Here is a 133,086-nt window from a genome sequence, read left to right as displayed (position 1 = left end):
CACACACACACACACACACACACACACACACACACACACACACACACACACACACACACAGACACACACACACACACACTCACCACTTTTTCATGAGAAATGCTGTCCAAATGTCCCGTTTTTAATGATGACGTCTAATGATGAAGTCCCCGCCAAAGGAAGTAGTCCCTTTTAGCAACTTGTTAGCAACCGCATTTTTTAAGACACAATAAAAGTAAAAAAAAAAAAAAATCACAAGTGGGTTATAACTGGTGTGTTTTATATCATAGATAAAATGTGAAAGTATTTAGAGGCTTTGTTAACCACAGACCTTATTTCAGGCGATTTAGCAAAAACCCATTCAAAAAACCCATAGACTTTACGGCGTTGGAACCGGAAGTCCAAAAATGCTAACTCGCTTCCGGGTTTTGTCTACAAAAACGCGTCATCCCTGGGGCACTCTATTGATGCTCTGGTGATTGAGTACGTTGTGATTGGTGCTCTGGTGATTGAGTACGTTGTGATTGGTGCTCTGGAGATTGAGTGCGCTGGGAGTGTTGGAAGGTGGAACCTGACGTGTCTGTGACAGGTATGGCTTTTGTACCTCCTTCATATTCCAAATTGAAAATAATTCCACACTGCAGACATTTATCCAAGTATTCCTGCCACAATTCGTGCTCTATGTTTAGGACACTTGCACGATGGCTGACGTAAATTAAAGGATCAGGCTTAATAGAGCAATATAGATCTATTAATAATACATTGAGCTGCCCAGATAATTTAAGATTGTAAAATATATATATTTATATCTGTTTATTATGTTTAAAGAAAAAAGATAGGCTTTTTTTCTATTTTAATGAAATTTTTAATGAGATATAGTCTGTATGTCCTCCAGGAGATTGATATTCTCCTGCCAGGCTGTTGTTGTGAATAAGAATTTGTTCTTAAGTGACTTGTCTGGTTAAATACAAGTGAAAGGTAAAAGAAAAGACATAAGTCATTTTTGTATTCTGTATACTTCATTCTACAGATTATACTTTATTAAGCATTTAGTTTATCAAACAATCTATTATATACATTGATATATCTATAGTTACATTGATAATTAGGCAAATTTCTTTACTTCATTAAAGAAAGAAAAACATGAAATAGTATCTAGTCTTGAATTGTTATTGTTTACACATTTGTGACTTAACAAATTGTAATTATTATCTGATAACTTTTTTCTTTGCTGCCATGTTCTCTTTTTAATGAAAGAAGATAAGAGATAATGGACAGGAAATCATTGGGAAACTCATGTGTCCCACCTCAACTCTGTTTTAATATTCATTATTTAAATTCAGTGTATTGTGGAGGAACTTCAGCAGGAAGGTGATGCATTGAAGGGTTGCTGACCACAGATATCTGCAGGGGAAAAAACTATATGATCAGCCTTCTTTTTTTGAGTACTATTTTACACAAAGTCAAATTTAACTGGGGTTACAAGCTTCTCTTACCTGGGAATTGTTAAGATCATGGAAGTGATTGTGCCCAAAACAACAGTGCTGTTGAGTTATAACTTGTGGAACAAACGGAACCTTTGGAAAAATGCACAAGAAGCATTAATATGGGCAACGACACTGGCAGACCGTTTCAGTTTTACAGCTTTATAGACATCAGTGTAGTAGAAAAAATAAAAACAAATGACAGAAATCCTTCTGAAATGTCATGGTGTGAAACCTTATGCTTTCATTTGGTCATTTGGGCTTCTTAAAATAATGTCACAACTAAAAAAACCACATGACATTTCTCAGTAGATGGTAATGTTGCTGTTTTTGAAGCAGTTAAACTTGGAGTTTTGCTATTAGTAGAGACGTTGAACACTTAAGAGACGCACAGACTCGGGTAATTCACATACGCTTAATCTCTGTATATCCATGGCTCAAACCTCCATTACTAGCTCTAAAATGATGTTTTAGAATAAGGGATGTGTAAGTAGTTGCAAGAAAAGGTGCTTTAAGGACAAAACCTGACAAATCTCTTTAAGTTACTAAATATCTTTAGGAAACTAAATTTTTTAGGTAGGGAAAAATTGACTCCATTGAATTAGTAGTTGCATGTTTCAGACTGAAAAGCTGTACTGTGATCATGTACACGTGTGCAGCTTATAATACCATGTTTTTAAAGTGTCTCGGTTCACAGTAAATGCTGATTCTCACAAACTCTATCTGTGCAAGTGCTGCGAGTTTAACGTTTGGTAATTCAATGTGCGAACACCCTTAAAAAAATAAATCCAATATATGTGCATATCTGAGGAGTTCAGCTGACAAAAAAAATTTGGGAACCCCTGACTTGACGCATCACTCACCTGTGGAGAACAGCAGCAGGTGACTTTACAGGCAAATGCTGACAGATAGATGGAGATGATAAACTCAAGGAAGGCGAATATCAGTGATACACCACTGATTCCAAAGAAGAGAGTCTGAGAAAGAATTCAACATTAGAACAAATAATAATGACAAAATAATTGATAGTTAGCACTCACACTGGTACAATCAGAAGTTCAGAATCTACAATGCTTTCTTACATTGTAAATGATCAGTAATAGTAAGAGATATATAACTATATCTGAAATGTTGGAAGAAAGACTGGACAGATGAGTGCAGATTGTTAAGTGTTCTGACCACACAGTGATCTTATTGTAATGACTAAATGTGAATATAAAAGTTGGTGACATACCTCATACTTTCCATCATCATCATAACAATCATAATAATAGTCGCAGTAAGGCGATGGCCCTATAGCAAAATCCAGTGAAATTATGATAAAGGAAGTGCCTGCAATTAAAGTACTGAAAATGTTCATTCCAAGTGAACCTTTCACCTATAGGTAGAAAAAAAACATACAATAGATTTGATAAAAATAATCTAAACAACAAGAACTAAAACAAATGTGTGCACACAACACCAGACAAACAACAAACAATCATGAACTAATCAGGGTAACTTTGGTAACAAACAAGGCGGGCAAGACAACAAGGAAAACAGAAACTGAACACAGAAACAAATGGGAACAGAGAATACACTTCAACATAAAAGTCAGTATAAACACAAGGCACACCACCAGGATCATGACACTGACAAGTTTGGGTTCTCTACAAATTACAGTCACTGATGCTCATACACTTTTATGGCAGAAAAATAAGGAAGAAGAAATCAGTACAAACACAATAGGTTTCAAGTACCTCTAAAAGGCCTAAAAATGATAAGTGTGTACATACCAAACACAAACTGGAGGGTGAAATCAGTTTGTTTTCTGCAGCAATGGAGAGTGAGCCTGCGATAATGTACTGAGAGCAGAGAGAAAGACACAAATCAAGACTTCTGCTGGAATATGTAACTTGTGTTAGAAAAGACACAACACTGAATTGTATAATTGTTTCTTACGATGAGAGATCCCCAGTAAGGAATACCACTAAAGACAAAGATGGATGCTGCATGAACTGTAGACACAATTCCCAACAGGAGAGTCAACAGACCAATCATTATCTGGACAGTCTGTGAAGGATAAGAGAGATATTTATAAAGTAACTAAAACAATATAAAATTTGGCAGTGGCTATTTGTATTAAGTGAAAATAACTATGGATTCTATTTACACCGTGTACAGTGCATCTGGAAAGTATTCACAGTGCTTCAATTTTTCCACATTTTGTTATGTTACAGCCTTATTCCAAAAGCGATTAAAATCATTATTTTCCTCAAAATTCTACAAACAATATCCCATAATGACAACATGAACAAAGTTTGTTGAAATCTTTGCAAATTTATTAAAAATAAAAAACTAAAAAAATCATATGTTCATAAGTATTCACAGCCTTTGTCATAACACTCAAAATTGAGCTCAGGCGCATCCTGTTTCCACAACTTGATTGGAGTCCACCTGTGGTAAATTCAGTTGATTGGACAGGATTTGGAAAGGCATGCACCTGTCTACATAAGGTCCCACGGTTAACAGTGCATGTCGGAGCACAAACCAAGCCATGAAGTCCAAGGAATTCCAAGGAATGCTCCAGCATTTCTCTGTGAAGAGAGGAGAACCTTCCAGAAGAACAAGCATCTCTGCAGCACTCCACCAATCAGGCCTGTATGGTAGAGTGGCCAGACGGAAGCCACTCCTCAGTAAAAGGCACATGACAGCCTGCCTGGAGGACTCTCAGACTATGAGAAACAAAATTCTCTGGTCTGATGATGCTCATCACCTGACCAATCCCATCCCTACAGTGAAGCATGGTGGTGACAGCTGGGGGGATGTTTTTCAGCAACAGGAACTGGGAGACTAGTCAGGATCAAGGGAAAGATGAATGCAGCAATGTACAGAGACATCTTTGATGAAAACCTGCTCCAGAGCACTCTGGACCTCAGACTGGGGCGAAGGTTCATCTTCCAACAGGGCAACACAGGCACACAGCTAAGATATCAGAGGAATGGCTACGGGACAACTCTGTGGATGTCCTTGAGTGGCCCAGCCAGAGCCCAGACTTGAACCCGATTGAATATCTCTGGAGAGATCTGAAAATGGCTGTGCATTGACGTTCCCCATCCAACCTGATGGAGCTTGAGAGGTCCTGCAAAGAATGGGAAAAACTGCCCAAAAATAGGTGTGCCAAGCTTGTAGTATCATACTAAAAAAAGACTTAAGGCTGTAATTAGTATTGAGCAAAGGCTGTGAATACATATGTACATGTGATTTTTGTTGTTGTTGTTGTTGTTTTGCCAAATATCTTTATTAGAGGATCAAAGATGTAACATTTCAGAGGAAGTAAAACAGTTCTCTAGTTTCATTTTATCTTAAACAACTAAAGCACTTTTTCTAATTTAAGAAAAAATAAGACATCCCTTAACCACTCAGCCACCACTGGTGGAGTAGCGGATGTCCAAACTAATAAGATTCTACGACGGGCAAGAAGTGATGTAAAAGCAATGATGTCCGATTGGACCTGGGTTAGAGTTAAGCTCTCATTTGGAATACCAAATATTGCAATCAGCGGACAGGGCTTAATTTGAATTTTTATGACCTCGGATAAAGTTTGAATAACAGATGACCAGTATTGATTTAGACGGGGGCACAACCAAAAAGTGTTTGTTAAATCAGCTGGAGAAAGGGAGCATCTTATAACTCCCGTCCGTTCCTGGATATATATCTGCTAACCTGGCCCTACTGAAATGAGCCCTATGCACTACTTTAAACTGAATGAGCCCCAAGCGTGCACAGGATGAGGATGAGTTAATCCTTTGTAGTGCATCCTCTCAGTTTCTGTCTGACAACTCAACCAGGAACTTGCCTTCCCAACCGTTCTTAATTTTTGAAAGGTCATGATTTTCAAGAGACATTAATTGAGAATATAACCGTGATATCAGACCTTTTTTCGGACAGAGGAGGGTAATTTTCGGAACTGGGCCCAGATTTTAAGAGTGGACAGTACTATGGGATTAGAGGTAAACCTGGACCACTTTGTGGGCAGGGAGGAATACACCAGTGCAGAGAGGGATGACGAGTGGCAGGAGTGCACCTCAAGCGTACACCAGTCGGTGTCTGGCACATGAAGCCAGAATAAAATTTTCTGTAGGTTAGCTGCCCAATAGTAGTGAATAAAACTGGGGAGGGCTAGTCCCCCACATCACGTCCCTTCTGAAGTAAGCCTTTCTTAACTCTTGGAACTTTATTCTTCCAGATGAAGGAGGTAATGGATGTATTAACTGATTGAAAAAATGATTTTGTCAGGAATAACGGTAGACATTGAAACAAATACAGATACTATGGGAGTACGTTCATCTTCATCGATTGTACCCTCTCTGCAATAGTCAGAGGCAGACTGCTCCACCTTTGAAAGTCAGCTTTCATTTGGTTAACTAGAGGTGTAAAATTAGCCCCCAGAAGAGAGGTGAAGGAACGCGTAATGTTTATTCCAAGATATTTGAAACCAGAGTGTGTTAAGTGGAAGGGGACTGCTTCTTGTTTAATTTGCATTGCCGAGTCATTAATGGGGAAGCATTCACTTTTCTGAGAATTAAGTTTGTAGCCAGAAAAAGACCCAAAATTGTTCAATAGTGACACAATTACTGGGACGCTGGTTTCTGGATTGCTTATATAGATCAAGAGATCGTCTGCATATAGAGAGACGCAATGTTCCTCAGTCCCACGCCTAACCCCCCGTAACACCAACGACGACTTCAATGCAAGCGAAAGAGGCTCAATTGCCACTGCAAATAGGAGCGGGGATAATGGACATCCTTGACGTGTCCCACGTGACGGGAAAATTTTTTGAATGGGATTGATTAGTTTGAATACAAGCTTGTGGGGACGTATAGAGAAGACGAATCCATGCCAGAAACGTGTCACCGAATCCAAACCTTTCCAATACGGAAAACAAGTAATTCCACTCCACCCGGTCAAAAGCCTTCTCCGCGTCCAGAGAAATTACAGCTTCTGCAGTCAAAGAGGGACCGGGGGAGTAGATCACGTTAGCAAGCTGGCGAATATTTGAAAAAGAGTGACGACCCTTTATAAAACCAGTCTGGTCCTCCGAAATTAATTTAGGGAGAACGGATTCTAAACGATGTGCCATCACCTTGGCTAAAATTTTTATATCAACATTTAGGAGGGAAATAGGACGATAAGAGCCACAGTTGGTAGGGTCCTTATCCTTTTTGAGGAGTAGTGTAATCTTAGCTTGTGTGAGGGTTGGGGGCAAGTAATCATTTCTCAATGATTCATTAAATACTTCTAGCATAATAGGTGCAAGTTTATCTTTAAATTTCTTTAAAAATTCGGGGGGATAACCGTCAGGTCCTGGAGATTTCCCAGTTCGCATGTCTCCTATGGCTGCAGTGATCTCTAATTGTGTAAGAGGTCAATCTAACTCTTCCCTGTCTCCAGGCTCAATAGTAGATAATTCTAAATTATCTAAGAAACTGTTCATATTCGTAACATCTGATGGGAATTCAGACGTGTAAAGTGTAGAATAGAATGTAGCAAAAATATTATTGATTTCCTTTGGGTTGGTGACTATATTTTGATCCTGATCTCTCACTTGGGGGTATAAGCTGTGACGCAGCCTGACGCTTCAGCTGATGAGCTAGCAATCAACTAGCTTTTTCACCATACTTATAGTAAGTACACCGGGTCCGCAATAATAAGTATTTAGCCTGGTTAGTAGATAGAAGATTAAGCTTGGACTGTAAAGCTATCCGTTCTTTATATAATTCTGGGGAGGGGCTTTCAGAATATTTGCGGTCTAGCTTAAAATCTGAATCCGTCAGGTCTTCTATTTGTTTGCGGCGCTCCTTATTGACATGTGCTACATAAGAGATAATTAAGTCCTCTTAAGTACGCTTTTAAGGTTTCCTAAAGTAGGGAATATGATATACCTTCCTTCTTGTTTACTTCCAGAAAAGTATCTATATTAGTAGCCACATGTTCGCAAAATTTCTCATTTGAGAGCAGCAGGGAATTAAGTCTCCAGAAGGATTGTTCTCTAACGTTCAAAGTGAAAGATAGGTCTAAGATGAGTGGTGTATGATCTGAAATGATGATGGCCAAATATTCAACCGATTTCACTGCAGGGATGAAAGAGCTGTCTATAAAAAAAGTAGTCTATTCTAGAGAAAGAATGGTGGACATGAGAAAAGAAAGAGAATTGTTTGGAGGTCAGATTTTGAAACCTCCATGGGTCTAGGCAGCCATTTCATCTCAAAGTCTGAGAAGACTCTTGACATTACAGATGGTTAGGTAGATTTAGGGTCAATGTACAATTAAGATCCCCTGCAAGGATCAGTCTATGTGTATCTAAATTAGGGAGAGATGACAGAAGTTTACTGGCAAATTCAGTATCGTCCCAGTTAGGGGCATACACATTTACCAAAAGAACAAGATTTTGAAATAGGAGGCCCGAGACAATGACATATCGACCATTGGGATCTGCAATTATTTAGTGAGAATTTAATTTGTTTATTAATCAAAATTGCCACCCCTCGTGATCTATTATTAAATTTGGAATGGAAGATATGATTAACCCATGCTTTACAGAGTCTGGTGTGATCTTCTAACCGTAAATGTGTCTCCTGCAAAAACAAAACATCAGTTTTCAATTGTTTAAGATGGGAAAAAATCCTAGTACATTTCGTGGGACCATTTAACCCCTTAACATTCCAGGACAGAAACCTAACTGCAGCTCCCCCTACTGGGCTTGTACCGCCTGCATTATTTATCATAGAAGACATCTAAAATGTATATGATTAGCCTGAGCCACATTATGGAAGTGCATTTGTGGTCATAAGTGATGTCAGCACACACTGTGTGAAGTTGTGTAGGGGAAAAATAAAACAGTAATAATAACAGACTAAAAATACAGTTTAACATAGCTATGTGCATCCTTAAAAGATAGAGTGTTGTCATGTAAATAAAATGCTCCCCAGTTCTCATTAAACTTAAGTTGGAATGGAAGAAAAAAAAAAAAACCTGAACACCCCAAACCTAGATTTCCTTCCCCAAACGAAGAAAACTGCAGGAATTCCCAATTGAAAAACTTCCAAGACATCTAGCGTTGTCTATAACTCCTATTCTAGCCTGAAGATGGCTCCTCTCAGTAAGTGATTTGTGTTCTACCTATATACGATTATCTGTTTGGCTTGCCTCGAGAAAACAGAAAACAGGGACCAAACTAAGTCAACAAATAACCTTGAAAGTATAAAATATCCCTGATTCGCAACTGAAAACCACATTAACACAAGCATTACCATGTAGGTTTGAAGTTTACTTGAAAAAGAAAAAAAAAATGTTCTTGTTATTTTCCTCTATATATTAGTCAAGCAAACAAATAGTCCCAAAATCAAAGTGTCTAAGTCAAAAGCTAGGCTTACTTTCTCCTTCTCATAGATAGTCTGTGATCCAGCATACCGGTAATTTATTCTCCCCAGTGAAGAACGTAAAACTCTCTGGCCTTCTCCGGAGTCTCGAAAAACAGCGTCTGTCCGTCGTGAAGGACGCAGAGCCGGGCGGGATAGATAAGAGCGTACCTGACGTTCTTCTTGTACAGGAGGGATTTCTCTTCATCCTCATGGAAAAATACCTTACGGCCCCTGAAGAACAGCTTCTCTCGTTTCCTCGTTATTATGCAGTGTTTGTTTTGGAAGGCGTGGAAGAGAACGAGGAATATCCTCGGCCGTTTGGAGCTAGCGCCGGAGTCAGTGGTCGGATTGGGTCCCACTCGATAATGAGATAATGAGGGGGTGCGGAAAGAAATCTACCCAGGACTTCCTCGAAAAATTCAGTCATGAACTTGACTGTGTCCGGCCCTTCCAGATGTTCCGGGATACCGACGACTCGCATTATGAAATTATGTCGCATTAAATCATTATTAAAATTATGAAATGTACAACATACACTTTTTAGCAGCTGTACTAAAAATGGACTTATGCATGTACTTTAAGTCACATTCGGATTTATGAATGAGCAAAATTTGTCCATTACTTTACATTTTTTTGATAGTTTGCAATTCCTAAAACATTCTTCTCCGTGACTGTGACTGTGAGAGTGATACACTATCAATTTTTTTATGATTTTACTCTGTAAATGATACACCTTATCTTATATTTCTGTATTTCCTGCATTGTCACCAAGGCATTGAATCACATTCTTCAATAAACAAAAAAAATAATAATAATGTGTATGCTTTGCTCATGTGTGTACCACTCATTTTTTGGAGTTTATTCATGTACTTTTCTTACCTCACACTGACATAAACCTAAATAATTGTATAATTTTTATGTATGTATGATCAATTTCTCACCCCAAGGGCTTTTGGTTGGCCTTTCAGAAACAGCTGAAGTCCATGAAGAGGTGAAACTCCGGCTGGCTGTTGTACATAAACAGGCACAGTAGAATTTGTCCCAGTTCCAGCTGCTGTTGTTTGTGTTGGTGGTTGAAACTGGATGACAAGCGTCGAAGAGTTCATGGGTACGACAGTTTGAGACATTCTTGCTTCTGAATCTGAAACTGACCTGTTCAAAATCATAGAAAATTGAGACATTGAGACAGGATATGATTATAAAATAGATTTATGTAAACAAACTTTTCCATTTATTTATTAAAATATTATATATTCATGATTTTTATTATTATAAATGTGGTCTTAACGTTGTTGAAAAACCTATGACTGCACTTATGTCAATAGTAGTTATTACCATTAAATTATTCTCATCAACTAGAATAACTCTATTAGGCCTTGAAAACAGAGTATATGCTATATAACAAACAGCTCATGTTTAAATTGATCCACATCATTAACATTTAAAGCATTTAGCAGATCCTCTTTTCCAAAGACACTTACAAAAGTGCCCTACCAACCATTATAGAGGATAGGCATCTGTATAAAGGTAGTCAGATAGTCTGTGTAAGTGTATAATTTGTTGTTTTACCGGAAAATAAATCTTCTCTTCAGTTGGTTTACCACACTCTTAGTTCAGTTCACTCTTCTGAGATGAGCCGATGCAAGTAAGATGTCAGAGTAACTGCTGAAACAGTTTCCCAAAATGAACAAGAAGCAGGCGGAGCTCAGGTGGTTAGGAGGGGGGGCAAAGCTGGCCATTTCATAAGATAATAATACCACAAATGATAATAATTAACTGAATGACTCATAAATGTGTTTACTGTGCCGACATATGGCACACCTGCCTTCATGCACAACCCGAGTTTGATTCGTGTCTCAACGTCCTTTGCCGATCCTGCTCCCTTCTCTCCACCTAATGCTTTTCTGTCTGATCTTTACTGTCCTGTCCATATAAAGCACAAAAAGCCCATAAATATAACTAATAATGTATTTCTGATGCAAATATTTCATAGTCACCTGCACAGTTTGTTCATGCCTACATATTTTTCTTTGATTAGTCTTTTAGCAGAGGCTCCAACTACCCAAATAACTCTCTCCAAAACAAAACAAACAATTAAGATGCTGAAAGAGAAGATCCATGCTCTGGCTGGACTGAAGAGAGAAACTTTCTCAGAGAGAGACTGGAAGATGGTAAGCTCCCCCTCCACTCCTGTGGCACAAATTGTGAATTACTGATTATTGTGCAACTGAAAAGAAAGGTTGCTCAAACACTTGAAATATAAATTCAAAATAATTAACCCATACTGTCCTCTTGGTATGTTGTTTATTTAAAAACAGATTAATTTGGTTGATTTCTATCTGAATAATACATGTACTTCATGTGTGAATACAACATCTTCAGATGACTCCAGCTCTGATCCATCTGAGCCTTCACAAAAGAAGAAGTATAAAAAGAAATCAAAAAAGAAGAAATCAAAAGAAAGCACAGGCCGGCGATTTCAAAAGAGGTACTACAAGTTACCATTGTCACCTAATGTATTCACAGAGACCACAGCTAGTTTAGGTTGGCATTGACTTGAAATCAACCAATGGATTTAAAAGTACCTTATTTGTATATATTAGTGTTAGTAGTGGTAGCATGCTTTGTCTATGGAATGATGTGTCCTCATTTGCATTTCTGTTCTTTCATGCATTTATTCCAGTAAGAACTCCTGAGGAGTCTGTGTTTCGGTACCAGAAAGTCCTCCGACTTGTCAAAATTGGCTCAACAAAGGCGGATGCCTATAACAGCTTGAGGGTGGATCGCAACACCATTGTCAACCAAGCACCAATTGCAGAGCTGGCTGCTGTTAGCCAGACCTATTCAAGGTCCTGAGGGCTGGTTTTAAAGGTGCCCAAGAATTTAAAATTGAATTTATCTTGGCATAGTTGAATAACAAGAGTTCAGTACATGGAAATGACATACAGTGAGTCTCAAACACCATTGTTTCCTCCTTCTTATGTAAATCTCATTTGTTTAAAAGACCTCCGAAGAACAGGCGAATCTCAACATAACACAGACTGTTACGTAACAGTCGGGATCATTAATATGTACGCCCCCAATATTTGCATATGCCAGCCCATGTTCAAGGCATTACACAAGGGCAGCCAGTATTAACATCTGGATCTGTGCACAGCTGAATCATCATACTAGGTAAGCAAGCAAGTACAATAGCGAAAAATGGCAGATGGAGCAATAATAACTGACATGATCCACGATATCATAATATTTTTAGTGATATTTATAAACTGTCTTTCTAAATGTTTCGTTAGCATGTTGCTAATGTACTGTTAAATGTGGTTAAAGTTACCATCGTTTATTACTGTATTCACGGAGACAAGAGAGCCGTCTCTATTTTCATTTTTAAACACTTGCAGTCTGTATAATTCATAAACACAACTTCATTCTTTACAAATCTCTCCAACAGTGTGTAATGTTAGCTTTAGCCACGGAGCACCATCAAACTCATTCAGAATCAAATGTAAACATCCAAATAAATACTATACTCGCATGATCCAATGAGTGCATGCAGCATGCATGACGAACATTTTGTAAAGATCCATTTTGAGGGTTATATTAGCTGTGTGAACTTTGTTTTTGCAATGTTTAAGGCAGTCGCAAGCTCAGGGGGCAGGAAGCGTGAGATTTAAAGGGGCCGCAGCCTGAATCAGTGCATATTTAATGATGTCCCAAAAAAAATTTATTAAAAAAAATCTATGGGGTATTTTGAGCTGAAACTTCACAGACACATTCAGGGGACACCTTAGACTTATATTACATGTTGTGAAAAAAAGTTTTTCTTTAAAAAAGGGGACAGACTGCAAAAATTTTCAGAAAAATGTATGGCTCAATGCATCTTAGAGCCAAATGCAAGTCAGATCAGTGCCATGAAAAAAAGCAAATGACCTGCTAGACATTCTGTAAAAGTAAATGTTGCATTAGACCTGTTCGTCAGGACATTTTAAGCAGTGTTGTTACTGGTTCTGACTGCTTTTGGTACTAAATGATTAGTGGTGCTAAATAAGAAATTAAAATAGTCAATGAAACAATGACCTGTCAGACATTCTGAAAATAAAGAGTAAAGTTATATTACCTGTTTTATTTTTACCTGTTCTAAGGACATTTTAAGCAGTGTTGTTACTGGTTATGACTGCTTTTGTTCTTGTGCTACTAACAAGAATTTAGATTAATCTTCCCTTTTTGCTTTAATTTTTTTTCTCTTTATTACATCTTATCTAATGAGGGTTTTTTTTTTTTTTTTTTTTAAATGATTAGACTAATGGTTGTCATAGAAAGGGGAGTATATAATTTTATGTTTTGTAAATGTTTTCATGATTTGTTTTAATGTATGTGTTATGGAAACCTGTTTGGAAAGTGCTTAAATTTTTAATAATCTGCGTTTTAATAAATGATTGTTATAAACATAGTGATGGTCATTAATTAATTATTAGTTTATGGTTTGCGAACATATCATTATGTTGTGACTTTACTTGTTGAGGCACACCATTAACTCATCATTTATTACACATTGCACATGAATCTGCACAAATAATGCAGTAATTAATCATGTATTAACGCATATTACTTTACCTGTTTTGCCTGGAAGTTGAAATACAAGGCTTTTGGCTCACTGTGGTAATTAACAAGTTAATTAACACTATTAGTTAATAAAATAAGTTATTAGATAATTAATCCACAATGACATATTTAATTGATAACAATTCATATTTGAACTAATATATTAACCAGACAGACTCTTTATTAGTTGCTAATGTGGCAATCATTAATGAATAGCTTAGATAATCATGAGTTATACATTAATTCAGTATTATCTGTGCATTAGTTAAGCTTATCAGTGCACACGTATTGTAGTGTTACCAATATTATTAACATACAATGCCAAATAAGATAAACTATTTCACATATAGCGCTTGCTGAAGAAACAGAAGCTATCACTTCAGTGTTTTCAGCATGCTTCATAGTTTCCTGGTCTGTGACATCACCTGCTTCTGATGTCTCGTCACGCCATTGGACTGATTTTGCATGTGCTTCACGACGCAATCACAGAGTGTTCCCACAGTGTAATTTGACCCAGTGTGAGTTCCCTTGAAAGGGAACTTCAATCAATGGTGGGAAAAGAGTAAAGTGAAGTAAAATCCTATGTGCACTGCCAGTGGACTAACTTAGACAAAAATTCAGATACTTAGAATTAGGGACATATCAGTTTTCTTTATAAATCAATATTTTCAGACAATGTAAGTTTATTAGACAGTATGTAAAACTATCTGGAAAAAATTATATTTAATAGGCTACTCAATCAAAAGAGTAGACACAACTACAAGCCAAGTATACTTAAAATACTTCATTATATTTTTAAGTATATCTGGAATAAAAGATTGAGTGCAAGTATAGGCCAAATATACTAAGACTTTTCTGTTCAGTAAGTTTTCTGTCAGTAAGTATATGTAAGTGCAATTTTAAGTATATTTCTGAATTGCACATAAAAAGTAGACTGCCTCGCGGACGACTGCCGCACACACATAAACATAACATAACATAAAATCCAGGCCTGATCCTCTCTTGTCCTTCACTGTTGTCGCTCCTCGGCCTCGTCCTGCTTTAGACAATAATATAGGCTAATATAATCATATCTTAATTCTGCAGGTTTTTTTTGTTATTATTAAAAATTTTATTATTTAAATGTATTAATAATATTACTGCCCATTAGTGTCCACTGGCTTGCTGTCAATGTAGATGGAAGGTTGTGAACTCAAATTGGTCAAATTTATCAAATTGGTATTGTTGAACACAGCTGAAAATGCTCACATTGCAGATGTGGCTGTTGTACTGCCTTCATATTCCAATTGAAAATAATTCCACACTGCAGAGATTTATCCAAGTATTCCTGCCACAATTTGTGCTCTACGTTTTGGACTATAACGAGCTGGACTCAATTTTGCAAAGTTTTATTAAAGTGAGCATGGTCGTACAGGCAGGGTCAGACAGGAGCAAACAGGAACAGTAAGGGACAGGCAGAATCGTGGTCAGGATACAGGCAATAGATCAGGACAGGCAGATCTCACTCACAGAATGGAATACCAGGCAAGGATCAAATGCAGGCAGCAATGGATCAATAACGGGTAATAGGCAGGAACGGTAACAGACAGGCAGACAGGATAATAAACGCTCAGAAATGCAACAATAGTTAACAAGACGTCGCAATGAGGTGGTGTGTGAGTGAGTCTTAAAATAGTCCAGATAATAGGCTACAGGTGTATGTGTCAAATGGATGATTGGAGAGGAGTGTGCATGTGACAGGCAGGAGAGGATTATGGGAAGTGTAGTCCAGGAACTGACGGTGATTGTGACATAAGCCAGCCCCCTTCCAGAAGGCGCGTCCTCACGGCGTAAATGGCAAGGAGGGGGGGAAGGGGGTGCATTGGAGACCAATGTTGGCAGACGGGTATGAGGTCTCCAATGCAGGACCAGGAACTCGGGCAGCCACGGTGGGTCAGGTGCCACGGGCAGCCACAGCAGATCAGGAGAGTCAGGATGCCATGACGGGTCAGGTGGCTCGGGAACCCACGGCAGGTCATGTGGCTCGGGCAACCACGGCTGGTCAGGTGGCTCGGGCAACCTACGGCAGGTCATGTGGCTTCGGGCAAACAGGTCAGGTGCTTCGGCTACAGCAGGTCAGGTGGCTTGGGCAGCCATGGCAGGTCAGAGGCCGTGAACGGCCATGGCAGTACAGAAGCCTTGGGGCGCCAAGGCGGGTCAGGAAATTCAGGCAGCCATAGCAGGTCAGAGTCCATAGGCGGCCATAATGAGCCAGAGTCCTCAGGTATATGTTCATGGGCAAGGAGCTTGGGTGGGGCCGGCAGGGCAAGGAACTGAGGTGCAGAGTCTGGAGCAGACTCGGCAAAGACTGGAGCCGCCATCTTGTCCGTAGACACAAGCAGAGCGGCCATCTTGTCCGTATACACAGGCGGAGCGGCCATCTTGTCTCCAATGATGATTTGAGAGGAGTGTGCATGTGACAGGTATTATGGGAAGTCTAGTCCAGGAACTGACGGTGATCGTGACAAGGACACTTGCACGATGGCTGACATAAATTAAAGGATCAGGCTTAATAGAGCCAATATAGATCTATTAAAAATACCTTGATCAGATAATTTAAGATTGTAAAATATCTATATTTATACCTGTTTAATATGTTTAAAGAAAAAAGGAAGGCTATTTTGAAGAGTGAATGACACACAGTTCCATCACCTTTGTTTTAATGAAGTTTTAATGAGATATACTGTATGTCCTCCAGGAGATTGATATTCTCCTGCTAGGCTGTTGTTGTGAATAAGAATTTGTTCTTAAGTGACTTGTCTGGTTAAATACAGATGAAAGGTTAAAAAAAAGATAGAAAAGACATAAGTCATTTTTATATTCTGTATACTTTATTCTTACAGATTATACTTTATTAAGCATTTAGTTTATCAAACAATCTATTTAGTTACATTGATAATTAGGCAAATTTCTTTACTTCATTAAAGAAAGAAAAACATGAAATAGTATCTAGTCTTGAATTGTTATTGTTTACACATTTGTGACAAAAAAATTGTAATTATTATCTGATAACTTTTTTCTTTGCTGTCATGTTCTCTTTTTAATGAAAGAAGAGATAATGGACAGGAAATCACTGGGAAACTCATGTGTCCCACCTCAACTCTGTTTTAATATTCATTATTTAAATTCAGTGTATTGTGGAGGAACTTCAGCAGGAAGGTGATGCGTTGAAGGGTTGCTGACCACAGATATCTGTAGGGGAAAAAAAAAAAATATGATCAGTCTTCTTTTTTGAGTACTATTTTACACAAAGTCTAATTTAACTGGGCTTACAAGCTTCTCTTACCTCATGCTGTTGAGTTATAACTTGTGGAACAAACGGAACCTTTGGAAAAATACACAAGAAGCATTAATATGGGCAACGACACTGGCAGACCGTTTCAGTTTTACACCTTTATAGACATCAGTGTAGTAGAAAAACAAATGACAGAAATCCTTTTGAAATGTCATGGTGTGAAACCTTATGCTTTCATTTGGTCATTTGGGCTTCTTAAAATAATGTCACAACTAAAAAAACCACATGACATTTCTCAGTAGATGGTAATGTTGCTGTTTTTGAAGCAGTTAAACTTAAAATTTTGCTATTAGTAGAGACGTTGAACACTTAAGAGACGCACAGACTCGGGTAATTCACATACTCTTAATCTCTGTATATCAATGACTCAAACCTCCATTACTAGCTCTAAAATGATGTTTTAGAATAAGGGATGTGTAAGAAAGTAGTTGCAAGAAAAGGTGCTTTAAGGACAAAAACCTGACAAATATCTTGAAACTAAATTTTTTTGGTAGGAAAAAACTGACTCCATTGAATTAGTAGTTACATGTTTCAGAGTGAAAAGCTGTACTGTGATCATGTACACGTGTGCAGCTTACAATACCATGTTTTTAAAGTGTCTGTTCACAGTAAATGCTGCTTCTCACAAACTCTATCTGTGCAAGTGCTGCGAGTTTAACGTTTGATAATTCAATGTGCAAACACCCTTAAAAAAACAAATCCATTATATGTGCATATCTGAGTTCAGCTGACAAAAAAAGTTTGGGAACCTCTGACTTGATGCATCGCTCACCTGTGGAGAACAGCAGCAGGCGACTTTACAGGCAAATGCTGACAGACAGATGGAGATGATAAACTCAAGGAGGGCGAATATCAGTGATACACTACTGATTCCAAAGAAGAGAGTCTAAGAGAGAATTCAACATTAGAACAAATAATAATGACAAAATAATTGATAATTAGCACTCACACTGGTACAATCAGAAGTTCAGAATCTACAATCAACAATGCTTTCTTACATTGTAAATGATCAGTAATAGTAAGAGATCTATAACTATATCTGAAATGTTGGGAAAACACTGGGCAGATGAGTGCAGATTGTTAAGTGTTTTGACCACACAGTGATCTTACTGTAATTAATAAATAAATGTGAATATAAAAGTTGGTGACATACCTTATACTTTCCATCATTATCATAACAATCATGATAATTGTCGCAGTAATTGTTCAATGGCCCTGTAGCAAAATCCACTGAAATTATGATAAAGGAATTGCCTGCAATTAAAGTACTGAAAATGTTCATTCCAAGTGAACCTTTCACCTATAGGTAGAAAAAAAACCACATAAAATAGATTTGATAAAAATAATCTAAACAACAGGAACTAAAACAAATGTGTGCACACAACACCAGACAAACGGCAAACAATCATGAACTAATCAGGGATACTTTGGTAACAAACAAGGCAGGTAAGACAACAAGGGAAACAGGAACTGAACACAGAAACAAATGGGAATAGAGAATAACACTTCAACACAAGTCAATACAAACACAAGGCACACCACCAGGATCATGACTGACAAGTTTGGGTTCTTTACAAATTACAGTCACTGATGCCCATACATTTTTATGGCACAAAAAAAGTAAGAAGAAATCACTACAAACACAATAGGTTTCAAGTAAAAGCCCTAAAAATGCCAAGTGTTGTGTACATACCAAACATAAACTGGAGGGTGAATTCATTTTGTTTTCTGCAGCAATGGAGAGTGAGCCTGCGATAATGTACTGAGAGCAGAGAGAAAGACACAAATCAAGACTTCTGCTGGAATATGTAACTTGTGTTAGTAAGACACAACGCTGAATTGTATAATTGTTTCTTACGATGAGAGATCCCCAGTAAGGAATACAACTATAGACAAAGATGGAATCTGGATGAAGTGAAGACACGATTCCCAACAGGAGAGTCAACAGACCAATCATTATCTGGACAGTCTGTGAAGGACAAGAGAGATATTTATAAAGTAACTAAAACAATATAAAATTTGGCAGTGGCTATTTGTACTAAGCGGAAATAGCATATTTTCTTTGCAATAGATGCTATGTACACTAAGTGAAAATAGCGATAGATTATATTTACACCATGTACAGTGCATCCGGAAAGTATTCACTTTTTCCACATTTTGTTATGTTACAGCCTTATTCCAAAAGCGATTAAAGTCATTATTTTCCTCATAATTCTACAAACAATACCCCATAATGACAACATGAAAGAAGTTTGTTTGAAATCTTTGCAAATTTATTAAAAATAATAAACAAAAAAAAAATCACATGTACGTAAGTATTCACAGCCTTTGCCATGACACTCAAAATTGAGCTCAGGCGCATCCTGTTTCCACTGATCATCCTCGAGATGTTTCTACAACTTTATTGGAGTCCACCTGTGGTAAATTCAGTTGATTGGACATGATTTGGAAAGGCACACACCAGTCTATAAAAGGTCCCACAGGTAACAGTGCATGTCGGAGCACAAACTAAGCCATGAAGTCCAAGGAATTCTCTGTAGACCTCAGAGACAGGATTGTATCGAGGCACTGATCTGGGGAAGGGTACAGAAAAATTTCTGCAGCATTGAAGATCCCAGTGAGCACAGTGGCCTCCATCATCCGTAACTGGAAGAAGTTTGGAACCACCAGGACTCTTCCTAGAGCTCCAGCATTTCTCTGTGGAGAGAGGAGAACCTTCCAGAAGAACAACCATCTCTGCAGCTCTCCACCAATCAGGCCTGTATGGTAGAGTGGCCAGACTGAAGCCACTCCTCAGTAAAAGGCACATGACAGCCCACCTGGAGGACTCTCAGACCATCAGAAACAAAATTCTGTGGTCTGATGACGCTCATCACCTGACCAATCCCATCCCTACAGTGAAGCATGGTGGTGGCAGCATCATGCAGTGGGGATGTTTTCATCTTCCAACAAGACAACACAGGCACACAGTCAAGATAACAAAGGAGTGGCTACGGGACAACTCTGTGAATGTCCTTGAGTGGCCCAGCCAGAGCCCAGACTTGAACCTGATTGAATATCTGGAGAGATCTGAAAATGGCTGTGCACCGACGCCTCCCATCCAACCTGATGGAGCTTGAGAGGTCCTGCAAAGAAGAATGGGAGAAACTGCCAAAAAATAGGTGTGCCAAGCTTAGTAGCATCATTCTCAAAAAGACTTGAGGCTGTAATTATTATTGAGCAAAGGCTGTGAATACTTATGTACATGTGAATTATTTATTTATTTTTTGTAATAAATTTGCAAAGGTTTCAAACAAACTTCTTTCACGTTGGTCATTATGAGGTATTGTTTGTAAAATTGAGGAAAATAAAGAATTTTATTCCTTTTGGAATAAGGATGTAACAAAATGTGGAAAAACTGATGAGCTGTGAATCCTTTCTGGATGCACTGTAAAATGATCAGATCTTTGCAATAAGAGTAAATTGTAATTAGATGCTATCTATACTTTATATTGGCAGATGCTATATTTGCACCTCAGTATATTTGTACATTAACAGGATGCAATAATATCAGAGTGTAAATTATTATATTTATTAAATGTATGCTGCCTTGTTGGGAGAATAATACCCTCCCTACACCTTCCCTCTAACCCTACCCAATAAACACTTTTAATATTATTAAACACTCGTTTGCAGTTTATTTCCACTTTTAGAAGATTATTTTCATTTTTATTTAAAATAAATGCGAGCTCGGCCAAAGGCGGATTCGAAACCACCTCGATCACGTTAAATGCCAGAGCTGCAAGCCTTATTCGCTACTGCTGTGCTACTGAGGACATTGAATTCTGTCCGTCTTTTTTTTCAAAACAGACATTGGTGGGCGGAGCTAGTGTAAATAGCATTTGCCAACAAGGGACGCTATTTGCACTTAGTGTAAATAGACACTCCGATAAAAAGTTTTGGGGAACATTATGAAATGTACAACATACACTTTTTAGCAGCTGTACTAAAAATGGACTTATGCATGTACTTCAAAAATATCCAGGTACTCTCATTGCATGAAATCACATACGGATTTATGAATGAGCAAAATTTGTCCATTACTTTACATTTTTTGATAGTTTGCAATTCCTAAAACATTCTTCTCTGTGACTGTGAGAGTGATACACTATCAATTTTTTCATAAATGATAAACCTTATTTTATATTTCTGTATTTCCTGCATTGTCACCAAGGCATTGAATTACATTCTTCAATTAAAAATAAATAAATAATAATGTGAATGCTTTGTTCATGTGTGTACCACTCATTTTTTGGAGATTATTCATATACTGTACTTTCCTTACCTCACACTGACATAAACCCAAATAATTGTATGATTTTTATGATCAATTTCTCACCCCAAGAGCTTTTGGTTGGCCTTTCAGAAATGCCTGAATTCTATGAAAAGGTGAAACTCCGGCTGGCTGCTGTACATAAACAGGCACAGGAGCATTTGTCCCAGTTCCAGCTGCTGTTGTTTGTGTTGGTGGTTGAAACGGGATGACAAGTGTCGAAGAGTTCATGGGTACAGCAGTTTGAGACATTCTTGCTTCTGAATCTGAAATTGACCTGTTCAAAATCATAGAAAATTGAGACATTGAGACAGGATATGATTATAAAATAGATTTATGTAAACAAACTTTCCCATTTATTTATTAAAATATTATATATTCATGATTTTTATTATTATAAATGTGATCTTCACGTTGTTGAAAAACCTATGAATGAGCTTATGTCAATAGTAGTTATTACCATTAAATTATTCTCATCAACTAGAATAACTCTATTAGGCCTTGAAAACAGAGTATATGCTATATAACAAACAGCTTATGTTTAAATTGATCCACATCATTAACATTTAAAGCATTTAGCAGATCCTCTTTTCCAAAGACACTTATAAAAGTTCCCTACCAACCATTATAGAGGATAGACATCTGTATAAAGGTAGTCAGATAGTCTGTGTAAGTGTATAATTTGTTGTTTTACCAGAATAAATCTTCTCTTCAGTTGGTTTACCACACTCTGTAGTTGAGATCACTCTTCTGAGATGAGCCGATGTACAGTAAGATGTAATAAGAGAAACTGCTGAAACTGTTTCCCAGAATGAACAAGCAGGTTGAGCTCAGGTGGTTAAGAGGGGTGGTAAAGCTGGCCATTTCATAAGATAATAATACCACAAAAGACAATAATTAACTGAATGACTCATAAATGCGTTTATGTTGTACTTAATAGCAAGTAATCTGCATGCTGGTTTGGAAACAGGCATGTAAATACTGGATGTAGCAGTAGCTACTTTCTACCTTATTAAGAGAGGGAGTGAGTTTCAATTACACCCTTGCTGGATAACATATAAAAGTGATTGATGTGATTTTACTCTGTATTGCAGAGTAAGCTTTTACCCATTGATAATCTTTTACTATAATGTGATAATTCATGGTAATATAAGTCGATATTAGTCAATGTAAGATAATAAAATACTTTTAGCTGTGTTGTGGGTGCTCACATAAGAAAGCAATTGATACATTTTAATAACTAAAAGAGTTGTATGTGACATGTTTTTGACAATTTGTATAGTAATAGCATTGTCTGTATTATTTATTCAACTAGTATAACAGTATATATCATAATGTAACCAAAGAAGTTTGAAAATGAACAAAAGCATCAGTGATGCGCGGGTCAATGTATAAACAACCCGCACCCGACCGACGTTTTCAACTAACCCGCCCGCAACTCGGACCGCAAAAAAAGGAAAATATTGTACCCGACCCGCTTCCTGACCCGCATTTTTTTAAAAGTAGTAAATGCTCATTGTAGCGTCATTGGGCCATAGACGTAAGAACTAGGGGTGCAGGGGGCTGGGGGGTGTGTGGCCACCCCCTCCCTTACGCCCCCCATCAGCCTCCCTGGCCAATAATATCCATTAATCCAGCCTGTGGAGGAGAGAAATGTTTCAGGACCTGACGTGGTGCGCTCAGAGGTGCAGCGGCGAGAGCAGGCAGTTCTTGAGGCGGCCCATCATTTTCCATTTCAGCTGTCTAGATGCATATTATTGATGAATGCGATGTTTATGTTTCGACCCTGCTTGAAGAATTAATCAGCAGGTCAACTGAGAGAAGGCCCACTTTTGGAAAAGTGTGAAAGCCCTTAGGAGCGCAAACTGTTCTTTTTCTGAATGTTGTATGATATAGCCTAGTGTTGTGTAATAAAGGCTTGATTTATTCATTTATTTCCTTTCATTTTCTTAACAATTAAGATGCTGCATGTGTTTATCCAGTCTAATCGAAGTGTGCGTCTCTCCCCCGACTTTCCCAACAAAAATCCCGCCCCCTCTCAGAAAATACATAAAACTGACATTAATGAGCTATATGCGTTTAAAAGTAGCCTATTAAAATGGTACAATGGCATTGCTCAGTTCAACGTGTTGGGAAATCGGGCATTTTGTCCCGCGTCAGCATTTATTCAAAAGTTAATAACGCTCAACATTCAAAAGGTAAATAAGGATTTTCCACTTGTATTAGTAGGCTTAGGCTATTGCGCCACGTGAATGCCCAATTGAAGCTCTCACAAGCACAAAATGCAGTGATAGAATATGTTAATAAAGTATTTATTAACGCATTTTAGACGAACAAAAACAGGTAGGCTAAGCCAAAGACTGAGGCTACAATATCCATAAATAAATGTTCACAAATACCCATGAAAGTAAAACTGAAACCTTTAGTAAGTAAAACTGAAAATTACAAAGGTTTAATTGCCATCTTTATTTCAAACGACCCGACCGACCGCAACCCGAATATCATTAAAAATATTTTTGGATGACTCGTGAGATCAGGGATTATGTGGTTATTTAATGTGCTTGGGTAACTGGGTGATAAATGTGGGCACGAAAGGGATATTTTAGTGATTTTTATTGACATTGATGTTTTGGCTCACTGATAAATATAAAATAAAGTGTTTAAAAGAACTTTGAGTGTGGATTACAACTGTAGACTTGATTATTAAATAATAAAATTAAATACATTTACACACCAAAATGAGAAACGAGATGAGACGAAAGAAAGCGTGGTGTAAACGACTCTGTGGAAGTGATTTTTATTGAGAAATAAAAGTTTTTTAACAAATTATTGGCCGGCTCCTGCGTCAGCATCACACACATGTATCGTGCAGCTCACGTGAACAACGTCGGCCAATACTAAGCCATCGCTTGGATGTAAACACAGAAGTGCTACACTACGTCATCAGTGTAGGAGACTGACATGGGAGAAAAGAAATTGTTGAATAAAGTCATTATTTTGTGTTGTTTTTTGTGCACAAAAAGTCATTTCGTAACATTAAGGCTGAACCACTGCAGTCATGTGGACTATTTTAATGATGTCTTTACTACTTCTCTGGACCTTGACAGTGATAATCAAGTTGCTGTCTATGGAGGAGTCAGAGAGCTCTCGGATTTCATAAAAAATATCTTCATTTGTGTTTCAAAGATGATGTACATGAGAGTGAGTAATAGGCTAAATGACAGAAATTTCACTTTTAAGTGATGTAAACCACTAATGTTGCGTAGACAAATTTAAGACCTCTTAAAATAATTACATTTGATATACCATTTAAGACTTTTTATGGCCTTAAATTTGATCAAACCAAATTTAAGAATTAAGGATACACGAAACCCTGAATGAGACATCATAGGCTGTCACCGGCCAATACGTTTGCTGCAATTTTACAGTCGTTTCAGATACCAGTCACGCTGAGGCGTTCCCCCATATTGTCTCAGGAATGTTCCCACGAGTTATGTCATGGCCTCAGCGTACTGTGACATTCCCATGACTTACTATGTCACGGCCACAACAAAACTAAGTGAACTGAACATGTCCCTTCCCAGTTACCATACATTTTAATTTAATTTACATTTTAAACTTTTAACAGTGCAAAAGTAAATATTGTTTTACAAAAAAAAAAATCTAATCTTTTGCACTTTGCTCTCTTTTTAGGTTACTCATCAAGTGAACTGAACAGAGATAAGATAAGGCAAATTCTACGTCAATAATTGTTGTCATAATTGTTGATACTCCCTCCTAGAATGAAAGGGGAAGTAGGTGGAGCTCTGGTGATTAGGAGGGGTGGTAAACCAGGAAATCAAGCCTGACACTTCAATATATCCCTTTTATAAGATAATATTTTTAAAAATCGTACATTGGTTGTGGAAGTGTGTTTGGAGTCACCATTATGGTGATCAGTGTTTTACGTAGTTGGACACTTGCCATTGACTTTGGTTGAATTAATTCTCTTTCAGCAATTGAGCATGCTATCACTATCTTCGACTTTATTTCATGCTCCTGGATGCACTCACATACCTTTTATTATGTACACTTTTTGAAATCAATGTCTGACAGCTGGATTTTGACACATGTGAGTTCATTTTACATTTTCATTATCAAGTTGATTTTAACTGTCTGATTGAAAGAGCTCTTCTCATAACCCGTCACTGAACAAACTGCTTTTATTAGGCATTTTTATTGTTTTTTATATTGTTGAATGTTCTTGTTTGCATTGTGCACAAGCACTTTTTAACTGATTTGTGTACAGATTTTGAAACCGCTTTGAAACGTTTTACCAGTGACATTGATTAATAATGTAATCATAATTAAAAGAATTAAAATTTTAAATTCTACATTCAGCAGGAGCAAAAGAAATTTATAAGAAAGTTATAATCATATAATTCAATATATTGTATGTTTTAACCTTAAATTGTTTTAACCTTATATTGTCTTGAAAGCAGTGCTTTTACATCTCAGAAATATTTCCAGACTTCGACCTTCTCTATCCCTGCCTGATGCAGAAAGATTTATCTATGCCTTTATTACGTCAAGGCTTAATTACTGCAATTCCCTTTATTCTGGTCTTCCTGATAATTCTATTAAGTAACTGCAATATATTCAAAACTCACCCATATGCGTATTGACCTATACAACGTTTCGTCAGCATATTTCTCTGGTTCTTCACAAACTACATACAGACACGTATTGATTTTAAAACATTGCTTTTAACATATAAAACTGTCTGCCTGAGTTATACACTTTCAAGGAAGAATTTATAACAAAAAATTAAATAAAAGCACACCTCTTTTTTGGGTTAATTACAGCACAGACAACATATACCATAATTTTTTTTTATCACTGTCAGCAGTGGTTTATGTACATTTAAAAGGCTTTTCTGTACAATGACACAACAATTTAGAGCACTGTATGTGGGTATGGGAAGCTTTTCAATTTGGGTAGGCCAAATCCAATGTGTGAACTGAAAATACATAGATGATGTGCACTTAAAAAATCCTGTTTGATAAATCAACATATAAAATAAAAATGGCTTAAACAATGTCATCTCACATGATACTAAGCATAACACTCATAGAGTAAATTCTTGCTCTTCTTCACTGATTTATCTTCTCTTCTGCCCTAATGAATCTTTACTCACCAATAAGAGTGCACTTTCCTGTATGGAAGGTGGGACTAAAACTTTTACAGCCAATCAGAAAAAATGGTTTTGCTCCACCATATTTGCATACATTATAAATATAGGTTCACACTCTTAAAAATAACACATTTGTATGTGTCCAGTTAAAATGTTCACAGATTTTAATCATTAACAGGTTTTATTAACCCAAGTTTACTCAGGGGTTACATAAAGAATAATAAAGTTTTATCATAGCATTCATACTGAACTTGCCTGTCCTTGTATTTGGGATCCACTAAAGTATCAATGCAGTCGAGTGACTATTACTATTATGAAATAGTATCTAGTCTTCAATAGTTATTGTTTACTAGGGGTGTAACGGTACATGTTGCACCTCAATTCATTCGGATACATTTTTTATCCAATAAGAAATAAACTACAATGGAAACACATTTACAAAATAAATTCCTCAATGCGCATCAAAAAAAGTCATGTGACTTTGCGATGGCACAGTAAAATTGGACTAACCATTGGAATGATCTCATTGCACAGCATATGAAATTCTGTTTTGATCATTCTGACATGTCTAAGCAAAGTCTGTCGTCAAAGTGGTTTGGTATAATTACCTTCCAGAACTGTCTTGCATGACTGCGTTTCGCTGATTTATAATATATGAATATTATTATATACAGTGGCTTCTCCTACTGCAGCAACTTCCACTATTCTTATTGATATTTAAAGCCAGTTTATGAGGAAGTGAAAAATTTAACACAAATTTTTGAAATCCTTTTTTACTGTTGTAAGATAAAAAATCATATAAAATATATGGGGTATATGTGGACTTGTGTTAAACATTTAGGTAGGCCATTCAAATTTGAAGTCATTAGTCACTGAATTTTTTTTTTTTTTTTTATGTAGCTGAGTCATATTATAAGATTCATATTCATTTTTCATATTTTCATATTCATATTCAACTTCACCGATCCTTCAGTTACCGTGCTAAAGGGATAGTTCACCAAAAAAAGAAAATTACCCCATGATTTATTCACCCTCAAGCCATCCTAGGTTTATATGACTGACTATCTTCGTTCAGACGAACACATTCACTGTATATTTAAAAATATCCTTACCCTAGTGAAAAAAAAAGTATACTAAGTATACTTGCAGCAAGACTAATTATTAGTATATTTCAAGTGTGCTAATGATTAGTTCATTTAAAGTGTGCTATTTTGAAACAACTAATTTTGTACTAAGTATATTTAAGTTGAAATTAAGTAGTATTAAAATACAACTTTAAGTATATTTAGTATACTTGTGTGTGCTAAATTGGAACAACTTCAAGTATACTTAGTACACTTTAAGTATATGTCTGTGTAGGAACTAATTACATGCTTGATTAGTGATATTAAAGTGTACTTAATTTGTGTTATAAGTATACTTTATTTGTGTTAAAAGTATATTTTTTGTTATAATATACGTTGTATTATAAGTATACTTTATTTCTGTTATAAGTATACTTTATTTCTGTTATGAGTACACTTTGTGTTATAAGTACACTTTATTTGTGATTTAAGTACATTACAAAATAATTACGAGTGTCTTCAGAAAACACAAGCAATATACACTGAATATATTATTTTACAGGTAATATACTGTATGCTCAGTACCTTTGGCTTATTTCAAATATTAAACATTACACACTTTGCAGTCAATAACAATACACTTTGTTATTACTTATACTTTGTATAATATAGTCAGCATTTGAAGCGGATCAAAATCTCACACAATACAGTTGTGCTACTATTTAAATACAGTTTAACACATTTTCCCAAAGTTGAATGCATCTGTTTTCAAGGCCATTAAAATAAATAAAATGTAACAACATCACTAATGAAGAGACATATTTCATTGACAAATCCAATAGTTTTTATTTAAACTTAGATTCAGCAAAACTTACCATGTTTTTCATTAAAGAAAAAAAAAATATTGGACCATGGTGACCCTCTATACACAAATACAAATTGCACATTATATTCCATTTTCTGATGAGCTTCTCATTGTGTCTGACCGCAGAGACTCGTGAAGAACAGCATCTGTTGACAGAATATACCAAAGATATAAGACAGCATGTTCAACTCTTTATTCATGTTTACAATAGTCTGTCTAAATCCTACATTGAACCAATACTATTTTTGAACAGTAAATGAGGATTAGCAGCAGGGAACTGTATCAGAATGGCATGTCGATATTGTTTTCGGTACAAGCATAAAACACTTTATGAATTAATATCGTACAGAATACGGGCCGATTTGACCAATCATATGAATGTTTTGGTGCTGCATACAAACATGTGCCATAAACCACCACACAAAAACTCAAAAAGGACATATCAAGCCGAAATATCGCTCTCCGTTTGTTAAAGAAAATAAAATAAAGTTTGTTAACTGGTAGACTACAACCAAAGACTATAGAATAACACAAGACGTGTCACTCGTATTGTTTTGAATGGGAGAAAGTGTAACGCGCAATATGGCGGAACAAGTCCCGCCTTCTAAATAAGAGCCAATCGCTGACTGGTAAAGTCATCGCGTCACTTCAGCGGCCGTTAGAATCACCGGTTTCTATAGAAACAGTCAGACGCGCGCCTCTGAAGAGACGCGCATTTAGGTCTGCGCATGCGCATTAGCTTGATCCAGCCTGAAAAATAGTTTTTTTTTTGTCATGATTCGAGCGTTTAGAAACTAAATTTATGAGCCGATTGTTGTTAGATTTCATTGGTGATTTCAAATATGAAATTTAATCGTAAGGTTGGCAAACAGTTTTTGGAGAATTTGATGTTTCCCCATTCAAAGAGATTGCATGATGCCCAGGATGCCCGAGAGGCGTTTCAAAGATGGCTGCCGAGTGAAATGACTTGTCTTAAAGGGACTTTGCTACAACTCACCTCCCAATAGCAGCACTTTTCTCCGGTTCTTTCAGGATCGCGTAGGCCATTCGATTAGCCGGTTGTCGTCGCCATCACGGTCAGTCTGCGATGTCACTTGATTGAACTGGTCAGAATCCCCGAGATTGAGCGATGTATTGCGCTTTCAGTGTTTTATTGAATAAATTATACATTGCGACATTATACTTCACCTGAGTGACTGAGCGAGGGGATTCAGACGACGACCGTGACGTCAGCAGCTCTGATTGGCTGAAGGCAGTGAGCAACAAAATCTGATTGGTTACAGACCAAGTTGAAGAGACATTTGAATTCCGATAAGTTTAACCACTCGACATATTTTTTCGCATAACTTGTGCTGCTGGTGTGTTGTTCAATATAGATTTGTGTGTACGATTGTAAAATCATTCTGCCAGTGTAAACTTAATAAACATTTACACATATTTGGAAATTGTATAGACTACACTGCATATATTAAATGGGCTTGTAATGCATTCATACTGAAATAAATAGCACAAGTAATTAGTGTTGTTTTTGGCGGCCTGTTTTGATTTTAGTTTTAGTCTAGTCTTTGTGTCAAGCTGTCATTTTAGTTTTTATTAGTTTTAGTCACGTTCATACTCTTTTTAGTCTAGTCAAGTTTCAGTCGACTAAAAGTCTGAGCATTTTAGTCTTATTTTAGTCAGAATTATCCATGACTATTTTCGTCTAGTTTTAGTCGACGAAAACTGATGACATTTTAGTCTAGTTTTAGTCAATGAAAATTGTATTTTAGTTGCTTTTTAGTAATGTAATTCTATTTAACCCAGTCAATATATTATAAGTACCTAGTAGTATGGACAAAACCAAAATTCTCTTTTAGCCAAACCCATTTCAAAAAAGGTTATCTTATTATAGGTAGGTATTTCATAGAACACTTTGTAATTTTTTTAGAAAATATAAACTACATTTACATTCAGACAATGTCATGCGGAAAAAACGCTGATAAAAGACTATATATATATATATATATATATATATATATATATATATATATATATATATATATATATAATTAATAATTTTAACTTTTTTTTTTGTCATGGAATAACTCAGGAAGGCAATAAGATCAGAGAAAAAATCTTTTTTGGTGATGCGCTTCTACATGTGAGCTGCATCTGGTTCAAATTTTGTGGAAATAGCATAAAAAATATAATTTAATAACGTGTTATTAATTTTTTCGCAGCTAGATGGCGCCCACGGGCAGTAAACTCTGGTTTAGAGGCACTTCTCAGCACTCGTTATGAGTTTTTAAAAATGGCTAGATGCATTAAAAAGCTGAGTTTCTAAGCTTTAAGATGATACCTATTGTGTTATTCCATGTTGGAAAACGAACATGGATGGTTCCAGAAACATTGGATACACACTGCATCCCGGAAAGATGAGAGACATGTTTTTAGCCAAGTATGTGAAATCATTCTGTGAGTAATATCTTGCGATGAACGCAATATATTATGTTGATTTTGGATTCATTTTAATCGTGAGAATCTGCTTTATGATGTGCATTTTCTATGATCTGTGCATTTTACCCCAGTTTGGGAACCACTGTTCTAAATAATGCCTCAAGTGGGGCTTGAGAAAGTGGCGTCACCTGCGTCTGCACAGTGCGACCTGATGCAGCTTCTGAAGTGAGACACAGGAAACAGAAATACTGCAAAATAATAATAACGTGACTAAACGAGACGAAATAACGTTATAACATTTTGTCTCATCTTGTTTTGGTCAACGAAATGAAGAGACATTTTAGTATAGTTTTTATTTTGTAAACCACATTTAGTCTCGTTTTTATTCGTCAACAAAATTGCATTATACATTTAATTTTAGTCATTGTCACATGACCAGCATTTACGTTGCGTCTCGTTTCGTTTTCGTCACTTGATAAAGGTTCGTTGACGAAGATATTTAGTCATAATTTTCATTGACGAAAGCAACACTACAAGTAATATAATGAATTCCAAGGATGAAGAAGTAAACTTAAAAAATATGCTCAAATTTAATATTAGATACACTACAACTTCAGGATATTAAATAATGTATTTTTTAAATATACTTATATTTATTTATAAATATATCAGTGCATTGTTACAATGATCATTTTCAGCACACAGTTAAAATATACCTCAAATATATTTTTATAAAGTGCAAATAAATACACTTTTAAAAAATAAACTGAACTTACACTTCAAGTATATTTTTCTAAAATATATTTTTCAGAAAATATACTAAAGTACAGTTATTTTAAAGTGTGTTAAAAGTTGTATTGTGAAAATATGATACTAATGTACTTTTTATATATTTAACGATAGTACATTTTTTGTTAGTATATTTGCAGTGTACTATAGAAAAAGGGAATATATTTAAAATAAAAAGGTCTTAAAGTGACAGCATCCTAATAGTTAGCATGCGGACCCTTGTCCTTAAAGGGATAGTTCACCCAAAAATTAAAATCCCAATTTCATTTTTGGGTGAACTATCTCTTTAAAGTATTCATGGTAAAGTAATCATTGAGGAAGTATGACTGAAGTTTGACAAATATTTTTGCTGCTTTTGGCAACCTGTTTGTTTGGAGTTCGCATCTGGAGTTAATGCATTTGTTTTTAATGTGTTAAATAGCATGGAATATTTAGTGTGCTTGTGCTTATATAAAATGATTTGATATAATGAGATTTGTAAAAATATAAAAATAATAACAATAAAAAAAAATTCTTGTGGTACAAGACACTGTGGAATGGCAATCAGATGAAAGGGGGCCCTTGGTGTTGCTATAGCCATAGGGCCCAATGTGTTCTTAATCCGGGCCTGATTGTGAAGCGTCAATAGACTCAAGAAATGCTCACAATACAAGTTTCAGACATTGCTTAGAGTAGCATAATCTAGAATAGGGAGGGATTAAAGGGAGAGAAAGCATTTTTTTAAAGATGAGATTAAGTGCTTTAGAAAGAGATGAGTTTTCAGCTGTCTCTTGAATATTGCCAGAGATTCTCCATTCCGGATTGAGGCGGGGAGATCATTTAGTGATCGCCAGCTTCTGGTAGGGATGTAGACTCGTAAGAGTGAGCAGAAGTAGGGGGTGCTGAGCCTGTGGTAGATCTGTAAGCAAATGTCAGTGCCTTGAACTTGATGCGAGCAGTAAGTAGTAGCCAGTGCAAAGAGATGAAGAGAGGTGTGACAGGTTCATTAAAGATGAGACGTGCTGCAGCATTCTGAATTAGTTGCAAAGGTTTTATTGTGCATGATGGCAGTCCAGCCAGAAGAGCACTGCAGTAATCAAGCCTAAAAATGACCAGGGCCTGGACAAGAAGTTGTGTTGCATGTTCTGTTAGAAAGGGCCTGATTTGTCCTGATGTTTTATAGTGCAAATCTGCATGACCAAGCTGTCTTTGCAATGTGTTGTTTAAAGTTCAGATGGTCATCAAAGATTACTCCGAGATTTACTCTGAGTTCCTAGCTGGATGGTGACATCGTGGTGAAGAGTGGGATTGGCAGGGAAGACGAGAAGCTCTGTCTTTGCCAGGTTGAGCTGCAGGTGATGTCCCTTCATCCATGCCGAGATGTCCGCCAGAGAGCTTGAGATTTGTGCAGCTACTGTGGGATCATCTGGCTGGAATGAAAGGAAGAGTTGTGTGTCATCAGCTTAGCAATGGTAGGAGAAACCATTAGCCTGAATGATTGGACCAAGTGATGTAGTGTAGATGGAGAAGAGGAGGGGTCCAAGAACATGTGGGGGTTTTTGTGAAAAACTGAACCCTGAGGAACCCCTGTGTAAATGTCATTTTGTGTGATATAGTTGATGAGCTTTGGATACCTCAGTAAGTTCCCTCTCCAGGCAACCCTGAAAGACCTTCCTGTAAGATAGGATTCCAACCAGTGAATTGGAGTACCTGTGATGCCCAGTGATGAGACGGTGGACACAAGGATCTGATGACTCACCGTGTCAAAGGCAGCAGATCTAACAGAATGAGAACTGATGATTCAGAATCAGCCTTCGAAATCTGCAGGGGACCCAAACCGGCGGATTAATGTGGGAATGAAAAACAGGTTTGATTTTGGAAATGTGGAAAACGGGATGGATTCTCCTGTATGCCGGAGGAAATTTGAGGTGGACTGTCACTGGACTAAGGATCTTACTGACAGGAAACGGGTGCAAGTTTATTACAAACGGAGCGAAGAATAATGTTCTTAGAAAGAAAGCCACACTTTTTGACCGACAGCGTATACGGGTGGCTTCAGCCGGTGGCGATCGGCCTGAGCCTTGGTGCCCGCTCCCGCCTGAAGAACAGTCTCACAGGCTCTTCTCCATGTGTGACGACACCTCTGGATGAAGGCGTGGGCGGAGGGGACTGCGACTTCGGATTCCAGACTAGGAAAAATAGGTGGCTGGTACCCTAAACTACACTGAAATGGCGACAGGCCCATAGCAGACACTAATGAATTGTGGGCGTACTCCACCCATGAGAGCTGCTGGCTCCAGGAGGAAGGATTTTGAGCTATCCGACATCGTAACATTCTCTCCAAGTCCTGGTTGGCCCTCTCAGCTTGCCCGTTAATCTGGGGATGGAACCCAGATGATAGACTGACAGTCGCTCCCAGCAAGCGACAAAACTCTTTCCAAAATTTGGAAGTAAACTGGGATCCCCTGTCGGAAACCACGTCTACCAGGAGGCCATAAATATGAAAGACGTGATCTACGATAGTAAGCGCTGTCTCCTTGGCTGAAGGTAATTTGGGCAAGGGAATAAAATGTGCCGCCTTCGAGAACCGGTCCACTAAGGTTAAAATTAACGTATTACCCTGTGAAGGAGGGAGGCCTGTAACGAAATCTAGCGCTATGTGGGACCAGGGTCTCGAAGGGACAGACAGCGGTTGAAGAAGTCCATCTGGGGGACGATTGGAAGTCTTACCGCCAGCACAGACTGAGCAAGCCAAAACAAAGCTTAGAATGTCACGAGCCATAAAGGGCCACCAAAATCGTTGTTTGACCAAAAAACTGGTACGACTGACTCCTGGATGACAAGCTACATTAGAACCATGACCCCACTGAATAACGTCTGACCGTAATTCCTCTGGCACAAATAAACGACTCGGTGGGCACCCGGGCGGAGGCGTTACCCCTTCTAAGGCCGTGCAGACCCTCGATTCGACCTCCCATGTGAGTGAAGAGACAAAAAAGTCTCTCGGGTAAAATTCACTCGGGAGTAGATGGGCACTCGGAACGATCAAAAATACGAGACAAAGCATCGGGCTTGATGTTCTTAGACCCGGGATACGATAGGGAAAAATCGAAACGATCGAAAAAAAGAGCCCACCGAGCCTGCCTAGAGTTCAGTCGTTTGGTGGACCTGATGTATTCCAGATTCTTGTGATCGGTCCAGACGATAAAAGGTACCCCCGAACCTTCCAACCAGTGACGCCATTCCTCCAACGCTAACTTGACCGCCAACAACTCTGTGTTACCAATGTCATAATTGCGTTCGGCAGCAGATAAACGATGAGAAAAAAAACGCGCATGGCTGCATCTCATCGTCCGCGGCAGTACGCTGGGAGAGAACTGCGCCTACCCCCACCTCTGATGCATCAACCTCCACCACAAACTGACGTGACGGATCAGGGGCTACAAGAATAGGAGCTGAAACAAAACGGCTCTTAAAGTTGGAAAATGCAGCCTCAGCTGCATTAGACCACCTGAATGTAGTTGTGGTGGAGGTTAAGGCGGTCAGAGGAGCGGCTAGTTGGCTGAAATTGTGAATAAAACGCCGGTAAAAATGAGCGAATCCCAGAAACCTCTGCAGGGCCTTACAGGAATCTGGGATTGGCCAATCCACCACAGCCTTAACCTTGTCAGGATCCATGCATACTCCCTCGGACGAGACAATATATCCCAGAAACGGAACTGACTGTGCATGAAACACGCATTTCTCCGCCTTGACAAAAAGCCCATTCTCTAACAGCCTCTGGAGCACTCGTCTGACGTGTTGAACGTTCCTGGAGAGAAGAAGAAAATATCAATATGTCGTTCAGGTAGACATAAATGAACTGATCGACCATGTCTCTCAACACATCATTAACGAGTGCTTGGAAAACAGCAGGCGAGTTGGAAAGGCCGAACTGCATACCACTGGTATTCAAAGTGCCCTCTTGGGGTATTAAATGCCGTTTTCCACTCATCCCCCTCCCTTAAGCGGACCAAATGATAAACGTTGCGCAGATCTAATTTTGTGAAAAGAGATGCTCCCTGCAACTGTTCAAAGGCAGAAGACATCAACGGTAAAGGATAAGTATTCTTTACCATGATGTTGTTCAGTCCTCTGTAATCAATGCACGGCCGCAGCGAGCCATCCTTCTTACCCACGAAAAAAAAAAAACCTGCCCCCGTGGGAGACGAGGAAGGGCGGATGAGTCCAGCTGCCAGAGAATCAGAAATATATTTCTCCATGACCTCCCTTTCTGGATTAGAAAGTGAATATAACTTGCCTTTAGGTGGAGAAGTTCCTGGCAATAACTCTATAGCACAGTCATAGGGATGATGCGGAGGAAGAGAAGCAGCCCAGGACTTACTGAACACTTCCTTCAGGTCGAGGTAGTTCTCTGGTACATTTGACAGGTTCACCAACTCCTCCTGTAACACAGAACGAGACACAGAAGAACAAGCAGACAACAAACAAGAGGCGTGACAATGGTTACTCCATTCCGCCACCGAACCCTGGCCCCAATCGATCCTGGGTCTGTGCTTGACCAGCCACGGATGACCCAGTACGACGGACACAAGCGGAGACCTGGAGATGAAAAAAAAAAAGTCTGTTCTGTGTGATTACCGGACGTGATGAGTGTCAAAGATCCCGTGATGTGTGAGATGGTGTGGTTCAGTGGAAATATCGGAATCCGTAAGTGTTTAGCCAAAGAATAGTGCAGGAGGTTCCCCTCCGCTCCCGAGTCGACCAGAGCCTGGCAGCTGTGATACCCCGATACCCATTGCAGTCTCACTGGAAGGAGAGTCGCTGATGAGGATTTCTCCATGGTTAATTCACCCGACAGTAACCTCGCAACTACTGCCGGGCTTGACCTTTTACGGGACATTCTCTCAGGAAATGTCCAACTTTACCACAGTACATACAAAGTCATCTCTCTCTCCAGAGATTCTCTCTCCTCCTGGGAAGAGCCGAGCTCTACCCACCTGCATGAGCTTCGTGTTCGACGGGATGACTGACCGTGTTATACCTGCTGGCACCAGTGTCCTCCGTATGACACGGGCTGCGTACGATCCACGTGTTCTTGTAAACGGGTATCCACTCGTAACGGCAGCTCAATCAATCCGTTGAGTTTTACTGGTAACTCCAAGGTGTAGATCCCCTGTTGCACACGGTCAGCCAGCCCATGCAGGAACATATCCCACTACGCCTCCTCGTTCCACTTACACTCCGCTGCCAAAGTCCGGAATTCAATCGCGTAATCCGAAACAGGTCTATTTCCTTGGCAAAGATCAGCGAGTTTACGTGCTGCCTCCTGACCCACCACAGTGCGATCGAAGACCCTCCTCATCTCCTGGGAGAGTGTAAGGAACGAGGAGTAGCATGGATGGTTATTCTCCCACACCGCCCTTCCCCACAACGCCGCACGTCCTGACACAGCGTCATGACCAACGCCACCTTAGACTCCTCCGAAGAAAACTTTATAGGTTGCAGAGAGAAAAAAATAGAACATTTCATTAAAAATGATCTACACAGATTTGGTTCTCCAGCATACCTCTCAGGTGTTGGAATACGTGGCTCGTGTTGGTTGTTGATGTTCACTGGACGGTGTGGCTGGTGTGAAACTGAAGGTGGTGGGCTGGGTGACGCAGGGCTGCAATGGGTACCAGAGACCGAGGAATAATCCAGCCCAGAAAACAGGGCAACACACAAACAGTCCAGAGAATCCAAAATCCGGGAAGACACAAAGAAAGGGAGCGAACACACACCAGGACAGCCTGCAACGATCTGACAAACACGACACGTTGGCACACATTAAATAGAACACTGAAACAAGACACAGCTGTAATGACTGAGGCAAATCAGACACAATTATTGGTTAGTTAACCAATAGTTTTAAGCTCACTCTGAAGTCTGTCCCCATCCCCCGGGAAGTTTTCAGTTACAAGTTTATTGCGCTGAGGAATGTGGTTGCCGCATGGAGAACAGAGTAGAGACACAGAAAATCTGCATCTTCCCTGCATTTTCCACACAGAACACAGACTCTATGGCATTAATGTATAGACAGACTGTGCTATAAATGATTCCTTCTCAGGAAATGGTATCCATTATTACTGATGTTGTATTGTACTCATTGTATTTACATGTTTGATGATTGTTAAATGTTATGATAAATGTTATGATAATTTAGTGTCTATACGTTCGTAGCGGGAAGATTTAAATGTTTGTGTATGCGGTACATCCATACCTGTGCAACACATCAGTATTAAAAGAATATTTAATAGTTCTGATTCAAGAACTCAGCTTGTTAATCTTTCTGGGTTGTAAAAGCCCTGACAGGAGGGGTGTTGCCACCCAGAATTACAACATCTTCATTGGTCCGGTCAACAACTGAGAGGTGTGACTTTGACCAGAGGTTAAAAACCAGCGAACAGTGCCACTCCCTCTCTCTTTCTCCTTGCTTCTGAACGACCGAATCAATCTCCTTGCGGCCGGCCTAGGCCAGGCCTGCAAGGCCTGTAGGCCTCGGCCTACAAACGAGCCATGTGCTCCTCATCCCACATGGAAAAGACTGGCAACAACTTCGGACTGAATCACCCAAGATCTCTCTTCAGATGGCAGAGCCGATGCTCCTCAGCCTAAGGGCATCTTGCAAGTATCGTACATTTTAACACTAAACAGCAAGTTAGTATTAATTTGTAAGACTTACCTTGCTATTGCTGAAGAAACTGATGATTCCTTTCCAGATTGCCTTTGACATTTCATGTAGCTCTAGTAACAGCATCTCTTCCGATTCAACACTATCATTACTCATTCTGACTTGCGTGTGTGTGTGTGTGTGTGTGTGTGTGACCCTTTATGTATGTTATGTTATGTGTTTGTTAGTTTAGTTATGTGTTTGTGAGTTAGTTAATAAAGATTGTGCACAATACACGTTTGGTTCTGACTCCGTCTGCTAATGAATTGCCTTTTAAGTGATAGATCTGGACTACGTGCTCTGAGTAGTACAGTACAATAATTCCAATACAATTTTCCATAACTTGGAAATTGACATTTCTTAGAATTAATAAACAATCAACACTGAACGTTCACTGGACGAAGAGGTTAACTGATTGTAATGTTAATTTTAATGTAGCTACGTCCAGTTAATCTGATTAACGGATTTGCATATTCATAATTAATCATAATTAATAATCATAATGAGTTATGAATAATTATTAATATTTCCCCTTTGAGTTAATTTTCGCTACACAGCTGACACAGATCACAATCAGTCATAAACAAGGTAACGCCCACACAAATACTCACGCACATCCTCAAACAACCACACGAGGGCGAGTCGGTGAACCCATGAACCGTGACAATAATATGATTGCGGCAGCAGGCTCCGGCCTCCTGGCAAATGGTGCTGACTTCTCCGCTCCCTCTTGGACAGCAGACCCCTCCTCAGCCCAGGAGCATGGCAGTGAGCTCTTCATCTCCTCTCTTCTGTGCTTGTGTTCAGGAGAAGGAGGCAGGAAACTGGTGAACGTTCAATATACAGTGCATACACAAAACAAAAGTACAGCTCGCAGCCCCTCGCGGACAACTGCCACACACATAAGCAAAACATAACATAAAATCCAGGCCTGATCCTCTCTTGTCCTTCACTGTTGTCGCTCCTCCGTGAGAACCTCACCCTGTTTTCACAGCCCTCGGTCTCGTCCTGCTTTAGACAATAATATAGGGCTAATGTAATCATGTCTTAATTCTGCAGTTTTTTTGTTATTATTAAAAAATTTATTATTTAAATTAATTAATAATATTACTGTCCATTAGTGTCCACTGGCTTGATGTCAATGTAGATGGAAGGTTGTGAAAAGTTCAGATGTTTTCATCTCGATGCACCTCAAAAATGCATTTTGTGTGCAAGTCTGGGACAAAAACGAAACTGGCCGGTTTTGATTCATGGTGGATAGACCAGTTCATCTCTACTACTGGTAACAAAAATAAAGTAGTTTGAACTATACGTTTTCACTGCGTTATACACACCAGCCGCTGCTGACTTTTAATTTTTGAACTAGCTCGTGTCTTTTGTGTCATAAAAATGTAATTCGGTTTATGTGATCGACAAGCTGAGAGACCACGTATAGAATCAAATGAATTAAATGACAAACATTTTTGGATAAGTGGCCGATCATTTGGTGCATTCCTAGAAACTATACAAAAAGGTTTTTCATATTCATGTTTGACCTCAAAGCATAAAAACTCTCACAGCCCCGTGAACTCTGGCGCCCCCAGATTAGGAACCACTGAATTAACTCCCTCGGGTCGGTGGTCAGGATCAGACTCAAAATACTCCGCTTAATAGAGCCAATATAGATTTGTTAAAAATACCTTGATCAGCCCAGATCATTTATTATGTTTAAAGAAAAAAGGAAGGCTATTTTGAAAAGCGAATGACACACAGTTCCCTTACTGTTGTTTTAATGAAATTTTAATGAGATATATGTCTGTATGTCCTTCAGGAGATTGATATTCTCCTGCTGTTGTTGTGAATAAGAATTTATTCTTAAGTGACTTGTCTGGTTAAATACAGATAAAAAAAGAAAAAGAAAAGACATAAGTCATTTTTATATTCTGTATACTTTATTCTTACAAATTATAGTTTATGAAGCATTTAGTTGTTTAAACAATCTATTCAGTTACATTGATAATTAGGCAAATTTCTTTACTTCATTAAAGAAAGAAAAACATTAAATAGTATCTAGTCTTGAATTGTTATTGTTTACACATTTGTGACTTAAAAAAATTGTAATTATTATCTGATAACTTTTTTCTTTGCTGTCATGTTCTCTTTTTAATGAATGAAGAGAAGACATAATGGACAGGAAATCACTGGGAAACTCATGTGTCCCACCTCAACTCTGTCCACTCTGTTTTAATAGTCATTCTTTAATTCAGTGTATTGTGGAGGAACTTCGGCAGGAAGGTGATGCATTGAAGGGTTGCTGATCACAGATATCTGCAGGGGGAAAAAACTATATGATCATCCTTCTTTTTTGAGTACTATTTTACTCAAAGTCTAATTTAACTGGGCTTACAAGCTTCTCATACCTCATGCTGTTGAGTTATAACTTGTGGAACAAACGGAGACTTTGGAAAAATACACAAGAAGCATTAATATGTGCAACAACACTGGCAGACAGTTTTAGTTTTACAGCTTTATAGACATCAGTAGAAAAACAAAAACAAATGACAGAAATAGTAGAGACATTGAACAATGTTGAGAGATGCACAGACTCTGGTAATTCACAGATGTTTAATCTCTGTATATCAATGGCTCAAACCTCCATTACTAGCTCTAAAATCGTTTTGGAATAAAGAATGTGTTAGAAAGTAGTTGCAAGAAAAGGCGCTTTAAGGACAAAACCCTGATAAATGTCTTGAAATAAAATGTTAATAACAATGTTTTCAAGTAGGGAAAAACTGACTCCATTGAATTAGTAGTTGCATGTTTCAGAGTGAAAAGCTGTACTGTGGTCATGTACACGAGTGCAGATTATAATACCATGTTTATCTCGATTGTCTCGGTTTACAGTAAACGCTGCGAGTTTAACGTTTGATAATTCAATGTGTGAGCACCCTTAAAAAACATCTCCATTATATATGCATATCTGAGGAGTTCAGCTAAACAAAAAAAGTTTGGGAACCCCTAACTTGATGCATCACTCACCTGTGGAGAACAACAGCAGGTGACTTTATAGGCAAATGCTGACAGATAGATGGAGATGTTAAACTCAAGGAAGGCGAATGTCAATGATACACCACTGATTCCAAAGAAAAGAGACTGAGAGAGAATTCAACATTAGCACAAAATAATTGATAGTTAGCACTCACACTGGTACAATCAGCAGTTCAGAATCTACAATGCTTTCTTGCATTGATCAGTATGTGAATATAAAAGTTGGTGACATACCAAATACTTTGCCTCAATATGATGACAATAATGATGATAGTCGCAGTCCACTGGCCCAAGAGCAAAATCCAGTGAAATTAAGATAAATGAAGTGCCTGCAATTAAAGTACTGAAAATGTTCATTCCAAGTGAACCTTTCACCTATAGGTAGAAAAAACAAAACAAAATAGATTTGATAAAAATAATCTAAACAACAGGAACTAAAACAAATGTGTGCACACAACACCAGACAAACAACAAAGAAACAATCATGAACTAATCAGGGTAACTATGGTAACTAACAAGGCAGGCAAGACAACAAGGAAAACAGGAACTGAACAAAGAAACAAATGGGAACAGAGAATAAACTTCAACATAAGTCAATACAAACACAAGACACACCATAAGGATCATAGCGCTGACAATTTGAGCTGTCTACAAATTATGGTCACTGATGCCCATACACTTTTATAGGAGACAAAAATCAGTACAAACACGATGCTTCAAGCCCTAAAAATACCAAATGTTGTGTACATACCAAACACAGTACATTATTGCAGGCTTACTCTGCATTGCTGCAGAGTAAGCCTGCAATAATGTACTGAGAGCAGAGAGAAAGACACAAATCATGACTTTTGCTGGAATATATAACTTGTTTTAGAAAGACACAATGCTTAATTATATAATTGTATCTTACAATGAGAGATCCCCAGTAAGGAATCCCACTATAGACAAAGATGGAATCTGCAATAACTGTAGACATGATTCCCAACAGGAGAGTCAACAGACCAATCATTATCTGGACAGTCTGTGAAGGAATAGAAAGTCTTTTATAAAGTAGCTAAAACAATATAAAAATTTGGCAGTGGCTATTTGTACTAAGTGAAAATAGCATATTTTCTTTGTGATAGATGCTATTTACACTATAATAGCTATGGATTCTATTTACACCATGTACAGTGCATCTGGAAAGGATTCACAGCGCTTCACTTTTTCCACATTTTGTTATGTTATAGCCTTATTCCAAAAGTGATTAAAGTCATTATTTTCCTCAAAATTCTACAAACAATACCCCATAATGACAACGTGAAAGAAGTTTGTTTGAAATCTTTGCTAATTAAATTAAAATAAATAAATAAATAAAAAATCACGTTCATAAGTATTTATTCACAGCCTTTGTCATGACACTTAAAATTGAGCTCAGGTGCATCCTGTTTCCACTGATCATCCTCGAGATGTTTCTACAACTTGATTGGAGTCCACCTGTGGTAAATTCAGGCCCCATCCACACGAAGCCAGAGCTTTTCCTATCCAGTCTTTTTTTTTTCCTAGTCTCAAGAAATATCTGCGTACACACGAAACCACTGCAACAACTTAAACCGATTTAGTATACATGCCAGATCAGTATGTGGTGCTGTAATTCTGCAATAGAGATACACTAAAAACAAAGAATAAGACTTGGAAGCATGCACATATAAACCTTGGTTTCAAAAAATAGCAGTTTCACCTTCTGAAAATGCTGGATACGTCTGGACGAAACGCCTATCTGATACAAAATTTGTACGTATACAGCTAAACACGTCCTCCGTGTGGACAGAGCCTCAGTTGATTGGACATGATTTGGAAAGGCACATACCTGTCTATATAAGGTCCCATAGTTAACAGTGCATGTCGGAGCACAAACCAAACCATGAAGTCCAAGGGATTGTCTGTAGATCTCCGAGACAGGATTGTATTGAGGCACAGATCTGGGGAAGGATACAGAAAAATTTCTGCAGCATTGAAGATCCCAATGAGCACAGTGGTCTTTGTCATCCATAAATGGAAGAAGTTGTAAAACCACCAGGACTCTTCCTAGAGCTCCAGCATTTCTCTGTGGAGAGAGGAGAACCTTCCAGAAGAACAACCATCTTTGCATCTCTCCACCAATCAGGCCTGTATTGTAGAGTGGCCAGACGGAAGCCACTCCTCTGTAAAAGGCACATGAAGGACTCTCAGACCATGAGAAACAAAATTCTCTGGTCTGATGAAACAAAGATTGAACACTTTGGCCTGAATAGCAATCATCATGTCTGGAGGAAATCAGGCACCTCTCATCACCTGACCAATCCCATCCCTACAGTGAAGCATGGTGGTGGCAGTATCATGCAGTGGGGATGTTTTTCAGCGGCAGGAACTGGGAGAGTAGTCAGGATCGAGGGAAAGATGAATGCAGCAATGTACAGAGACATCCTTGATGAAAACCTGCTCCAGAGAGCTCTGGACCTCAGACTGGGGTGAAGGTTCATCTTCCAACAGGACCACTAAGCACACAGCCAAGATAACAAAGGAGTGGCTATGGAATAACTCAATTTATGTCCTTGAGTGGCCCAGCCAGAGCCCAGACTTGAACCCGATTGAATATCTCTGGAGAGATCTGAAAATGGCAGTGCACCGACACTCCCCATCCAACCTGATGGAGCTTGAGAGGTCTTGCAAAGACGAATGGGAGAAACTGCCCAAAAATAGGTGTGCCAAGCTTGTAGCATCATTCTCAAAAAGACTCAAGTCTGTAATTTTTATTGAGCAAAGGCTGTGAATACTTATGTACATGTGATTTTTTTTTTTTTTTTTTTTTTTTGTAATAAATTTACAAAGGTTTCAAACAAACTTCTTTCACGCTGTCATTATGAGGTACTCGCCCAACCAGACATTGGTTACAAGGGATAACATTTGGCATAACACTTGCCAACAAGGGACGCTATTTGTACTTAGTATGAATAAGACACTCCTGATAAAAAGTTTGGGGGAACATTATGAAATGTACAACATACACTTTTTAGCAGCTGTACTTAAAAAATATCCAGGTACTCTCATTGCATGAAATTACAAACTGATTTATGAATGAGTAAAATTTGTACAAATGTTTGATAGTTTCCAGCTCCTAAATCATTCTTCTCTGTGACTGTGATACACTATACATTTTTTATGATTTTACTCTGTAAATGATAAACCTTATCTTATATTTCCTGTATTGTTACCAAGGCATTAAATTACATTCTTCAATAATAAAAAATTGTGTATGCTTTGTTCATGTGTGTACTACTCATTTTTGGAATTTATTCATGTACTTTCCTTACCTCACACTGACATAAACCCAAATAATTTTATGATTTGTATGTGTGTATGATCAATTTGCTCACACCAAGAGCTTTTGGTTGGCCTTTCAGAAATGCCTGAAGTCCATGAAGAGGTGAAACTCCGGCTGGCTGCTGTACATAAACAGGCACAGGAGCATTTGTCCCAGTTCCAGCTGCTGTTGTTTGTGTTGGTTGTTGAAACTGGATGGCAAGCGTCGAAGAGGTCGTGGGGACGACAGCTTCAGACATTCTTGTTTCTGAATCTGAAATTGACCTGTTTAAAATCATAGTAAATTGAGACATGTAAAGAATATGATTATAAAACAGATTTATATAAACAAACTTTCGCATTTATCTATTAAAATATTATATATTCATTATTTTTATTATTATAAATGTGGTCTTCATGTTGTTGAAAAACCTATGAATGCACTTATGTCAACAGTAGTTATTACCATTAAATTAATGTCATCAACTAGAAAAACTCTATTAGACCTTGATCTGCATTTAGCAGATCCTCTTTTCCAAAAACACTTATAAAAGTGCCCTACCAACCATTACAGAGGATATGCATCTGTGTAAGTGTAAAATTTGTTGTTTTACCTTCAGTTTGTTTACCTCACTCTGTAGTTGAGTTCACTCTTCTGAGATGAGCTAACACGAGTAAGATGTCCAAGTAACTGCTGATACTAGTTTCCCAGAATGAACAAGAAGCAGGCGGAGCTCAGGTGGTTAGGAGGGGTGGCAAAGCTGGCCATTTCATTAAAGATAATACCACAAAAGACAATAATTAAACTAAAGGAAATGTGTTTATATACTTAAAGGTGCCCTACAATTGAAAATTGAATTTACCTCGGCATAGTTAAATAACAAGAGTTCTGTACATGGAAATGACATACAACAAATCTCAAACACCATTGTTTCCTCCTTCTTATATAAATCTCATTTGTCCAAATGACTTCTGAAGAACAGGCGAATCTCAACATAACACCGACTGTGATGCAACAGTCGGGATCATTAATATGTACGCCCCCAACTTTTGCATGTGCCAGCCCATGTTCAAGGCATTACACAAGCCAGTATTAACGTCTAGAGCTGCACAGCTGAATCATCAGACTTTATGCAGGTAAGCATCAAGGACAACAGCGAAAAATGGCAGATGGAGCAATAATAACTGACATGATCCATGATATCATGATATTTTTAGTGATATTTGGAAATTGTCTTTCTAAATGTTTTGTTAACATTTTGCTAATGTACTGTTAAATGTGGTTAAAGTTACCATTGTTTCTTACTGTATTCACGGAGACTGGAGGCATCTATATTTTCATTAATAAACACTTGCAGTCTGTATAATTCATAAACACATCTTCATTCTTTACACACTGTTTGAGAGATTTATAATGTTAGCTTTAGCCCCGTTAGCCACACAGGCTACTATCAAACTCAATTATAATCAAATGTAAACATCAAAGTAAAAATTAGGGCTTCATATTGTTACGTCTTGCGAGATACAGGGTCTGCTCAATCCTTTGTGTGTAAAGATGTCTTGCCCTTTTGTGATCAGTTTCCTATACGGGATAGAAATGTACTGGTGCGAGGTATTGAGATGGGATGTGTTCAGGTTCCACTCCATAACGTTCACTTAAAATCTGATCTTCGTTACAGGAGCTGTTGAGTTGGGTGTGCGCCCTAAATTACCTGTGGACGGGGTTAGTATAATTCCTGGGAATGACCTCCCTGGGGCTAACGCTTTCCCTCGCCCAGTGGTGGCTAACAGACCTGATGCCTGCCTCCTTAAGTCTGATTTGTCTGCTCAATTTCGAGGTTGCAGTTGAAGAAGTTCAATGATGTAATTGACATCTCTGATTCTTTTCTTGGTGTTGATTCTGAACCTAGAAAAAATAACTTTGTTCGTGGAGGCTGAAGTAAAGTCTAGTTCAGAAATTCCAATAGCTGAGGGAGTCCATTTACAGGTGGGTCGAGATCAGTTATCTCTAGCCCAGAAGGCTGATCCTACGCTGCAAAGTTGTTCCGAGGTGGCAGTTTATGTAAATGATATCTCTGATTTGAATTGAGTTCTCATGTGCAAATGGAAACCTCCGCATTCCGACGTGGCAGACTGGAAGGTGAGATATCAGATTGTATTACCGACTGGGTATCGTTTACAAGTCTTGAAACTGGTTTCATGAACATCTGTCAGGACATTTGGGAGTCACGAAAACGTTTCAGCGCATTTCTAAAGTATTATTTCTGGCCATGGATTAAAATCTGCGGTATCAGATTGTCTCCTTCAAAAACTCTAGTCTACAACCTATAATACCCAGAAGTCATGTGAACACAGATTTAATATATATTTTTTGGCTTTATGTCAATGACTTAAGTTTTTTGTTTTACAATAACCACGCATAAACGTTATTCCTTCAAAAACACAAACATGTGCATACATGTTCCTCACATATTATTGTAGCCTAGTTTGTGCTGAATACAGTGTAATGACACTTTTGTCATTAATATGTTTATGAACAACTGAAAAAAGCACAAATGTCAAGGCATGTCAAAACTTCTCCAGGGCCCCAAAAATCCTCAGACCCCAAAAGGGTTAAACCCAATTTCTGAACCATCATAACCTACGCACTATGCCGGTGTGGGTTAAAGTCTCATCCTCAGTGAATTCAAGGAACAGCCGGAGATATTCTGCATGAATTAAAAGTTCATCACTTCTAAGCTACAAGAAATCAGAGACAAACTTCTGGACAAATCCTGCGAGAAAGTCGTCAGCGAGACCGTTGATCTCTAGGATGGTTTATCTGTTGTGAATGGAGAGTGAGCAAGACCCCACCACCACCATGGGTGCTGTATGTAGCCAAAGCAGCATCATAAAAATTCTGTTTAAAGGTCATTACAAAAGACAAATGACTGCATTATTGAAAAATATGATCGAAGATGCCCACGATTCGGATGATGATGATTGTGATGAAGATGCCACCCGTGAATCAAAATTCAAGAAATACATGTGTCATATTAGAGGGCTGGCTGATTCAAAACCTACTCAGGATGTTCGTGTAGAGTTTGGCTTTTTTGTACTGATTCAAATCAGACTTGAGTAAGATTTTTCTTATGGATGTATCTAGATTGTTCTCTACAACCTGTTGATGTTTTCATGAACATTCTCATTTTTCAGCATTTCCAGCTGTTGTTGTGGTACTAAATACATTTTCTCAGCATACTCCATCCTCAACCCCGTCTAGATGATATTAAGCTGGAAATAAAGGGTACTGCTATGCTTAGGAGCGGTAAAAGAAATCCTCCAGTCTGATTGAAGACTCGCTTCTTGGCAAATATACCAATTTTTTATCGGCGACAAATTTAATTTCCTTTTTTCTCCTTCTCAGTTTCTGGTACTGCTGTCGATTGATAGGAATCGTACTATAGAGAATGTTAAGAGCCACTTCACACAATGTGAAAATGAGTTGTAGTTGGATACCGATTGTAAAGTAAGGCATCGTTGTTTAGGAGTCGCTTTATGTATCAGTTTCAACAACAGTAGATGTTTACAAAGTCTTGTGGACATGACGACTGATCACTTCCTTCGTGTTTTCTGGAGATAAACCACTTGATGGTCGGAAAGCAACCCTGTTCTGAGACGGATATTGCTCAGGAGTTTTTGCTTTATAGTCTATCATTAAATAACCGTAAGGTTGACTGGTTGCATCTTGATAGCACTCCAAGTATTTTTCCAGGATACATTTGATGTCCTAGTACCGCTACTTGATTGGCATCCCGGGGGATTTTAAACAAAATCATATAATTCATGTTTAAGCTGATGGTTCTACTGGATTTGCCTTGGGCAAATACATTTTGCACTATATAAATTAGTGCTGAGATTAAAGGGGTGGTTAAGTGTTTTTTTTCTAGGCTTGATTGTGTTCTTGGGGCACAGTTTAACATGTCTTAATGCTTAGTTTTTTTGAAAACGCTGTATTTTTCATATATTTTACCTTTATTCTACACCTCTGTTTCCACTGTCATATGAACAGCTTGTTTGACGTCCTGCTTCTATGAAGCCACTCCCTCCAAATTACTCAATGTGCTCAGATTGGTTAGCAGGTTGGTAGCTGGCCCAGTGTATCGTGATTCGCTGAAGCATCCGGAAACGACACGGCCCTTACCATCCGTTGCTTCAGTCAAAATGTAAATAATGGCGTCTATATTTCTGTATCAAATTGAGCCCGAATTAGACCCAGATTAAGAGGGTCAATCACAATCGCGGCTTTTAAAGGACATTTATGAATGGTATTTAATTTTGTATTTGTGTCAAAGTGTTTAGATATGTTGTCACTGCTGTTTGTTAGCTTTCAATATACATTTTTATCCCAATTAAAGCCTGTAGCCGAATACATGACTGAGTAGTCACATTTTTTGTAAAGGTACCTTTTAATTTATAACATGAACAACTGTTTGTCTATAAATATAGAAGTTTGTTGGTGTTTGTTGAATTTAGCTAACTGGCTAGCGAAGCAAAAACAAGTTGCTCTTTGTATATGTCCTTGATGTAGCAACAGAACTATAGGTTTAAAAGACATGTACAAACAATAAAATGTACTTACAGTTTGAAGACAATAAACAACAGCTTTTGCTTTTAAAGTAGGAACTGCTTCATCTTTCAGTAATAGCCTTTGTGCATTCAGCAATAGCCATCCAGCATTGAACTCATGTAGATTCTGGAAGCTGTCTTCAGCACCGCATCCAGTATAGAAAATATCACAGATTATAATGGGTTCTATTATCTTTTGCCGCGCCGCTCGTGTCCGGTGTACATAACTCTTCCGCTTCCACATGCTGCACCACATGGCCTCGCCCACTTTGTTGCGTGTTCCCAGGGGCGTGTTTTGCAGGGTTTATGATGTCACCAACCTGTTGTAGTCCAAACCGGTTGTTTTTGTAGGCATTAAAATGCCATAACTTTAAAAGACAATATCTCCATTTGCATTGAACTTTCAGCGCTGTAACTTTGCAGATACTGTTTATTCTCAAGCAGCAACATTACACACTAACTAAAGTTTAAAAAGTGAAATCGCATTTAACCACCCCTTTAAGATGTACAAATTAAGTGAAAACCTTTTTGACCTGGTTGTTCCCACCCACTTCGTTCATCAGGTCATCCAGAATCAGAAGATTTGTTTGTTGACAGGTAATAAATCATCATCATTGAGACTCTGGGGTATTCCTTCCACAAATTTTGTGTCATACAGTTTAAGTCATTCATCATAGAGAGATTGCCAACAACTGTAAAAATAAACAATGTTTTCAATTTTTTTAGAAATTAAATGCATGCCATTTTACAACTTTTTACAAAATAACTTTTCCCTGAATTGGAAGGTCCGCTGATTACCACGGAGAATGGATGCTGAAGTCTGAAATCAAAATCAGAAACATCCCAAAGCCCCCTGTGCAGCATCAAATCAGAAGCCATAACGAAGAGTGGTGAAATCGGGCAAAAGTCTGCATTTATCATACACCACCTTAAACCTTTTAACGACTGATTTGTTGTGCAGCGTGATAGTCTTTTTATTTCTCACAATATTTTCAGTGTGGGCCAGGATGCATTGTGAACTGTCGCACAACATCACATAGTTGTTAACCAGACCAATAAGACTCTCCAAATGAATAGCTTGGGAATTTTTTTGCATTTAACATAATACCCTTGGCCTTCATGCACACTTTACCTTTACCTGTGTGATATCCATAAGATTTTGTGCCGCTAGAGCAAATTTCTGTAATATAATCTTCGTTGTCTATTTCATTTGTCAGCTCCCCCAAATGATCCCCCAGAGGGGGGTCCCAGTCACCCTCCCAAGAGACAAAATAACGCTGTCGGTGTCGCAGTATAACAAGCGGTCGGCGAGTTTATCCATGAGTTCGTACAACTCAAGCCATGCGTGAGCCATTGTAAAAGCTCCTACAAACACGTTAATGTCACGAGTCCCCCGCACTTACTCTTTTGGGGGTCGATGTTGGACAAGAGCCATGTGATCCAAGATAAAAGTAAAATAAGTCAGAGTGTCGGTTTCGCCAAAAACAATTCTGATAAAATCTTCAGGGTCGTTCATAAACTCAGTTTGAGCGAATGATTCCCTCATAGAGAACCAACAGTCGAAAAGAAATGAAGGTTTTTGATGTAAACATTCTAGGATTTTTCTCCATATCATTCATTTCAATGGGCACCAAACGGTTGAAGGTCCAAATGGCAGCTTCAGTGCAGCTTCAAAGGGCTTTAAACGACACCAGACGATATCAGACGATGAATAAGGGTCTTATCTAGCGAAACGATCTGTCATTTAAAAATTTTTTTTAAAAGTTTAAGTTTTATAAGCACAAATGCTGGCTTTGCTCTTTTCTCCGATGCACGTTCGTGACGTCACGTAATACGCAATTACGTTGAAAAGGTCACGGTTGACGTAGGCGTAGCAACCACAGTTTCATTCGCTCAGGATTGTGTATAGGAAATCTCTGAAAAGTGACAAATTTCTGTCCTGACAAAAATGTTCTTTTAGGCTTTCTAATATTAAAACACCCAGGATACGCACACCTTTCAAGCGTGAGTTTAAAATATTCTAACTGACCGCCAGAGTGAGTTTTTTTTTAAGGCGACCCTTATTTTAGAACGTTTGCACTTATTGTTTCCATGGCGACGCGTGCGTGTCACGAGCGCTGAACGTAGCAACAATAACACTGTATGAGAGATGGATCACTATTATTTTGTTTTTCCTTTTTTATTTAAAATATTCGCAAACTTGCTTACATGTCTTCAACTATATGATATTCCGATTCTAAAATATGTGTGAGTGAGTGTGTTTTGTCATTTAAAAACCTTTATAAATGATCTTTATCTTGATCTATAATGCGAGATGAGCGCCGCCATCTTAGTTTGCACTGCAGTTCACAGAGTTCTGTCAGTCTGATTTACAGCAGGTGAATACATCAGTTTCTCCTGAAATATATGCAAGTAAGTGGCTGGTGAACTGGAAGAATAAGAGAGTAAACTTTATAGTTACTTAGACCCATTATGTGTGTCTGATATGAATAAATGTCAGCAAATTATATTTGAATTCACTGTTTATTGATGCTTCCACTGACGTCTGACATCAGTGTGTATTTTATAAACTCCAAATGTATTGTTTAATGGTGCTTATGCATATTTAAATGTCTGAAACCTTAAAAGAAACATTATGTGGCTGAAAACACTGCATAGCTGTGATGACAAGAGAGCGCGTAATCACAGTTTGAATCTAGCAGTTATGTGACGTCGCTGAACATTCTAAATCCCATATGTGGAACCGTACGCCCAGGGGCACAGAAATAAACATCCCATATGTGGGAACGTACCGCTCAAAGGGTTAAACTAAACTGACACAAAGACATTTGAAAGTATAATCCTCCTTCCGCACATTTGTAATTAAACATGACTGATACTTCCGCCTACTCAACAGTGACCTTTTCAACGTAATTGCATATTACGTGACGTCACGAATGCGCATCGGAGAAAAGAGCAAGGCCAGCATTTGTGCTTATAAAACTTAAACTTTTTTATTTTTTTTTAAATGACCATGATCATTTCGCTAGATAAGACCCTTATTATCGTCTGGTATCGTCTGGTGTCGTTTAAAGCCCTTTGAAGCTGCACTGAAACTGCCATTTGGACCTTCAACCGTTTTGTGCCCATTGAAATGAATGATATGGAGAAAAATCCTAGAATGTTTACATCAAAAACCTTCATTTCTTTTCGACTGAAGAAAGAAAGACATGGACATCTTGGATGACATAGGGGTGAGTAAATTATCAGCAAAAGTTTATTTAAAAGTGAAGTAATCCTTTAATAATTTTATTAGCACTAAATAAATTAAAGTGTATTACATCGTCGATGTTATTGGTCAATTTAAAAATCATGTCATGTGGTTGGAGATGTCACTCTTGCCTGTCTTCAAAACTTGAGAGCCCTGTTATGTATATATATTTGGCCACTGTATATTTGGCCATCTGCTAACACCTTCTATCCACTCCACTACACGGATCTGGTAGCCGGATACCATTTGATAAAGTCAACTTTTTAAAATAACTTTCTCTGTCTGTGTTGCTTAATCCGCTCGCGTAGCTTGACACGCTGCAGATATATATAAAACACGTTAGAACCACTGGGGAACAACACCACTTCCGTTGCCAAATGTGCGTGCATACGTTGCTACGTCATCATTGTGTACAAACAGTAAAAGGGTCTATAGATAGATTCACAAATAACCAGCCTGATCTGTCTCAGCTGATCAATGTACCCAAACACACAAATGAACTTGAGGAAATGACTAGCAGCATGGGCACCATTTTCACTAGTACATTAAAAAAGGTTGTACTGATCAGATTAACCCTCTGGGGTCTGAGGGGGTTTTGGTGCCCTGGATAAGTTTTGACATGCACTTTTTTCAGCTCTTTATAAATATATTAATGGGAAAAGTGTCGTTACACTGTAGTCAGCACGAACTAGGCTACCATAATATGTGAGCAACATGTATGTACATGTTTGGCTTTTTGAGAGAATAATGTTTATGCATGGTTATTGAAAAAAAAAATGAAGGCACTGAAATAAGGCCACAAAACACATACTGAATATGTGTCCACAAGACTTCTGGGTACTGAATGTTGAAGTCCAGAATTTTTTGCTTTGATGATGTGAAAATCATCATGCCTACTCATTCACATAAAATAATATATTGATTTAAATTTTGTAAGACACTTTTTGTTTAGAAAGACAGTATCCGTGGAGAATATAGTTAACAATATAAATAAGAGTCAAAGGCACATTTTGAGTATATAGTTATACCTGGAAAAAAATCATGTTCAATGATATAAGTGAACACATACCTGGCATTCCAAGGTGTTTGCTGTTTCTATGCACTGGAGGGGGGAAAAAAAACTTCCCTGCTTCCAGTCAGTGATCTCACCATCATATTCATTCAGAATGTCCAATGTGGGTCAATGTCTGGCCACTATGATTCTCAAATCTGTGAGATAAAAGAAAAATCTTATTAACATACAATGCCAAATAAGACAAACTATTTCACATATAGCACTTGCTGAAGAAACAGAAGCTATTGCTTCAGTGTTTTCAGCATGCTTAATAGTTTCCTGGTCTGTGACATCACCCGCTTCTGATGTCTCGTCACACCATTGGACTGATTTTGCATGTGCTTCACGACGCAATCACAGAGTGTTCAAACAATTTAAGTTTATTAGACAGTATGTAAAACTATGTGGAAAAAAAGTATATTTAATAGACTACTCAATCAAAAGAGTAGACACAACTACAAGCCAAGTATACTTAGAATACTTAATTATATTTTTAAGTATATCTGCACCAAAAGATTGAGTGCAAGTATAGGCCAAATATACTAAGACTTTTCTGTCAGTAAGTCAAGTATACATAAGTGCAATTTTAAGCACATTTCTGAAAAATACATAAAAAGTAGACTGCCTTGCGGATGACTGCCGCACACACATAAACAAAACATAATATAAAATCCAGGCCTGATCCTCTCTTGTCCTTCACTGTTGTCACTCCTCTGTGAGAACCTCACCATGTTATCACGGCCCTCTGCCTCGTCCTGCTTTAGACAATAATATAGGCTAATATAATCATATCTTAATTCTGCAGTTTTTTTTTTTTGTTATTATTAAAAATTTTATTATTTAAATGTATTAATAATATTACTGCCCATTAGTGTCCACTGTTTTGCTGTCAATGTAGATGGAAGGTTGTGAACGAGTTTTTTGTTTTGAGGTGCTGTATCAAACTGGTATTGTTGAATGCAGCTCTGTTCCTACCACCTCTCAAAATGCTCACATTGCAGGTATTGTTACAGTACAGGGACACGGAGGCAGGAGTAAAACACACAGTGGTATTTATTGATGTTCAACAGAGTCAAATGGTTATGCAGGTGAGTAATACTGAAGTATACTGGTGTGTAGAAAGCAGAGAGGTAATACTGTCCTTTTATACCCGTAGGAATAGAAGATGACGCTGACACAGGAGACTGGAGACAGGGAACACTCACACACAGACGGAGTAGCACAGGAGGAACACAGGAGACGTTTGTGACGGTGCGGAAGTCCGCAAGCCTTCCAGCATCCGTGCCGATATCTGGAGAGAAACCAATTAAGTGAAAACTTATAAAAAGGATGTCAACTTGTAGAGAGGATGTGAAGTGTTCGAGGGAGGAAATGGAATGGACTTACCTGGTGAAGCAGCTCCAGCTCTTCCGTGACACGACTCGCAGCATCTGCCATGGCTAAACGGGAGTGAGACCAAGCAGATTATTGCTAATCCTGGCTATGGAGCAAGATCGTGCCGTTTCCCTGCAGAAGAGTGCTGAAAAATCGGTACAAGCTCTTCAATGATGACGCAACTTGCATCTGCCGTGGTTAACGAGTCGAGTATAAACAAAGCAAAGCCTTACTTCTAACTCTAACTGCACCAAAGGCCTCACCAAAGAACAACCCACAGACGCACACACACACACACACACACACACACACACACACACTCACCACAACAACACGCACACAAATACAATACAAACACCCGCATTCACGTCCTTACTTTCGTTATTGCTTATTGGCGTATTGTTTTTTTTTTATGAACTTGGGAACTGTTGAGTTTATTTAATCAATTATTTGCTTCACTCTTTTGTTTTCTTTTTTTTCCTTGTGTTTTTTTTTTTTATTATTATTTTTGTGGCTCCTTTTGGGGTGATAATGTGGAGCAAAATGGACACCTGAAACAGTGAAACTGCCGTTATCCAGGACTGACGTGAATATATTGAATTGTTTGGGGTTTTTTTCCCATGCTGTTTTTTTTGTTTTGGTTGAACATATGATCTTTGTGGTAAAATTGCATTGCCATTTCTGAACTGTTTGAATGAAATATACTATACCTGGCGCCTGAATTTTGGTTAAACAAAATTTTTTTGAAAAGATTAATTTGGATGGGCCGCCACCGTTGAAGACAGGTAAGTAGATCGATGGAGTCCTTGAGGTAAGCATTCAGGTAAGTGAAGTGAAAACGAGACCGGACAGTGAGTGTGTGTGTGAGTCTTTTATGGAGCGGATGATTGTGGTGCTGATGACGAACAGGTGGCGGTGATTAGTATTCTGGAGATTGAGTGCGTTGGTATAGAGTGCCCCAGGGATGACGCGTTTTTGTAGGCCAACCCGGAAGTTAGCGGCGCACGGGTTCCCTCGGTTGAAAGCCTATGCATTTTTCCCATAGACTTTTGGAAAATCGCAGAAAATAAGGTCTGTGTTTAACAAAGGGTTATGATACTTACACGTTTTGTCTATCAAGATAATCTTTACAAGTGCACACAACATCGTGTCAGATATAAAAGGCTAACAGTAGGCTATAAACGGACTACAGCACACCATGGTCGTGGATCAACGTCGTCACCACCAAGCGTCCTCAAACTGTATTTAAAAAACAACTTTATTTACAAACATGCTCGCTGATTATGATATGCGCTGTGTATGAATACTTATCCACTTTTTCATGAGAAATGCTGTCCAAATGTCCCGTTTTTAATGATGACGTCAATTTTAGCAATTTGTTAGCAACCGCCGATTTTAAGACACAGTAAAAGTTTAAAAAAATCACAAGTGGGTTGTAACTGGTGTGTTTTATATCATAGATAAAAACGTGAAAGTATTTAGAGGCTTTGTTAACCACAGAATTTATTTCAGGCGATTTAGCGAAAACCCATTCACAAAAACCCATAGACTTTACGGCGTTGGAACCGGAAGTCCAAAAATGCTAACTTGCTTCCGGGTTTTGTCTACAAAAACGCGTCATCCCTGGGGCACTCTATTGGTGCTCTGGTGATTGAGTACGTTGTGATTGGTGCTCTGGAGATTGAGTGTGCTGGGAGTGTTGGAAGGTGGAACCTGACGTGTCTGTGACAGGTATGGCTTTTGTACCTCCTTCATATTCCAATTGAAAATAATTCCACACTGCAGACATTTATCCAAGTATTCCTGCCACAATTCGTGCTCTATGTTTAGGACACTTGCACGATGGCTGACGTAAATTAAAGGATCAGGCTTAATAGAGCCAATATAGATCTATTAATAATACATTGAGCTGCCCAGATAATTTAAGATTGTAAAATATATATATTTATATCTGTTTATTATGTTTAAAGAAAAAAGATAGGCTTTTTTTCTATTTTAATGAAATTTTAATGAGATATATGTCTGTATGTCCTCCAGGAGATTGATATTCTCCTGCCAGGCTGTTGTTGTGAATAAGAATTTGTTCTTAAGTGACTTGTCTGGTTAAATACAAGTGAAAGGTAAAAGAAAAGACATAAGTCATTTTTGTATTCTGTATACTTCATTCTACAGATTATACTTTATTAAGCATTTAGTTTATCAAACAATCTATTATATACATTGATATATCTATAGTTACATTGATAATTAGGCAAATTTCTTTACTTCATTAAAGAAAGAAAACATGAAATAGTATCTAGTCTTGAATTGTTATTGTTTACACATTTGTGACTTAACAAATTGTAATTATTATCTGATAACTTTTTTCTTTGCTGCCATGTTCTCTTTTTAATGAAAGAAGATAAGAGATAATGGACAGGAAATCATTGGGAAACTCATGTGTCCCACCTCAACTCTGTTTTAATATTCATTCTTTAAATTCAGTGTATTGTGGAGGAACTTCAGCAGGAAGGTGATGCATTGAAGGGTTGCTGACCACAGATATCTGCAGGGGAAAAAACTATATGATCAGCCTTCTTTTTTTGAGTACTATTTTACACAAAGTCTAATTTAACTGGGGTTACAAGCTTCTCTTACCTGGGAATTGTTAAGATCATGGAAGTGATTGTGCCCAAAACAACAGTGCTGTTGAGTTATAACTTGTGGAACAAACGGAACCTTTGGAAAAATGCACAAGAAGCATTAATATGGGCAACGACACTGGCAGACCGTTTCAGTTTTACAGCTTTATAGACATCAGTGTAGTAGAAAAATAAAAACAAATGACAGAAATCCTTCGGAAATGTCATGGTGTGAAACCTTATGCTTTCATTTGGGCTTCTTAAAATAATGTCACAACTAAAAAACCACATGACATTTCTCAGTAGATGGTAATGTTGCTGTTTTTGAAGCAGTTAAACTTGGAGTTTTGCTATTAGTAGAGACGTTGAACACTTAAGAGACGCACAGACTCGGGTAATTCACATACTCTTAATCTCTGTATATCCATGGCTCAAACCTCCATTACTAGCTCTAAAATGATGTTTTAGAATAAGGGCTGTGTAAGTAGTTGCAAGAAAAGGTGCTTTAAGGACAAAACCTGACAAATCTCTTTAAGTTACTAAATATCTTTAGGAAACTAAATTTTTTAGGTAGGGAAAAATTGACTCCATTGAATTAGTAGTTGCATGTTTCAGATTGAAAAGCTGTACTGTGATCATGTACACGTGTGCAGCTTATAATACCATGTTTTTAAAGTGTCTTGGTTCACAGTAAATGCTGCTTCTCACAAACTCTATCTGTAAAATCCAATATATGTGCATATCTGAGGAGTTTAGCTGACAAAAAAAAATTGGGAACCCCTGACTTGACGCATCACTCACCTGTGGAGAACAGCAGCAGGTGACTTTACAGGCAAATGCTGACAGATAGATGGAGATGATAAGCTCAAGGAAGGCGAATATCAGTAATACACTACTGATTCCAAAGAAGAGAGTCTGAGAGAGAATTCAACATTAGAACAAATAATAATGACAAAATAATTGATAGTTAGCACTCACACTGGTACAATCAGAAGTTCAGAATCTACAATGCTTTCTTACATTGTAAATGATCAGTAATAGTAAGAGATCTATAACTATATCTGAAATGTTGGAAGAAAGACTGGACAGATGAGTGCAGATTGTTAAGTGTTCTGACCACACAGTGATCTTATTGTAATGACTAAATGTGAATATAAAAGTTGGTGACATACCTCATACTTTCCATCATCATCATAACAATCATAATAATAGTCGCAGTAAGGCGATGGCCCTATAGCAAAATCCAGTGAAATTATGATAAAGGAAGTGCCTGCAATTAAAGTACTGAAAATGTTCATTCCAAGTGAACCTTTCACCTATAGGTAGAAAAAAAACATACAATAGATTTGATAAAAATAATCTAAACAACAGGAACTAAAACAAATGTGTGCACACAACACCAGACAAACAACAAACAATCATGAACTAATCAGGGTAACTATGGTAACAAACAAGGCGGGCAAGACAACAAGGAAAACAGAAACTGAACACGGAAACAAATGGGAACAGAGAATACACTTCAACATAAAAGTCAGTATAAACACAAGGCACACCACCAGGATCATGACACTGACAAGTTTGGGTTCTCTACAAATTACAGTCACTGATGCTCATACACTTTTATGGCAGAAAAATAAGGAAGAAGAAATCAGTACAAACACAATAGGTTTCAAGTACCTCTAAAAGGCCTAAAAATGATAAGTGTGTACATACCAAACACAAACTGGAGGGTGAAATCAGTTTGTTTTCTGCAGCAATGGAGAGTGAGCCTGCGACAATGTACTGAGAGCAGAGAGAAAGACACAAATCAAGACTTCTGCTGGAATATGTAACTTGTGTTAGAAAAAGACACAACGCTGAATTGTATAATTGCTTCTTACGATGAGAGATCCCAGTAAGGAATACCACTAAAGACAAAGATGGATGCTGCATGAACTGTAGACACAATTCCCAACAGGAGAGTCAACAGACCAATCATTATCTGGACAGTCTGTGAAGGACAAGAGAGATATTTATAAAGTAACTAAAACAATATAAAATTTGGCAGTGACTATTTGTATTAAGTGAAAATAACTATGGATTCTATTTACATCGTGTACAGTGCATCTGGAAAGTATTCACAGTGCTTCAATTTTTCCACATTTTGTTATGTTACAGCCTTATTCCAAAAGCGATTAAAGTCATTATTTTCCTCAAAATTCTACAAAAAATACCCCATAATGACAATGTGACGAGCAGGGCGGGCGAGAGCCGTGAGGGAACTGCGAGTCTCTCACGGAGGAGCTCCGGAGGCATAAAAGGAGGAGCGACATCAGTGAAGGACGAGAGAGGACCAGGCCTGGACTTTATTTTACGTTTTATTATGTTTGTGTGGCCGGCAGACGTCCGCGAGGGTCTGCCGGCATTACTTTCGTTTTGTTCTTTGTTTATTTTGAATTAAAGTTACGTTGAATGTTCGCCGGTTCCCGCCTCCTCCTGTTACAGACAACATGAAAGAAGTTTGTTGAAATCTTTGCACATTTATTAAAAATAAAAAACGAAAAAAATCACGTTCATAAGTATTCACAGCCTTTGTCATAACACTCAAAATTTAGCTCAGGTGCATCCTGTTTCCACAACTTGATTGGAGTCCACCTGTGGTAAATTCAGTTGATTGGACAGCATTTGGAAAGGCATGCACCTGTCTACATAAGGTCCCATGGTTAACAGTGCATGTCGGAGCACAAACCAAGCCATGAAGTCCAAGGAATTCCAAGGAATGCTCCAGCATTTCTCTGTGAAGAGAGGAGAACCTTCCAGAAGAACAACCATCTCTGCAGCACTCCACCAATCAGGCCTGTATGGTAGAGTGGCCAGACGGAAGCCACTCCTCAGTAAAAGGCACATGACAGCCTGCCTGGAGGACTCTCAGACTATGAGAAACAAAATTCTCTGGTCTGATGATGCTCATCACCTGACCAATCCCATCCCTACAGTGAAGCATGGTGGTGGCAGCTGGGGGGATGTTTTTCAGCAACAGGAACTGGGAGACTAGTCAGGATCAAGGGAAAGATGAATGCAGCAATGTACAGAGACATCTTTGATGAAAACCTGCTCCAGAGCACTCTGGACCTCAGACTGGGGCGAAGGTTCATCTTCCAACAGGGCAACACAGGCACACAGCTAAGATATCAGAGGAGTGGCTACGGGACAACTCTGTGAATGTCCTTGAGTGGCCCAGCCAGAGCCCAGACTTGAACCCGATTGAATATCTCTGGAGAGATCTGAAAATGGCTGTGCATTGACGTTTCCCATCCAACCTGATGGAGCTTGAGAGGTCCTGCAAAGAAGAATGGGAGAAACTGCCCAAAAATAGGTGTGCCAAGCTTGTAGTATCATACTAAAAAAAGACTTAAGGCTGTAATTAGTATTGAGCAAAGGCTGTGAATACATATGTACATGTGATTTTTGTTGTTGTTGTTGTTGTTGTTGTTTTGCCAAATATCTTTATTAGTGGATCAAAGATGTAACATTTCAGAGGAAGTAAAACAGTTCTCTAGTTTCATTTTATCTTAAACAACTAAAGCACCCCCCCCCCAAAAAAAAAATTCCATTTCCATTTCGTTTGTTACAGTTCTTCAAAAGACCTAAGGATCTACTCACTAAAAAACAGGCACAGACCAGCATATCCACATTTCGAAAGCAGTTGGTTAGCAAGGCTTTAAACTTACATTTTCACAATTGTTGATCAGGCTACTCAGTTCCTACCCCATGAAGGTAGTTGACCACTGATTTGATTAAACACATAAAAAATAAATAAATAATAATAATTTAAAAAAAGTAGGATATAAAATAAAAAGGTGTCTCATACTTCAGGCAATACTTTAAGATTCTCAAAATATGTCACAAAAGGCTGCCATTTTGAGTAAAATTTCTGAACTGATCCTTTCAATGTGAATTTAACTTTTTCTAATTTAAGTAAAAATAAGACATCCCTTAACCACTCAGCCACCGTTGGTGGAGTAGCAGATGTCCAAACTAATAAGATTCTACGACAGGCAAGAAGTGATGTAAAAGCAATGATGTCCGATTGGACCTGGGTTAGAGTTAAGCTGTCATTTGGAATACCAAATATTGCAATCAGCGGACAGGGCTTAATTTGAATTTTTATGACCTCGGATAAAGTTTGAATAACAGAAGACCAGTATTGATTTAGACGGGGGCACAACCAAAAAGTGTGTGATGAATCAGCTGGAGAAAGGGAGCATCTATTACAACTCCCGTCCGTTCCTGGATATATATCTGCTAACCTGGCCCTACTGAAATGAGCCCTATGCACTACTTTAAACTGAATGAGCCCCAAGCGTGGATGAGTTAATCCTTTGTAGTGCATCCTCTCAGTGTCTGTCTGACAACTCAACCAGGAACTTGCCTTCCCAACCGTTCTTAATTTTTGAAAGGTCATGATTTTCAAGAGACATTAATTGAGAATATAACCGTGATATCAGACCTTTTTTCGGACAGAGGAGGGTAATTTTCGGAACTGGGCCCAGATTTTAAGAGTGGACAGTACTATGGGATTAGAGGTAAACCTGGACCACTTTGTGGGCAGGGAGGAATACACCAGTGCAGAGAGGGATGACGAGTGGCAGGAGTGCACCTCAAGCATACACCAGTCGTTGTCTGGCACATGAAGCCAGAATAAAATTTTCTGTAGGTTAGCTGCCCAATAGTAGTGAATAAAACTGGGGAGGGCTAGTCCCCCCACATCACGTCCCTTCTGAAGTAAGCCTTTCTTAACTCTTGGAACTTTATTCTTCCAGATGAAGGAGGTAATGGATGTATTAACTGATTGAAAAAATGATTTTGTCAGGAATAACGGTAGACATTGAAACAAATACAGATACTATGGGAGTACGTTCATCTTCATCGATTGTACCCTCCCTGCAATAGTCAGAGGCAGACTGCTCCACCTTTGAAAGTCAGCTTTCATTTGGTTAACTAGAGGTGTAAAATTAGCCCCCAGAAGAGAGGTGAAGGAACGCGTAATGTTTATTCCAAGATATTTGAAACCAGAGTGTGTTAAGTGGAAGGGGACTGCTTCTTGTTTAATTTGCATTGCCGAGTCATTAATGGGGAAGCATTCACTTTTCTGATAATTAAGTTTGTAGCCAGAAAAAGACCCAAAATTGTTCAATAGTGATACAATTACTGGGACGCTGGTTTCTGGATTGCTTATATAGATCAAGAGATCGTCTGCATATAGAGAGACGCAATGTTCCTCAGTCCCACGCCTAACCACCCATAACACCAACGACGACTTCAATGCAAGCGAAAGAGGCTCAATTGCCACTGCAAATAGGAGCGGGGATAATGGACATCCTTGACGTGTCCCACGTGACGGGAAAATTTTTTGAATGGGATTGATTAGTTTGAATACAAGCTTGTGGGGACGTATAGAGCAGACGAATCCATGCCAGAAACGTGTCACCGAATCCAAACCTTTCCAATACGGAAAACAAGTAATTCCACTCCACCCGGTCAAAAGCCTTCTCCGCGTCCAGAGAAATTACAGCTTCTGCAGTCAAAGAGGGATCGGGGGAGTAGATCACGTTAGCAAGCTGGCGAATATTTGAAAAAGAGTGACGACCCTTTATAAAACCAGTCTGGTCCTCCGGAATTAATTTAGGGAGAACGGATTCTAAACGATGTGCCATCACCTTGGCTAAAATTTTTATATCAACATTTAGGAGGGAAATAGGACGATAAGAGCCACAGTTGGTAGGGTCCTTATCCTTTTTGAGGAGTAGTGTAATCTTAGCTTGTGTGAGGGTTGGGGGCAAGTAATCATTTCTCAATGATTCATTAAATACTTCTAGCATAATAGGTGCAAGTTTATCTTTAAATTTCTTTAAAAATTCGGGGGGATAACTGTCAGGTCCTGGAGATTTCCCAGTTCGCATGTCTCCTATGGCTGCAGTGATCTCTAATTGTGTAAGAGGTCGGTCTAACTCTTCCCTGTCTCCAGGCTCAATAGTAGATAATTCTAAATTATCTAAGAAACTGTTCATATTCGTAACATCTGATGGGAATTCAAACGTGTAAAGTGTAGAATAGAATGTAGCAAAAATATTATTGATTTCCTTTGGGTTGGTGACTATATTTTGATCCTGATCTCCCCCTTTGGGGTATAAGCTGTGACGCAGCCTGACGCTTCAGCTGATGAGCTAGCAATCGACTAGCTTTTTCACCATACTTATAGTAAGTACACCGGGTCCGCAATAATAAGTATTTAGCCTGGTTAGTAGATAGAAGATTAAGCGTAGACTATAAAGCTATCCGTTCCTTATATAATTCTGGGGAGGGGCTCTGAGAATATTTGCGGTCTAGCTTAAAAACTGAATCAGTCAGGTCTTCTATTTGTTTGCAGCGCTCCTTATTGACATGTGCTACATAAGAGATAATTTGTCCTCTTAAGTACGCTTTTAAGGTTTCCTAAAGTAGGGAATATGATATACCTTCCTTCTTGTTTACTTCCAGAAAAGTATATTAGTAGACACATGTTCGCAAAATTTCTCATTTGAGAGCAGCAGGGAATTAAGTCTCCAGAAGGGTTGTTCTCTAACGTTCAAAGTGAAAGATAGGTCTAAGATGAGTGGTGTATGATCTGAAATGATGATGGCCAAATATTCAACCGATTTCACTGCAGGGATGAAAGAGCTGTCTATAAAAAAGTAGTCTATTCTAGAGAAAGAATGGTGGACATGAGAAAAGAAAGAGAATTGTTTAGAGGTCAGATTTTGAAACCTCCATGGGTCTAGGCAGCCATTTCATCTCAAAGTCTGAGAAGACTCTTGACATTACAGATGGTTAGGTAGATTTAGGGTCAATGTCCAATTAAGATCCCCTGCAAGGATCAGTCTATGTGTATCTAAATTAGGGAGAGATGACAGAAGTTTACTGGCAAATTCAGTATCGTCCCAGTTAGGGGCATACACATTTACCAAAAGAACAAGTTTTTGAAATAGGAGGCCCGAGACAATGACATATCGACCATTGGGATCTACAATTATTTAGTGAGAATTTAATTTGTTTATTAATCAAAATTGCCACCCCTCGTGATCTATTATTAAATTTGGAATGGAAGATATGATTAACCCATGCTTTACAGATTCTGGTGTGATCTTTTAACCGTAAATGTGTCTCCTGCAAAAACAAAACATCAGTTTTCAATTGTTTAAGATGGGAAAAAATCCTAGTACATTTCGTGGGACCATTTAACCCCTTAACATTCCAGGACAGAAACCTAACTGCAGCTCCCCCTACTGGGCTTGTACCGCCTGCATTATTTATCATAGAAGACATCTAAAATGTATATGATTAGCCTGAGCCACATTATGGAAGTGCATTTGTGGTCATAAGTGATGTCAGCACACACTGTGTGAAGTTGTGTAGGGGAAAAATAAAACAGTAATAATAACAGACTAAAAATACAGTTTAACATAGCTATGTGCATCCTTAAAAGATAGAGTGTTGTCATGTAAATAAAATGCTCCCCAGTTCTCATTAAACTTAAGTTGGAATGGAAGAAAAAAAAAAAAACCTGAACACCCCAAACCTAGATTTCCTTCCCCAAATGAAGAAAACTGCAGGAATTCCCAATTGAAAAACTTCCAAGACATCTAGCGTTGTCTATAACTCCTATTCTAGCCTGAAGATGGCTCCTCTCTCAGTAAGTGATTTGTGTTCTACCTATATGCGAACCTGACGTTCTTCTTGTACAGGAGGGATTTCACTTCATCCTCATGGAAAAATACCTTACGGCCCCTGAAGAACAGCTGCTCTCGTTTCCTCGTTATTATGCAGTGTTTGTTTTGGAAGGCGTGGAAGAGAACGAGGAATATCCTCGGCCGTTTGGAGCTAGCGCCGGAGTCAGCAGTCGGCTTGGGTCCCACTCGGTGCGCGCGAGAGATAATGAGGGGGTGCGGAAAGAAATCTACCCAGGACTTCCTCAAAAAATTCAGTCATGAACTTGACTGTGTCCGGCCCTTCCAGATGTTCCGGGATTTTCCAAATCCTCCACTTTGTTTTTAGCCTCTTGTTCTCAGCTAGAAGTGCGGTGCATGTTGCGGTGCATGCATAGCCTCGATCCTGTCGCTGTGGCCATTTAGCCCTCCATGTCATGGATACGTTCTTCGTGGGAGTCAAGAGACGATTTTACCAGTTCAAGGGATGCTGAAATTGGTGCCAGTGCCTCGCCGAGCGCTTTTTTCAGGAGGGAGTCCGTTTGCTGTGCGAGGTCGGACAGAAGCAGCGTGTGTAGCTTAGCAAGATCAGCAGGTAACTCTGAGCTTGGGCTAGCTTGTGTAACGTTAACGTTAGCCATGTTGTCTTCACTTGTGGTATCTTTGTCCATTTCAGTCGTTTTTTGCCCTCGGTCACGTCTCTTTGGTCTCATTTAGTTGTGCAAAGTTAAGACTTAACACTCTGAGGTCTAAAAACGCGCCGGCGCGTTTTGCAGGTTTTTTTTCACATTGCAGCAAAACAGACTTAAAATACTCTGTCATTTTTTGTCATAGAGACATAAGTAATACATCAATTGAAACTATAGAATATCTCCTTTTATTTGTATACACTCAGAGTAAAAACAAAATGTTGTGCTTTTTGTAAAATAAAGAAAACTAACATGATGCGTGATCTCTCATCTCCCTCTGAACGAAGTCCAATCTGATAGTTCTCAGAAAATGAAGTGTAACTTAGTGAATACTAATCACAAAAAATTCATACTTATGTCTAACAAAACGTTGAAATGTCAGGTTTTAAATCGTGCAAGTCAAATCGAAAACAAACATTCTGTGTTTATGTAATCTGTATGAAAAGAGAGCCATGTCAGAAGTCCGTGATTCAGCTCATTACCCACTAATGCGGCCACACCCACGGAGCCAGCGCTATTCACAGGCAAATTCAGAGACAACACATGCATTCATCATCTCAATCGTGTATTTATTGCCTTGAAAATTGTTTATCTGGATGAAAAAGCCATGGTTAGCGATCTCTGGAAGACATTCAGTAAATTCCTGTTTGTTTTCTTCTATTGATAAGTTTTAAGTGAGTTTTTGTTTCTTTAGCGCCCTCCGGCTGTAGTATGAATTGGTAAACACCATTCATGGAATATCGTCTTCTTCTTAGGTGAATTTGTGGACTAAAATGCACAGAGCGCCCTCCGGCTGCAGTATGAATTGCAAACACCAGCGCTCATAGAGATAACAATGAATATTAAATAAAAAATAACTCCTCTGTATAGAAAATTGACATAAACATATGAGAATCCTATATTTCTCCAAATGTGCATGCTTTTAAACTAAAAGCCTATATTCAGACTCTTTGCATCACAGAAATACATTATATTTTAAAGTATAATATAAAACCATTATTTTATATTGTAATAAAATTTTTCTGTATGTTTCATATACCATGATGAGCTTGAGACATCACAGAAGTTTTTTTTCACAGCCTACCTGACTGAAATGCCTCATTAATATGCAAGTCTTTTCAGGTCATTACTATTCAATTCTTTTGTCTTCACAGGTGAGAATGAGCCAGTATTCATGGAGATTCACGCCTCCTCGCATACCGTGTTTCTTGGCAAAAAGTGTCTTACAAAAACTAAATCAGTATATTGTTATAAATGAAAGAGTAGTCAGCATAATTTTTACATAATTTTGAAGCAAAAACTCTAGTCTACAACCTTCAATACCCAAAAGTCTTGTGAACACAGATTTAATATACTTTTATTGGCCTTATATCAGTGACTTAAGTTTTTTGTTTTTTCAGTAACCACGCATAAACGTTATTCCTTCAAAAACACAAACATGTACACACATGTTCCTCACATATTATGGTAGCCTAGTTTGTGCTGAATACAGTGTAATGACACTTGTGTCATTAATATGTTTATGAACAACTGAAAAAAGCACAAATGTCAGGGCATGTCAAAACTTCTCCAGGCCCCAAATCAGCCTCAGACTCCAGAGGGTTAAGTTTCAGTGGATGGTACACAACAGCAATTGCTAGATTTTTGTCCTTCTTCAGATAAAACATTAGTACTTCAAAACTGGAGAACATGTCAGTTTTTAAAGTCCAAAAGCAAAAAACAAATGCATTGTTGCATTGCAAAATGCATTGTTAGTGGAGAAAAACATTAAAAAGAATGTTCAAAAAAAGTATGTATACAGTGAAATAGCAAAAACTGTGATGAAAAAATGCGATACCAAACAGAACCACATGGAGATGTGAAAAGACCACTATACTAGCCACCTTGAGCTGACTGGATCCTTTCAGCTTAGTAAAAAAACGCAAAATAGTAAAAAACACAAAATACAAATCATAAAGAAGTTTAGTGGTTTAAAATAATCTGATTGCAGAGACGCTAAAACAGGGATCCCAAATCTTGTCCCTGGAGATCTACATTCCTTCCTAACTTCAGCTCCAACCCTGATCAAACATAACTGAACCAGCTCATTAAGATCTTCAGGAGCACTTGACAATAACAGACAGGTGTGTTGGAGCAGGGTTTAGGGTATGTTTATATAACACCATTTCAATCTAAAAACTTTTTATGCATTTTGGTCATTCATTTACACGAGAAGGCCTGAAAATGCAAGCTTTTGAAGTGCAAGGTTTTGGAAACGATACCTTTACCATTTCCATGTAAACAACAAAAACGTGAATTTGTAAAAATGGTGGCATCATGTGCTTGCGTACATCTTCATCTACTGGCCTGGCATGCCTAATACAGCGTTTTTAGTTGTATTTGCAGATCTGTGTGAATGTTGATTGCTTTGACAACATTGTCCTCTGTTTTTAGTACATGGCTGTCATTAACTACGGGTGTGGGCATGGGCTTTGGCTGGGTGAAATCAGCGGGTCCCATGTAGGTTTTGTAGTACGAGTCCCACATAGGAAGCCCATATGAGCTGATTACATGGGCCCCATAAGGGACAGGCATGGGCCAAGTGGGCATGGGTTTGATCTGGGAACACATATATGGGTCTTGCATGGCATATTTATGGGCCAAGTGGGCATGGGTTTGAACTGGGAATGCACATATGGGTCCTGCATAGAATTTTTATGGGCCAAGTGGGCATGGGTTTGAACTGGGAACAGATATATGGGTCTTGCATGACATATTTATGGGCCAAGTGGGCATGGGTTTGATCTGGGAACACATATATGGGTCTTGAATGGCATATTTATGGGCCAAGTGGGCATGGGTTTGAACTGGGAATGCACATATAGGTCCTGCATAGAAATTTTATGGGCCAAATGGGCATGGGTTTGAACTGGGAACACATATATGGGTCTTGCATGACATATTTATGGGCCAAGTGGGCATGGGTTTGATCTGGGAACACATATATGGGTCTTGAATGGCATATTTATGGGCCAAGTGGGCATGGGTTTGAACTGGGAATGCACATATGGGTCCTGCATAGAATTTTTATGGGCCAAGTGGGCATGGGTTTGAACTGGGAACACATATATGGGTCTTGCATGACATATTCTGGGAACACATATATGGGTCTTGAATGGCATATTTATGGGCCAAGTGGGCATGGGTTTGAACTGGGAAAACATATATGGGTCTTGCATGATATATTTATGGGCCAAGTTGGCATGGGTTTGAACTGGGAACACATATATGGGTCTTGAATGGCATATTTATGGGCCAAGTGGCCATGGGTTTGGGTGATTGGTTCAGGTCCAGCAATATTATGTAATGCTCATCTACAAACAAGCATCAAAAATAAAATAAAATAAAATAAAATAAGCTTAACTTAGGATATCAAGGGGAGCCTTATCATTCAAGCTCCTCTTGGCAAAGCAAAATCTGCTCGTCACAACATAGTAGACAGAGCATCATTCTGCTTGCTTCGATGCTGGACAGGACGAGGAAAAAAGAAAAAAAGAAAAAAAAGGACTTGCAGGAGGCCTCATCATCAATCTGTCTGCCACTTCTGTGTTGTTACATGTCCTTGGACCAAGGAGTAGCATGTGTTTCTATCAAGGTGTAGCTCATACACCAACAATGACTGATGTGTTGGCTGTAAAAGGTACAGTAGATCTGTTTGGTTAGGCTATCTGAAGATCTTCAGGATGCATTGACATATACATGGTTTATGGTTTAAGACGGTAAAGGGAGGGGCTGAGGTAGTTAAAGAAGTAGGCCTGTAAGGACAGAGGCCCTTTCAATTTAAGTAAAAGAATAAAGCTGCAGAAAGCCTTCTGACAGTGCATGGAGCATTCACAGAAACACTTTCATTGGTGCAGTGACCCAGATTGGGACAGATTTATGGGGATAAGTGTAAAGGAGACAGCATTGCTACTGCTGGCATTTGAATATTTACAATATTTATATTGTATGAATATTTTGCTAACTTAACATAAGTTGCTTATAACATATAGTTGCCTGTAGAATGTTGGGTAAATCCCTCCCTGATGCCTCATAGGACCCATTTTGCTACCCAATTGGCTTTTGGTCAGTTTGCACATCCATCTACCACGCCGGATACCCAGATTCAAGACCCGCTTGGGGAGTGGTTTCTGGTATCAGAGGTGGAAGTCATTAATTACAAATACTCAGATTACTGTAATTAAGTAGTTTTTTGGGGTACTTGTACTTTTATGAGTAGATTTTCAAAAACAAAACAAAACAAAACAAAAAAAGGACGTTAATAATTGATCTTTCATTGATTCTGAATGAAGAATTTAACCAGTTAAAAATGTATTCATGGATATTTAATCAATAGCCGTGGCTCCTCATGTAATTTAGTTTTTTGTCTGCCGGAGACATTTTCTTAATAAGGAAATAAAAACTAAAATGAGAAAAAAATGAGGGAAAAACACTTGTTTTGCATCTTATCAATTATTAATGATTAATAGATTGTTGGCATGTTAACTTCTGGTAAAGGAAAACACACAATTTCCAGCCCTAGTCTGGAGAAGTGACGGTGACATCAGTGGTTAAAAGTAACTAATACTCTGAATATTTTCTTTTTAATTTTTTTCTTAGTTTTTTAAAAAAATTTTTACAAACTGTACTTTTACTTGAGTATTTCTCGAACACCGGTACTTTTACTCGTAATTGAGTAATATTTTAGCAATGCACTTAATTGTACTTGACTACAGATTTTCAGTACTCTCCACCACTGCCTGTTATGCACAACAACACCTAATTAGGCTCATTCATAATGAAGCCAGCGAAGCAGTTAAGTCGTTTGTTAATTCTCTCACATATCCTTAAATTTACGAATTTTACTGTATTAAATTGTTATTTGGTCAGGCAGTTCGGACATCTCTGGGGCCTGTATGCAAAGGCCGTGTTTCGCGCTCAAAACGTTAACAGTCCATTTGGAATCGGAAAGCAAGCTGGCTGTGACTTGGAGGTGAAGTGCATATTTCTTCCGACCAACGCCGAATTTCCATAAAATTAAGGTAAGTTGAAATATTATGTTGCCATAAAAATAACACTGCAGATTGTACAGTAGTCTGTATTTTTGGTTTGTGCTGTTTAATCTGATGTAGAATCTAACCAAAAGGAAAAACAGCGGGTTTGGTTTAGCTATAGGGCTGGACAATAATTCAGTATCAATATATCACAATATACTTTTATTCAATAACGGTGATATGATATAAAATATATTCATCATTATTTCACTTCAAATTCATCTGAGTCAATATCAGATTCTGAGTTTGGTTCCGTCCCGAACCCTTCCTCATGCTTTAAACATAAAAACATATTGCACATATTGCATAACACATACTTCAACATATTGCACTGTCCCCACCTTTTGCTCTAAGAATAAATTGGAACAAATCAAATCAAACTAAATGTGTAAGCAAACAGTCTCAAATGTTTTGGGCTTGTAAACATCATAATGTCGGTCTCCCCGGTCTCCCTGTGCATCTTGCTGGCTTCTATCGTTAGTTGTAGTGTTGCAGTTACAACTGCACTAGCAGCTAATTCAAAATGAAGGATAAATATTGACTAAGGTTGAATTTTGTTTGCTTGCATAACCCAAAGAGCAAATATAGCTGCAGATATCTTATTATAAAAATATAAGAATTCTTAAAACTCATAAAATATTCTGACAAAGGAGCTAAATAAATGATAATTGTATAATAATAATATAATTACCTACATTTTAAGTATATGAAAGTAAAACAAGCACAGCCAATTTGATGGAGCTGAATTAATATCAGCCTTATGACTCCCAGGAACATCTGAGTGGTTTGGCATCATGAGCATCAACCGTGATGTTCCTGGGATAAGGCTTTAATTTAAATTGTTAAAGATTATGTTTGTTGTTCAATGTATTATATAATGAGTGTATTTTGTATTGTATTTTTGCAGTTTTTTTTTCAGAGATTTTTTAAAATATATTTTTTAGTTTACTGTATGTTGTGACATTGTTTTTTAAAGATAATTTTTGTTGTTCAATTTAATATATTTCTTGCGGTTCAAAGCATCAAGTGTCTTGTATTTATCTTGTACTTACATTCATTCTTCGTTTTTAATTTTTCTTAGATTGTTTCCTTAAATGAATGGTTAGGCTTACCTTGCATGAATTGCCCAGTTAGGACCAACATAAGATCCTTACAGAGCCCACTTTAAGCCCATATGGGCATTCACGGTTGAATCGTGGTGCAAGCCCACTTTAAACCCCTTTAGGCAGGTGGGGCCCAAATGGGTCTGACACAAATTGCCCGGTTAAGACCCACATAAGACCCTTACAGATCCCACTTAAAACCCACCTGGGCATCCACGGCTGGCCCCCATGTGGATCCCGGGTGCAAACCCACTTTAAACCCCTTTGGGTAGGTGGGGCCCAAATGGATCTGTCATGAATTGCCCGGTTAAGACCCACATAAGACCCTTACAGATCCCACTTAAAACCCACCTGGCATCCACGGCTGGCCCCCATGTGGATCCCGGGTGCAAGCCCACTTTAAACCCCTTCAGACTGGTGGGCCCCAAATGGGTCTGACATGAATTGCCCAGTTAAGACCCACATAAGACCCTTACAGATCCCACTTAAAACCCATCTGGGCATCCACGGCTGGCCGCCATGTGGATCCCGGTTGCAAACCCACTTTAAACCCCTTTGGGCAGGTGGGGCCCAAATGGGTTTGGCATGAATTGCCCAGTTAGGACCCACATAAGACTCTTACAGATCCCATTTAAAGCCCATCTGTGTAGCCATGTTGCAAAGCCCACTTTGGACCCCTTTGGGCAGGTGGGGCCCAAATGGATCTGACATGAATTGCCCAATTAAGACCCATGCAGTACCCTTACAGGTCCCACTTTTAGTACGTCTGGGCTTCCACGGCTTGCCCCAATGTGGATCCCGGGTGCAAGCCCATAATGGGGCCCACATTTGCCGCCCATGAAGCCCTCATCTGGGCCCCACATGTCATTGCTGGCTGGGTAAACATACCCTTAATCTGGGGAATTTCTCTTACACTGGCATATTTTAAGAAATGTCAGTGCAAGTTGATTTCAGCTAAAACAGCTCAAACATGCAGTTTAGTCTGGGAAGGGGCTTAAGTCTCGTCTATGAAACTAGGGGAATTTCTCTTGTCCAAAAACCTGCCTCTTTCTACTTTTTAAAGTATTACTTACATAACAAGGTATTAATTGAATAACCAACTTCAGAGATCAAATTTTAAGGTTTTCATCTTTCAAATGTATATAATTTATGAAGACTAATAGAATAATTGATATAAAGGAAACGATTGCCTGTCAACAGTACAGTGTGGGCTAAGAGGCTACCTTCTGATTTCTTACCGCTGTCATTTCTGTTTTGCGTTCATTTTGTTGTTGAGAGGAAAACATGCAGCACATATTTACATAATCACATAATTGCAACTCCCAGCAGCATGGATGGCCTGCTCAGGTTTTTCCAACTTCTTTCATAGACAATTGGAAAAGCTTTTGGGGCAGACCTGATCTGTTGAAAAGAGATGGTATTCATCCCTCCCGGGATGGTGCTGCTTTTCTATCTAGAAATTTGGCAAATAGTCTTAGAGCTGAAACATGACAAACCAGGGCCCAGATCAGGACGCAGACAAACTGGCTAAACCGACCGTCTGCTAGCCGCCTCACGTCACAGAACTCAAATAATTCACAGCACATAGAAACTCTTTCACCTAGATATTATCACATAGAGACTGTGTCTGTACCTCGAACTAGTAAATACAAAAAACTTCCAAAACCTTTTAAGGGTAAAAATTTAATTGATGTTCAATAAATGAAAATCACAGATAAATCAGATAAACAAATGATAAAGCTTGGGTTACTGAATATTAGATCTATTTCTTCAAAAGCACTTATTGTAAATGAAATTATCACAGACAATAAACTAGATTTGCTGTGTTTGACAGAAACCTGGCTAAAACCAGACGATTACATTACTTTAAATGAATCTAGTCCTCAAGGTTATGACTATCGACACAATCCTCGACAGAAAGGCAAAGGGGGAGGTGTTGCTGTAATTTATAGTAATATATTCAGAATCATTCAAAAGAATTTCAAATATAATTCCTTTGAAGTGATGGTGCTTTATGTAACATTATGTAAGTTGACATTTGTGCTGGCTACTGTATACAGGCCACCAGGGCACCATACTGACTTTATCAAAGAATTTGCTGATTTTATATCAGAGTTAGTACTGGCTGCGGATAAAGTCCTTGTTGTTGGTGATTTTAATATCCATGTAGATAATAATAAAGACGCATTTGGATTGGCATTTGCAGACATTTTAAACTCTATTGGAGTTAGACAACACGTGTCAGGACCCACTCATTGTCGTAATCATACCCTAGATCTAATACTGTCGCATGGAATTGATATTGATGCTGTTGAAATTCTACAGCAGAGCGATGATATATCAGATCATTATTTAGTCTCGTGTATAATACAATTAGCCAAGGCTACAAAACCACCACCCAGCCATAAATATTGTAGAACTATCACGTCTACCACTAAAGATTGCTTTATAAATAATCTCCCCGAGCAGTTTCATCGCCTTAGTATACCTGACAACTTAGAAGAACTCGATGCTGCAACAGAAACTATTGGCTCTCTCTTTTCCAGCACATTAGATGCAGTCGCTCCTTTACGTCCAAAGAAGATTAAGGAAACTAATCCAACGCCGTGGTATGATGAGCACACTCGGGCTCTAAAACGAGCTGTTAGAAAAGCTGAACGTAGTTGGAAGAAAACAAAACTAGAAGTTTTTCGCCTTTCGTGGAAAGAAAAAATGATTGAGTACAGAACGGCTATAAGAAATGCTAGATCTACTTATTTTTCAAATCTCTTAATAGAAAACAAACATAATCCTAGGTATTTATTTGACACAGTGGCTAAATTAACTAGAAACAGAGATTCAACTGCTGACGTTTCCATAGAGCACAGCAGTAATGACTTTATGAACTTCTTTACTTGCAAGATTGATAATATTAGAGAGAAAATTAAAAACATGCAACCGTCTACAGTTTAGCTTCAGACAGTGCACTGTAGTGTCCCTGAGGTAAAACTAGAATCATTCGCCGCTATAGGAGAGGAAGAATTATCTAAACTCATCAAATCATCAAAACCAACGACATGTATGTTAGACCCAATGCCGACTAAACTACTGAAAGAAATGCTTCCAGAGGTCGTAGGTCCACTTCTTGATATAATTAATTCATCCTTAACACTAGGATACGTGCCAAAAACCTTTAAGCAGGCTATTATTAAACCTCTTATTAAAAAACCTCAACTAGATCCGAGAGATTTAGTAAATTACAGGCCAATCTCGAATCTACCTTTTCTGTCAAAGATACTAGAAAAGGCAGTTTCAACACAACTGTGCTCCTTTTTAGAAAGAAATGGAATCTGTGAGGATTTCCAGTCAGGATTTAGACCATACCATAGTACTGAGACTGCTCTCATTAGAGTTACAAACGATCTACTCCTATCATCCGATCGTGGCTGTATTTCTCTATTAGTGTTATTAGATCTCAGTGCTGCTTTTGACACTATCGATCACAACATTCTTTTAAAAAGACTTGAAAACTATATTGGCATTAGTGGAATTGCTTTGGCATGGTTCAAATCGTACTTATCTGACCGTTATCAGTCTGTAGTAGTTAATGAAGAGATGTCGTATCGATCACAGGTTCAATATGGAGTACCACAAGGCTCAGTACTAGGACCGTTGCTTTTCACTCTGTACATGCTACCCTTAGGAGAGATAATTAGGAAGCATGGCGTTAGTTTTCACTGCTACGCTGACGATACTCAGCTCTATATTTCCTCGCGCCCTGACGAAACCTACAAATTCACAAAACTAACAGAATGCATAGCTGACATTAAAAACTGGATGACAAGAAATTTCTTATTATTAAATTCAGAAAAAGCTGATATCCTAATCTTTGGACCAAAAACTTCCTCACGAAAAAACCTTGAATACTCTCTAACACTTGACGGGTGCTCCATTAAACCTTCGTCCTCAGTTAAGAACCTGGGTGTGCTCTTCGATACCAATCTTTCATTTGAAAGTCATGTTTCTAGTATCTGTAAAACCGCCTTCTTCCATCTAAAAAATATATCTAAATTACGACATATGCTCTCAATGACAAATGCGGAACAGTTGGTTCATGCATTCATGACCTCAAGACTAGATTATTGTAACGCTCTACTGGGTGGTTGTTCTGCTCGGCTTTTAAACAGACTACAGTTGGTCCAAAATGCGGCAGCTAGAGTTCTTACTAGAACCAGAAAGTATGACCATATTAGCCCAGTTCTGTCAACATTACATTGGCTCCCTATTAAACATCGTATAGATTTCAAAATCTTGCTACTTACTTATAAAGCTCTAAATGGTTTAGCTCCCCAGTACCTAAGTGAGCTCTTAATGCATTATAGTCCTTCACGTTTATTGCGATCTTAGAATTCAGGCCAGTTGATAATACCCAGAATATCAAAATCAACTGAAGGCGGCAGATCCTTTTCCTATTTAGCACCTAAACTCTGGAACAATCTTCCTAGCATTGTTCGGGAAGCAGACACACTCTGTCAGTTTAAATCTAGACTAAAAACACATCTCTTTGCTCTTGCATACACATAACACATTATCAATACATTAACATTTTTCAAATCCGTTAAAGGATTGTTACGCTGCAATAATTAGGTCGGCCGGAACCGAGAACATTTCCTATAACACTAGATATACCTGTACATCAGAATAAGAATGGCATCTACGCTAATATCTGTCTCTCTGCTTATCCTGAGGTTTGCCGGGTGCTGGATCCAGGCCGTATCCAGATCAGATGGAGAACCTGTGTCTGGACCTGACTACAACGTAGCCCAGGAGACAATGGGCCTACAGATCCAGTTCTGGCTGCATCTATAATTCAGATTTTTAATCCCCGTATCCGCTTACATATATTTATATATAATCTATTTTTAATCTCTATAATAAAAATGTATAATTCAGATTTTGATCTCCATATCCATTTACATATATTATATATATCTTCCAAGGGGTTTTTTCCCTCCTAGGACTTTTTTCCCAGTGTTAGCACGCTGGGTTTTTCTCCTAGGGGGTTTTTTCCACCCCTGGGAGTCAGCCGACATTGGCTTAATGTAGCACCATCTTGTATATGTTACATATTACCACGCTTGCTTGTACAGCTTATTTCTAACCACTTCCCTTTTTTCTGTGCTTCTAATATGTAAAGCTGCTTTGAAACAATTACCAATTGTAAAAGCGCTATATAAATAAATTTGACTTGACTTGACTTGACTTTACCCCTAAGAGAAGAATGAAAAAGAACTGAGTATATCAGGGTCTTGAGGGCTGGTGAAGTAATTCTCTCCAGTGTGAACTCTTATGTCAAGTCAAGTCACCTTTATTTCAATAAAACTTTATGCTGTATGGATTGCAAAGTTGCTTCACTGAGATAAACAAGAAAATAGCACAATCAGTCCAGGTGATATGGGAAAATAATGTTCCCCTTATCATAAAAGCATGAAATTCAGTGTACTTGTACAGTTTGGGGCCCTGGACATTTTCATCGCAAAAAAGCCTTGTGGTCGCCATGGCAAACATTTCACTTTACAGCAATTTCCAGCATATTTTGTATCTCCTGAATCAAACGTGACAATACAGAAATGGTGATGTCTACCCCTATGTTTTGATGGTCAAGGATTACAATGATACCATAAAACATCATAAACTGTTCAGGTGAATAGTTAATGGTGATTTCAGTGATGTGAGAAGGAAATCACAGTATCTGAGGACATAGGCTAGACTTTATAATATCATGTCTGTTGCATGCACGTTGTGTAGAGTTTTAAAAGCTTAATCCTTTTGTTCATTAACCTTAAAAATACTGTGACTGTAAAGAGTAGAATATTCAATATGACCTTAGAAACATAGCTTAAAAAAATTTCAAACAAAGATTTATTTAAAGAAATTTATTTCAAAAACACATTTGTTTGATTGTTTTGTTGTTGTCGTTGAACCTATTCTTCAGACTTATTCACAGTCTCTTCCACACTGACACAAAGCTGTGCACTTTAAAGAAGCATTTTTACATTTTTAGTGCTGACCGGCAGCCTTTCTTGCAGCCACAGCTTAAGAGTTCAAGGATGGTCTGGCTTGGCTGTGGAGGAGTTGACCACAATGGTCTCCAAATGCTTGAGCCCATCCAACCCCATTCTGTTGCCACCTCAAGTGCTTGTCCTCAACAGTGTTCATTGCTGCACCAGTACATTCTGGTTGCAAATGCAGATACTGTGTCACAGCCGGTGAAGGCATAGAACACGGGAAGGGCCTTGAATTTGTAACTGCAAGTAGTCTCCACATCCTGCTGACATGCGCCTACAACCAGTACACTGAAACAACTGGTGTACCATGACAGCAAGAAAGTCCTCAGTTTCTGTTTTGGAACACTGGCCTGCACAAGAATCAAATTAGATTTCCTCTTGCATACACGAGTAGATTCTGCAAGAAAAGGATTTAAAAAGATCACATTAAGCACTGTAGACATAGATCTCGTAGTCCTAGCCATTATACGTGTCAGAGCTGGACATTGAGGAGATGTGGGTGTGTGAGGGGACATTTTCTTACTTTCCTTCCTTCAAGATGGATGTCCTCCTCCACCTTGAAGGTATATGATGCCACCATCGCAGTACATCACAATGCTGTCAGTGGCAGGACACTGGGAAAGCACAACCTGATCATCAGGTTCCTGAGAGGTGCCAGGAGGTTAAATCCTCCCTGGCCACACCTCATCCCCTCTTGGGACCTCTCAATCATCCTTTAGGGCCTACAGAGAGCTATCTTCAAGCCTCTAGAGTCATCCTAAGACCCTGGCTTAGATACGTGCCTAAAGTTCCCACCACTCCCTTTTGGGACCAGGTGGTGAACTTGCAAGCACTGCCCCTGGAGGAGGCAGACCCAGCCCTTGCGTTGCTGTATCCCATTGGCACTTTAAGTGCGTTTAAGTGGACCGCACAGTGGTGTGCTGTCGACAAGTAGATAGCCATGGACCCTCGCTTGCTGCGCAGTTTTCTCCAAGGAGGGGATGTGAGCGCTTATTCTGCTCCTCAGATCAGTTCCCCAGATGGCGAACCCTGTGGAGTTCCTCCAACATCTTGCAGTAGTCAGACGCGGCAAAGGCGTCTGACGCCAGGCCCAGTACTCGTGTGTATGCCCAGTCAGTCAGCCCTTGTACTGGGCTAGATGGCCATATGATGTGACTCCCTGCAGATAATCCCATATATATATGTATTGTCCACGGCACAGTTTCCCTGATGATAAACATGGGCAGGGTGTGGTCTCCATAGCGTCATCCCCTTTGGTATGGAGGACTTCTCTCTGGCGTACTTCGGATGCTGGGTAAGTTATAACATTTTTTAGAAGCACTTGCCTTTGGCATGCCACAGGCTTGCCAGCCTCTGAATCTCCAACACTCGTAACATGGTTCAGTCGCTATGGCATTTTCCATAAGGACTCCATTATGTCAGTATGGATGTAGCATTGAACATGACTAACTGAATGGGAATGTACAGGTTACTATTGTAACCCCCGCTCCCTGAAGGAGGGAACGGAGATGTTATGTCCCCTTGCTATAGCCCTGAACCACCGCTGAATGGCCGGGTTCCTTGTCTCTGCTCCTCAGCAAAAATATGAATGAAGTGAGTATGCCGGTCCTATTTATACCCATATGTGCTGAATAGGTGTGACTCGGCATGTAAATCTCACTGGCCAATTCCCATTGGCTCGTTTTATACGACTTGGAAGTGATTGGGCTCCCATTACGTCTCCCTCCTTCAGGGAACGGGGGTTACAATAGTAACCTAGACATTATTCTCTTTAACACCCAATCAAATTACATGCAAATACCTGCTAGAAGACAAAGGATCGTAACTTTTCCCTCGAAAGGAATAAATTCTTATTGGGCGTGACATCTTCAAACTGATCACAAGATCATGCGTTTTTTCCACTTTTTGAGAAATACTGATGTGAAGATGATGCTGAACTAGAAGTCTTCTAAGGACCCTTAAGTTTGTGCCAGGCTTTAGCCTTGTCTTTCCATCCACCAAAGATCCTTTGACTCAATCTGGTTCTGTTTCATCAAGAAAACATTAGCAAAGATCAAATGGAGCCTCAACAAATGCATCAGTACAGGTTAATTCAAATGGGAGACATGCGAGTATCAAACTTAGTCAAATTATTTGATACATTAAGTATCCCTACCCCTTTTAAATAAGAGCGCGTTAGAACTAAACTGATGGTTTGCTCAAGGCTGTTGATCTGAATTTCAAAAAATGCTGTAACTTTCCTGTATTTTGCTTCAGCTCTATTTTCCTTGGTAAACTGTACGGATGTATGTGTGTGTAATCACCCGCTATACTGCTAAATGTACATTATTTTTCAAATCAACAGAAAAATATACTAGGATAACCTGGCTTCTCTTGAGACTCCCCTGATATAGAGTGGTCATAGTTAATGATATGCACTTTGACACAACAGGTAAACAAGGTAGTTTGTGATGTAAGAATCACTGGCGAGTTCAAACTGCGTTTTTGCAATGGTGTCAACTTATGAATTTGCACATGGTTTGTCTTAACGCATATTAAAAACACCACAGACAAAAACAACATTAATAACTTGATTTTCATCACAGGGGGTTTTGAAACATTTCCATACTGTTGTCAAGTGAAGGGGCTCTTTCTAGTGTGTAAGCTTTTTCTCAAGTGTGAATACTCATGTGCTAGTAAGTTCACCCAAAAATTAAACTTCTGTCATCATTTACTCACCCTCAAGTTGTTCCAAACCTCTATAAATTTCTTTATTCTGCTGAACACAAAGGAAGATATTTTGAAGAATGTTCAAGGATGTACAAACAGTTGTGGAGTACCATTGATTTATACAGAATTTTGTTTCCATACTATGGAAGTCAATGGTACCCTACAACTGTTTGTACATCCTTCTTCAAAATATCTATCCTATAATATGTGTTCAGCAGAACAAAGAAAGTTTGGAACAACTTGAGGATGAGAAAATGATTACAGAACTTCCATTTGGGGTGAACTATTCCTTTTAAAGGATTAGTTCACATTAAAAGGAAAATTATCCTATGATTTAATCACCCTCAAGCCATCTAAGCTGTATGACTTTCTTCTTTCAGACGAACACAGTTAATAATCATCCTGATGCTCCAAAGCTTTATAATGGCTAGTGTGAATTTATAATCAGTGTGAATTCTCATGTGGCCTTAAATGGATGGTTAAGTAAAACTCTCTAAACACTGTTGGAGGGTGTAAGGCTTTTATCTGGTGTCAATTCTCATGTGCCTGTTAAAGTTTCCTTTTTGAGTAAAACGTCTTCCACACTTTGTTGGCATGTGTAAATCTTTTCTCCAGTGTGAATTCTCATGTGCCTGTTAAGGCTTCCTTTACGGTTGAAACTTTGTCCACACTGTTGACAGGTGAATGGACTCTTTTTAGTATGAATTCTCATGTGGACTGTAAGGTTTCCATGTTGATGGAAACTTTTCCCACACTGTTGGCATGTATAAGGCTTTTCTCCAGTATGAATTCTCATGTGCCTGTTAAGGCTTCCTTTATGATTGAAACGTTTTCCACATTGTTGGACAGGTAAAAGGGCTCTCCCCACTGTGAGTTATCATATGGGCTTTAAGGTTTCCATGTTGAGCAAAACTCTTCCACACTGAGGGCATGTGAAAGGCTTTTCTCCAGTGTGAACAGTCATGTGCCAGTTAAGGCTTCCCTTATGGGTGAAACATTTTCCACACTGCTGGCAGGTATAAGGCTTCTCCCCAGTGTGAATTCTCATGTGGCAATTAAGTTGTGCTTTTTTGTTGAAACTTTTTCCACAGTGTTGGCAGGTGAAGGGACTCTCTCCTGTGTGCATTCTCATATGGACTTTAAGGTTAACATGTTGAGCAAAACTCTCACCACACTGATGGCATGTGTAAGGCTTTTCTCCAGTGTGTATTCTCATGTGGACTTTAAGGTTTACATGTTGAGCAAAACGCTCTCCACACTGTTGGCATGCGTAAGGCTTTTCTCCAACATGAATTCTCATATGCGTGGTAAAATTTCCTTTTAGAGTGAAACTTATTCCACACTGAGGGCATGTGTAAGGCTTTTCTCCAGTGTGAATTCTTATGTGCCTGTTAAGACTTACTTTACGAGTGAAACCTTTTCCACAGTGTTGGCAGGTGAAAGGGGTCTCCCCAGTGTGAATCCTCATGTGGACTTTAAAGTTTCCATGTTGAGCAAATCTCTTTCCACACTGAGGGCATGTGTAAGAGTTCTCTCCAGTGTGCAATCGCATGTGAACTTTAAGGTTTCCATGTTGAGCAAAACTTTTCCCACACTGTTGGCAGGTGAAAGGCTTCTCTCCTGTGTAGTCTTTAAAGTTTCCTTGTTGATTGAAACTCTTTTGAGCTTTTTTTCGTGTGGAGGTCTTTTCAGTCTGCAAACATCTAAAAGGTTTTTCTCCAGTTATGAAATTGTGAAAATTCTCATATTGATCTTTCTCTTCAATTTCATTGAGTTCTTCTTCCTCCGTTTTCATTGCCATTAGAGCTAAAGTGAACAAAAACAAATAAAAGTTATCCCCAATTTAATGGCACAATACAGACATTAGGTATGCAATGCATCAAAACCAACAACATGTATGCTAAATTCTAAACCAGAGGTGTCCAAACTATGGGCCACTTTCCTACTTGCCCAAATACACCTGCCAGAAGTTTCTAAAGTACTCAACTCTGGCCCTTAAAATCCCTTTCTTTTAGAGTTTTGCTCCAACCCTAATCAAACAAACCTGTACATGCTAATCAAGGTCTTAATGTATTTTTTGAAAGCTACAAGCAGATGAGTTTCATCAAGGTTGCAGAAAAGGGGACCTTGAGGGCCAGAGTTGAGAAATGCTGCTCTTCACAATATTGTTAACTCTTAACTTTCTTTAGGTCATGTCCCAAAAACCTTTAAGATGGCAGTTAAACCCTTGATTAAAAAATCTCAATTAGGGATGTTAACAATTAGTTGCCGATTGATTAATTGTGCAAAAATAATCCAAAGCAACTGAAACTGTTTGTAAATGGTCAGACCAATCCATATGAATTGTGCGATTTAGTCAGAAGAGAAACAATCACTTTATATGATGAACATACTGAATTTAGGCTTTTAAATCGCTTATTAACATTAATCAGCAAACAAACAGCTCAACTGTACATGCTTGACATACAAGAATGAACCTCATTAATTGTTTCTGAAGCTCAAACATGCTGCGTAACATACAAGAATGAACCTAATTGGTATTGCAGAAGCTCCAAAGTGCTGGCTAACACACGAGAATGAACCTTATTGGTTCTCGCATGTTTCTATCCTTCAAATACATTGGTATTTTTCATAATATTTGAAAGACAACAAAAATGGTTATTAAGCTACTGTCTGTCTGTGAATGACAGCACACCTGCATGCAGCTGTTTTGTGCGTTCGCAACTTGTATACATCAGGCCACAGAAGAAGAAACACACATCTAAGATCAACATATGATGCAACACAGGGGCGGTTTCTTCATTAGGGTAATAGTGCGGCGCACCACCAAAGTGAGAAAGGGGCGGATTTTTTTCAACCACAGTGTTACGCTAGCTGTCACTGCTAGGCTGTTTTGTTCTGCCTCTGGATATAGGCTATAGTCCAATCAGCATTGAGTCACGTTCTGTGGAGTACTGCTGCTTTTTGGGCGATTTTTCGAGAATTGCCCCGAGTGCTCCCATAGACTTCCATTCAAAAAACTTTTTTTTCAAACTGCAGGCACTGCAATGCATTCTCTATTGGTTCCAGGAGGGCTAACGTGCTTTCGTCATCATACGTAACCTTAACATGTGCAGCGATTGGTGGAAACGTCTCTATTTATAATCTTTAAGCTAAAGTGACATCCAATAATTTCCTCAGTGCATAACTTAAATTTCACATACATTTTCTCCATCTGTAAATGTTAGAAAGTCGAGAAAATATTTCCATTTTGCTGTCCAGGAGACAGGAGTGGAAGCACAAACTTAAGTGAACGAGCGCCACCGGGCGCATGCGCGCCAAACAGACAGAGTGCAATAATTCTGACTAATTATACATTTAGCTAAAATACTTGTTGTTGATTATTTGTTTTTTGTTTGCGAACATAAATGTGCCATATGTAGAATTTCGAACCTACAACTAAGTGTATTTTTATAAAGGCAGTAACTGTAAAGTGACTATTGTAGGGTAATCAGAATAGACTAAAATTAAAAAAACACAGAATAATTATTAATTTTTAGTTTAGTGAATGTAACTTCTGCTTTAAAAAGCATTATTTTGTTTTTAGATTGCAGTGTCACAATGTTAGAATGTAGGCCTCATGTAATTTGAATTTTTTTTGTGCATAATATAACATAGACTACATGATTACATCCATGTTTGTTTTCATAGCCTTCAGTATGAACATTGTTTGAAGGAAAATATTGGGCAGGATGTGAAATTAAAAAAAAAACAAAAAACAAAAAAACAGATTTTTTTATTGTTGTTGTTCAAATAGAAAAATGTACAAAATACCAAGATTATACATCGCCATTCAGCCCAAAAATAGAGATATGATTTTTTGGCCATAACGCCCAGCCCTATGGCATGCTTTAAATACTGAATTTCCCATGTTTTAGATAAATAGTAGTGATACTTCACATCACATTATTTAACAATTAGCCCATTCTGCATCTCCAATTCTTTTTTTTTTTTTTTTTTTTGCCCCCCCAAAAAAATGTTAGCACCAGCCGCCACTGATGCTACATTTACCGAGCTTGATAGGAGATGTGAAAGTCACAATAAATGATTTTTTAGTCCACAGTTTGTGTCTTTGATTTAAACAGTTTGTTATAAAATTAGTGCCCACTGGTGGTTTTATTTGCTCATCAAAGCCCTTTAAATGAAGAACAAACGCAGACAGCAGAAGTAACTCTACCAAATGTAAAACTGATCACTCACATTTCAAGATTTGCCTTTTTTTTTATATATTGTCGCATAATTAATTTATAGAAATTCATTGTTTTCCATTCAGAAATATTGGATTTAATGTTACACAAGAGAATGATTTTGTTTAGACAATTTCTGTATTAATTATAATTTTTTCTTAATTTAATCCATGACGTAATAACAATGAATGACCACATAAAGGTAGGATCTTCTCAGGTTCACTCGAAGGCAACATTAGTATTTGTCTGGTCATGTGATCTCAACATGTACACATGCGTTAACCCGCTCTATGTCAAATAAAACCACTTTAAGTAGGACACTCATGACATACTTCAGAAATATCTTTCATTTCTGAAGAACTGGACATTTTAATAATAATCAAATTCTCGGCTCTTGAGAATGAAACCAACCTGTTTGTTCTTCAGTTTCTTCTTGTTTCACTCTGAATGTTTCTTCAATCTTCACATCTTCACTCTCCTCTTTAATAAACACAATCTTCATGTCTTCAATCTCCTCTTTAATAAACGCCATCTTTATAATAGGGTGTCATGTGGATCTCAGTCGCTTCACTAGTATTTCGGTATCACACCGTGTCCTGTTTAAAATGAGAATAATTAACAGATAAAAAAACAAAAAAACAACTAAATCTCTGGGTGCGTCTTAATCAGCTCTAGTTCAGTAGTTTAGTGCACTCGTGAGGGAGCCAGTCAAAGTGAGTGGACTTTAATGACCTGATTAGACAAAAAACACTTAAAACTATAAATTAATAAAATAATGCAATTTATAATGAGAGTTCACATTTAGGTACTTATGACTTATATTTAGGATTTAATGATTTGAAGACTTCAGATTCAGTGCCATCTGAAATTTTCCTCTAAAATGAGCACTTTTATCAAGCTTGTATGTTTAGGGTCAGTAATTTAATTCTAATGGCAACTAATAGGTCATTTTCATTGCCATTAGAATAAAATTTCACTTCCATCACTATTTGCCAGTGACTGAATTCATGTTTCTGATGAACTGATTCACGATAAAGAGAGAGAAATGAGACAACTGTTGTGTTCCTCGTGTGTGGATGCGCTTTACTCACACAACATACACTTTAGATAAAGCATTAATATGTTACATTCAATAATAAACAATTAATTCTACATCGCTTGTAAAAGTTAAATGAACGGTTTATACACTTTGAACACAAACCTTTCTTCAGCCGAATCACAACAGATGCAGGAGCGCGGCGCATCCTTATGACGTCACTTCACCACACCAAAATAAGAGTCCTGTTCACATGCTGCTGTCTAAAATGTATAGAAATTTACATTGAACAATATATACGAATAATAAAAGAGTGGACAGAAATTCAGAGTTTAATGTATTGGTGAAAAACTAATTTAAATATATATTGTCCAGTTATGTGCTGAAAATATACTACTAGAGTGAGATTTTGTCTAGAAAAAATAATAAAAAAAAAACCCTGTAATGTTGGGGTGAAGAAACCATTTTAGACCAGATATAAATTAGATTTAAATTCAAATAGTGATAAATGATTATTATTATTTTTTTTTTAAGTGTACAAGTTCATGAAGCAGGGTTCATTTGTCAGTACTGAAACACATACAAGTTAGTGTTTTTTCTCATTTTAAAAGTGGGCATATAAAGTTAATTCAAAATTTCTGAAAATAGGTATAAAATGTCTAAACATTATGATTGATCAAATTTATTTTCATTATACCTTTGTAATCTTTCAACAGTTATTGACATTATTTGGGTCACTTTTTCAATTGTAAAGTCATAAACTGTTTGATGATTAAAAAAAAAATATAGCTATAAGCCATAGAAAAAAAAGCTTTTGTTTGAAGCTAAGTCTCTATACACTGTCAAAACATCATGTATTTTTAGATTTTGTATTACAATTCTGATGTCTTGTGTTTTATACAATAGTTTTAACACTATATTACAAAACAAGGTCCCACTTTATATTAGGTGTGTTTAACTACTATGTATTAAAGTAAAAATAAAATGTATTTATTGTTTAAATACAAAATGTTCCTTTAATAGAGATTCTGAAGCATGAAACAGAATCGCGCAAACCAGCTCAAAACACATCACACACCCTTATTCAGTTATATTTCAGCATAAACATACATGGCCTTCACTGTGTTTATTAATCTATCAACCATTTATACTTAATGTACAGCTGAAATGTTGCAGAGACACGTGCCTGTCACAGAGAAATGCAGTAACAGGTTCTTTATTTTGCAGCACAGACCAATATGGCAGGAAACAGGTGAGTATATGTACAAAGAAACTTTACAATGTGGGGAATCGTAGATGGCTGGACAGACTGGTTTTGATTAACATAAAAGGCAAAGTAGCAGCAGATTTGTAGTGCTTTTGCAAAATATTTTATATAATTACTTTAATAATTAGATTAATTAATAAAACACATTAAGATACTGCTGGATTTAATACTTTTTTTACACAAAGGTTGAGGATCCAAACACAGTATTTATTAGGAATAATCCACAATCAAGTCCAAAAACAGGAAAATGGTCAAACACAGAGTGAGCAGTCCAAACAATGATATCCAGAACACAGGCAAACTGAACAAGGGAAAATGATAGACGAAACTTAGAAAACTGGAAAACCAATGCCAGGGAAGCAATATAAACATTAGTAAGACTGATTAGTAAGAAAGAATGGCCCAGGGTTTAAAAAGGGTGAGACTGATGAGGTAACAAGAAACAGCTGTAGACAATCATGGCTGATTAGTCTGATTAGTCATGAAAATGGCAATGTACAGGGGAGTGCCCTCTGGTGGCTCTCAAAAGCACTCCAGCACAGGACCGTAACATATGTAAAGAAAGCCTGCTTCCATGAGAACTGTATTGGGTGCAGTCCTGACACAACACACTGACATAGTTTTAAGATTTCAGAAAGCAAAGACTGAAAATAAACATGTATTTAAGACAGTTTTACTGAAACATATTCAAGACATATGAAGACTTTTTAAGGATCCACAGACACCCTGTGTAGATGGTCACTCATTGAAGTACTCACACTCGGAGAGTAGGAGGTACATAAATCTCGCCAGGAGGGCAATAAGCTAGAGCTGGATTGTGAAGCAGTGCCTGCTCAATCTCCTCCATAATTTGCTCTATCAAGGGGCCTACTTTCACAGAGAGTGGACGATTCTGCTCCTGAGAGTCCATTACAGAGTTTAAATCAAGAGAATCATGAATGCGAAAGAGCATCAGTTCTTTGACCAGACTGTAGGTAATAAAAAAAAAAAAAACTAATCTAGTGAAAAAGAGCACCCACCTAGCTAAGTTGAGGCTTTTGGCTGACCACAAGGTTGTGATGATCAGTCCCTCCAACTAGTGACGTCATTCCTCAAAGGTGGCTTTTCCAGTTGAAACTCAAATTTCTCAGCCTTTGCGTACAGTTGAAGATTTATGAGTCGTTTGAGGATTGCATGGACATGCTCGATGCATTCCTCCAAACTAGGTTAAATACCAAGATGTCATCAATGTAAACAATTAGAAATCTGATGAGTTCCTTTGTAGAGATGTCAACCGGGACAACTGCTGATGGTGGGATGACACCATTATCACCATTACATTTCCCACAATGGGTTGTGGGAAATGTCCTAGAACTAGGCAGATTTTAAAATTTGGGGTAATGGCGATCTTGTGAAGTGCATAAGAGAGGGAGGAGAGGTAGCGACTTAGCTATGGAGACAATTCAGATTATACAGTAACGGTAGGTGTTCACTGGCGTGGTGCGGGCGGAGCAGAGCGAGCATTTTCAATTCATTACTATGGAAGTCGAGCTTCACAATTCCACAATGCACCCCTGAGCATGATGCTCAACTTCCATAGGAATGAACTGAATGCATTAAACGAACCTCACCCGGGCACGGTACGGAGCAAACGAACCAGGCTTTGGGGGTCAAATGTGCTTGGGCACGGTTCAGAATGCCTAGTGTGAGTACACCCTAAAAGACAATGGTGTCATTATTTAGCTCAAGTCATTTTAGATCAATAACAGTGTGACATTCATCAATTTGAAACAAGGTAAATTCAGATGTAAACAGTTCCACAAAAGAAAGCAAGGTAGTTATTCAGTTCATTGTTGATTTTATTCAGTTCAGATACCAGTGTCAATGTTGCAAGATGTGATTCAGGTATTAAGCTGCTCAACACAAGACGACGGTGCTCAAGATATGCTTTGTATCTGGAAGTCTTTACAGTGATTGCACATGAAAGGCTTTCCTTCCCTTCCCAGTTATAACATGAATCCTAAGGTGTTTCTGCCTGCAAAACTCATTCCACACCAATGACATTTAAAAGTTCTCTCTCAAGTGATTCCTCTTGTGTACTTCAAGTTGTCCTTTTTGAGTGAAACTCTTTCCACACTGAAGGCATTTGTAAGGCTTCTCTCCAGTGTGAACTCTCATGTGGGCCTTAAGGTTTCCATGTTGTTCGAAACTCTTTTCACAATGAATGCATGTGTAAGGCTTCTCTCCAGTGTGAATTCTCATGTGGACTTTAAGGCTTCCATGATGAGCAAAACTCGCTCCACACTGTTGGCATCCGTAAGGCTTTTCTCTGGTGTGAATTCTCATGTGCCTGTTAAGGCTTCCTTTCTGAGTGAAACCTTTTCCACACTGTTGGCAGGTGAAAGGGCTCTCTCCAGTGTGAACTTTCATGTGGAAATTAAGGTTTCCTTTTCTGTTGAAACTTCTTCCACACTGATGGCATATATAAGGCTTTTCTCCGGTATGAATTCTCATGTGCCTGTTAAGGCTTCCTTTCTGAGTGAAACTTATTCCACACTGTTGGCAGATGAAAAGGCTCTCTCCAGTGTGAATTCTCATGTGGAAATTAAGGTTTCCTTTTCTGTTGAAACTTTTTCCACACTGTTGGCAGGTGTAATGCTTCTCTCCAGTGTGAACTCTCATGTGTACTTTAAAGTTTCTATATTGATCAAAAGTCTTTCCACACGGAGGGCATGTGAAAGGCTTTTCTCCAGGGTGAATACTCATGTGGGCTTTAAGGTTTTTATGTTGACTGAAACTCTTTCCACACTGAGGGCATGTGTAAGGCTTCTCTCCAGTGTGAATCCTCAAGTGCCTGTTAAGGCTTCCTTTATGAGTGAAACTGTTTCCACAGTGTTGGCAGGTGAAGGGACTCTTTCCAGTTTTAATTCTCGTTTGGAATTTAAGGCTTTCATCTTGATTGAAACTCTTTGCACACTGAGGGGATCCGTTAGGCTTCTCTCCAGTGTGAATTCTCATGTGGACTTCAAGGTTTCTTTTTTGACTGAAACTCTTTTCAGTCTGTGAGCATTTAAAAGATGCTTCCTTCTCCTCTTTCTGCGTCATTTGGTCTAAGGTGAAAAAAGCAAGCCCAAATAAAAGTTAACCCCAGTGTAATTGCACAAAGCAACAGACAACAAAACATTAAGATATTTAATGCAATAACCAACAACATATATGCTAGATCTTATACTATGGGTGTCCAAACCTCCTGCAAGGCCACTGTCCTAGAGAGTTTTTCTCCAACTAGCCCCTATACACCTGCCGGTTTCTGAAGTTACCTGAAGACATTAGCTGGTACAGGTGTGTTTGCTGCTAAACTTTGCAAGACAGTGCCCCATCTGTCCTTCAATATGTTGAAGGACTAAAACAACAATTAAACTCTTATTTCTCTGAGGATTTTTGAGTTCATTTGCTTGGGTCAGAGATCTCTTCATTTGCAGAGGAAAAGACCTTTCAGTTGACATGGAGGAGCAGTTATTTGAATTAAAGGGCTAGTTCACCCAAAAATGAAAATAATTATTACTCACCCTCATGTTGTTCTACACCCGTAAAACCCTCATCATCTTCGGAACAAAAATTAAGATATTTTGATGAAATCCGATGGCTCAATGAGACCTCTATAGACAGCAATGCCACTGAAAATACTTTTTAATGATATCTAGTGATGGCCAATTTCAAAACATTGCTTTGATTTGGATCGAGTGCCAAACTGCTGAAGTCACGTGACTTTGGAGCTCTAAATCACTCATTTGAAACAAAACATTCAAAGCAGTGTTTTGAAATCGGCCATCTCTAGATATCATTGAAAAGTCATTATTTTGTTTTTTTGGTGCACAAAAAGTTCTCTCGTCACTTTATAATATTAAAGTATTTTGTATCACTGTACTCACACAAACTGTTTTAAATATGTTTTGAGTACCTTTGTGGATCTTGAGAAGTTCAGTGTCATTGCTGTCTATAGAGGCTTCCCTGAGCCATTGCATTTAATCAAAAATATCTTCATTTGTGTTCCAAAGATGAACGAAGGCCTTACAGGTGTAGAACAACATGAGGGTGAGTAATAAATGATAAGGAAGGGAAGGAAATCATTTTTGGGTGAACTAACCCTTTAAAAAGAGCAATGCCAGATTGTGAAACCTCTATAGCTCTTGCTCTCTGCCTTTGTTTTGGTTGAGTGTGATGAATATCCTCAGTTGTCTGACGCCACCGTTAATTCACTTCTTCCATTTTCCATTGGATCTTCGCAGTGATCGGTCATTTGTGGATTTTAATTGACATTTAGTTTAAATGTTTTGTTTTTTTGTATATGCCAGATGATGGTCAATAAAGCTATTTTGATAAATGTGATACGCGTCTATGACATCAAAACACCGTGAGAGTGTTTACAAAGCATTTGGAACCATCTGCTCTTGCGGTACTTTAATGTCATGGACAGATCAGTCTATGTGACACAGCTTAAAGTTGAACACATCTTTTGTCTGGTCATGTGATCTCAATGTGTCTGTCCACATGAGGCAACCTGCTCCAGGTCAAATAAAACCACTTTATTTAGGACACTTATATGACATTCTTCAAAAAATATCTTTAATCTCTGTAGAGTTGGACATTTAAATTTAAGTATCAAGGATTTAAGGACAATTTAAGGATCAAATGAAAGAAACCCAACATGTTTGTTCCTCATTATCTTGATGTTTCACTCTAAATGTTTCTTCAATCTTCATATTTTCACTCTCCTTTTTAATAAACACCATCTTTATAATAGTGTGCCATCTCTCCATCACTAATCAGTTTGCCTTAACTGGCTTTGAACTTGTGTTTTTTTAAACTAGATCTACATGCTCACTAGCAGATACCCAATATAGTGTACTGTCTTAAGAGATTAAGATATACAATTTTGGATACAGCTGGAAGTTATAGTAAATGTATTTTCTTTATCTATGGCAGTGGGTTACTACATACTCATAAATTATAGGCAGACCACTCATCGAGGCTGTAAAAAGGTTTGGTACCTCACAGATTCAGTGTCCCAGATCTAGAGTCTCTTGTCATATGTTCCCTGTATCTTGTGAGGTGAAATGTGATTCAACTCTGAATTTACTTAAGCTGGTCAATGATACCATTTTCTTCTAGAGTTGCTGTGCAGCTAAAATTGTTTTCCTGTTATCACTGTAAAGTTGCAAGAACCCAACTGAACCCAACTGAACCCAACTGAAACCTTTGCAATTTAAGCAAGAGGGCCAGAAGCTGTTAAATAAAGCCAAGCTGCTTGAATTTGTTTTGCCAGGAGTGGCATAAAGTCGCACAGCAATAATGCGACTGACTGATTTGTTCCCTGTGGAAGTTATAGTAATTTTCTTTGTGTTATTCAATGTCTGAAAACATGGCATCTTTTTATTTCTTAATTGTTATTTTGAGCAGTTGTCATTTTTTGCAAATAAATGCTCTAAATAACAATATTTTTGAAATTTGAAAGAAATGTTGTTAGTAGTTTGTAGAATGAGGTTGTAGTTTTGGAAGTATGACCAAAATAAGAATTTTACTGGAATGTTTTCTGCGAAGAGCTGCTTTGTTTACCAACGCAGGGATGCGCAAATGGATAAATCATTTTTAACGAACTGATGCAATTCTTTGAAGAGAATGGATTGGATTAAAGAAAAGTTGTGTCAGTTGTCATTGACCGGGCTCTGTCAATGGTTGGACATTACTGAGGCCTGACTGCTGTCAACCCAAAACTTGTAGCATTTCACTGCATAATTCATAAATCAGTGTTGTGCGCCAAATTATCTGGAAAAATTAAAGACTTAATGGATACTGTGATGAGGCTGGTAAACTGTATTCACGTGAGTTCTGGTCTGCAACATTGCCCTTTTAAAGCCTTGCTGACGGAAATGTGTGCAGAACGGCATGATCTTTGGCATGACACGATGTCTGATGGCTGAGCAAGGCTCGTGTGCTAGAGAGAATATGAACTTCAAAATGAACCTTTTTACAAGGCAAGAACCACACTATTCCCGACATGTATGAAGCTGTTGATGCTTTTTGAGCGTGATCTTCAAGGGAGAAAGCTGCACTTTCCATATTTGTATCAGCATTGCAAGAAACCAGGGTCCTCTCGCACCAGATGCGAGAGGACCCTTTAATGCACAACTTTGTGACGAGACTGGCAGAGAATTTCAAGGAGTGATTTGAGAGCTTTAACCTGTCAAGTGAACTCCTTCTCTTCCTAAGACATCCATTTTCAGTCCCAGCAGATGGGCAATGGATTGCTGAGGCCAAATGCCTGGTTTCATCCTCAGATGAAGCATCTTTGCATTTTGGAAATGACAGTCTGAATTGCTCAGAGAGCAACACAAGGAGGACAGTGTGAATGACTTTTGGACAAAAGTGGTTTCTCAAGCTAAATTCAAGAACAGCAGAATTATTGCAATGTTCCTTCTTTCAATGTTCCCATCCACTTACATCTGTGAGTTATTGTTTTCTATAATGAACGTCATCAAGAACCAAGATATAAAATAGAAGATAGAAACTGTCTAGTGTGCATCTTGATCAGTGTCTTAGGATTGCTACAACAGAATATATATCGCCCAACATCAGAGGAATGGTTTCAACCCGTCGCTGTCACTTTTCTCATTAAATGGTGAAAAAAAAAAAAAAAATCAGAACATATATATATATATATACATATATATATATGTATGCTGTGTAGTTAAATCCAAAGAAGAACAAAATGCAGGAATAAGCGGATACTAGAGACTTTACCCTTTGGGACTTAAAATACTCTTGTCATTTTAGTCATACAGATAAAGGCAATACATCATTTGGAACTGTAAAGAATCACTTTTATTTGTGTCCACATACAATTCCATGTCACAAAAATGAAGAAAAAAACAAAACAAAAAACAGACATGACCAATATATCTATAGAAACATTTAAGTATCTAATTTTAAATGATCTAATTCAAAACAAACAAATATTCTCTGTATAAAAAGAGAGAGATGTACAGTCATTCTTTTGTGAGCTCATTACCATTACTGTTAGAGATGCACTGATATATCACCCAATAATCGGTATCCGACGATAAAAGCACATTTACACACACTATCGGTCAATAGTTTAAAAACCAAGTAGTAATAAAGATATTTGCCAACATAACAATGACAGTAACACACACAAGAGTAGTAGCTGTTCTGTGCTTCACACTGCATGTGTACCACACTTGAGTCCAACTGAACCATGCTCTGGCCCACCTCTTCCAAGCGGGTCAGGGACAGTTCAGCGAACCGTGCCCGGTATAGAGCAATCACACTAATCAAACAAACCAGGCTTTGGGGGTCAAACATGCTCAGACACGGTTCAGAGTGTATAGTGTGAGTACACCCTATGATGTCCATTTCTGTTGAAACTTTTTCCAGTGTTGGCAGGTAAAAGGGCTCTCCTCAGTGTGAATTTTCATGTGGGTTTCAAGGTTTCCATGTTGAGCAAAACTCTCTAAACACTGTTGGCAGATGTAAGGCTTTTATCTGGTGGGAATTCTTGTGTACCTGTTAAAGTTTCCTGTTTGAGTGAAACTTCTTCCACACTTTGTTGGCATGTGTAAGGCTTTTCTCCAGTATGAATACTCATGTGCCTGTTCAGGCTTTCCTTACGATTGAAAAACTGTCCACACTGTTGGCAGGTAAAAGGGGTCTCCCCTGTGTGAACTCTCATGTGGACTGTAAGGGTTCCACGCTGATGGAAACCTTTTCCACACTGTTGGCATGTGTAAGGCTTCTCTCCAGTGTGAATTCGTACATGTCTGTCAAGACTTTCTTTACGATTGAAACTTCTTCCACACTGTTGGCAGGTGAAAGGGGTCTCCCCAGTGTGAATCAGCATATGAGCTTTAAGGTTTCCATGTTGATGGAAACTTTTTCCACACTGAGGGCATGTGTGTGACTTTTCTTCAGAGTGAATAGCCATGTGCCAGTTAAGGCTTCCTTTATGTGTGAATCTTTTCCCACACTGTTGGCATGAGTAAGGCTTCTCTCCGGTGTGAATTCTCATGTGCCTTTTAAGATTTGTCTTATGATTGAAACATTTTCCACAGTGTTGGCAGGTGAAGGGACTCTCTCCATTGTGTATTTTCATGTGGACTTTAAGGTTTACATGATGAGCAAAACTCTCACCACACTGATGGCATGTGTAAGGCTTCTTTCCAGGGTGAATTCTCATGTGAATTTTAAGCTTTACATGATGAGCAAAACTCTCCCCACACTGATGGCATGTGTAAGGCTTTTCTCCAGTATGAATTCTCATGTGCCTGTTAAGACTTATTTTATGATTGAAACCTTGTCCACACTGTTGGCAGGGGAATGGACTCATTTTAGTGTGAACTCTCATGTGGACTGTAAGGTTTCCAAGTTGATGGAAACTTTTTCCACAATGTTGGCATCTGTAAGGCTTCTCTCCAGTGTGAATTCGTATATGCCTGTCAAGACTTTCTTTACGATTAAAACTTTTTCCACATGGTTGGCAGGTAAAAGGGTTCTCCCCACTGTGAATTCTCATGTGGACTTTAAGGTTTCCATGTTGATAGAAACTTTTTCCACACTGAGGGCATGCGTAAGGCTTTTCTCCAGTGTGAATAGTCATGTGCCAGTTAAGGCTTCCTTTATAAGTGAAACTTTTTCCACACTGTTGGCAGGTGTAAGGCTTCTCCCCAGTGTGAATTTTTGTGTGGCGATTAAGGTGTCCTTTTTTGTTGAAACCTTTTCCACAGTCTAGGCAGGTGAAGGGACTCTCTCCACTGTGAATTCTCATGTGGAATTTAAGGTTTACACGTTGAGCAAAACTCTCCCCACACTGCTGGCATATGTAAGGCTTTTCTCCAGTGTGAATTTTCATGTGCCTGTTAAGACTTGTTTTATGATTGTAATTTTTTCCACAGAGTTGGCAGGTGAAAGAACTCTTTCCTGTGCGGTCTTTAAGGTTTCTTTGTTGACTGAAACTCTTTTGAGCTTTTTTCTGCGTGGAAGTCTTTTCAGTCTGCGAACACCGAAAAGGTTTTTCTCCAGTTATGAAATCATGAAGATTCTCATGTTGATCTTTCTCTTCAATTTCATTAAGTTCTTCTGTCTCCTCTTTCATTGCCATTAGGGCTAAGGTGAAAAAACAAAACAAAGGTTTTTCCCAATTTAATGGCACAATACAACAGACATCAAGGGCCAGATTTACTAAATGGGGCAGATTGGCAGCAGAGCACATTTCCCCAAATGCATAGATGGGAGTGGCAAGTTTTGCGTGTGATCTACTGTTGACGCACAAATTAAAAAACATGGACGCAATCAAATCCTTTACATAATGACCAAAGCAATCTTCCAAGAGCAGCGCAAATTAGCGTTGAGTCACAAATAAGCAGAGCTGATGCTTGTCAGGTGCAGGTAGACAGTCACAACTTGTTACACGTAATATGACAAACACATTGGCTTGGCAAACCATATGTTTGGATAACATCTTCCGCTTGCATTCCAAAGAAATTAATACGAGTGGAAAATATTCTCATTTCTACCACACGCTCTCTGTTCTCTGCGGTGTCTCCTCCTAGCAGCAAATGTTGCAGCCATGTCACAAAATGGGTTAAGACGTGCTTTTTTTAGGGGTGTTAAATAATGATGCAAATATCAGTAAATTGACTAGCACAAACATTAGTAAATCACGTTGCGTGATTTATTCAAATACTCTCCTCCTATACGTTTTGCGTTTTCACTTTTGCACTGTGTATCTTTATTAAAGTCCCTGTAAAGTCAATTTTGAGAACTGTTTCTAAACACACCAATGTTGCAAATGTGCTGCTGAAACAGATTTCAAAGACTGTGAACTATGTAGTACTGAATTGTGAAGTTAAAGCGTTAAACAGTTTTTCAACATTTTTTGGGCGGAGCTAAAACGGGGGCTCGATGACGCACTGGAGCCTACGAGCATGGCCCCACCCCAACACTATATCGATGCCACCAAGCATAGTGCCGCCCCTAACGCTACAGCGGCTTGCCCACTCTATCTCGAGTTACTGTCATTAATGTTAGTTATATTGCCTACATTTTGCTAGCTAACAATGCATATTGTTATACCTGGTTGCGATAATATACAAAACAGCCCAGTCTTCTTATTTAAATTTCCTAAACACAATGACAAAGACGTTGTGGATTAATTTAGTCTCTGCAGTGATCATTTTACACCGGATAATTTTACAAACTGTCATTAGAGACAACTGGGATTCACTGATAATCCACTGTTATTAGTCTGTTCAGCCTCATTCACTATCTCCCGCATCGGCCTTCATACTCCCATCCCACGACAACCCATAAAGTGGGGCTGGACCGAGTCTCTCCCATCCTGGCCTTCATCCTCCCGTCTTACGGCGCCGACATCTGTGACAACAGTCAGCAGTAACGTTACGTGCCCACCAATGAGTCTAAGTTGCCTTGTATGCTTATGTTATAATTAGTTGGTAGTCCACAGTAACTCTACTAAATTTTGCAATCCTCTAACATGATTCTTTTTATATGCATCACTATGTTTGACTCATTAGACAAGTCAGTTGAGACGGCAGCTCTCGTTAGTGGGTGTGGTTTCAGCGCCGACAGTGGACACGCCCCCAGCGTTTGAGAGCAGAGACAACTGCTTATTTTTTCACGATTTTGATAACTTATTTAATTTCCTTTCTAGATTTTTTTAATCATTCAAATTTGCCTGGGTGGTTAATAACACATTTTTCTGTGGTGTGACAAACTCAGAACATATATTTTAAAATGACTTTACAGGGACTTTAAATTCCAACAGTAGTTTTTTAACGCCAAAAGAGGGTTTGTGCTGGTGCAAGCTGTTAGTAAATCTGGCCCCAAAACATTTAGGTATGTAATGCATCAAAACCAACATGTTATGCTAGTTCCTATACCAGCGGTGTCCAAACCTGCTCTGGATGGCCACTAACCTACAGTCAATTAAAAAAGTTAGGACATTATATTGAATTCCATGGTTTTCTGTATCAGGGCTTAAAAAAAAAAAAAAATCGGATCCTAGGCAGATCTTAAAATCTTGAAAATAAACACCAAAAATGTGGAAAAACAGAAAAAAGGGAATATCTCATTAAGGAAATATGGTAGCAGTTCATTCTGTGATGTTCCTCTATATATGAGCTGCATCTGGATCAAATTTTGTGGCGATCACATGAAGAAATCAAAAGTTACAGCTTTTAGAACAAAGGTAGGCATTTTTAATTTTTTTGTTTTGTTTTGTTTTCTGAGTGACATGCACAGAAAGAATGACTCATAACTTCAAATCTCTAGCAAGGAGATTCAAAAGGTTGGTATCGTTTGAAAGAACTTTTAGCATTTTTAAATTAAAACAATTAAATTGGACATTCTTATGCTGAGAAACTGCTAATAAAGGCAAAAAATAAAAGCTTGCTCAAGGGAAATTTTTACATATATTTCATATTTGACATGCAATAACATAAAAAGGAAATAAGGTAGGAGGATAACTTTGATGAACTTGATGTTCCTCTATATGTGAGCTGTATCTGGATCAAATTTCCCATAAAAATAAAAAAAATCAAATGTTTCAGCATTTGGAACAGATGTAGTTTATTGGTTCATCATCCATTGGCGCCCCCTAATGGGCATATTTAAAATCGTTCTTTCACGTGGAGTAACCCCGTAACAGACACATTTTGTTTATCTTGGACTCAATCGGGAGAATCCACTGAAAGTAATGATGTGCCATTTTCTACAATCTATGCATGTTTTATTAAGTTATTTATTAAGCTTATTAAGAGGAAATGCAAAGTGATAGTTAGATTTTAGATTTAGTTAGCATCTGTGCACCTGTGTGGTTTTATGTGTTGCATCGGATTGGACTCATTTTAATCGTTAGAATCTGCTGTAAATATTGATGACCAATTTTCTACAATCACAAACAAATTATACAGATTTGGAACAACTTGAGAGAGAGTAAATGATGATGAGTAAATGATTTCATTTTTGGTTCATCACTGCTTATCAAATGCCTTTGATTAACTGATCATCAGCAAGTGTTATCAACTCTAGAAAATCAGAAGTTCTGGCAGTGGAGTGTCTGGAGACTTCAGGTGTGTGTTAACACAATATCGGTGAAAGACATCAGCAATGATTTTAGAGAAGCAATTGTTGCTGCCCATCAATCTGTGAAGGGATACAAGGCCATTTCAAAACAGTTTGAAGTCCATTATTCTACAGTAAAATAGATCATTCAAAAGTGGAAAATATTAAAAAAAGACACCAATCTTCTCAGCAAATTCAGCCCAAGATCAGAGCCTGCAATGCTCAGAGAAATTGCAGACAACCCAAGGACTACACCTCAGACTGAACACACACCTCAGACTCACTAGAATGAACCTCGTTGGTTCTTAAGGAAGCTCAAACGTGCTGTGTAACACGAGAATGAACCTCATTTGTTCTTGCTGAAGCTCAAACGTGCTGCGTAACATGAGAATGAACCTCATTTGTTCTTGCTGAAGCTCAAACGTGCTGCGTAACATGAGAATGAACCTCATTGGTTCTTGCTGAAACTCAAACGTGCTGCGTAACACCAGAATGAACCTCATTGGTTCTTGCTGAAGCTCAAACGTGCTGCGTAACACGAGAATGAACCTCATTTGTTCTTGCTGAAGCTCAAACGTGCTGCGTAACACCAGAATGAACCTCATTGGTTCTTGCTGAAGCTCAAACGTGCTGCGTAACACGAGAATGAACCTCATTTGTTCTTGCTGAAGCTCAAACGTGCTGCGTAACACCAGAATGAACCTCATTGGTTCTTGCTGAAGCTCAAACGTGCTGCGTAACACGAGAATGAACCTCATTTGTTCTTGCTGAAGCTCAAACGTGCTGCGTAACATGAGAATGAACCTCATTGGTTCTTGCTGAAACTCAAACGTGCTGCGTAACACCAGAATGAACCTCATTGGTTCTTGCTGAAGCTCAGACGTGCTGCGTAACACATGAGATCGAACCTCATTGGTTCTTGCTGAAGCTCAAACGTGCTGCGTAACATGAGAATGAACCCCATTTGTTCTTGCTGAAGCTCAAACGTGCTGCGTAACACGTGAGAATGAACCTCATTGGTTCTTGCTGAAGCTCAAACGTGCTGCGTAACAAGAATGAACCTCACTGGTTCTTGAGGAAGCTCAAACGTGCTGCGTAACACATGAGAATGAACTTCACTGGTTCTTGCTGAAGCTCAAACGTGCTGCGTAACACGAGAATGAACTTCACTGGTTCTTGCTGAAGCTCAAACGTTCTGCGTAACACGAGAATGAACCTCATTGGTTCTTGCTGAAGCTCAAACGTGCTGTGTAACACGAGAATGAACCTCATTGTTTCCTGAGGAAGCTCAAACGTGCTGCGTAACACCAGAATGAACCTCATTGGTTCTTGCTGAAGCTCAAACGTGCTGCGTAACACGAGAATGAACCTCATTGGTTCTTGAGGAAGCTCAAACGTGCTGCGTAACACCAGAATGAACCTCATTGGTTCTTGCTGAAGCTCATACGTGCAGCGTAACATGAGAATGAACCTCATTTATTCTTGCTGAAGCTCAAACGTGCTGCATAACACGAGAATGAACCTCATTTGTTCTTGCTGAAGCTCAAACGTGCTGTGTAACACATGAGAATGAACCTCATTGGTTCTTGCTGAAGCTCAAACGTGCTGCGTAACATGAGAATGAACCCCATTTGTTCTTGCTGAAGCTCAAACGTGCTGCGTAACACGTGAGAATGAACCTCATTTGTTCTTGCTGAAGCTCAAACGTACTGCGTAACACGAGAATGAACCTCATTGGTTCTTGCTGAAGCTCAAACGTGCTGCGTAACACCAGAATGAACCTCATTGGTTCTTGCTGAAGCTCATACGTGCTGCGTAACATGAGAATGAACCTCATTTATTCTTGCTGAAGCTCAAACGTGCTGCGTAACGTAAGAATGAACCTCATTGGTTCTTGCTGAAGCTCAAACGTGCTGCGTAACGTAAGAATGAACCTCATTGGTTCTCGCACATTTACTTCAAATGCTATCCTTCAAATACATTGGTATTTTTCATAATATTGGGAAGACCACGCAAATGCTTGTCATTAGGCAACTGTCCATCTGTGTACGACACCAACAGCACATCTGCGTGCAGCAGATGTTATACAGTACTGTGTGAACTTTTAATTCAAACAGGCCAGTGGACGGTTCAATCTCCGAGCGAGTTATTCAGTGTCTGTTATTACACCAACTATTTTGCTAAGCCATCTGCTTAGAGTCAAGAGCGCATCATCTTATTTTCACATGAAGATGTTTTCTCAGAACATGAGTTCTGCTATTGAGAACACAATTTCAAGCGGAAATATGCGCCAAGCAATCCTCGCTAGTTAAAACGTTAAAACACAGCACGCCACAGGGAAAGTGTTCAAAAGCAGCGCATTCACAACAAATATTTCTTTTTAAATTCATATCAAAATGTAAATTCTGGATACTGATTTCATGTAATTTGAGTGTGGAATGACAAATTTAATGTAAATGTGTATATTAGATGTAAATGAGTTTAAATCACTCTGTTTACTTCATTACTTCGCTCACTCCAGTAAAAGAAATGCGTGCGCACAGTCTAGACTGTCCATACGGGTTACGCTTAGTTCATTTTTTATAATTCCAGATATGCCCAATATATGCGTATGCAACTTTTTAAAATCAGGCCCCAGGAGAAGAAACACCCACAGTTTGTATGATCTAATAATTTGTAATTTGTTATAAAATTAGTGCCCACTGGTGGATTTATGTGCTCATCAAAGCCCTTTAAATGAAGAACAAATGCAAATGGCATGACATAATAATAATGAATGACCAACATGGAGGTAGGATCTTCTCAGGCTCACTCAAAGGCAGCATTAGTATTTGTCTGGTCATAAAACCACTTTAATTAGGACACTCATATGACATTCTTCAAAAATATATATAATTTCTGTAGAGCTGGACAATTTAATAAGTATCAAATGACTGAGAATGAAACCAACCTGTTTGTTCCTCAGTTTCTTCATGTTTCACTGTGAATGTTTCTTCAATCGTCACGTCTTCAATCTCCTCTTTAATAAACTCTATCTTTGTTTGTTCCTCAGTTTCTTCTTGTTTAATTCTGAATGTTTCTTCAATTCTCAGGTCTTCACTCTCCTCTTTAATAAACGCCATCTTTATAATAGTGTCACGTGGATCTCAGTCGCTTCTTCAGGAGTTTTTCTGCACTTAAGATAAAAAATAATTAATAGAAAGAAAAAAATAAACTAAATCTTTGGGTGCGTCTCAATCAGCTCTAGTTCAGCGAACTTCGGTAAAGTTGGTTTTATATTCGCACATTCGGACATCCGTATTCAATAGCCTTGTTAATCACACTACATTGGACATTCAGTGGACATTCACAAGTAAATATGCCATTAAAACAATACTTGCCTATTCTGATCGACTGTGAAAAATGTTGTAAGTTGACAATCGTTGGTAGTCAATATCATGTCGCTGCTTAAAATTAGCAAGCATTAATTTATTGCACATTTATTGGAATGTCTGAATTTATCAGAAGTCCGAATGTGCGAATATAAAACCAACTTTACCAAAGTGTTCAGCGCACTGGTGAGGGAGTCAGTCAGAGTTAATGTACTTTAATGACAAAAACACTCAAAATTAGCACTACATATGAATAAAAATAAAATAACTTAAAATGAAAGTTCAAGTATTTATGACTTATATTTGGTTTCTAATTACTTGTTGATCAGATGTAATAGTCTGCACTTCCATGCAAAAATTTATATTGGTTTAAGTTTTCCTTAAGCACGTTGTTGCATTAAAACTGTTTTGACGAGCACGTGATGCCAGCGAATCATTTTGTGAATCATTTGATTCAATTGACTCGGAGTTTAAAAAGCTGTTTCTCAATCACTATCTGCCAGTGACTGAATTTATGTTTATGATGAACTGATTCACGATAAAGAGAGAGAAATGAGACAAATGTTGTGTTACTCGTGTGTGGATGCGCTTTACTCACACAACATACATTTTAGAAAAAGCATGAATATGTTACATTCAATAATAAACAATTAATTCTGCATCGCTAGTAAAACTTTAAAGTGAACGAACTGTTTCTACACTTTAAATGATTTAAACACAAACCTTTCTTCAGTCGAATCACAACAGATGCAGGAGCGCGGCGCGTCTTTATGACGTCACACACAACAACAAAATAAGAGTCCTGTTCATACGCTACTGTCTAAAATGTATAGAAATTTACGTAGAATATATTCAAATAATAAAAGACTTGACAGAAATTAAGAGTTTAATGTATTGGTGAAAAACTAATTTAAATGTATGTTGTCCAATTATGTGCTGAAAATATTAGGAAACTACTAGAGTGAGATTTTGTCTAAAGAGAAAACCTGTAATATTTGACTGAAAAAACAAACAAACAAACAAAAAAACATTTTACACCAGATACAAATTAGATTAAAATGCAAATAGTGACTATAGTGATGATTTTTTTAAGTGCACGAGTTCTTAAAAGCAGAGTTTATTCTTGTGTCAGTATTGAAACGCATAAAAGGTAGTGTTTTTCTCATTTTAAAAAAGTGGACATTCGAGTCTAAAAATTCCACATTAACATTACGATTGATTAGACTTATTTACATTATATCTTTGTAATCTTTCAACAATTATTGGCATTCACTTTTTCAATTTTAAAGCCATAAACTGATTGATTAAAAAATGATAGCCATTAAAGTCTCTGTAAAGTGTAACCAATTATTTTTACACTGCATGTAAATCTATAAAATAGACTGAATGCTTTGTACTAAATGTAAACACTTTAAATGCTTAAAACACAAACCACTTTCTTTAGGCAAATCAGACCCTGGAGCACGACGCAGCCTTATGACATCACACCACCAGACCAAAATAAAAGTCCTGTATAGTTCATAGAAATTTAATTGAATAGAAATGTATAATCAGAATACATTGATAAAAGAAATATATACAGTACATGTTGTACATTGATACACTGAAAGTAATTACCAATAACAAAGTAATATGTGAAATTCTGTCTAAAAGACAAAACAGTCCAAATTGAGTCAAGTCATCTTCATTTATATAGCGCTTTTCACAATACATATTGTCTCAATACAGCTTTACAGTGACAACAGGAAAATTATTATCGAGCTAAAGCTGGTTTTTGATTGAGTCACTTCTGTTGTAAAAATTGTTAATTAATACTTTAGTGGCTGCTTAAATGACACCCTTCCCAGTGAAGAACTGAACACCTCCAATGCATTCTTGCTGTTTATTTACATGTTTAGTCTATAGGTTTGCATGTTTGAATGTGTATTTGCACAAAAGCTTTTTTTTTTTTTTTTTTTTTTTACAAAGTTATATTATGATATTGCCAAATTACTTCTCTGGTCTGCATAATACAGAAAAATTAGATGTGTCCACGGAAAACAAGTCAACCACATCAAAAGTTATAAGCATATGGGGAAAAAAACTGTCCACTAGGTGGCACTGGTCCGAAACTTCTCAGGCTCCTTCAGGGCATTGTGCTGATGACCCATACCGAGTTTCATAACAATACGCTTATGCATTCATAAAATACAGCATTTTAGCACAAAATTAAAAATGGCCGATATGGGAAAATTGGATATCATTTGACTAGGCATGATGCCCCGAATCTAACGAGACCAAATTTATAATTTTTTGGACAAACCCATCAGAAGTTATAAGCAAAAATACCAATTTTTTGTATCTCCAGCCCAGTAGGTGGCACTGCGTCGCCTCTTGTCATGCTTGTGATGACATGTACCAAGTTTGGTCTAAATACGATAAAACTTTGTGGAGCTATAGCCTCAAATCTGATTTGGCAAACTTTGTGGATTTCATTTAGGCAGTTTTCGAGAACAGATAGTTCTATCAAAAAGGTTTTGATAACTTTTTGTCAGCACGGTCGCAATGCTCTGGTTCAATTTTTGTGACAATCGGAGTAACGGCCTAGGAGGAGTTTGAAAAATCAGAAGAATCAAAATGGCAGGAAAATAAACATGAGTGAAATTTTGGACAGGTGGTGGCGCTAGAGGGATTGAGTTAGAGACTCCAAATTTGCTATGGACACAGTTGAGACTGGCCTCTATCAGTGTGCCAAATTTCACAACTTTTTAGCATATGACGTAATGATGCAAAGGTGCATGGCTGCACACTCGAATTTCCTGCGGATACCTTTCAGTACCACTCAAATTAGAAAACTTTATTACAAGCTTATAGTTGTAAATTCGATTAAGGTAAAGTTGAGCGTATAGGACTTGACAGTACAATCCGTTAGAATAATTGGCACTTTGTTGACATCTTGAGTGGGGAGTAGGGGTAATCACTTCACTGGGGTCATCAGGTGGGCACCCTCCTTCCTTGGTGTTTCGTTGATCGGCCCACGACACATCCAAAGGGCTCAACAGCGACACCTGGCGTCCCAGGTGTGCTCCCCTCTGCTTTTACGCCTCTAGGTCATTTTGCAACCCATTTAGGATCCTTCCTTTTTTAACCACAGCCAGTTGCTACTTTGCTCAGCAGCTTCTGACATCAACCTAATGGCTTGTCGTAAGGCCTTTCCTCTGACTACAAACTCCTTCAATAGCCTGGTTGTTGCTGTGGCTACAAAGCCTCTGCACCCTACCTCTACGGGAAGCAACTGGGTTCGTCAGCCCCGTTGTACTGCTTCGGCTGCTAGGTCTGAGTACTTCAGCCTTTTACGTTCATTTTGCATGACCATTATATCTATAGAAACATTTAAAAGTCAAATTTCATCAAATTTCTAATTCAAAACAAACAAATATTCTCTGTTTATGTTGTCTGTATAAAAAGAGAGCTATACAGTCATTTTTGTGTGAGCTCAATACCATTAATGATAGAGATGCACTGATATATCACCCAATAATCGGTATCTAACGATAAAAGCAAATTTTCACACGATTGCCATCAGTCAATAGTATAAAACAGCCGAATATATCCTATCAATCAAAAAAGGGCAGGAAAATGCACTGAATTTGTGCTTTGTTTAAAGAAAATGCTAAGAAACCAGTTTGATGTTCAATATTAATAGTAATTATTTGAATTAAAAACATTCAGAATTGCAAACTACAATTCCTGTTCATCAATAAAGTGAGAACCAGACCAGTTATAAACCCAAAATACACTTGAATTAGTTAAAGTAACTAAAAAGTTTACTATCCAAGTAGTAAATGAAAAGATGTTTGCCAACATAACGATGACAGTAACGCACACAAGAGTAGTAGCTGTTCTGTGCTTCACACTGCATGTGTACCACACTTGAGTCCAACTGAACCATGCTCTGGCCCACCTCTTCCAAGCGGGTCAGGGACAGTTCAGCGAACCGTGTCCGGTATAGAGCAATCACACTAATCAAACAAACCAGGCTTTGGGGGTCAAACATGCTCATGCACAGTTCTGAGTGTATAGTGCGAGTACACCCTATAATGTTCATTTCTGTTGAAACTTTTTCCACTGTTGGCAGGTAAAAGGACTCTCCTCAGAGTGAATTTTCATGTGGGTTTCAAGGTTTCCATGTTGAGCAAAACTCTCTAAACACTGTTGGCAGATGTAAGGCTTTTATCTGGTGTCAATTCTGGTGTACCTGTTAAAGTTTCCTATTTGAGTGAAACATCTTCCACACTTTGTTGGCATGTGTAAGGGTTAGGGTATGAATTCCAGTATGAATTTTCATGTGCCTGTTGAGGCTTTCCTTACGATTGAAAACTGTCCACACTGTTGGCAGATGAAGGGACTCTTTCTAGTGTGAATTCTCATGTGGACTGTAAGGTTTCCATGTTGATGGAAACTTTTTCCACACTGTTGGCATGTGTAAGGCTTCTCTCCAGTGTGAATTCTCATGTGGACTCTAATACCCCTTTTCCACCAAGGCAGTTTGAGTGCTGGTTCGGAGCCAGTGCCTAGTTTCAAATCAGTTCTTTGTCTTTCGACACACAAAGCACCAGCTCCGAACAAGAAAAAGTGGTTCGTAAGTAGCACCAAAACATTGCTGGGCTAGAAGTAAGAAACGCTTGCGTCAGGGGCTGGGGGCGGGGTTACCGTGACCATCAAGAAACTTGTGACCGCCATTTTTGAAATAGCAGCTAATCGAGCTAATAGCAGCTCGATCGTAATCTCCGTCTATATACAAATTACTGCGAGCCGTGTTTGGATGCCGATGTAGGTTCGCAAAGCCATGAGCATCAACAGTAGTGAAACATCCGCGATTGTTGATAGAAGGCTTGTTCGAGATGCATCTGAGCAGCGCGGACCGATGCGGCGGGTGCCGCGGATCGGCGGGAGCGTTTGTAGAGCATACGACTCCTTGTACTTTTGGATCGTTCTTGTGGAGCTTTGATGTCATGCGCCGATCGCTTTGCTGTGAAATATGAGACGTATACAGTGACGCAAGACCTGGCTCTGTGGTGGCTCTCTAGCCTGTGGAAAGGCAAACCGGTTCTTAGAAGGTTCATCAGTTGAACCAACTCCGAAATGGCACTAGCACTAGCTCTGAACTAGCACCTGGTTCGTGCTGGTGGAAAGGGGGTATAAGAGTTCCACTCTGATGGAAACTTTTTCCACACTGAGGGCATGTGTGAGGCTTCTCTCAGGTGTGAATTCTCATGTGCCTGTTAAGACCTGCTTTATGATTGTAACTTTGTCCACACTGTTGGCAGGTGAATGGACTCATTTTAGTGTGAATTCTAATGTGGACTGTAAGGTTTCCATGTTGATGGAAACTTTTTCCACAATGTTGGCATGTGTAAGGCTTCTCTCCAGTGTGAATTCGTATATGCCTGTCAAGTTTTTCTTTACGATTAAAACCTTTTCCACACTGATGGCATGAGTAAAGCTTTTCTCCAGTATGAATTCTCATGTGCCTGTTAAGACTTACTTTATGATTGAAACTTTGTCCACACTGTTGGCAGGTGAATGGACTCATTTTAGTATGAACTCTCATGTGGACTGTGAGGTTGTAATGTTGATTGAAACTTTTTCCACACTGTTGGCATCTGTAAGGCTTCTCTCCAGTGTGAATTCGCATATGCCCGTCAAGTCTTTCTTTACGAGTGAAACTTTTTCCACACTGTTGGCAGGTAAAAGGGCTCTCTCCACTGTGAATCATCATATGGGTTTTGAGGTTTCCACGTTGAGCAAAACTTTTTCCACACTGTTGGCATGTGAAACGCTTCTTTCCTGTGCGGTCTCTAAGGTTTCTTTGTTGATTAAAACTCTTTTGAGCTTTTTTCTGTGTGGAAGTCTTTTCAGTCTGCGAGCTCCGAAAAGGTTTTTCTCCATTTATGAAATCATGATCTTGATCTTTCTCTTCAATTTCATTAAGTTCTTCTGTCTCCTCTTTCAATGCCATTAGGGCTAAAGTGGAAAAAAAACAAATAAAAGTTTTTCCCAATTTAATGGCACAATACAACAGACATCAAGGGCCAGATTTATTAACTGAGGCAAATTTCCCCAAATGCACAGATGGGAGTGGCAAGTTTTGCATGTGATCTACTGTTGACGCATAAATTAAAGAACACAGACACAGTCGAATCATTTCCATAAGGACCAAAGCAATCTACCAAGAGCAGTGCAAATTAGCGTTGGGTCGCAAATATGACAAACACATACACATATACACAGACATCATATATATATATATATATATATATATATATATATATATATATATATATATATATATATATATATATACATACACACACACACACACACACATTCTTGTAATTGCTACTAAGTGAGGACCGCGTGAGTATGCCCACAAAGTGAGGACCACCTAGTCTGGCTATCGCCAGACCAAGCTCAATTTAAAATTGAACATTGGTCTGGGGAGTTTGCTATGTGTTTCCTACTGCACAAGAGGCGTGATCAACGAGCATTAGTCACGCAATTGGATAGTCCTTCAACCAATCAGATCAACGATCCGGATGACATACTTTACAGAGCGATGCGAAAACTCCTGACAGGTTTACCGTGTGTCTCAATCAGCTCCCTAGTTCAGTAGTCAGGGCACTGATCAGGGAATCAGCCACATTCACTTTCATGATATACTGATTCATGACCTAGGGAACTAGGGAGCTGATTGAGACGCAGGTTTAGTTTGTATTGGTTTGTAGCATTGATCCGCGGTTTGCAGAAGCAGCAATGGCATCGAGCGATTTTTGCAGGTTGTGCAAAAAACATGAAAGTGATCAGTATTTACACCCACTCGAGCAATTTGTTTGCTAACTAAAGAAGTCATTCAGCATCGTCGAGAGGTTAAAAGGCGACTCTGATACTGTTCTGGTTCAGTGTAAATGAACGCGGAATATAGCCGCCCTAAACAACGTCATTGTCATGACAACCAAAAAGAATTCCAGTCAGCTCAGGCGGCGTGAGATTCAAAAAGCAGGGAGACGAAACATATAGAGCAAATAATAAAAATATTGTCTACCATCAAGGGGCATTGAAGTAAAAGAGTCCTGTACTCACATCGTGAAGCAAACCACCAAAATAACAGCAGATTATTAATCGTTGTTTGTAATCTTCCTATGAAGAGACTGTCGGATCAACGCTCTGCTACATTTCTCTCAGATAAGGTAAATGCTTAACACAATCGCCGTCACTGCGATTGTGCATTGTTATTTTGGAGTGACGGTCGTGCGAGAGACGGGTAGATCAAATAGAGTTTGAAAGCTGCTTGCCGTCGCTTCTCTATCGTCATCGTGTTATACCCGCCAATAGCGAGCAAGGTGGATAAGCCAGTCTGTGATTGGTTCCTGCAAAAGTGTAACAGCGCAGCAGAAAAGAATGCACGGGTTTCCAGACTGAGTTGCCGAGTGAAATCAAATCGCCGGCAGATCAGGCTGGGTTTACCCAGACTAAGGACCACCAGTTCTGATTAACATAGAAATGCACAAAAACTATTTCTGGCCACTAGATGGTGCCCTTATCCAATACACTCCTTTGGATTATGGAAAACACCAAGATTTACGTAAAAGTTTTTCACTATCGGACTGAGGACCGGCGGGCACTTGGGTTTTTAATGATTAATAGGTAAACTAAGATGCTGTTTCCATTACTGAATATTTAATAATGTAAATCTGTTATGACAAATGCACAATGAGGTTGTCACCATTAACAGGACAGTGTTTTTTATTGAAAACGTTATTGAATAAAAGTGCAAATTGGTTATTTCATCAGGGAGAAGTGTTTGTTTTATTTCCAGTTTTATTGATTTTCTTAAAGGGATACTTAACTTGAGGGTGAGTAAAGGATGACAGAATTTTCATTTTAAAGTGGTTTGACTTCCATAGTAATTTTTTTTCCTACTATGGAAGTCAATGGTTCCAGTTAACTGTTTGGTTACTGACATTCTTCAAAATATCTTCCTTTTTGTTCAGCAGAAGAAATGCATTCATACTGGTTTGAAACAACTTGAGGGTGAGTAAAGGATGACAGAATTTTCATTTTAAAGTGAAGTATCCCTTTAACACATTATGGAAACAATTAAGCCTAGTATTATTAAATTCTGTGTGACTTTTTTTCTCAGTTAAGCATAAAGCAATAGTCTAAACTAACTGTTAAGTTGCCGGTCAAGGAAAATGGGCATTGGTTGTAATATGAAATATGATCAAGAACTTTTAAGGTTGAGCACACCTTTTATAATATATTGAGTGTCAAATTCAGAAGTGTATGCTTTTTTTTTCAGAAAATCATTCCTGTTCCACGGTATTAAACACAAACATGGCAGACATGAACAATAATAATAAATGCTGGTTTATTTATTAAGTTGTTAGAGTGCTAACAAATGAACAAACTAACAGACAATTCACCCTTTAAAACATGGGAAATACAACAGAGAGAGGAAACTCAAAGTCAATTCATTCATAATACAAGCTTTCTTTTAACTTTAAGAATTTCATTGTATACAAAATACTTCACGTCTTTCCACGTCCGCTCACTTAGGACTGGAGACTCTTTGGCGATGCACATCAGGCAGTCCTTCTTTCCTGGAACCATTTTAAGGGCAATTTTCTTGGCAAGGCGTCGTTTGACTGCCGTCCTCTCCTGGTCATTCCAGGGTCTCTTACCTCGGTTCTTGAGTACCCTTTCTGGAGCATCTATGAAACAAAAACCAAAAGGTGTTTATTAGAAGTTGAGTTGATAATAAATTGAGACCTTATTGAAGTTGTATAACCTTCTGAACCCTGCCTTGATTAACTAATACTAGTAGGCAAGGCATGTTTATTTATACCGCGCATTTCGTACACAAGGCAACTTTATCAATGTGTGCTCGGCAAGACTGTTTTGTGCTTGAGCGCCACCAAGTCGTGTTTTACTGTGACTTCAGCAGCTCCAGACACGTGAACAAATGCGCCACTCTCATTGGTCGGCCAGTTTTTAACGCGGCGCGTCAAACCATAAAAATGAACCCGAGGCGTTTTTTTAAAAAATTACGCTTTTACGCCTCGCATTTTTCGCGTCGGTGTGCACACTCACATTGGCGCCCGTTGTTTAGTCATGAGGCTTTAAACGTCAGTGAAAATCGCGCGCGATATTCGTCTCGGTGTGAACAGGCCTTTAGGCTAGTGTGTTCAACTCTACAACAAGCGGCAACCTCCCCCAGTTTCTCGTGAAGCCAATACGGAAGTAACTTAAACTGCGATTCATCGACTGCCTGCTAGGGACAGGCTGCAAAAGGGAGCAGAATCTCATTGACCATCATGTTAAAACAGCCAAGTTTACAGCAGAAAAAAACATGTTTACACTCTGGTTCAAATTGTGTTTTGGTCTATACTGCTAATTTTGCCCTTCATGACAACTCTGAGGGGGGTGAATTTTTTTATAACTCATCCGTTTAAATTATATTAAGCCTTAAAGTTCTGCATAATTAAGGGCGTGGTCACTTGAGTGACAGGTGGTGCTGCTGTCTGTGAGCCGTCATGTTACATGTTTCTTCATCAGATCAGACCGGCTGTTGTCAGACTCCTTGTTCATACACAAATCTCACTGGATTATTACAACTAATGGCAAAAAGAATGTTTGGAAATGTGAACTGATATTTCCTACTGACACACTACAGCAAAAGATATAAATAACTAACTTAAAACCATTTTTTATTTTTTTTTGGTTAGGATATTAACATGCCTAAGACTTTTGCACAGTACTGCATATTTAACAGAAATTCATGTAATACATCTTACCAACATCACTGCATTGTCTTTTAACTGCAGTCTTCTTCTGGCTCTTCTTAGGGGATTGCTTTAGCCTCTTAGCACGCCCTTTTTGATCCTTTTCATCTGTTAAAGAACACAGTCATGTTAAAACAGTGATAATGTAGATGCAATTTAACAAGGCCAATAATACGTAAAGAGCATAATGAGCCAGGACAAGACAGGTTTTTTATGGGTGTAACAAACTTTATGTTTTGGGCATGTATTCATTTTTAAACTTTACATTGTTTTGACAATTTTACATGCAGAATTTTGACTATTTGCCATTAGCTGTAAATTTTCTGCATTTCATTGGTTTTCTTCTGCTTGCAGTGAGTGTTGACATGGCTGTCTCCTCCCTGGTACCTACAGGCGGAGAGGCTGCAGCTCCATGGGCGCATTTAGCGCAGGTTCTCCCTCTTAGTGCAATAGATAAGTAGAAAAATACTTCAGTTTGTGAAACAAGCATGACATTTGGTCCAAGTGTTTACTAAAACCCTCTCTGTCAAAAAATCTGGGTGTCCACAAAAAATTCCTAGATGAAAAAAAATAGTCTAATTGATGTATGGGATACAACTAGGTTTGGTTATCCTCCACCTCGCCCGAGCTTTCACACCCTCAACTCAATCAATGATTTTCTGCCAACTAACTGATATGGGGCTATTAGACAGCATTTGGGACACTAAACTAAAACTACAACTAGTCTATTATTGTACAGAACGTAAAGCTCGGTACAGCATTAGTAAAGATCAGCTGACACTGAAGCCCAGGCTGAGTTACAGCAGTGAAGTCAAAGGCCGCATTTACACTGCAAGTCTTAATGCACATATCCGATCTTTTGACCATATCCGATTTTTTTGGACGACGTGCTTACATTTCTTTTAAAAGTGACCTGTATCGGATGTGTCCTTTTTACACTGCACTTGGCGAAACGTACCAAAAATAGCCTATTTGACATCACAAATCAATTTCAATGGTACATTGAGCTTAATTTATTGACATGAATTCATATAGAAACCCTTTTAATGCAATAGTTACATCCCTGCATAAAAATAATACAAATTCTTCACGACAGTATACGTACGCAGCTCTGCTGGAAGTGTGTGAGTTGAAGAATACTCGGGTACGGGTAGATATTCACAGCTTCTTGGGCTCGAATCCGCCATCCTATACTAGGTTTTTTTTTTTTTGTCATTAAAACAAATGCATTCATCAGTGATTGTATATCAAGGGCAGTTGCAAGTTTGTGTGCTTTTTATTTTGTGGTTTCAATGGAACGAATGGGGACTGAAGCGCGCGTCTGTGCAAGAGCCGTCGTCACTGACAACAGCGACAACGAGCACTCAGTGTGATTTCAAGAGCAACACATTTCAACGTCAGATCGCCTTTTATTTAACACAAACAAATTAAATTAATAATCTGCCAGTCAACTAGAGATGTTCCGTTTGTTATAGGTACCGCGAAATGTTAAAAAACCCTCACTTTTCAATGACGCAGGAGTCGCATTTACAGGGGAATATCTGATCTGTCCGCTTACACTGCAGGCGCAAACGCACGTATCCGATTCATATCTGATTTATAACCACATATGAATGAGGCCTGAAACCGATCTGTGAAAATCGGAATCCATGCGCTTTTTTCCTGCTTACACGGTTGTGACTCATATCCGATCTGTGCCACATGGGAGGAAAAAATCGGAATTGGGTCACTTGAACCGTGCAGTGTAAATGGGGCCAAAGAGTACCCTGTTGTGCAGTGACATTCACTCTTTATACATATAATTATACATGTAATAAACCACCACCTGAATTGTGCATAGACAGGTGTAGCCTGATAGATTCAGACAGTCATTCCAAGAAAAACTATTTTACATTTTTTCTGTGCCTACAGAATCCTGAAACACATTTTCAAGGTTTGTGGGGGCCATATTGGACTCCATCTTTGTTTATAGTCTGCTCTATGAAATATTAAACTCTAATCCAAGCGGTTCCCAAACTTTTTTCCTGCGCACCCCCTTCTATGTCCCAGCCGGGTTGGCGTACCTTCAATCCCCACTTCAAAAAAAAAAAAACAACGCAACAAAGCTTTGTTTTATCGCCATATAACGACTCATGTTTAATCATGCGCAAATAACCAGAACACGCATGACAATAACAACATCAACAAAGTTTCAATATAATGCAACAAAGCTTACGCACAAGCTTCCACTTTTAAGAGGACGAGTGACAGACACAGGCTCAGTAACAGAAAGCACGGTTATTTTCAGCCGCGTAAAAGAAACATTGCAGCAATAGGCTAGTCTATTCTCTCTGTCTCTGTTGCCTCCAAATCCTCATCTCTTGGTCCCTCTCCTCCTTCGTGACTAACAACTTTATCATAAGACGTCCCACTTGACAGTTTCCCTGATTTCAGCCAGTTAAGCATATTTATAATATATCAGGGTGCGATTTGTGAAAAAAACAGAGGGGGGGATGTTTTGAAGTTTTTTTTTTGGACTATTTGTTAAAAACCACAGTGGAGCTATATACTATTTTTGGAAACTGTTACATAAACATTTTTTACAAAAAAATCTTCTGATTTAACCTTGAGATTTGAAGTATTAGATAGCTTAGATATTTGCACCACTATCTACAATGACACTAATAATTCTTAATTTCTGATAGAAATTTAGATTTCCCAGGTGTACATATGTGCATTTTTAGACATTTTAAGGCCAACAAATTGGATAGCAATAGCTTTAAAACCATGTCAACAAATACATGTGTGCACAGTTTTGAGGCAGCTTTAATCGCATGTTTGGTAATTTCATGACTTAACTTACGACGGTCATTGCTCGTAGTTTTCTTTTGCACTTTATTTAAGCTATAATAAAGTAATTATGCAGCGCGCGCCGGCGCATTTGCACATGCAATTCTTGAGTGCGCGCCAAGAGCACAGTATAACGGCTGATGTCATGGTAATTTTAATGACCTGACAACATCTCATCTGACCGCAGTTCACTGTTGTTCAACTGAAGCTCTCTCGTCGTCACCTGCACCTTTTCCGCGCTCGTTTGACTTGCACCTGTGGTTGAGGCAAAGTCGGAATGCGCGTCTGAAAAGTGTCCCGTTTGTTGTGGTCGTAAAGAAACAGTTCTATATAAACGCAGCGTTTTTACTTGCCGATGTTTTAAAATAAGATTTTTATTTTTGGTTATTTTATATGCTCTGTTGGTGGTTTGTGGAGTAGCATCACCGGGGGGGATATTTTTTTCTTCTTCTACGTTTCTATCAAAAACTAATAAATTATAGTTTTTTATTTAAAATAAAAGCGATTACAAAGGAAATGTTTACTCTTCATGTTTTTTTATTGTATGGAAAAATCCCACTTAAAAAAAGAGACCGCCATTACATTTTTCCTCTCGCGCACCCCCTGGTGGCAGCTCGCGTACCCCTAGGGGTGCGCATACCACACTTTGGGAATCCCTGCTCTAATCCTTTCCACCTTTGCTTGTTGACTCTACCTTAAGTCTGTAAAGCCAAAGCAAATGCATAAACTAATAATCAGACACACGCAAAACCAATGATAAAAACTGAAAAAAAAAAAAAAAAAAAAAACCCTTTAAATTTTGAGTGGACACCCAGTCATTTTCAAAAGTTGGCTTATGGAGATGATTTATGCCAAATTTCATGCTTGTTTCATCAACTGAAGTATTTTAGTGAAAAAATTAATTTATCTGCTGCACTATCTGTAGCTCTTTGGGGAGCTCCAAAAGCTTTATCACGGCGAGGTTGAACTGTGACTCTGTGAGTGGCTTATGGACAACTGCAGGCCTATGTGTACAATTTTTAAATTTAGTTGGAGCAGTTTTTATTCAGGTGCGCTCAATAGTCTGGACATTACGGCAGATATATTGTCATTTATGTTGAAACGAAGTGAAAACAAATCAAATCTCCCATTAGAAATGCAAGGTTGAAAGATGACCTTGTATTTCTGTTAACATGGTAATAGATTACTGTTCTACAAAGTATTCAAATTAAATTCATGCATGATACCAGTAGAGTTGGCTCACTAGGCCAAGATCAGTAAACCTTGTTTAAGAAACAACATTAGCAGTAATGAGGTGAAGACAAAACTACACCATTTAGTAAAGTGTAGCCTCTCTGCATGTTTAAGAGGATAATAATAATAATAAAAAAGCACTGAAAGGTCACAGAATGAGATGTGTACTTGTGCTTACCATGCTCAGAGTCACCGCTATCTTCATCATCACCATCATCATCCAGTCTAGATGTTGTAATCCTCTTTGGTTTATCAGCAGATGAGCTTCCTGAAGTTGAGTGTGGCTCCTGTCCATCTGTGCAGCATGAAAACAGTAAACTCAACCAAAATGTTATTACAAACAGTGACAGTAGAGCCTTAAAGGTGCATCTCAAATTATGCAGTCAAAAGCTGTGACTGGTTACATTCTCCATTTCCATTGACAATAATATATGCATGTCCAGACCTAATCATCAAAGTTAAAAACACAGTTCAGGTGGAAGGGAAGTGTTAATGTTTTATGAGCGGTGTTCTGGATTAATAGGAGTGGCTTGCAGAGCTGTGCATTGTGGGAGTTGTTGTCTTCCATACATATGCGCCCTTAAGTCACATTCTGTCTTTTCTCTGTCAAACAGGCACCAAATTCTAAATTTGTGTTACATTTCGACTACATATATGACCCACTTTCAATAAAGATTAATGCTCCAACGGGTGAAATTTCCCTTTTAAAGTACAATGCACAAACATTAAAGCAAAATATAATTTGCCATAAATTTAACAATGTTTTGTTATTATTATGTCTGTTGTTTTGTAATCTATCATGTATGGAGATATTCAGACACACTTTTATACGCTTTGAGGATAGACCTTCGTATTTGATTACAGACATTTTGGAATGTAAAAAAATAAAATGGACCCCTCCATGAAGTAAAAATACTTAAAACTGATTTAAGAACACTTAATTAGTGCCAAAGTTACAGACTTACCATCATCATGTTTTTCTGCAGTTCTCTCCATTTGTCCTCCACCTATCTCCTGGTGCACCAGTCCATCTATAAAAGAACATGTTTTGATAAGAGTCAAAGTCCTTGCATCTGCATCTCAAAAATACACCAGTACTACAGCAAAACTCTATAACTGCAAGATGATGTTTTAGTTGAATGAAATTGCCCACAAACACGACAATGGTGCACAGGGCCGGCCCTGACCAATTTGCAGCCCTAGGCAAGATTTTACCTGGTGCCCCATGCATCACAGCCCATTGCACCCCGTCATTGTGATCATGATTATTTAGCATATATATATATATATATATATATATATATATATATATATATATATATATATATATATATATGCACAAATTGGGCTGGGCGATATATCGCATGCGATTGTCACGTGCATTTCGTCAGTAAAGCCGGTTCCCTGATTACCGCTAAATCGCCATCACCTGCTTTCAAATGGAGCGGCATTTAATAGACAGAGCCGTAGTTCACTGATAAGCCATGCAATATCGCGTTCATTATCACAGATGAATCGCCTTCGATAATGAGCGCGATATAGCGTGGCTTGTCAGTGAACTACGGCTCTGTCTATTAAATGCCGCTCCATTTGAAAGCAGGTGATGGCGATTTAGCGGTAATCAGGGAACCGGCTTTACTGACGAAATGCGCGTGACAATCGCATGCGATATATCAGTCAGCCCTATGCACAAATAGCAAGAGCATTACATCTAGCATTTAAGTCAAGTCACCTTTATTTATATAGCGTTTTTTTATAATACAGATTATTTCAAGGCAGTTTTACAGTGATAACAGGAAAATAACGCAAAAAAGTTTGCTTCTCCTGTACAGCAGATCTAGAAGAAAATAGTGTCATAGTCCAGCTTAAGTAAGTTCAGTGATGGTTTAATTTTGTTGTAAATAAGTTATTAATTTAGTTCATTTATATCACTCTGGATAAAACAGTGATGTCATCGTCCAAATGTCATTCATGCACAAACTATTCATTGAGCACCCGCAAAAGTGTTTGTTTTCCAGTTGATGGTAGCAATCTTCCACTAAACTATGGCACGTTTCATGTTTTCACCATGAATGAAACTGAGAAATGTATTCTTTAATGTGAATTTTATGTAAAACATTGCTATTTTATTAAACCTGTATATAAATATCATTACTAATTTTGGCAAAAAAAAAGCCATATATCCCCCCAAAACTGCACAAAGAGTAAAACTTTAATTAAAAAAAGTGATAGTAGGCCTAAATGCGTCTAAAAAAACTGACAAGATTGTTACAAAATCACACTGTCTGCGGCCTCTGGAGAACTCAGAACAGCTGCTAGCATAAAGTTTAAGGTAAAAATAACTGCCATTAAATTATAGTATCTTACTACTACGCAATTTGATAAACTGTTCATTCATTCCACCACTTTACCTCAGTCTTTTATCCTCTTTACCCTTTTATCCTCTTCTCTTTTCGACACTGTATCTATTGCAGACTATACAGCTAATTTATAATGTGTCATGTAAATTCGGCCATCAATCAGGAAACTTTAACCGTGTCTAGACCTGGCGTGAGCTGCCAGGCCCAAGCGCCCTCAAAGAAAGGCAGTGCTGTCTACTGGTACACTGGATGTGGCGAGAGGCGACGCTACACAACAAATTACCAACAATTGATCGCGCATGCTCTGTTTCTGACGCACTTCAAGCACTTGCTGGGCGGGGGTCGGGGAAGATTGATGCACCGGACCGGAGTCGGATGACTTAGTTAAGTTTTTGTGGAGTTTTTTTTCTTTTTGCTTTATTTGGTAGTATTTCGAATTTATGGTTTAAAATAGTATTAGTAAAAAATAAAAAATAAAAAGTTTAAAAATAAAAATATCACTTGTTCACTCATTTTGGCGCCCCTATGGTTGAGTGGCACCCCTAGCATTTGCCTATAGAGTGCCCCAGGGATGATGCGTTTTTGTAGGCCAACCCGAAAGTTAGCGGCGCACGGGTTCCCTCGGTTGAAAGCCTATGCATTTTTCCCATAGACTTCTGGAAAATCGTAGAAAATAAGCTCGGTGTTTAACAAAGGGATATGACACTTAACACGTTTTGTCTATCAAGATAATCTTTACAAGTTAACACAACATTTATAGATTTTGAAGCCTAAATAAAGTGGTCAGATATAAAAGGCTAACAGTAGGCTATAAACGGACTACAGCACATGGTCGCGGATCAATGTCGTCACCACCAAGCGTCCTCAAACTGTATTTAAAAAACAACGTTATGTACAAACATGCTCGCTGATTATGATCTGCGCTGTGTATGAATACTTATCCACTTTTTCATGAGAAATACTGTCCAAATGTCCCGTTTTTAATGATGATGTCTAAAGTCCCCGCCAAAGGAAGTAGTCCCTTTTAGCAATTTGTTAGCAACCACCGTTTTTAAGACACAGTAAAAGTTTAAAAAATCACAAGTGGGTTATAACTGGTGTGTTTTATGTCATAGATCAAAACGTGAAAGTATTAAGAGGCTTTGTTAACCACAGACCTTATTTCAGGCGATTTAGCAAAAACCCATTCAAAAAACCCATAGACTTTACGGCGTTGGAACCGGAAGTCCTAAAATGCTAACTCGCTTCCGGGTTTTGCCTAAAAAAAATGCGTCATCCCTGAGGCACTCTATTCCACGGGCCGGCCCTGATGGTGCAGTGAAAGATTAAAGTCACACTGAGAGTGTTACCTGTGTCTTCAATGCCTTGACTGATGTTATCACTCCCATCATCCTCATCAGCATTACCATCATCTGCATGTCTTGTTCTTGCCGTTTGACATTGTCTCTTCCCAAGTGACCATCCTCCAGAGTCATCATCATCATCATCATCTTGTCTTTGTGTTGTGACATTCTTCTTTTTCCTTTGAACTGATGAGCTTGTGGTGGACAGCTGCCGTCCATCTGATGAAGCATACATTAGAAACATACAGACGATCATTCACAACATAAGTTTTTCTGAAATGCAAATACATGTATAGAAAAGCTTTTTTGGTCGGTTAGCATCCATAGATTTATATGAAACATTATGAATTTAAATTCTGTTTTCTCAAAATGTATTTTTCTCTCAAAAAAGACCAAAAAGGTTAAACCCCTTTTTGTCACATTTAGGTTGACCATACACAAAATCAACAAATCGTAATACATTGTAAACGTCACAAGATTCAAAGTTTCAATTTAAATACAAGAGCATAGCGTTCCTAATATGACTACTCGTGTGATTTTTAGAACATACCTTCATGAGCTTCCTGTTGAATTCCTGCATCTGACGTCCTTCTCTTTTTGACACCTTTCAGATCTTTAGTTGGGGTGGCTGCGTGTCTTTTGCCTATGAAAATATTCACAGTAGGAAATGCTCAACGTACTTTTACAGTGATATTAAAAGAAAGTCAAAAATATGCAGATAAATAAAGAGACAGAAAGTCAGAAGGAGAGATGAAGACAGACAGATAGAAGACAGTGTAATTGGAAGAGGGAGAACTTTAAAATTGTATAATAATAATAATATAATGTTTCATTTAACATTTAATTTCAATGTTTTGTTTCTTGTGATGATTGTGTTTGTTTTTAATTTATGTAAAAGCTTAACCAGGGACGCCCTATGTACATGGCATCGGTTGTCTATGTGTAACAATGCCTAGTGTATTGTCCCTGTTAAATAAAAAACAAAATAAAAATCATTTAATTACCACTGATAACGGAGTCCAGTGTTTGCAGACTCTTCCCTTTCAGTGACTCTGCTCCATGCTCCATCGCAAACAGAAGTTTGCCAATCTTGGCCACTTTGAATGTTTTATCTGTCTGTCGATAATACTCGCAGTGGACTCGGATATCATGGCCCATAAAACGAGCAACTTGCTCAAGTTCCTGATTGCTGAGGTCGAGAAGCTGACATAAGGTAGCAACGTGTTTCCTCAACCTTGTTGATCTCAGCAGTTCTGGGTTTTTGGCCTTGCTCTCTTCTGCATATCTTCTGAGGCAGTCACACCCACTGAGATTGGTTGTTGTGCTAAGCCTGGCAAACAGAAAGGGGTTCTCCTCAAGTATGCCAACTTCCCTCCGTTTTTCAACCAGGAAGTCAAGCGAAGCTTTTGTGCGCTCAAGAAGAAGGATGGGCACCTTTCTGCCTCTCTTTCCGCGTGTCACCAAACGTGTCAGTCTGTGGCTCATTTGTTTTTCCACAGGCGATAGAGTCTCATAAATGTCCTTCTTAACAGGACCAGTGTCTGCTTTTAGATATGTCTCAAGGGTTAAACGTGATGCTTCTCCTTCATGCTTCTTATTGAACACAATTATTTGTGCAAGAAGGCTCTCACTTAACTTCCTGTATGCTGTAGTACTCACACGCTCTGTTAACTCTGCCTTTGCCTCATCCTCAACTTTCCTCAGGTAGTTCTGGAGAGTGATAACATCCTCTGTCAGAGGTACAGCGTCTTCTTTGCCCCACCGCCGTTGCTCCAATGAGCTATGAGCATTAGTCGACACATGAATGGACCATGAGCTCTCCAGCAACTCCTTGAACTTTTTTGCCTTCTTCTCAGTTTTGACATCAGAGTCCATCAAGCAGTGGCCTATCCAGGCTTCAGTGGCCCCTTTGAGTGAAAACCCAATTTTAACAGCTGTAGATGGCTTTCCATATTCGTTCTTGTTTACATCATAGTTTGACACGTGTCTGGCTGCTTCAATTGCCAGTTTAAAATTTGCTGGATCACAAATGTCTTTAAGAGTTTTGGCACGCTTATCAATCTCCTTGGCAGCCAACATTAACCGTCCTAGTTCTCTCAGCTTTTGTGCAATGTATCTGTGCTGAGATTCTTCACGGCCCTTTTTTGCAAATAATGCATCTCCATACGCACAAATCATCTCATCACTTCTGATGTGAGAGGTTACATGATCTTGTTGCATAGAGTGGATGATCTTTTGTACTCCTTGGCCTGATTTGAGTGGAAGTAGATGTAAGGAAAATTTTTGTACTCTTTTGCCTTTCTGTCTTTCCTCTTTCCGTTCTCTACATGACTTCTCATGTCTCCAGAGTTCAGTCCTCTTGAACATTGCATAACAGTGTTGACATGGTAGGTAGCTCTCTATGTCTGCCTTCTTAGAGGGCCGTTTCCATACTACAATCTCACCATTTCCTTCCTTGAAGACCATGCGATTGTGTTGCCAGTCACCCTTATTACGAAGGCCTTCTATCAGAATCTTCCTTTGTTTTGAGCCAACTGGGAAACTAAAAGCATAGGCGACATCGCGTTCCATACTATGTTTTCTTTGTAGATGTCTAGCTATCTTCAATTGAGCCTTTTCACAGAATACACAGTAATGGACTTTGTCCCAGACTCTGGCACCATCCTTTGTTATGCTTCTTTTAACAGTAATCTTTTTATCATCTTTAAACTTCCCTCCTTTTCCTTTTTGAACTGCTTTACCTTTGGCCTTCTGGTTCTCAGCTTCTCTGGTGTCAGTTTCACTGGATGATGCATGACTGTGGTGCTTCTCTGGAGTATTGTGGCAGGATGACTGGGACTCTAGTGCAAGCAACTCATGTTCACTGGATGATGGCGATGGAGATGGTTTGTAGTCCTCATCCAGTGGATCTGCATCAGACCCACTGGATGACAGAAGCTCCTCTCTGAGCACCTCGTCTTCTCTGGATGGTGGTGTTGGTGTTGATGGGGGGCTCCCAGGTTCATCACCACGACTCTCTTTGCAGTGGTCCTTTTTGGCCTTCACAGCAGGCCAAAAGAGGGAAAACAAGGAAAATTATCAATTAGATACAGATACATTAGAGCAGGGGTCCTGAATTAAATTTCACCAAGGTCCAAATAAAAAAAAAAAAAAAAAAAAAATAAATTATACACTAAAGGCCAAAAGTTTGGACACATTACTATTTGTAATGTTTTTGAAAGAAGTTTCTTCTGCTCACCAAGCCTGCATTTATTTGATAAAAAATACAGGGGGAAAAAAATGTAATATTGTGATATATTATTACAATTTAAAATAATTGGCTTTCAATTTATTATACTTTAAATTATCTATTTCTGTGATGCAAAGCTGATGCTATATATATAATTTGTCAATCAAAGGTCCGAAACATACAGGTTAATTCACAGTTATATGGTGATTTGAAAATAACGCAATTAATTGAATCCTGTTAATATAGTTTTCTTTACTCTTTACTACAGTTTCCGAGCAGGTCTGTAGACTCTGCACCAGAGCTGAGTGAAGCTGACCCCCCTTTAAACGAAAATTTATATAAAAAATGTCATATGTCAAAAATATGTCGTTTGTTCTGTTTTCTTTTTTGAGATATTGATGATTCTTTTTTGAATGCAGTGTGTGTTGCCGTGCGACACAGACACGTGCGCACCTCAGAGGAGGAAAAGCGTGGACGCCTCCAGGCTCTACAGTTTATAATAGTTTAAAAGCCGAACCAGCACAAATGGAAATCTTTACATCACAAAACACACAGATGTAGATCAGGCGATTGACATATTTTTATATATATATTTGAGCATGATGAGGGGCCAAGTTCACAGAGGTCTAAAAGAGGACTAAACCTGTACTAAACAGGGCCCAGTCACTGTTTCATTAAACTGTACAAAGCAACTTTAAAATCATATTATGCGCAAAGAAGAAGAAAAAAAAAAAACTTACCGGAGCATTTTCAAATTTCTCTTCACACTTTCGAAGGTGATTCCTTACAGTTGTACGTCTTCTTTTAAATCTGTCCATGTTTCCTTTCAAATCTGTCAATGTTAAATCGTGGATGTCGCAGTCAGAGAGTGAGGGTCAGAGGGGCGCGGTTCAGGTGCCTGAACACTAATTGGTTAAAGGGTTAGTTCACCCAAAAATGAAAATTCTGTCATTTATTACTCACCCTCATGTCGTTCGACACCTGTAAGACCTTCATTCATCTTCGGAACACAAATTAAGATATTTCTGTTGAAATCCGATGGCTCAGAAAGGCCTCCATAGCCAGCAATGTCATTTCCTCTCTCAAGACCCATAAAAGGTACTAAAGACGTCGTTACAAAGTCCATCTCACTACAGTGGTTCTACAATCATTTTATGAAGCGACGAGAATAGTTTTTATGTGCAAAAAAAAACTAAATAACGACTTATATAGAGATGGCCGATTTCAAAACACTGCTTCCTGAAGCTTCGAAGCGTTATGAATCATTGCATCGATTCATGAGTCGGATCGCGTATCAAACCGCCAAACTGCTGAAATCACGTGACTTTGGCGATCTGAATCATGAATCGATACCAAATTTTCAGAGAACCTCGGACTCTTATGGCAAAATCAAACAAATGCCTCAAAACCATTTTATCTGTGCTCAAAATCAAACAATGCTCTCAGATCATACACACATCAGTAAATATTATAAACACAACAGATCATTCATTAGACACTACATCAAAAATGGAGAACACAGAATCCAAAGCATGCAGTTACAGAAAAAAAGTATATAACAAAATTTGCAATTACGTAAAAAAGTATAGTAATGACTACTAACATTAGTAAGGTGAATAAATTACTGTATGCACTGCAAGTATAGTATTGTACTGAATATTGTATAATATTGAATGTCTGTATATTCAGCTCTTGCATACTGTGAAAATACAGTGACCCAACTGCAAAAGCCAAAAAGGTTACAGTAAAAAACTATTTAACCTTTTTGTAACCTACTGTATTTTTTTCCTACTATGGAAGTCAATGGTTCCAGTTAACTGTTAGGTTACTGACATTCTTCAAAATATCTTCCTTTGTGTTCAGCAGAAGAAATACATGCATACCGGTTTGAAACAACTTGAGGGTGAGTAAAGGATGACAGAATTTTCATTTTAAAGTGAAGTATCCCTTTAAAAGGGCAAAAAGGCGGGAAGCCTACGAGCCTCCGGTGCTCTGGAGCCTGTCAATCATAGATTTAGGCTTCTACTCTTTATTGCTGACTGTGACGTCCCCTTGGTCGTCAGGCCTGCAATCAGGGGCACCTGGGCCCGGTATCCCTGACAGTTTAAAAGGCTAACTATCTTACAGGGACATCAGTGCCTGCTGTGCGGTGACCCATTCAGCTAACCTATATTTTGTACATATTTAATTATTATCTAAGTTTTGTAAGCAATAAAAGACGTCTAACTTTTATGCTGGTGTGGACTCCCCCTCTTTGTTGTGGTCCGTTTGAGCCATGGGCCGTAACACTGATGTAGAAAAACCAATGCGGTTAAAAATATGACCAGCCCAGCCTTGTCAAATGGGTCATAGTAATTTTTAGATAAAGAAACTCTTTGGAGCCAGGCTTTAAGCAATACAAACGAGGCCCAAAGCTACATAGGAATCCTGTTTTCCAACTGTCTTTTGGAGTCGCCCCTGGCCACCATGGGATAGGGTTACAGCAGTGACAGCTCCCGGCCATGAGGCACATTGGCTCACACCTACTTGTTTTAGCTCTCTTTGAACAGCAATACGGTCCTAATATTCATAGCAAGAAAAAATACTGTGGTTTTGTGCTAATGGGCGTGTGTGCATAAGGTTGTGTTGTTTGGTCATGCTTGACTGATAAATTGTGCTTACAGAGAGTCTGTTGCTTTAATAGTTTATGCTTCTTTACTACTTACTTACAATTTGTCCTGTGCCATTAATTATCGTAGTTCCTGCAAGTTCCATTCAACTGCATTATAATCTCAGTCCGGCAATTACCACCGCTCGTGGAGTCTTATTCAAATGAATAAAAACCTCTGCCTGTCAAATAGGCACCTTCTCTGTCAGATAGTGCCGGAGTTCTTATTGTAATCCTATCCAACCTAGCAACTGGTCTATAATTTTGAATTATCGGTACCTACTTAACGTGAGTCAGGGGTTACAATGCATTTTTACTCATGACTGTCCACTTTTGGTCTTCAGAAGAAAAAAAAAAAAATCAATAGCAATGGCTGTTTGTGCTGTTAAACTGTGAAGCTAACTCTGTTTAAAGAAACTCTGTAAACATATGTACATGAAATATCTCACTTAGCTTGCCACTTGGAAATTCATATTTTAATCATAATCTTTTTAACTTCAAAGTAACCAGTAACACTGCAAGACTTTTATATAACCATGGAAGGCAAGAAAAATGTATAAAAAGCATTTAAAAAAATTATATGTAATACATACAGATGTTACGTTTAAAATTGCATCTGGCAACAGTACTATGATTTATACTTAGTATAACCTAGCTATGACCATGCATTTGTGCCACTCAACATTACCATACCATATGAAATGCATGATCTCACCATTCCAGATTATATTTACATTATTAGCCTCGGCATGCAACAGGTAGAGTCATCGTGCATGCTAACATTTGACATTTCTGTAGATGGGTAGTTGACGTAACGTGGCTTTTTTTTAATTAAGTAATGTTATTTAATATAATTTCTTAATACTTTTTAAATGTCACACCATAGGACACATTTACAGTACTCTTGAGTGAAAACGTGAAAAAAATATGTGAAGTCATTGACAAAATGAGTGACCACTACTATTTTCTGAAACTGCAGTTTTCATACCGCATAAATATATGTATTTTTTCTTAAAAAGTTATGTTTTCCAAAAAAAGTACTTTTTCTTGGCCATTTGTCAACTACCCATATATTACCTTGCTTTCTTCCATAGGTTGTAATTACTTCATGTTTACATTTCAGAAAATATATTGAACCCAGAAATCTGTTAGGTTCTCAGAAATCATTTTAAATGGTTTAATCCTTAAAATACCACAAGGTTAGGCATATAAATCCAAAAGATTGTAGATAACTTGGACGCAGTACCGATTTTGGGCCGTAGTTGGAGTAAGAGTGCAAAAGTGTGTGAAATTCCGAGTTAAATTCTCAACATTGACCCAAACTGAGGACTTTCTGTGAGAAGCTTCTAGAAGGTATTTAGAGGTGATTTAACAGAGGACAAAGTGAGGACCGGCCAAAATGTCCTCACTCTGTTCGTTAAAAACTCACGCTGGTCCTCACAAAGTCGTAAGTACAAGAACACAGGTGGCTGGTCATATAATTAGAATATCATCAAAAAGTTGATTTATTTCCCTTATTCCATTCAAAAAGTGAAACTTGTATATTATATTCATTCATTACACACAGACTGATATATTTCAAATGTTTATTTCTTTTAATTTTGATGATTATAAACTGACAACTAAGGAAAATCCCAAATTCAGTATCTCAGAAAATTAGAATATTACTTAAGACCAATACAAAGGAAAGGATTTTTAGAAATCTTGGCCAACTGAAAAGTATGAACATGAAAAGTATGAGCATGTACAACACTCAATACTTAGTTGGGGCTCCTTTTGCCTGAATTACTGCAGCAATGCGGCGTGGCATGGAGTCGATCAGTCTGTGGCACTGCTCAGGTGTTATGAGAGCCCAGGTTGCTCTGATAGTGGCCTTCAGCTCTTCTGCATTGTTGGGTCTGGCATATCGCATCTTCCTCTTCACAATACCCCATAGATTTTCTATGGGGTTAAGGTCAGGCGAGTTTGCTGGCCAATTAAGAACATGGATACCATGGTCCTTAAACCAGGTACTGGTAGCTTTGGCACTGTGTGCAGGTGCCAAATCCTGTTGGAAAATGAAATCTGCATCTCCATAAAGTTGGTCAGCAGCAGGAAGCATGAAGTGCTCTAAAACTTCCTGGTATACGGCTTCGTTGACCTTGGACCTCAGAAAACACAGTGGACCAACATCAGCAGATGACATGGCACCCCAAACCATCACTGACTTTACACTGGACCTCAAGCAATGTGGATTGTGTGCCCCTCCTCTCTTCCTCCAGACTCTGGGACCCTGATTTCCAAAGGAAATGCAAAATTTACTTTCATCAGAGAATATAACTTTGGACCACTCAGCAGCAGTCCAGTCCTTTTTGTCCTTAGCCCAGGCGAGACGCTTCTGACGCTGTCTGTTGTTCAAGAGTGGCTTGACACAAGGAATGCGACAGCTGAAACCCATGTCTTGCTGTGTAAAAACCCATGTCTTGCTGTGTAAAAAAGTGAAAGTGAACGTGAAGTGACATGTGGCCAAGTATGGTGACCCATACTCGGAATTTGTGCTCTGCATTTAACCCATACAAGTGCACACATACAGCAGTGAACACACACACACCGTGAACACAAATCGGGAGCAGTGGGTAGCCATTGCTGCGGCGCCCGGGGAGCAGTTGGGGGTACGGCGCCTTGCTCAAGGGTCTCACCTCAGTCGTGGTATTGAGGGTGGAGAGAGCGCTGGATATTCACTCCCCTCACCGACAATCCCTGCCGGACCTGAGACTCGAACCCATGACCTTTGGGTTACAAGTCCGACTCTCTATCCATTAGGCCACGACTGCCCCCCTGTAGTGGTTCTTGAAGCACTGACTCCAGCTGCAGTCCACTCTTTGTGAATCTCCCCCACATTTTTGAATGGGTTTGTTTCACAATCCTCTCCAGGGTGTGGTTATCCCTATTGCTTGTACACTTTTTTTCTACCACATCTTTTCCTTCCCTTCGCCTCTCTATTAATGTGCTTGGACACAGAGCTCTGCGAACAGCCAGCCTCTTTTGCAATGAACTTTTGTGTCTTGCCCTACTTGTGCAAGGTGTCAATGGTAGTCTTTTGGACAACTGTCAAGTCAGCAGTCTTCCCCATGATTGTGTAGCCTACAGAACTAGACTGAGAGACCATTTAAAGGCCTTTGCAGGTGTTTTGAGTTAATTAGCTGATTAGAGTGTGGCACCAGGTGTCTTCAATATTGAACCTTTTCACAATATTCTAATTTTCTGAGATACTAAAATTGGGATTTTCCTTAGTTGTGAGTTATAATCATCAAAATTAAAAGAAATAAACATTTGAAATATATCAGTGTGTGTGTAATGAATGAATATAATATACAAGTTTCACTTTTTGAATGGAATTAGTGAAATAAATCAACTTTTTGATGATATTCTATTATATGACCAGCACCTGTACAGGCATATCGCACAGCTACTCGTGTGATATTACTCATATATATATATATATATATATATATATATATATATATATATATATATATATATAAATAGTATATATATATATATATATATATATATATATATATATATATATATATATATATATATATATATATATATATATATTACACACACAGTGGTCAGAATTATTGGCACCCTTGGTAAATATGATCAAAGGTGACTGTAAAAAATCTAACCTTTCATTGAAGGAAAAGAATTGAATGTGGGGGGAAAAACACATTATGAAATAAATGTTTTTCTCCAAAACACGTTGGCCACAATCATCCTAATGTGAAGTGAGGAGGAAAGTTTGAGTGGCCAAAGACTCTCCAAGGATTACAGCTGGAGAATTGCAGAGATTAGTTGAGTCTTGAATCTCAAAAAGCCTAATAAAACCTAAAAAAAAATGATCAAACAGCACCTACATCCCCACAAGTTGTTCGGGAGGGTTAAGAAAAATCATCTGCTCTCATCCAGAAACAATCTCCAACATATTCAGTTGTAAGACAAGACTTAATTTAATGTGTCACATGCCATAATAACAAATGATCATAAGGATCAAAGGATCAAATGACTGAGTTTAGCTTTGAGAATGAAACCAACCTGTTTGTTCCTCAGTTTCTTCTTGTTTCACACTGAATGTTTCTTCAATCCTCAGGTCTTCACTCTCCTCTTTAATAAACGGCATCTTTGTTTGTTCCTCAGTTTCTTCTTGTTTTAAACTGAAAACTTCTTTAATCTTCATATCTTTAATAAACGCCATCTTTGTTTGTTCCTCAGCTTCTTCTTGTTTTAAACTGAAAACTTCTTCAATCCTCATATCTTTAATAAACTCAATCTTTGTTTGTTCCTCAGTCTCTTCTTGTTTCACACTGAATGTTTCTTCAATCCTCAGGTCTTCGCTCTCCTCTTTAATAAACGGCATCTTTGTTTGTTCCTCAGTTTCTTCTTGTTTTAAACTGAAAGCTTCTTTAATCTTCATATCTTTAATAAACGGCATCTTTGTTTGTTCCTCAGTTTCTTCTTGTTTTAAACTGAAAACTTCTTCAATCTTCATATCTTTAATAAATGGCATCTTTATAATAGTGTCACATGGATCTCAGTCGCTTCTTCAGGAGTTTTTCCTGCGCTCAAGATAAAAAATAATTAATAGAAAGAAAAAAAATAAACTAAATCTCTGTGTGTGTCTCAATCAGCTCTAGTTCAGTAGTTCAGCGCACTGGTCAGAGAGTCAGAATGAGAGTTAATGTACTTTAATGACAAAAACACTCAAGACTAGCACTACAAATTAATAAAATAACATAATTAAAGTTCATAATTAGGTACTTATGACTTATATTTGGTATCTAATTACTTGTAGATCACATTGCCATTGCCAGTGACTGAATTCATGTTTATGATGAACTGATTCACGATAAAGAGAGAGAAATGAGACAACTGTTGTGTTACTCGTGTGTGGATGCGCTTTACTCAAACAACATACACTTTAGATAAAACATTAATGTTACATCCAATAATAAACAATTAATTCGGCTTCGCTTGTAAAAGTTAAATGAACAGTTTATACACTTTGAACACAAACCTTTCTTCAGCCGAATCACAACAGATGCAGGAGCGCGGCGCGTCTTTATGACGTCACATCACCACACCAAAATAAGAGTCCTGTTCACACGCTGCTGTCTAAAATGTATAGAAATTTACATTGAACAATATGTATGAATAACAAAAGAGCTGACAGAAAGTTTAATGTATTGGCAGAGAGTTTAATGTATTGGTGAAAAACTAATTTAAATGTATGTTGTCCAATTATGTGCTGAAAATATTAGGAAACTACTAGAATGAGATTTTGTCTAAAGAGAAAACCTATAATATTTGACTGAAAAAAAAAACAAAAAAACAAAAAAAAAACACCAGATACAAATTAGATTAAAATGCAAATAGTGACTATAGTGATTATTTTTTTTAAGTGCACGAGTTCTTAAAAGCAGAGTTTATTATTGTGTCAGTATTGAAACGCATAAAAGGTAGTGTTTTTCTCATTTTAAAAAAGTGGACATTCGAGTCTAAAAATTCCTGAAAATAGGTATAAAATGTCCAAACATTACGATTGATTAGACTTATTTACATTACAATCTTTCAACAATTATTGGCATTCACTTTTTTCAACTTTTTCTTTGTTTCAAAGAACATTAACAAAGATAAAAAAAAAAAAAGTTACAAATATATTTCTCATTATTAGTTCATATTTGTTAATAAATTAATGTTAACAAATGAGAACACACTGTTAGTGTTACCAATTATTTTTACACTGCATGTAAATCTATAAAATATACTGAATGCTTTGTACTAAATGTAAACACTTTAAATGCTTAAAACACAAACCACTTTCTTTAGCCAAATCAGACACTGGAGCACGGCGCAGCCTTGTGAAATCACACCACCAGACCAAAATAAAAGTCCTATATAGTGCATAAAAAATTTATTGGATAGAAATTTATGATCAGAATACTTTGATAAAAGAAATATACAGTACATGTTGTACATTGATATACTGAGAGTAACTACCAATAACAAAGTAATATGTGAAATTCTGTCTAAAAGGCGAAACAGTCCAAATTGAGTCAAGTCATCTTCATTTACATAGCGCTTTTCACAATACATATTGTCTCAAAGCAGCTTCACCAGCGTCATCCAATTTTTTATATCAGCTATGCATTCTGTTAATTTTGTGAATTGGTAAGTTTCGTCAGGGCGCAAAAAAATATAGAGCTCAGTATCATCAGCATAACAGTGAAAACTAACGCCATGCTTCCTAATGATATCTCCCAAGAGTAGCATGTACAGAGTGAAAAGCAACGGTCCTAGTACTGAGCCTTGCGGTACTCCATATTGAACTTGTGATCGATATGACATCTCTTCGTTTACTACTACAAACTGATAACGGTCAGATAAGTATGATTTGAACCATGCCAATGCAATTCCACTACTGCCAACATAGTTTTCAAGTCTATTTAAAAGAATATTGTGATCGATAGTGTCAAATGCAGCACTAAGATCCAGTAACACTAAGAGATACAACCACGATCTGATGATAAGAGCAAATCATTAGTAACTCTGATGAGATCAGTCTCAGTACTATGGTACGGTCTAAATCCTGACTGGAAATCCTCACAGATACTATTTCTTTCTAAAAAGGAACATAATTGTGATGATACTGCCTTTTCTAGTATTTTTGACAGAAAATGTAGATTCGAGATCGGCCTGTAATTGACTAATTCTCTAGGATCAAGTTGTGTTTTTTTAACCCTTTGACGCGTACGATCACACCGGTGTGATCAGTCTTGGCTGGCCCCAGGAGCGTACGATCACACCGGTGTG

The 133,086-nt window shown here is 38.4% G+C and overlaps 7 protein-coding genes across 9 annotated transcripts; all 7 read right to left on the bottom strand.

Moving 5' to 3' along the window:
• Nucleotides 1–1,181: 1,181 nt before the first annotated feature.
• On the bottom strand, nt 1,182–21,915 carry LOC125245146 (membrane-spanning 4-domains subfamily A member 4A-like). 2 transcript variants are annotated; one of them, XM_048155635.1, is made up of 8 exons: nt 21,806–21,915; nt 9,808–10,018; nt 3,405–3,515; nt 3,239–3,307; nt 2,698–2,841; nt 2,327–2,440; nt 1,476–1,556; nt 1,182–1,383 (listed from the first exon to the last, which is right to left on the bottom strand). In XM_048155635.1, the coding sequence occupies exons 2-8, from the start codon at nt 9,991–9,993 to the stop codon at nt 1,309–1,311; spliced, it is 780 nt and encodes a 259-aa protein (XP_048011592.1). In that variant the 5' UTR covers nt 9,994–10,018; nt 21,806–21,915; the 3' UTR covers nt 1,182–1,308. The 2 variants fall into 2 exon arrangements, with proteins under 2 accessions (XP_048011592.1, XP_048011591.1); XM_048155634.1 differs by lacking the exon at nt 21,806–21,915 and adding an exon at nt 10,436–11,791.
• LOC125245151 (membrane-spanning 4-domains subfamily A member 4A-like) lies at nt 16,350–21,894 on the bottom strand. Its single transcript, XM_048155641.1, has 8 exons — nt 21,806–21,894; nt 21,178–21,388; nt 18,658–18,768; nt 18,493–18,561; nt 17,953–18,099; nt 17,572–17,685; nt 16,791–16,829; nt 16,350–16,696 (listed from the first exon to the last, which is right to left on the bottom strand). The coding sequence occupies exons 2-8, from the start codon at nt 21,361–21,363 to the stop codon at nt 16,622–16,624; spliced, it is 741 nt and encodes a 246-aa protein (XP_048011598.1). The 5' UTR covers nt 21,364–21,388; nt 21,806–21,894; the 3' UTR covers nt 16,350–16,621.
• A 35,191-nt stretch (nt 21,916–57,106) lies between the features above and the next one.
• Nucleotides 57,107–59,594, bottom strand: LOC125245153 (membrane-spanning 4-domains subfamily A member 8-like). Its single transcript, XM_048155647.1, is given in 7 exon segments — nt 57,107–57,308; nt 57,401–57,481; nt 58,186–58,299; nt 58,557–58,700; nt 59,098–59,166; nt 59,265–59,278; nt 59,281–59,594. Coding segments are annotated over 7 exon segments (582 nt in total). The 5' UTR covers nt 59,363–59,594; the 3' UTR covers nt 57,107–57,230.
• A 21,411-nt stretch (nt 59,595–81,005) lies between these two features.
• On the bottom strand, nt 81,006–103,555 carry LOC125245130 (gastrula zinc finger protein XlCGF8.2DB-like). 2 transcript variants are annotated; one of them, XM_048155607.1, is made up of 3 exons: nt 86,156–86,281; nt 85,366–85,550; nt 81,006–82,534 (listed from the first exon to the last, which is right to left on the bottom strand). In XM_048155607.1, the coding sequence occupies exons 2-3, from the start codon at nt 85,484–85,486 to the stop codon at nt 81,606–81,608; spliced, it is 1,050 nt and encodes a 349-aa protein (XP_048011564.1). In that variant the 5' UTR covers nt 85,487–85,550; nt 86,156–86,281; the 3' UTR covers nt 81,006–81,605. The 2 variants fall into 2 exon arrangements, with proteins under 2 accessions (XP_048011564.1, XP_048011563.1); XM_048155606.1 differs by lacking the exon at nt 86,156–86,281 and adding an exon at nt 103,490–103,555 and having other exon boundaries at nt 81,591–82,534.
• LOC125245125 (zinc finger protein OZF-like) lies at nt 89,078–103,592 on the bottom strand. The gene is made up of 3 exons (XM_048155596.1): nt 103,490–103,592; nt 102,346–102,565; nt 89,078–90,346 (listed from the first exon to the last, which is right to left on the bottom strand). The coding sequence occupies exons 2-3, from the start codon at nt 102,515–102,517 to the stop codon at nt 89,301–89,303; spliced, it is 1,218 nt and encodes a 405-aa protein (XP_048011553.1). The 5' UTR covers nt 102,518–102,565; nt 103,490–103,592; the 3' UTR covers nt 89,078–89,300.
• LOC125245120 (zinc finger protein OZF-like) lies at nt 91,294–102,401 on the bottom strand. The gene is made up of 2 exons (XM_048155586.1): nt 102,346–102,401; nt 91,294–96,416 (listed from the first exon to the last, which is right to left on the bottom strand). Exon 2 carries the CDS (start codon nt 96,409–96,411, stop codon nt 94,768–94,770), a length of 1,644 nt encoding a protein of 547 aa, XP_048011543.1. The 5' UTR covers nt 96,412–96,416; nt 102,346–102,401; the 3' UTR covers nt 91,294–94,767.
• Nucleotides 103,593–107,824: 4,232 nt separating the features above from the next.
• LOC125245117 lies at nt 107,825–131,431 on the bottom strand. The gene is made up of 11 exons (XM_048155582.1): nt 131,291–131,431; nt 130,312–130,832; nt 124,325–124,416; nt 121,360–123,394; nt 120,906–120,998; nt 120,362–120,574; nt 117,618–117,683; nt 116,831–116,947; nt 112,603–112,698; nt 111,361–111,519; nt 107,825–108,772 (listed from the first exon to the last, which is right to left on the bottom strand). The coding sequence occupies exons 2-11, from the start codon at nt 130,781–130,783 to the stop codon at nt 108,006–108,008; spliced, it is 4,110 nt and encodes a 1,369-aa protein (XP_048011539.1). The 5' UTR covers nt 130,784–130,832; nt 131,291–131,431; the 3' UTR covers nt 107,825–108,005.
• Between the last annotated feature and the right edge of the window lie 1,655 nt (nt 131,432–133,086).

The sequence above is a fragment of the Megalobrama amblycephala genome, linkage group LG14 (genome assembly GCF_018812025.1).
Source record: "Megalobrama amblycephala isolate DHTTF-2021 linkage group LG14, ASM1881202v1, whole genome shotgun sequence".
Lineage (NCBI taxonomy): Eukaryota > Metazoa > Chordata > Actinopteri > Cypriniformes > Xenocyprididae > Megalobrama > Megalobrama amblycephala.
Note: the sequence above shows the minus strand (reverse complement) of the source record. Positions and strands in the feature narration are given on the sequence as shown.

Excerpts from the sequence above, each read along its gene's own strand:
- LOC125245151 (XM_048155641.1), bottom strand. The coding sequence starts at position 21,363 with ATGTCTCAAACTGCTGTACCCATGAACTCTTCGACACTTGTCATCCCG. Across the intron at positions 18,769-21,177 it reads GCCAACCAAAAGCTCTTGGG|ACTGTCCAGATAATGATTGG; the intron begins GTGAGAAATTGA and ends TGTCCTTCACAG. Across the intron at positions 16,697-16,790 it reads TTATAACTCAACAGCATGAG|ATATCTGTGGTCAGCAACCC; the intron begins GTAAGAGAAGCT and ends TTTCCCCTACAG.
- LOC125245117 (XM_048155582.1), bottom strand. The coding sequence starts at position 130,783 with ATGCCATTTATTAAAGATATGAAGATTGAAGAAGTTTTCAGTTTAAAA. Across the intron at positions 117,684-120,361 it reads TCAAGGCATTGAAGACACAG|ATGGACTGGTGCACCAGGAG; the intron begins GTAACACTCTCA and ends GTTCTTTTATAG. Across the intron at positions 112,699-116,830 it reads TAGCGGTGACTCTGAGCATG|ATGAAAAGGATCAAAAAGGG; the intron begins GTAAGCACAAGT and ends GTTCTTTAACAG.
- LOC125245125 (XM_048155596.1), bottom strand. The coding sequence starts at position 102,517 with ATGGCGTTTATTAAAGAGGAGAGTGAAGACCTGAGAATTGAAGAAACA. Across the intron at positions 90,347-102,345 it reads AGAAACTGAGGAACAAACAG|ACCAAATGACGCAGAAAGAG; the intron begins GTTGGTTTCATT and ends TTTTCACCTTAG.
- LOC125245146 (XM_048155635.1), bottom strand. The coding sequence starts at position 9,993 with ATGTCTCAAACTGTCGTACCCATGAACTCTTCGACGCTTGTCATCCAG. Across the intron at positions 3,308-3,404 it reads CTTACTGGGGATCTCTCATC|TACATTATCGCAGGCTCACT; the intron begins GTAAGAAACAAT and ends CTCTGCTCTCAG. Across the intron at positions 2,842-3,238 it reads CACCCTCCAGTTTGTGTTTG|GTGAAAGGTTCACTTGGAAT; the intron begins GTATGTACACAC and ends TTCTACCTATAG.
- LOC125245120 (XM_048155586.1), bottom strand. The coding sequence starts at position 96,411 with ATGGCAATGAAAGAGGAGACAGAAGAACTTAATGAAATTGAAGAGAAA.
- LOC125245130 (XM_048155606.1), bottom strand. The coding sequence starts at position 85,486 with ATGGCGTTTATTAAAGAGGAGATTGAAGACATGAAGATTGTGTTTATT. Across the intron at positions 82,535-85,365 it reads AGAAACTGAAGAACAAACAG|CTCTAATGGCAATGAAAACG; the intron begins GTTGGTTTCATT and ends TGTTCACTTTAG.